Consider the following 128903-nt stretch of genomic DNA (forward strand, 5'->3'; position numbering starts at 1 on the left):
GGTGCATGGGCTCAGTAGTTGTGGCTCACAGGATCTGAAGCTCAGGCTCAGTAGTTGTGGCACACGGGGTTAGTTGCTCCGCGGCATCTGGGATCTTCCCGGACCAGGGATCAAACCCGTGTCCCCTGCATCGGCAGGCGGATTCATATCCACTGTGCCACCAGGGAAGTCCCTAGAGTCTCTTATTTGTAAATTATTTTATGATATTTTGCCACACTTTAGTCTAAAGCAACCTCTGAAATACATTTTAAAAATTGAGATACAAAGAGGTTGAGAAGACTCACCTAAGGTTATATGCTAGTGTGTGGCAAAACCAGGACTAAGATTTGTATTGATGCTTCCTTCCTGGTGGAAAAGAAGAGATAAAACTTGGGAGAGATTGAGAGTTTTGAATTGTTTTTACCTCTAATGCTTTCCAATTAACTTAATATTATAGCATAACTGGTTCAGTGAAGAGGGAGGGTTTCAGCCACCAGGTACTTTCAGAAATCTCATTCTACGACACATGAAATGTTGGATAAATTCTTATTTAGCCCCAGTGGAAGTTTCATCTGTCAATGGAGAGTGAGGGTAACAAGGGAACTGTTACTTTTAATTCTAATCACAAGGAAGAATTGGCTGGTGATGGTGGTGCTATAGAAGTGTTAGGAATCTGAAGAATATTGCCTTGTTGTTTTAGAAATTGTCTGACTTAGATGACCCTGGATATATCTGTCTAGATATGTGGTGAGCAGAGATTTCAAAATTTTAACAGAAGAAAAACAGGAATAAACTCTTTTGACAGTTGTGTTATATGTGTGGGGGTGAAAGACTAAGAGATTGGGATGGATTTTTTGGCCCGGCATCCCTCTTCCTTTGCTGTGGCATCAACAAACACCCTATCATATATATATATATATATATATATATATACACACACACATAAATACATATTATTTGGTCATACATATGACCAAAGTGTGGACAATCAGATTTGTTCTGGAATGTGACCCAAATCAGGCCAAAGAGAGCCAAAACCTTGAGAGAAGCACTTCTTTTTTTGGCTGAGCCACACGGCTTGTGGGATCTTAGTTCCCTGACCAGGGATCGAACCTGGGCCCCCTGCAGTGGAAGCATGGAGTCCTAACCACTGGACTGCCAGGGAAGTCCCCAGGAAGCACGTTTATTAGGGCGTTAATTTGGAGCACTTAAGCCTGTCTCCACCGTCTGATGGTGGCTATTTTGTCAGTATAAGAAAAGAGCCTGCTTAAGAAGGGATCCAACATGGGGAGTGGAGAGGGTGAGAGAGGGGGAGGGAGGGGGAGGGAGGGGGAGGAAGGGGCAGAGAGAGAGGAGATATCTTAACATCATTATTTTAGCACTTGGTTCCAGCCATGCCAGGATATTTTGGTTCTGAGCCTTTTGGCAAAGCCCAGGTAGAAAGGTTGAGCTGAGTTCTGCCTAATTCAGAGGCATCTAAAGAATCCAATGGAGTTGCACAGTGCATTTGCTGAGCAACGAATATTTTAGAAAGACAAAGACACGATGGAGCAACTAACCAAACATGAATACGGAGGAGTAGCATGAAGGTCTAAGGGAGGCATCAGGAAGACACAGAGAGAGTTTAGGTCATTAAGTAAGTGTGCAAAAATAAGATACAATGCTTTTTTAAAAATTCTTTTCTCAGCAAGAAGATATAGGAAACTATAGGAGTATGTGTTGGGTCATAACAGATGATAGAAGGAAAGTTAAAACTATTCCACTTCTGTTTCTATTGTTTTTCCATTGAGGACAATTATTCTCAAATTGAAAATGTCAGAGCAACAAAGATCAGAAGAAAATGGAAACCAGGAACACTTACAGAGACTGGAGGTTATTTCAGTCGAAAACAACTTTGGCTGATTTGAACAGAAAAGTGATTTATTAACAGGAAATTGGGTAGCTCATAGAAACTCTGGAACGGGTGGAAAGCTAGGCTCAGAGACTAAAGGCAGGGACACTCACCTAAATGACCCGACAGAACAGCCTACTGAGGACTCAGCTGTCACAATCTCTGGGCAGTGGATACTACAGTTTGTGCCACAGCTACCACAGTATCGGACATTACATGCTGCCACTAGGATCCTGTCTCTGCTGCCCTGAGAACTCTATCTTGACACAACCATACTTTCCACCCAAGATGAATCTCCACAGCTATGGATTTTGTGCATGGCTGACTTCAATCCAAAGTCTGAATGGACTGACAAATGTATCTGAGTAACAGAATGTAGTTATGTACTACATCCTAGCTGCAAGGGATGCTGGGAAAAATCTGAGTGTGGTATTTTTTTATTCTTATAAGAGGAGGTAGATTCTGCCTCTCACTAAAGCTCACAAAATGTGAATTCCTCAAGCTTTTCATATATAGCTGTTAACGTGTTGAGGTAAATTCCTTCTATACTTACCTTGTTCAGAGTTTTTAATCACGAAAGGGTGTTGTATTCGGTAAAATGCTTTTTCGGCATATGTTGAGGTAACCATGTGATTTCTATCCTTAAGTCTGTTAATGCTGTATCACATTTAAGGATTTGGGTATGTTGAACCATCCTTACATCCCAGGGATAAATACCACCTGATCAGAGTGTGTGATCCTTTTAATGTGCTGTTGAATTCAGTTTGCTAGTATTTTGTTGAGAATTTTTGAATCTATGTTCATCACGGATATTGACCTGTAGTTTTCTTGAACTGTCTTTTTCTGGTTTTGTTAGCAGGGTAATGCTGGTCTCATAAAAAGAGTTTGGAAGTCTCCCCTCCTCTTCAAGTTTCTGGAGGCGTTTGAGAAGGATTGGCATTATTTGTTCTTTAAATTGTTTGGCAGAATTCACTCATGAAGCCATCTGATCCTGGGCTTTTCTTTATTAGGAAGTTTTTGATTACTCATTTAATCTTCTTACTAGTTGTAGGTTTATTCAGATTTTTTATTTCTTCGTAATTCAGTTTTTTGTAAGTTATATGTTTCTAGGAATTTATCCATTTCTTCCAGGTTATCCAATTTCTTGGTGTATACTTGTTCTCAGTAGTCTCATAACCCATTTTATTTCTGTGGCATTGGTTCTAAGGTCTTCTCTTGAATTTCTGATTTTGAGTCCTCTCTGTTTCTTAGTTTAGCTAAAGGTTTGTCAATTTTGTTGTTCTTTTCAAAAGACCAAACCTTATTTTGTTTTTTCTATTCGTTTTCTATTCTCTGTTTGATTTATTTTTGCCCTAACCTTTATAATTTCCTTCCTTCTGGTATTTTTGGGCTTAGTTTCATAACTAAGCAGGACTCCATGGGGCATTCCTCGGAAAGAACTCCCCATGTCCTCTGCCTGCCTCTTGTTTGTAGAAAAACTTTACCCCCTAGGCCTTCCCCGAATTCCAACAGATAAATTTAATCAGCGGAGTAAGAAAGTACAGAAACAAAGGAAAACAAACAAGACAAAATAATAATTTAGCCATTAAACTAAGTCAAGGACCTTTAGTTCCTCCTCAAGGGCTATAGATAATATTCTGAGCCAAATCCTTTGAGCTGTTATGTTTTTTGTTTTGGGGTTGTTTTTTTTGAGGGTATGCGAACCTATCACTGTTGTGGCCTCTCCCGTTGCAGAGCACAGACTCTGGACGCGCAGGCTCAGCGGCCATGGCTCACAAGCCCAGCCGCTCCGCGGCATGTGGGATCTTCCTGGACCGGGGCACGAACTCGTGTCTCCTGCATCGGCAGGCGGACTCTCAACCACTGCACCACCAGGGAAGCCCTGAGCTGTTTTGAAGATACTGAAACCCCCACCAGGTGGAAGAAGTTAACTATGTGCTGACCACAAGCACATAGACTTTAGACCAGTTGGAACCAGAAGGTTGATGATGTTGACTCCTGATTACCTCACCAACAACCAATGAGAAGAATGTCCACAAACTGATTATACACCCTGAAACTCTCCCCCTTCCCCCTTTTTTTAAAAAAATTATTTATTTTCGGCTGCATTGGGTTTTCCCTGTTGCACGTGGGCTTTCTCTAGTTGCTGCGAGCAGGGGCTACTCTTTGTTGCGGTGTACGGGCTACTCATTGCAGTGGCTTCTCTTGTTGCAGGGCTCTAGGTGTGTGGGCTTCAGTAGTTGTGGCACGTGGGTTCAGTAGTTGTGGCTGGCTGGCTCTAGAGCACAGGCTCAGTAGTTGTGGCACACAGGCTTAGCTGATCCGTTGCATGTGGGATCTTCCCCGACCAGGGTTTGAACCCATGTCCCCTACATTGGCAAGTGGATTCTTAAGCACTGCGTCACCAGGGAAGCCCCTCCACCGTCTTTTAAAACCTTTCCCTGAAGGACTTCAGGGAGTTCAGGCCTTTAAGCATTAGTCACCTTTACTCCTTGCTTGGTGCCCCATAGTAAATGTTGCACTTTCCTTCACCACAACCTGGTGTTAGTAAATTGACTTTACTGCATGTAGGCAAACTGACATTTGTTATTTGTAGACCTTTTGTTTGATAGCCATTCTGACAGGTATGAGGTGATACCTCATTGTAGTTTCCATTTGCATTTCTCTAATAATTAGTGATGTTGGGCATCTTTTCAAGTGCCTGTTAGCTGTCTGTATGTCTATTTGGAAAAATGTTTTTGCTCGTCTTCTGCCCATTTTTTGATTGGGTTGTTTTCTGATATTGATTTGTATGAGCTATTTATATATTTTGGATATTAACCCCTTGTCAGTTATATCATTTGCAAATATTTTCTCCCATTCCGTGGGTTGTCTTTTCATTCTCTCAACAGTTTACCGTACAAAAGATTTGAAGTTTAATAAGGTCCCATTTGTTTATTTTTGCTTTTATTTCTTTTGCCTTAGGAGACAGATCTGAAAAAAAATATTGCTGTGATTTATGTCAGTGTTCTGCCTATCTTCTCTTCTAGGATTTTTACAGTTTCAAGCCTTACATTTAGAACTTTAATCCGTTTTGAGTTTATTTTTGTATATGATGTGAGGAAATATTCTAATGTCATTATTTTACAGGTAGCTGTCATTTTCCCAGCACCACTTGTTGAAAAGACTGTCTTTTCTACATTGTATACTCCTGCCTCCTTTGTCATAGATTAATTGACCATAATGCGCATTTCTGGGCTCTGAATTCTGTTCCATTGATCTATGTGTCTGTTTTTGTGCTAGTACCATAATGTCTTAATTACTGTAGTTTTGTAGTATAGTCTGAAGTCTGGGTGGGACAAATCTAGCTTTGTCCTTTTCTCTCAAGACCGCTTTGGAAATTTGGGGAGTTTTGTGGTTCCATATATATTTGGATTATTTGTTCCAGTTCTGTGAAAAATGTCATCGGTATTTTGATAGGAATTGGATTAAATCCCTATCAAAATAGATTAGATTGCTTTGGGTGGTAATGCCAGTTTAATAATATTAATTCCTCCAATTCAAGAGCTAGAGGTATCTTTCCATTTCTTTTTATCATCGTTAATTTCCTTCAGTAATTTTTTTTTTTTTTTTTTTTTTTTTTGCGATATGCGGGCCTCTCACTGTTGTGGCCTCTCCCGTTGTGGAGCACAGGCTCCAGACGCGCAGGCTCAGCGGCCATGGGTCACGGGCCCAGCCGCTCCGTGGCATGTGGGATCTTCCCGGACCGGGGCATGAACCCGTGTCCTCTGCATCGGCAGGCAGACTCTCAACCACTGTGCCACCAGGGAAGCCCCTCCTTCAGTAATGTTTTATAGTTTTCAGAGTATAGGTCTTTCACCACTTTGGTTAAGTTTATTCCTAGGGTTTTTTTTTGTTTCTTTGGGTGGGGGCATGCCACAAGGCTTGGGGAATCTTAGTTTCCCAACCAGGGATTGAACCCATGCCCCTACAGTGGAAGTGCGAGTCCTATCCACTGAACTGCCAGGAAATTCCCCCTAGGTATTTTTCCCCCCCTGGGTATTTTAGTTTTACTTTTTGATGTGATTTTAAACAGAATTTTTTTTTTTTTTACTTTCTAAGAGTTCATTGTTAGTATACGGAAAAATAACATATTTCTGCATATTAATCTTGTATCCTGCAGCTTTGCTGAATTCATTTATTAATTCTAATAGTTTTTGTGTAAAGACTTTAGGGCTTTCTATGTAATGTATCATGTCATTTGCAAATAGTGACAGTTTTACCTCTTCCTTTCCAATTTGGATGCCTTTCATTTCTTTTTCTTGTCTGACTATACAGGGAAGTATAACCATCATTTCTTTAAATTAGCTTTCTGCCTCTTCTCTCTCCTCCTTCTGGGACTCTCATAATGCATATATTGGTCCTCTTTTTGATGTCCCATAATTTCCTTGCGCTTTTGTCACTATTTTTCCATCTTTTGTCTTTTTGTTCCTTTGAGTAGATAAACTCAAATGGCCTTTTCTTCAACTTTGCTGATTCTTTCTTATGCTTGTTCATGTCTGGTTCCTCTAAGGAATTTTTTAATCCAGTTATTGCATTCTCCAGCACCAAAATTTGTTTTTTTCTTTTTTATATTTTCTCTTTGTTGAAATTCTCATTTTGTTCATAAATACTTTTTCTGAGATCCTTGAGCATCTTTATGATAGTTATCTTGAATTCTTTGCCAGGTAATTCATATACCCCTGTTTCTTTAAGGTTGATTTCTGGAGATTTATTTGTTCCTATGACTGGGCCATTTTCCCTTGTTTGTGTTCTTTGCAATTTTGTGTTGGTATCTGCACAATTGAAAAAACACTCAACTCTCCCAGGCTTTATGGACCGACATCATACAGGGAAAAAAACTTTCACCAATCAGCCCAGTTAGAGATTCTGGGGGCCTCTCAAACCTTTTCTGTGGATGTCTCTTCTCTAAACTTGGGCATGTAAACCACTAATTAGAGGGATTTGCTGGTTTCTTTTTTCAGTAGTTTGTAATCTCTTGCTCCCTCTGTTGTCTGTCTGCTGTACTGCGGGCTCTTTGAAGCAGCAGCATGCTGGCCAGCTCTTTTTTTGTTCTCAGCGGCTCCCCAAGCAGTACAGAATGCCAGTTCCTGTTTATGCTCTGAGACAGGTGAGACAGAAGCTAGTCCTTGCATAGCCCCCTGAAAAGCCAGAATGTTGGATGCACACTCCACTCCTGTCCGCTGAGGGAGAGGCCACCAAGCTGTATCAGTCTTTGTCTACTGTGGTTCCCCTGGAGCTCTAGCATGCCATCCAGCTCAGCAACTCCAGGCATCTAGAGTGTGCTAGTTCACATAAGTGTTCCAAGACAGGTGAAACAGAAACCAGTACTTTGGGAAGCCCCCTAAAAGTCAGAACATCGAAAGTAAGGTCTAGTCTTCTCTTTCACTCCCCAGGGAAAAGGCAGGAGCTAGAAGTTTGATCCAAGATTACATAGCACCATAGCAGGGAAAGAGACTACAGCAAGAGATTGTCACAGATTTTCCTATGGACTTCAGTGTGACCGGATGCATGCTTGAATCAGTATTTCCTTGGGAGGAAGGAAGCTCTGGGGCTTCTATTCTGCCATATTGCTGACATTACTCTCTATACCATTGACTTTTTTTTTTTCAACAGGACAGAGAAATAAACTTCTACTGTACTTAGAATTTTCTCAAATATATTTTTTCTTTATAAGCAGCTAAATATAATTTGAATGGATACAGATAGATGCCTGCTTTGGATGGTAGATAAAACTAGATGAAGTCTTAAAACTTTACAAATCTAGGATGATCCAAATGTAAGATTCAAATTATTCTTCTTCTCCCAAATATTTTATGAAAAAGAGGAAATTTTAAGAATTGATGAAAATGAGAACAAACAAAACCTAAAGTCAACAGAAGGAAGGAAATAGTAAAGATCTGTGAGGAAATAAATTAAAAAAGAGATTAAAAATCAATAGATAAAGTTAATAAAACCAAGATCTGGGTCTTTGAAAAAATAAATAAGATTGACAAGCCTCTGGCCAGGCTCACCAAGAAGAAAAGAGAGAGAACCCAAATAAACAAAATAAGAAATGAAAAAGGAGACATATCAGCTGATACTACAGAAATACAAAAAACCATAAGGGAATACTATGAACAATTATATGCCAACAAATTTGACAACCTAGAAGAAATGGACAAGTTTCTAGAAACATACCGCCCACCAATATTGAATAAAAAAGAAACAGAAAGTTTGAACAGACCAATCGCTAGAACTGAAATAGAATTTGTAATTTAAAAACTCCCTACAAAAAAAAGTCCAGGACCAGATGGCTTCACGGGTGAATTCTACTAAACATAACTTATACCGATCCTTCTCAAACTCATTCAAACAACTGAAGAGGAGGGAACACTCCCATGGACATTCTATGAAGCCACCATCACCCTGACACCAAAACCAGACAGACACCACCAAAAAATATTAGGAAACTGGACCCAACAACCCATAATAAAGATCACACACCAAGACCAATGGGATTCATCCCAAGTTCACAAGGATGGTTCAACATATGCAAATCGATCAATGTGATACACCACATAAACAAAAGAAAGGACAAAAACCACATGATCATCTCGATAGATGCAGAAAAATCATTTGAAAAAATTCAATATCCATTCATGATAAACTCTTACCAGAGTGGGTATAGAGGGAACATATATCAAAATAGTAAAAGCTATTTATGACAAATCCACAGCCAATATAATACTCAATGGTGAAAAGTTGAAAGCCTTCCCACTAAAATCTGGAACAAGACAAGGATTCCCACTCTCACAACTTCTCTTCAACATAGAATTGGAAGTCCTAGCCACAGCAATCAGACAAGGAAAAGAAATAAAAGGTAACCAAATTGGAAGGGAAGAGGTAAAACTGTCATTATATGCAGATGATAAGATACTATACATAGAAAACCCTAAAGACTCCACACAAAAACTACTAGAACTGATAAACAAATTCTGCATGGCATCAGGATACAAGGTTTACAGAAATTGGTTGCATTTCTTTACACCAACAATGAAATATCAGAAAGGGAATGTAAAAAAACAATACCTTTTAAAATCGCAACCCCCAAAATAAAATACTTAAGAATAAACCTCACCAAGGAGGTGAAAGACTTATATGCTGAGAACTGTAAGATATTAATAAAGGAAACTGAAGATGATTCAAAGAAATGGAAAGATACCCCATGCTCTTGGATTGGAAAAATTAATATTGTTAAAATGGCCATACTACCCAAAGCAGTCTACAGATTTAATGTGATCCCTATTGAATTACCCATGACCTTTTTCACAGAACTAGAACAAATAATCCTCAAATTTATATGGAACCATAAAAGACCCAGAATTGCCAAAGCAATCCTGAAGAAAAAGAACAAAGGAGGAGGCATAACCATCCCAGACTTCAGACAATACTACAAAGCTACAGTAATCAAAGCAGCATGATATTGGCACAAAAACAGACATATAGATCAATGGAACAGAATAGAGAGCCCACAAATAAACCCACACACCCACGGTCAATTAATCTTCAACAAAGGAGACAAGAATATACAATGGGTAAAAGACAGTCTCTTCAGCAAGTGGTGTTGGGAAAATTGGACAGCTGCATGTAAATCAATGAAGTTAGAACATGCCCTCTTACCATAGAGAACAATAAACTCAAAATGGCTTAAAGACTTAAACTAAGACATGGCACCATAAAACTCCTAGAAGAGAACATAGGCAAAACATTCTCTGACATAAATCATACCAATATTTTCTTAGGTCAGTCTCCCAAGGCAATAGAAATAAAACCAAAAATAAACAGATTAGACCTAATCAAACTTACAAGCTTTTTCACAGCAAAGCAAACCATAAAAAACACGAAAAGACTACCTATGAAATGGGAGAAAATATTTGCAAACGATGCGACCGACAAGGGCTTAACTTCCAAAATACACAAAGAGCTCACACAACTCAACAACAACAAAACAAACAACCCAATCAAAAAATGGGCAGAATACCTAAATAGACATTTCTCCAAAGAAGAAATACTGATGGCCAATAGGTACATGAAAAGATGCTCAACATCACTAATTATTAGAGAAATGCAAATCAAAACTACAATGAGGTACCACCTCACACCAGTCAGAATGGCCATCATTAAAAAATCTACAAACAACAAATGCTAGAGAGGGAGTGGAGGAAAGGGAACCCTCCTACACTGTTGGTGGGAATGTAAGTTAGTGCAGCCACTGTGGAAAACAGTATGGAGGTTCCTCAGAAAACTGAAAAATAGAATTACTATATGTTCCAGCAATCCCATTCTTGGACATATATCCAGAGAAAACTATAATTCAAAAAGATACATGCACCCCTATGTTCATAGCAGCACTATTCACAATAGCCAAGACATGAAAACAACCTAAATGTCCATCAACAGATGAATGGAAAAAGAAGAGGTGGTACCTATATACAGTGGAATACTACTCAGCCATAAAAAAGAAGGAAATCATGCCATTTGCAGCACCATGATGCAACTAGAGATTGCACCAATGCAACTAGAGATTATCATACTAAGTGAAGTAAGTCTGGAAGAGAAAGACAAATACCACATGATATCACTAATATATGTAATCTAAAATATGACACAGATGAACCTATCTATGAAACAGAAACAGGGACATACAGAATAGACTGGTGGTTGTCAAGGGCAAGGGGGGCGAGAGAGGGTTGGATTGGGAGTTTGGGATTAGCAGATGCAAACTGGTATATATAGAATTGATAAACAACAAGGTCCTACTGTATAGCACAGGAAACTGTGCTATTCAATATCCTGTGATAAACCATAAGGGAAAAGAATATGAAAAAGAATGCATATATATGTACGACTGAATCACTCTGCTACACAGCAGTAATTAACACAACATTGTAATTCAACTATACTTCAATAAAAAATTTTTAAAAAGAAATGTTGTAAACGCATAAAAGTGTAGTTCCCAGGGAAGCAATTCCTCCTCTTTGATTTTTTTGTTGTTTTTACCCATAGGAAAATAATGGCTTTCATGCTGTTTTGGTTAATTAGGAAGAACAGGACAGACATCCAGATGTTAATCCCTCCTACTCCACATCTTTCTTTGGTCTGGAAACTAAGTCTGCATCAGAAACCCAAGTCAGCTTGTATTAAAAAAACGGTCTGATTTTGTTTATACTTAACCACTTGGTAAATGAAATAAAGCCATTAGAAGAGATAATAGACCTCAGATTTAAAAATAAATGTTGAGATGAGATAAATATCTCTGCTTTTCCATGACATTTATTTGGCAGCAGGAACCTATTAGACTGTCATGATATTCTATTCCACTGACTTATTGCCAGGCTCCCTTTAACAGAAGGCCAATCTTTCAGGTGCCTTTACACTCCTCATTTATATATACTTACCTATTTATCTCTTTTGCATTTGCTAGTACTCGGTATCTGAATTCCAATTTTGTACATCTCATGCGAAACTTAAAGTCCAAATGTACGGTGTTCTTGACAGAAAAAAGGCTAAATGTCCCCATCTGAGTAAACACCCATTTTACTGAGTAGTGGTGGCCTGAAGGTTCAGTTACGTGGAGGTTCTAATTGTGAATTTCAAGTGACCATGTAGGAGCCACTCTCACCCGCACGTTCAATAGAAAGAGAATATTGACGGTTTTCTAGAACATTTAATTGAAAGAGAAAATATAATTAAAGACTGAAAATACTGATTTCTTTTCTTAACTAAGTTTGTCTTGTACAACTTCCAGCCAATAATAAAAGGAAATTTCTCTATCAATCTTTCCAGAAGCAGCTCAAATAACCAAAAAACCAAAGATATCTTGCAGGTTTTCTTTTAAAAGTTGTGAGACAGTGATAAAGTAAGGAGAAATGGTGGAAATCTTCCATTGTATTTAAAAGATTGAAAACCACTGAGTCAAATATCCCCCTCATGTAGTGCCCGCCTACCCCTCTTTGCAGACATGCTCACCAGCATGGCTTTATGTCACATGTTTTTACTTTCCTGCCCACTCGTACCACTGTAGAACCAGAAAACCTCAAAAAGGATTTGTATTCTGTCTTATGCATTAGCAACAAAATTTGTCAACTTGAATCTTTATTACCGGCGATCACATCAAAGCTGAAAAACACGGCATAATCTCTCTTTTCACCTTAGAAGTTGAATTTGTCACACTAAAAAAAACCACATTCTTTAAGCTTGTAAATGGAACATGTTTGATTTAGGAATCATTGAGAAAGAATAAGCAAAACAACCCCCAACCGCTGCCCCATGACTCTCTTCTAAGGAGAACCAATTTAGAACAAGACAAAGATACAAGAGGTTAGGTGGTAAGCAGGCAGTGGGAATTCACTTTTTGAAGCAACTACATGCAGAATAATGATGACTGTGGACAAATGCTAACATGTATTCAGTGTTAGACAACAAGTTATACCCTTTATAAGCTTTATCCTAACCGTTTTGTGAGGCAGATTCTATTATCACTGCCAATTTCTAGATGAGAAAACTGAGGTTTAGGAAGGTTAAATAACTTTCCCAAGGTCACACAGTTAGATTTGGCGGAGCAGGAATTTGACATCAGGTCTCAATGCAACACCTCCACTAATTCATTTCTCAAGAGCTGTTCTCAAAAAGCTCTTATTCTCAATCATCTCCTCCAACATGACTTCTACAACTGTTCCAAACATTTTCCCTTGCTCCTCTCCCTACCTCCCCAGCTTCTCTAAACAAATCACGGCAAACTACTTTAAATGATCAAAAACCCGAATCAGTCCAGACCTCTTTCTTTTGCAAATGACAGTCACCCACTTGAGCAAAAGAAAAAAATGTACTGGGTCTTATAACTGAATAGTCCTTCAGATAAGGCCAGGTACAGGCATGCCAACAATGTCATCAGGTCACACTTTTTGTCCTTTACTCAGTTCTGCTTCCCACTGTGTGGCTTTATCCTCGGCTTGGTAGGATGGCCACCAGAAGCAGCAAGTTTAATCCTTTTACTTTAGCAATCCCAGCTTTCCCAATGTTTCTAGCGGAGAAAGCTCAGAATTACTTCTCCTAGAGCAGGCCTGGGATATATGCTTCCCCTTGGGGACACGGAAATCGTTTAGCTCCAGTCAAATCACACGTTATGGTAATGGGGGATGGTTGTCTTTCAAAGGAAACTCAAGATATTATTGATAGAATGTAATGGAAGCTGGGTTGGCGAGCACAACAGACCTCATTCTGACGTCTAGCTGCACGCCTTTTCCCATATTGTCACTATATTATCCCATTTCCAAAGCTTACCTCCATCAGCCTCCTTTAGTCAGGCTTACTGAATTTTGAGTGCATCTTCAGGACTTAAGTGCTGACATTTTATATCTATATATGTCCCATAATAAGACTATAAAGTCATACTCAACAGTTTCAAAACTGTATTCGCCATTGTCCTTCCCCTCCTGCCCCATACCTATTCTACTACCTGTACCCTTTGGCTTGGTGTAGAGCACCTCCATTGGCCCAATTGTCCAGAGCAGAAAACAGCCATAATCTTTGACTCTTATCCTACATTACGCCCACATCTAGTTGGTCATCAAACCCTGTAAATCCTATCTGCATAATATCTCTTGACTCCTTCTAAGTCCCTCCATATTTCCTGCTACACACCTAGCTCAGACTTCCTCATTTCTTGACTCTTCTACTTACCATCCCAATACATCTTACTCCTTTGAAATATATTGTCCAATTTTCCAGAAAAATAATCTTTCTAAATCATAGATATGATCCCATCACTCTCCTCTTTACAACCATTCAGTGACTCCCTGTTGTACGACTGCCAGGGATCTCAGTTTCCTTATTGTTAAAGGAAAGGATTCAATTAATGATCTCTTGGATCCTTCCAGCTCCATAATTCTTTTCATCTTTGCCAATCTAAAGCAGTTATTTTTCTTTGGCCATCTGGCAATGGCTTTTTCTGCCTTTTGGATTATGGGCTAAGACTCAGGTTCTTTTTGGGTATCACGCCATACTGTACCTCATAGGAACGCTGGGTCAAGCTATCTTGAGAAGTCATCTCACATTGAGAACAGCTGGAAAAGTGTAAGCATGGGCATTGCAGACTCAAAATCAATATAAATTATTTGAGACATATCTGATTCTTAACGACCACCACTTACATTCATGAAACTGTCTACAGATTGACTGTCTAAGAGAATAAACTATGTTATATTTCTGACATTGGAACTTCTTCCAACAATGAGAACTACATAGATGCAGAAGTAGAAATATTGGTTTATCATAAGATGAAGAACAGAAATGTTAATGCATTATTCATTACTACGTTATTATTTGACATCTGTTGAACTATACCACCATAGAGATCTTTAATCACTCCTTTCCTCCTAATATCCTGAATATTGGAGAAAACCTTGGAAATGACTACATGTAGGAAACTGTTATAACTTTCAAGTTAAAAGAATTTATTCTAACCAAATGAACACCTCCATCTCCACTTGCCGATTTAAGGTAACAACACAGATTCATCAATTTAAAATAGAGGCATACAGGGCCTTCCCTCATGGTCCAATGGTTAAGATTTTGCCTTCCAATGCAGGGGGTGTGGGTTTGATCCCTGGTCGGGGAGCTAAGATCCCACATGCCTCGTGGCCAGAAAACCAAAACATACAATAAAAGCAATATTGTAACAAATTCAATAAAGACTTAAAAAAATAATAGCGGCATAGATTTGCTGTACACCTGAAACCAACAAAACACTGTAAATCAACTATACTCTAACATAAAATAGAAATTAAAAATAAAATAGAGGCATACCTGCCTTAGCACTGCCCCATACAGCAATGATTTACTATAGTACATTCAAATCTTATATACATACACACACATTATAGTACCCATAGAAAAATAGTGAACATATTTTTCTCACATCCAGTACAGTAGGGTGTGCATTATTACTTGCTCTTGGCCAGTGTGACTGATCAAACTGGGCTACCCCTCCTTCAGATGGAGCAATGAGTGCCAGTCCACGTACTTATTGCACCTGGTTTCTGATTCTGCCATTACAGTGTGTGATTATGTTTGACTTATAATGGCTAAAAACAGCTCCAAATTGATAATACTGGAGCTACAGAAAAAGAGACAAGAATCAAATCCTATGTTAAAAATGCACGTTTTTATGGCCGCCTGTGCAGAGGAGCACAATCAGGAAACTGGTCAAGAAAGCAGACAACAAAGCTCAGCCAGCAGTCAGGGATCGGTGGAAGTTTGTGATATTATCAAGGGTACCACAGACATCAATAAATATCTACTGAGCAAATACTCTGTGCCAGGCATTAATCTAGATGCTGGGGATAAAGCAGGGAACAAGAGAGATGAAAATTCCTGCCCTCATGGGGATGACATTCTAGTGCCGGGAGACAGAAAAGAAAAAACATAAATCAGTAAAAATGTTTGGACACTAAGTAAATACCTTTTAGACACTAATGGTTGGGGGAAGGGTTGTAATTTAAAATAAGAAGTCCGGGGACTTCCCTGGTGGCGCAGAGGATAGGAATCTGCCTGCCAATGCAGGGGACACGGGTTTGATCCCTGGTCCGGGAATATCGCACATGTCACAGAGCAACTAAGCCCATGTGCCACAACTACTGAGCCTGCACTCTACAGCCCGTGAGCCACACCTACTGAAGCCCACGCGCCTAGAGGCTGTGCTCCGCAACAAGAGAAGCCACTGCAAGGAGAAGCCCATGCACCGCAACAAAGATTAGCTCCCACTCACCACAACTAGAGAAAGCCTGTGCACAGCAATGAAGACCCAATGCAGACAAAAATAAAAGTTTTTAAAAATGATAATTATCCATTCTGTGTAACAAGTTTTTTTTAAAGAAATAAAATAAGATAAAATAGGAAGTTGGGGAATACTTCATTGAGAGAGATTTGAAGGGGCAAGACATGAGTATAGCTTTTGAAGAGTATATCAGGAACAGAAAACTGCAAAGGAAACTCTCTAAGTTAAGGCTATGACTAATACGTTTGAGGAACATCACGGCAGCCAGTGTGGCTAGAACTGAAAGAGCAAGGGGAAGAGGAAAAAGAGGAGAAGTTGGGGAAGTGATGAGGCCATCCTATGGACTCTGAATTTAGGCCATCCTATGGACTCTGAAATTTACTTTGAGGGACATGTGAAACATTGATATCATCAGTTAGAAGATGATATGGCTTATATCATTCTGGCTGCTACTTTGAAAAGAGCCTAAAGAGGATGAAAGAGCAGAAGCAGGAGAAATCTCCAATTAGGTTGCTGAGCTAAAAGATCAGAGATGTGGCACCCGGTTTGGGCTGGGAGGCAGCCCCAAGGCCCCAGCTGGGCTGTCCCAGGCGGCAGCTGTCGGTGTGCCATGGGAGAACTGAGAACGGTAAGGTGGCTGCACCACGCTCCATGGCTCTTAGACGCCAGAAGACGCAGATCTGAACAAACCACTTGACCGGAGGGTGGAGACAAGATGCGGAGTGAGCTCATCCCCCATCATGAAAACACCAATATCACTACTAACTGCTGAACAAGCATTGATTAAAAAAAAAGGCTGAAACCTATCAAAAAAGATATCCTACATCCAAAGACAAAGAATGAGACAGTAGGAGGGGTGCAACCTGATAAAATCAAATCTCATACCTGCTGGGTGGGCAACTCATAAACTGGAAAATAATTATATTGCAGAGGTTCTCCCACAGGAGTAAAAGTTCTGAGCCCCACGTCAGGCTCCCCAGCCTGGGGGTCTGGCATTGGGAGGAGGAGGCCACAGAGCATCTGGCTTTGAAGATAAGTGGGGTTTGATCACACGAATTCCACAGGACTGGGGGAAACAGAAACTCCACTCTTGGAGGGCACATACAAGGTCTTGTGTGCACCAGGACACGGGAAAAAACAGCTGCCTCCTAAGAGCCTGGGCCGGACCTACCTGTTGGTATTGAAAGGTCTCCTGCAGAGGCGGGGGTGGCTGTGGCTCACTGCAGGGGCAAGTAAACTGGCAGCAGCACTTCTGATGAGTACTCATGAGAGTGAGCCCTCTTAGAGGCCGCCATTTTCTCCCCAAGACCTGGCCCTACCAGACAGCCTGTAGGCTCCAGTGCTGGGACACCTCAGGCCAAACAACCAACAGCTCCACCCATCAGCAGACAGGCTGTTTAAAGTCTTCTGAACAAACAGCTGCCCGATAAACACATTCCCTGACATGGCCCTGCCCATCAGAGGGACAAGACCCAGTTCCACCCACCAGTGGGCAGGAACAGGTCCCTCCCACCAGGAAGCCTACACAAGTCTCTTAGACCAGCCTCACCCACCAGGTGGCAGACAGCAAAAGCAAGATGATTACAATCACAGAAAGTTAGACAAGACGGCAGAAGAATACGTACTAGATGAAGGAACAAGATAAAACCCCAGAAGAACAGCTAAGTGAAGTGGAGAGAGGCAATCTACCTCAAAAAGAACTCAGGGGCTTCCCTGGTGGCGCAGTGGTTGAGAGTCCGCCTGCCGATGCAGGGGACACGGGTTCGTGCCCCGGTCCGGGAAGATCCCACGTGCCGCGGAGAGGCTGGGCCCATGAGCCATGGCTGCAGGGCCTGCGCGTCTGGAGCCTGTGCTCCACAGCGGGAGAGGCCGCAACAGTGGGAGGCCTGCGTACCGCAAAAAAAAAAACAAAAAAAAAAAAACAAAAGAAAGAACTCAGAGTAATGATAATAAAGACGATCCAAGATCTCGGAAAAAGAATGGAGACACAGACCGAGAAGATACAAGAAATGCTTAAGAAAGAGCTAGAAGATCTAAAGAACAAACAGAGATGAACAATACAATAACTGAAATGAAAAATACACTAGAGGGAATCAATCGCAGAAAAAGTGACGCAGAAGAACGGATAAGTGAGCTGGAAGACAGAATGGTGGAAATCACTGCCACAGAACAGAAGAAAGAAAAAAGAATGAAAAGAAATGAGGACAGTCACAGAGACCTCTGGGACAATATTAAACACACCAACGTTTGCATTATATGGGTCCCAGAAGGAGAAGAGAGAGAGAAAGGACCTGAGAAAATATTTGAAGAGACAATAGCTGGAAAATGCCCTAACCTGGGAAAGGAAACAGTCACTCAAGTCCAGGAAGCCCAGAGAGTCCCATACATGGTAACATCAAGCAGGAACATGCTGAGACACATATTAATCAAACTGACAAAAAGTAAATACAAAGAAAAAATATTAAAAGCAACAAGGGGAAAGCAACAATTAACATACAAGGGAACCGCCATAAAGTTATCAGCTGAATTTTCAGCAGAAATTCTGCAGGCCAGTAGGGAGTGGTATAATATATTTAAAGTGATGAAAGGGAAGAACCTACAAGAATACTCTACCCAGCAACGCTCTCATTCAGATATGATGGAGAAATCAAAAGCTTTACAGACAAGCAAAAGCTAACAGAATTCCGCACCACCAGACCAGCTTGCCAACAAATGCTAAAGGAACTTCTCCAGATGGAAAAGAAAAGACCACAACTAGAAACAAGAAAATTATGAATTGAAAAGCTCAGCAATAAAGGCAAACATAAAGTAAAGGTAGGAAATCATCCACACACAAATATGATATCAAAACCAGGAATCGTGAGAAGAGGAGAGTACAAATGCAGGATACTGGAAATGCATTTGAAATGAAAAGACCAGCAACTTAAAACAATCTTGTTTATTTATAGACTACTATGTCAAAACCTCATGGTAACCACAAACCAAAAATCTACAATAGATACACACACAAAAAAGAAAAAGGAATCCAAACACAACAGTAAAGTTAGTCGTCAAATCACAAGAAAACAAAAGATGAAGGGAAGAAAACAAGACCTTGAAAAACAAATCCAAAACAATTAACAAAATGGCGGGAATTCCCTGGTAGTCCAGTGGTTAGGACTCTGCACTTTCACTGCTAAGGGCATAGGTTCGATCCCTGGGCCTTTGCACAGCAAAGGAAACCATAAACAAAACGAAAAGACAGCCCACAGAATAGGAGAAAATATGTGCACACAATGTGACCAACAAGGGATTCATCTCCAAAATATACAAACAGCTCATGCAGCTCAATATCAAAAAAATAAACAACCCAATCAAAAAATGGGCAGAAGACCTAAATAGACATTTCTCCAAAGAAGACACACAGATGGCCAAAAAGCACATGAAAAGATGCTCAACATCACTAATTATTAGAGAAATGCAAATCAAAACTACAGTGAGCTATCACCTCACACCAGTCAGAATGTCCATCAACAAAATGTCTACAAACAATAAATGCTAGAGAGGGTGTGGAGAAAAGAGGACCCTCCTACACTGTTGGTGGGAATGTGAACTGGTACAGTCACCATGGAGAACAGTACAGAGGTTCCTTAAAAAACTAAAAACAGAACTACAATATGTTAAAGCAATCCCACTCTTGGGCATATATCCAGAGAAAACCATGGTTCGAAAGGATACATGCACCCCCAATGTTCACTGCAGTGCTGTTTACAATAGCCAAGACGTGGAAGCAACCTAAATGTCCATCGCCAGATGAATGGAAAAAGCAGATGTGGTACAAATATACCATGGAATATTACTCAGCCATAAAAATGAATGAAATAATGCCATTTGCAGCAACATGGTTTGACCTGGTGATTATCATACTAAGTGAAGTAAGTCAGACAAATATCATATGATATCCCTTATAAGCAGAATCTAAAAAAATGATACAAATGGACCTATTTATAAAATAGAAACAGACTCGCAGACCTAAAACACAAACTTATGGTTACCAAAGGGGAAAGGTGGGGGGAGGGATAAATTGGCAGTTTGAGATTGACATATACACACTACTATATTTACAATAAATAACCAACAAAGATCTACTGTATAGCACAGTGAATTCTGCTTGATATTCTGTAATAACCTAAATAGGAAAAGAATTTGAAAAAGAATATATATATATATAACTGAGTCACTTTGCTGTAAACCTGAAACTAATACAATATTGTAAATCAATTATACTCTAATATAAAGTAAACATTTTTTAAAAGTCAGAGATGCATCTCCAAAGAGAATGTGCTATAAGGACTGGATATAGCACTGATTCAGCTATCTAAACCATCTTCAAAATGCACGCTTTGAGCAAAACTTTGGAAAACTTTCTGAAGGTAATTTTAAGATGGTTTATCCCATAAAATGTACTAAACCTTACATGTTGAGGTTTGACAGTTATACAAAGACTTTTTTTTCATATTCACCCTTAGATAGCAATGATTTTCATACGAGAAGCCCTTTAATTTTAATATGTTTTTCCTGGATAGTTTTGCATAATTTTTACATGATTTCCTTGATGAACCCACTAAAACTATTTTCCACCCATAGTTTTGCATAATCCATATACTAAGGAAATACTGAGGAAGAGCTAGGAACTGGGCAATTCAGCAGGATCACAGAAACCACGTGCTGGGAGCTGCCTGTCAGCAAATGCTGCTAGAGATTCTGTAAATATCAGGAAAAATCCTGCAGGTAAGGGCAAAATAAATGGCTTTGGCAAGTTTTGTATAGGCTGCATATTTCTTGTGGGGTCAGTGCTGCTTCTAAAGAGTCCAAGTAGACTATTTTGGAACACAACTTTCTGTGTGCCTGCATACTTGCTGTCTCCCTGCCTAGATTCCTCCATAAAAAGCCTCTTGAGTGCACTGTTGATTACAGGGATTTTATGGCATTGGATGATGGGAAGCTAGCAAGATGTTCTAGTTACCATTGCTGAAAAACAAATTATCTTAAAACTTAGTAGCTCAAAACAACTATTTTATTTTGTTCATTATATTGTGGGTCAGGAATTCTGGAAGGGTTTGGGATGGGGTTCTCATGCAGCTGTAGTCATCTGAAGGCTCAACTGGGCTGTATATCCAAGGTAGCTCACTCACATAACTGTCAGTTGATTCTTGCAGCTGGGCTGTTGATCCAAGCACCTACAAATGGCCTCCTCACGTTGTCTGCGCTTCCTCACAAAATGGCAGCCTCTCTTAGATTCTTACAAGGTGGCTCAGTGCTCCAAATATGAGAGTTGCAGCATGTAACCCGGAAGCTGTATCTTTTTTTATGACCTAGCCTTGCATGACATGCAGTGTCATTTTGATCACATTCCATCGGTTACAAGTAAGTCATAAGCCCACTCAGATTCTGGAGTCATAAGCCCACTCAGATTCCCACTCAGATTCTCAGCCCACTCAGGGGGCACATACCTTACCTCCTGATGAGAGGAGTGTCAAGGTCACATTGTAGAGGACCATGTGGCAGAGCAGATATTGTTGGGGCCGTAGTTGGAAAATATAATCTCCCACACAGGGTTAGTTATTAAAAATAGAATGTGTGAAGTCACTGAATTCAAGGTAGAGTATAGAGGTCACCAGACTTTGTGGAGAAACAAAGTAAGGAGGCAGAAACTGCAGAATGTTTACATCTTCACATTCAAAAGAGCAAAAGGATCCAAGAAAACAGTGGGAGTTTAATCAAGTCAGGCTGAAGTTTCAATAAAGGCTTCACTGCATGCTACACCCCAGGTGACCTTGCTAACGGTTCTCTTACGGCAATTCATTCATCATTTCACAGACTTTTAGTGAGTGCCTACTCCATGTGCCAGGGACTATTCCAGGCTCTTGGTACACATCAGTAAATTAACGTGGCAAAAAGCCCTACCTTCACGGAGAGTATATTCCAGTGGAGTCATGATATTAAAATCAACAACACTGCTTGCCAATTAAGTAAATGACGATTAGAGGCGAGGCTTCACGTGGTCTGACTAGCTAACTTTGCCCTGAAGAATGTTCTGCGCCGAGAATTTGCCAGGTAACTGTGCAACAAAGTGGCAAGGTCTTTGGGAAAGACGTTTACAGGTAAAAGGGTTAATTTCTCCTGTGAGTTTAAGTGGGCTTCTAGATACCACTAATTTCTTGCTTCTCCCACCCCAGGCTGTTTCTCATCCATCTTGTGACCTTTGTTCTACTTGTGGGCATCACTGCAGAAAAGAAACCCCTAGGAACCCTAATACTTCACCCCACCCTGTCTACACACCCTTTGTCATGTAGCTTTGGAGTTACATAAAGACACCTTGTATTTCCTGAGGTAATTTGCCAATAGAATAAGGCAGACAAGAGCGTGTCAGCTCTGAGACCAGACCTAAAGAAGTCTTGCATGTTTCCTCTTGTGCTCTGGCCCCTCTGCCATTGCCATGCAGTCATGCCAGCGTTGAACTGCTGCAGGATGAGACACGTGGACCACAGCCCAGTCAACCCAGTCTCCCAAGCAACAGCCAGCCCACCCCCAGAGCGCAGCCAAGATCCCAGACGCGTGAGCAATAAACTTATTATGATACGCTACAAGATGTTGTGATTGCTTGTCATGCAGCATTTTTTGGCGGGAGGTGGGAGGGGAACACAACTTGGAAAAAAGCAGAGCTCCTTCTCTCGGACACCTGCTTCCATTTTATTTTGAAGGCAATCAGCCCAAGTCCCTTTCATTGCTGCTGCTGCTGCTACCTTGGTGCTGGGCTGTGTGGAAGGATAATCAGAGCCAGAATGAACAGAGTTGCCTCTAGATTCATGACGAGGGTGAGGTGGGGAGGAATAAAGTAGAATAAGGCTTCATTTCTGCTTATGCAGGTTTGCAGTTGATGACTCCTTGCCCAAAGGGGCAAAAATCACTCCTAATGCCTACTACGACTGAGGGATGAGCAAGAAGCCCCAAGGAGAAACAGAACATTCCAGATGCTCCTTTGATACCGTTAGCCCATCACACTCCCTGCCTAAAAGTGGACTTAGCTTTTTATTATTATAATGAAAAATGAACCTGTTTCGGCACGTTACAGGAGAACGGAGGCCATGCCATCCGCTCTATGGATGTGTCAGTCCTGGCGGTCACCTTGGCAAACTGAACTTCTCCAGAATACATCAAGCAAGGACAGAGGGGCAGCCTATTTAATCTCTGCTTCCAAATCATTGCGACAATTAACACTTTTCAGGAAAACAATTACCTCCAAGCAAAACTGGCCTTTCAAGTAAGTGGAGTTGCTGCTCTCCCAACAAAGTGTCAGAAACTTTTCCAGGAGTCACTCATTCTTTTGGGTCTTGCACCGTCCCTATCAAAATGCAAACACCCCTGCGAAAGGTGAGCTCTTTGGCCTTCACTAGTCAACACTTTGGGAAAGGAAGAATTCTTTCAAAACAGCTGACCAAAAGAAAGGCAATTCATGTGTTTAATTGTTCATTTTCTGTCTTTCCCACTGGACTGTAAGCTCCAAGAGGTCTAGGACCATGTCTATTTTGTTTATCCATCTATTTTCAGGGTCCAGGACCCATACGAGACACTCAATACGCCTGCGGCGGGTGGGGGGGGGGCGGAGGAGCAGACGGGAAGAAACATGGGAAGGAAGGAAAGGAGGGAAGGAAGTAACTAAGGACACACAGAAAAGGGTCAAAACGCCTAATTAAAATTCTCAGCAGCGTTTACCCTTATATTCACTAGTTAATGGCCTCAAGACATTCATGGGGCGCTCACTACGCATGAATGGGGGTCGGGGGCGGTCTCTAGAGTAGGAGAAAGACCCCCATCCCTTACCTTATCCTGGTGTGGGTCTTTGAACTTTTACTCCTGGATAGTCCAAGAAAAACAACACGACGGCCAAGGCCGAGAACAAATTACCCTATGGGGCATTTCACCGTTTTACTGCACGAAATGTGCGTGATGCATTCAAATCCCTCAGCCTTGGGGATGAAACACTCAGAATGAGAAAGCCAAGTTGACCAAGACGAAAAACAAGTTTCAGGAGGGCGCTCAGTTTTTTCCCAGTAGCCTCTACTAGTTGCGTGGCTTCTCGACCTTTACTGTGCATGAGAATCACCTGGGGATCTTGCTAAACATGCTGATTTTGATTCACTAATCAAAGACTGCTGGGGTGAAGTCTGAGCTGCTGCATTTTTAACATGCTCCCAGGTGATGCTGATCTGCTAACTCGAGGAGGGCCACCCTGGAGTACACGAGGGATTCGAGGTCTTCACCTCCGCCGCCAGGTGTGCGTATACCCAGCCTCAGCGTTCCGGATCGGTGTCCCGCGCGTTCCTGGCCTTCCGCCGAGAGGGGAGGAGCCGGGGGCGGAGCGAGAGGAGTGGCGCGGCCCCCGCGTGGGTCCTGCCGGAGATCACCTCGGCCCCTAGGAGAGGCGGCCGAGCTGCGGCGGCGCAGGAGGGGGCGGGTTCGGCAAGGGCGCGGCCTCTGTGAGGGGAGCGCGAGACGCGCATCCCCCGCGCTCGCCGGGGCCACTCGGGAGCCTCGCGGCGATCCGGTGCCCCACTTGGCAATCCGCTCCGCGCTCCTTCCTCGCGCCCGCCTCCTCTTGTCACCTCCCGTCTCAGCCTCCTCGCTCCATTCCGGCCGCATCCACCGCCATCCGAGTGCCTCAAAGAGCGAGAGGTGGTGCGCGGGACCGCAGGGCGCGCCCTCCGGCAGACCCCAGCCCGGCCTTGGCGGGCACGGGCGGCAGCATGGACACCAAGCGCTGCTTCGCCAACCGCTTCGATGACTACCAGGGCAGCCTGCTGGCGGGCCAGTGCGAGGAGGCGGTGGCGCCCTTGGTCACCGCCACCATCGAGCGCATCCTCCAGGAGCTGCCCCCGCTGGGGGGCGGCGCTGAGGGCCGGGGGGCGGCGGCCGCGGCCAGCAGTTGCCAGGGAGGGCTGTACGGCGGCGTGGCCGGGGTGGCCTACATGCTCTACCACGTCTCTCAGAGCCCGCTCTTCGCCGCGGCCCGGGAGCGCTACTTGCGCTCGGCCAAGCGCCTCATCGACGCGTGCGCCCGCGCCGAGGAGTGGGGCGAGCCGGACGCCGACACCCGCGCCGCCTTCCTGCTCGGGGGCGCGGGCGTGTACGCCGTGGCCACGCTTGTGTACCACGCCCTGGGCCGGTCCGACTACGTGCAGCCGCTGGGCAAGTTCCGGTCTCTGTGCGCCGTCTGCGCGCCGGTTTCCTTCCTCGAGTGCGGCTCCGACGAGCTGTTCGTGGGCCGCGCGGGCTACCTGTGCGCCGCGCTCGTGCTCAAGCAGAAACTCGCCCAGGAGGTAAGAGGCAGCCCCGGCCGCGAGGCGGCGCTCGCCGCCTGCCCGGCCCTGCCCCGCCTCCCTGCCCCGAACTCGCGGCTCCGGGAACAGCGTCCCTGGCTGTTCTCCACCTCTCTTTGTTACTCTTTGTCTGACATTGTCGTTTCTTGAGTCCCTTCAGGTTTATCTCCTGGCTTTTTCCCTCTCCCTCTTCTCCCCCCACCCACGCTCAGTCTCTCGGTTGGGATTCTGAGCCTTCGCGCTTTGCTCGTGTTTTACGGCGGACGCGGCACCTCCCCAAAAGCCTCTTTGCCCAGTCGTTTTCTGGAGGCCCTTTCAAGTGAGATATTTTTTAATCCCAAATGAAAGAGATTTCCTTTCCTTTGACCCTCCTGTCAAAAGCTGAAGCACCCTCGAATGTTAGAGTAGTAGAAAATAATAGAAGTTTGGGGGACTGATTATGCTATTATTGTTTCCATCATTAAGGTGAAGGTAAGTGGCTTCTGCGACCCCCAGGTCTGTAACCCAGAATAACTGCCCAGCTATAGGTCTGATGTGCTTCCTGTGTTGCTTTCTATTCAGTTCATTTTATGGCTCTCATAAAATGCATATCTGATGGGGTGTCCTCTTTTAAATAAATGTAGACAGAATTTTACCCCATTGGAATCGAATGTGTTTTTGTTTTTTTCATTTTCAAATGCGTCTTTAGGATTGTCAAGACGACAGCATACTTGACAGGGCAGGTTTTCTTAATGAATAGCTTTCCAGTGGCTCCTTGAAGTGAATTGGATTTCACAACTGCATATGGGGTGTGTTTTTTGTTTGTTTCGGATTCACTTTGAATACAGCCTGTGGATATTAGAAGAGAATGTGCCAGTTCCTATAGAGTAGGAAAAAAAAATCCTCCAAAGGATCATAGTAACTAGAGCTGAAAGAGAGGTACTTTCATTCATAACCCACTGGAGCCAAATATTGTTCTAGGGAGGAAGTGACACATTTAACTTGGCTCTGTTTGGACGAGAGCGGCGTTTGAAGAAAAATTAAAGGCACACAGTGTTTTTAAAGTGTAATTAACTTAGATAACTTCTACAGAGGCAGGCTTGATTTTTGTTTTAATTTATAGCAGGTTAATTCAAGTGAGAAAAAAGATTACTAAAGACTGCACTGTGCTAGCAGGGAAGCAAAGGGCTGTGTGACAAAGTTGTCTTGAAATAGTTCACTCTGCTTCTGAGTCATTGTTATCTGCTGGCGGTTTCCCAAGGGCCCTTCCAGTTGTATAAAACCTTTGAGAAGGCCACAGGGCGATTTACATATCATTTACATTATATTTGCATCTGCTTCTCAGACCTTGCTGTCTGGCGGCAGGCAATTTTCAAATTGTGCGGGTTCCCCCCCCCCAGTTGTTTTCCTTAAACTTGCTGCTTTCCCTTTCTTTGCTTTTCTCTGGAATGGAATGGCAGAGTGGGAGACCCATCAGGCTACGCAGGTGGCAACAGATCAGAAGGACTCCTTGCCCCAAGACTGGTGGCCCAGGGCCAGTCTGCAGTGCTGATCCACAAAGACATTTATTAAGACCTCTCTTTTGCCCTGCTGCCAAACCAGGTCTCTCTTCTTATACTAATCAAGTTGAGGTGCTCTGGCCTCTGCTCCCAGGACATAGAACAAGCGCTGAGAGTAAAACAAAAAACAAAACAAAACCCATCTCTTAGCCTGAGCAAATCAGCTAGTCTCAGTGCCGGCCTCAGCTGTGGTAACCCCAAAAGTTCAGGCTTGAAAGGCGCAGGGCAGAGGCTAAGCACGCCAGACTGGAAGCCCTTTGAGGGGAAAATACAAGTTTTCTGCACCATCCCCACCCCCACGTCCTAGCCTGCATATGGCTTTGCCCTCAGTAGATGACCCATAAGCCTTGAGTAAATTGAATTGTGAACTTCTCTCATTTCTCTATAATGTGTCATTCTGTCCTGGGTTTCTTTTCCTCCAATGTCATTTATATTGACTTTCCTCTGGCTCGGTTACCACCCTAGTCTAGCTCGGCCCTACCCTACTAGGCACATCTTTGCCACCTCATAAGTAGCTGAATGAATGAATCACCCTATCCTGGGATTAGTGCAGTATATGTACTCTGAGCTGGCTTCTCTCACTCAAGCCGTTCCACGTATCTCTGAGACCCTAGGTTTCTTTAAAACACTTTTCATTATGTCACTACCCTGCTCAACATCCTGCAGTGGCTCCCTATTACCTTTTCTCTAGTGGCTGCTCATCTCACTCGCCGTTAGACCTAAGATCCTTAAAATGGCTGACGAAGCCCCATGTGACCCGGCCCCTGCTTACCTATTCTACTTTTTGCTCACTCGGCTTCAAGCAGACCAGCCTTCTTGCTGTTTCAGGTATTTATTGTCTCAGAGTGTTTGTACTCTCTGTTCCCTCTGCTTGGAATACTCTTCCCCTAGCTATTTTTATGGTTAGCTCCCTGACCTTGTCCAAGTTAGCTCCTCAATGAGGCCTTCCCTATCCACCCTATTTGAAACTGCCACCTGTCCCCTGACTTATGCCCCTTTCTTACTGCATTTTACTTATTTTGTTTATGTCGTTTTTTAAAATAACAGAACATACTTTATTTTTTAAATTTATTTATTTTTGGCTGTGTTGGGTCTTCGTTGTGGTGCGTGGGCTTCTCACTGCGGTGGCTTCTCTTGTTGCAGAGCACAGGCTCTAGGCGCCCAGGCTGCAGTAATTGTGGCACGTGGACTCAGTAGTTGTGGCTCGCAGACTCTAGAGTGCAGGCTCAGTAGTTGTGGCGCACGGGCTTAATTGCTCTGTGGCATGTAGGATCTTCAGGACCGGGGCTCAAACCCGTGTCCCCTGCATTGGCAGGTGGATTTTTAAGCACTGCACCACCAGGGAAGTCCCTGTTTATGTCTTCTTAATTAGAATGTAAGTTCCATAAGAGTAGAGAGTTTTTGTTTGATTTCTGTACTTAAGCATTAAGACAGTGCCTGGTATATATCTGGGTACTCAACTTGCCTTGTTTTGGTGGTGCAAATATTATCTACTCTGTGGCTTGCTTCATCACTCAGTTTTAATGGCGTCCCATTTATCAATATCTTCCTTTATGGTGGTGCTTTTGGTGTTAATGTTTAAACAAATCCTTTCCTATTTCAATAAAAACTTTAAAAAAATCCTTTCCTACTGCCAAGATAACAGTAAATATTGGTTGAATGCGTGAATAAATGAATACTAGTTTCGTACAAACTTGACCTCAAATCAAACTTAACCACTAGACCAGTGTTTGTTCAACTTTAACATTATAGGCCTCACCTGCAGATCTTGTTAATAAAATACAGATTCTGATTGAGCAGGGCTGGGATCGGGCCTGAGATGCCGCATTTCTGACAAGTTCCCGGGTGATGCTGATGCTGCTGGTCCAGGGACCACACTTTGACCAGCAAGGCAATACAGTGCTGCATAGATTTCGGCATTATACCAGCCACGTCTATTAAGACACCGTTTTGTGAAGCTTGATATATTTATTTATAAGGCTTTAGTTTAGAATACTGATCACTATATCCTCCATGCTTTCATTATAAGGATCCGCAAGAGGAATTTCTGTCAGGGCTTCGAAACAGGAAGAGTTGAGCTCCTCCTGGAAATGGATTGAATTTTTTAAATCTCCAGGATAAACTGTGTAACTGATTGTGTTTCTCACTTTATGGTGGCTACTAGGAAGCATATGGTAGAATCGTGGTCCAGGTAGCTTATGTACAATACCTTATCACGTGTATTTTTGCATACTAGACTTTGCCCTGGGTTTATCTCATTTTTTTCGTCTTTCATTTACAGTTTTCTGAATTTTCTTCCTTACATTTGATTTTATTATTTTTGTTTATAAGATTCATACATTAAAGAAAGTGTGTATATGTAGAGAGAGAGACAGACAGACAGAACGAACCACTCTCTCCAGGTAATATACTTTTGGTTAATTTGGCCCTCCTGGAAATACTCAAGGGAAATAGCTTAGAGGGTTTGTTGGGCAGATAGCCTTGAGCAACACAGCACTAAAGTCTTAAGAAATCACACCATAAATACTTGCATTGGGTCTATTCTGCTTTCCAGATTGGTGGAAATGTTGCAGGGAAAAGGAAGTTAGAAAGTATGGTGGAGGGATTAAGGGGGAGGCCTAGGGACCACAGTTAAAATAATAACTTTTGCCCCCTGGTGACCTTGGACAAATAATTTAACATCTTGGAGCCTTAATTTCCTCGCTTGTAAAATGGATTAATAATAGCTTCCTCCTTCGCTTAGTCGGTCATTCATTCATTCAGTGAATGTCAGGTTTCCACGTGTGCCAGGCACCTTGCTAGATGCCAGGATTGAGCAGTGAACAAAAATCAATATATAGTTATGTTGTCAGAAGGGCTTGGAAGGAGGTAAACAGGAAATAAGTGCAGGTGGGGCGGGAGAGGGGAGGGGTGCCGCCTGGCATACATTAGCGGGGAAGCGTTCTCTGCGGAGGTGATGTCCTAGCTCACCACTGAAGCATGAGAATGAAGTGGCTGCCTTAAGGGCAGGCATTCCAGGCCTTGCTGTTCCTAGGGGATAGCAAGGACAAAGCCCCCGAGGTGGGAAAGTGCTTAGAGATTTCGAAGAAAAGGAAGGTGGCCTGCCCAGCTGGAGCAGAGTGCGCAAGGGCTAGAGGGCTGGAGACCAGGTAGGAGCTGTGAGCAGGGGAAAAGCAGATCCTGCAGGGCCGGGGCAGTCCAAGTTAGGAGTTCGCACTTGTTTCAGGTTGAAACGGGAATGTCTTCATCTTATTCACCTTTCAAAAGAAGATTTCCCTGGTTTTCTGTGTAGATAATGGGTTGACCAGTATTAAGAAGGGTCACAAGGGGGGCTGATTAGAGGGGGTCTAAACCCCTTTTGTGCCAAGGACTCCTTTGTAAATCTTGTGAAACCTACAGTACCTCTTTTTCAAGGACATTTTTAGATGCATAAAATACACAGGATTACAAAGGAAGCTAATTATATTAACATTCGGTTACCAAAACATTTAAAAAATGTGTGATGCAGTAGCATACGTGCTGGTTGATTAACACATTCAATAAGGTTTTGCAGCGGGGTCTAAGGATGATTGTACACTTGTATCATGAGGGTCAATGATATTTCAAGATATCTTCAACAACTGCAGCGTGACATGAATATATCTGTGATTTCTATAGGTGGCAAAGTCACAAGTACTCCTGGGTGGTTCGTGGTCTGCATTCATAATGAAAGGAAATGTCAAGTTGTTTAAATAAGATTGGAGAAAATATAGATGTGATTTTCTTTTCCCAAAGGGGACTGTTCTGGAAGTTGCTGCAATGACTCACCCTAGATAAAGTGCCTAGTGTAGTGCTTGACACAAAGTACCTGCTTAATGAGATCAATGGTATTTCCCTTTGCACTACTAACAAAAAATCAAAAGTGATTCTGAACATCACATAGAAAATTATACCCAATACAAGGAATCTATCTTACTGCCATGATTAAAGGAAAACACCTTTTGCCAGATTGTTAGTTGTGTCCTTAGCTCATTGCTAAGGCAGGTGGTTGGCAGCTGTCTAAGCGGGGATGCCTTTAGCTGCAAATAATGGAATGTCCAGTGGAAAATGATCTAAATCAGGTAACCGGGCCACACAGCAGGGGGTGAGCGGCGGGCAGACGAGAGAGCGAAGCTTCATCTGCTGCTCTCCATCGCTCACATTACCACCTGAACCATTCCCCCCCTCTCCCCCCCCACCCCCGTCCAAGGAGAAATCGCATTCCACGAAACTGGTCCCTGGCGCCAAAAAGGTTGGGGACTGCTGATCTAAATAATGGGAACAGTATTACCTCACTTGACAAGGAGTGTAGAGCTAGGTCATTCCAGGATTGGTTCAGCAACTCAGGAAAATCATGAGAACCCAAGCCCTTTCTGACCTTTTTCTCTGCTATTCTGGGTGTCTGAGCTGTATCACTCTTCAAAATTGCAAGATGGCTGCTGCCATTCCAAGCATTGTGTTCCCATACAACTGGGTCTGAGGGTTTTTTCTTTGAATTTTTTTTCTTATCATATGGAACATTCTATCCTTGAAGAATTTCCCTTCTGCCTCATTGCCCAGCAGTTGGTCAACAACCCAGCACTGGCCACTTCTGGTTTCTGGGGATGCCAAAAAGGCTAATATCCTTCATTTCTAACCTCTGACCTCTAGTGGATACAGGTTCTGACAAGAAGAAAGGGGAGGGCAATGGCTGTTGGGTCGTTACCAAAGTGTCTGCCCCTTGGCTCCCTTACCCAGGTCTGTCTCATGACCTCCCACTTGGCTATTGTGAATAATGCTGCAATGAACATGGAGACGCAGATATCTCCTCCAGATCCTGTTTTCATTTCATTTGGATAAATGCCCAGAAGTGGGAATTCTGGATCATATGGTAGTTCTAGTTTTACTTTTTTTGAGGAACATCCATACTGTTGTCCGTAGTTGTCGTAGCAACTTACATTCCTGCCAACAGTGTACAACAGTTCTCTTTCTGCATCCTCACCAGTACTTGTTATCTCTTGCCTTTTTGCTGATAGTCATTCTGACAGGTGTGAGGAGATACCTCATCGTGGTTTTGATTTGCATTTCCCTGATAGTGATACTGAACACCTTTTCATCCAACTGCTGGCTGTTTGTATGTCTTCTTTGGAGAGATGTCTGTGCAGTTCCTCTGCCCATTTTTTTAATTGAGTTGTTTGTTTTGCTATAGAGTTGTATGAGTTCTTTATATATTTTGAATATTAACCTCTTATGGTTCACAAATATTTGCTCCTATTCCATAGGTTGCCTTTCCTTTTTGTTAGTAGTTTCTCTTTGCTGTGCAGAAGCTTTTTAGTTTGATGTAGTTCCACTTATTTTTGACTTTGTTCCTTGTGCTCTTGGTGTCATATCCAGAAAATCACGGCCAAGACCAGTGTCAAGGAGCTTTTCCCCTATGTTTTTTCCCAGGAGTTTTACATTTTCAGGTCTTATGTTTAAGCCTTTAATCCATTTCAAGCTAATTTTTGTAAGTGGTGTAAGATAGGGGTCCAGTTTCATTTTTCTGCATGTGGTTATCCAGTTTTCTCAATGCCATTTATTATTGAGACTATCATTTCCCCGTTGAGTATTCTTGGCTCCCATATCAAGTATTAGTTGACCATATATGTGAGGGTTTATTTATGGGCTTTTGATTCTGTTCCATTGGTCTGTGTGTCTGTTTTTATGTCAGTATGATACCATTTTGATTACTATAGCATTGTAATATAGTTTGAAATCAGGAACTATGATGCCTCTAGCCCTGTTCTTTTTTCTCAAGATTGCTTTGGCTATTCGGGGTCTTTTGTGGTTCTGTATGAATTTTAGGACTGTGTTTCTCTTTCTGTGAAAATGCCATTGGAATTTTGATAGCAATTGGATTGAATCTATAGATAGCTTTGGGTAGTATGGACATCTTAATATCATTCCTGATCCACAAATACAGGATCTCTTTCCATTTATTTATCTTTAATTTCTTTCATCCAAGTCTTAACAGTTTTCAGTGTATAGATCTTTCACCTCCTTGGTTAAATTTATTCAGAAGTATTTTTTTTTGATGTTATTATTATAATGGGATTTCTTTATTTTTCAGATAGTTTTTTTAGTGTACAGAAGCACAACTGATTTTTGTATGTTGATGCTGTAACCTGCAACTTTACTGAATTCATTTATTCTAGCAGTTTTTTGGTAGACTCTTTAGGACTTTCTATATATATGATTATGATTATATCATCTGCAAACAGACAATTTTACTTCTTCCTTTCTGATTTGGATACCTTTTATTTCTTTTTATTGCCTAATTGCTCTGGCTAAAACTTCAGTACTATGTTGAATAAGAGTGAGAGTGGGCAGCCTTGTGTTGTTCCTGATCTTAGAGTAAAAGCTTTCAACCTTTCACCATTGAGTATGATGTTAGCTGTGGGCTTGTCATATATGGTATTTATTATGTTGAGGTATATCCTGTCTATACCCAATTTATTCACTTTTTATCATTAAAAGATGTTGAATTTTGTCAGATTCTTTCTTTATCTGCATCTATTGAGATGATCATTATTTTTATCTTTCATTATATTAATGTGATGTATCACGTTTTTAGAGGAAAACATTTTTTTATTTACTCATTCAGTTACTTATTGAACAGACTATGTGCCATGCAGTGTCCTTTGTACTATGTATTCATTTTTATTTTCATTTTTTCAGCTGTACTGAAGTATAATTGACAGAATTGTAAGATGTTTAAAGCGTACATCATGGTGACTTGATATATGTAAACATTGTAAAAGGATGCTCACCATATAGTTAATTAACACATCCATCACCTCACATATTTGCATTTGTTGAACCATCCTTGCATCCCAAGGATCAATCCTACTTGATCCTTGGGTATGATCCTATTAATGTGCTCCTGAGTTCAGTTTGCTAGTATTTTGTTGAGAATTTTTACATCTCTATTCATCAGGAATATTGGCCTGTAGTATTCTTTTCTTGTAGTGTTCCTATCTGGCTTTAGTATGAGAGTAATGCTGGGCTCATAAAATGAAGTCGGACATGTTCCCTCCTTCTTTTGGAAGAGTTTGAGAAGGACTGACATTAATTTTTCTTTCAATGTTTGGTAGTATTCACTAGTGAAACCATCTTGTCCTGGACTTTTCTTTGTTGAGAGGTTTTTGATTACTGATTCAATATCCTTAGTCATTATTAGTCTGTTTAGACTTCTATTTCTTCATGATTCAGTCTTGGTAAGTTGTATGTTTCTAGGAATTTATCCATTTCTTCTAGGTTGTCCAATTTGTTGGCATATAATTGTTTATAGTAGTCTCTTATATTTTGTATTTCTGTGATATCAGTTTTAGTGTCTCTTTAATTTCTGATTTTGGGTCTTCTCTCTCTTTTTGTCTTAGTCTAGCTAAAAGTTTGTCAATTTTGTTTGTCTTTTCAAAGAACCAATTCTTAATTTCATTGATTCTTTTCTCATATTACTCCTGTTCTCCATTTCATTTATTTTGGCTCTAATGTTTGTTTATAATTTCCTTCCTTCTGCTAACTTTGGGCTTGGTTTTTTTTTTTCTTTTTCTGGTTCCTAGAAGTGTAAATGTTAGGTTGTTTGAGAGTTTTTTTCCTGAGTTTTTCTTAAAAATTATTACTGTCATACTCACAAGGTAAACACAAACAATAAGAGGATACAGAAAGATATACAGGCATACCTCAAAGATATTGTGGGTTCAGTTCCAAACCACTGCAATGAAGCGAATGTCTCAGTGAAGCAAGTCACATGAAGTTTTTGATTTCCCAGTGCAGATAAGTTATGTTTGCTCTTATATTGTAGTCTGTTAAGTGTGCAATAGCATTATGTCTAAAAAAACAGTGTACACACCCTAGTTAAAAAATGCGTTATTGCTAAAAAATGCTAACCATCTCAGCCTAACATTAGCGAATCATGATAGTAACATCAGAGATCACAGACCATCATATCAAATATAATAATAATGAAAAAGTTTGAAATAGGGGGAGAATTACCAAAATGTGACTCAGAGGCACAAAGTGAACAAATGGTGTTGGAAAAATGGCTCTGATACATTTGCTTGACACAGTGCTGCCACAAACCTTCAATTTGTAAAGCAAGGAAAAAAAGGCAATGTCTGTGAAGCACAATGAAGTGCATAAAACAAGGTATGCATGTTTAAAAAAATGTCTTCTTTGAACATTTTTAAAGAAATATTCTGCATATATAAAATACCTATATTTTTATCCATTTATGTGATATTCTGTATGTGTGTGTGTGCGTATGTGTGTGAGTGTGTGTGTGTATTGGGTTGGCCAAAAAGTTAGTTTGGATTTTTCCGTAAGATCTGATGGAAAAACCAAACAAACTTTCTGGCCAACCCAATATATACATACACACACTACAGCTTGTTCTCTTATGTGCCTTGTGCATCTTTGCACATTACTGTGTAGAGAGATCTCATTCTTTATACTGGTTTGATTTAATAGCTGTACCATAATTTAACTATTATTGATGGACATTAAGTTGATTCAAACTTTTTTCCTTTTTCGCTATCAAAATTAATGCTGTAAAGTATACACACTACTACATATAATGTGCATATATACGTATACAACATTTACATATACATACATACATATGTCTGTATGTGTATCTTTGCCTTCTGTTGCAAGCATATATGTAGGATAAATTTTTAAAACCCAATTGCTGAGTCAAAGTTTATAGATATTTTTCTCTTGATGGAGATTATCAAACTGTTCTCCAAAAAGGTTACATCAATTTCCATTCCCTTCATGAGCATTTAGGGGTGCCTGTTTTCCCACATTATTTTCTCTTTTCTTTTTTTTTTTTACATTTTATAATCTAAACTGTTTTTTTGAATATTATTTAATTTTTATGCAGCAGGTTCTTATTATCTATTTTATACATATTAGTGTATACATGTCAATCCCAATCGCCCAATTCATCCCACCCCCACCGCTTTCCCCCCTTGGTGTCCATACGTTTGTTCTCTACATCTGTGTCTCTATTTCTGCCTTGCAAACTGGTTCATCTGTGCTGTTTTTCTAGATTCCGCATATATGCGTTAATATATGATTTTTTTTTCTCTTTCTGACTTCACTCTGTGTGACAGACTCCAGGTCCATCCACCTCACTACAAATAACTCAATTTCGTTCCTTTTTACGGCTGAGTAATACTCCATTTTATATATGTGCCACATCTCCTTTGTCCATTTGTCTGTCAATGGGCATTTAGGTTGCTTCCATGTCCTGGCTATTGGAAACAGTGCTGCAGTGAACATTGGGGTGCGTGTGTCTTTTTTTTTTTTTTTCTTTGCGGTACGCGGGCCTCTCACTGTTGTGGCCTCTCCCGTTGCGGAGCACAGGCTCCGGATGCGCAGGCTCAGTGGCCATGGCTCACGGGCCTAGGCACTCCTCGGCATGTGGGATCTTCCCAGACCGGGGCACGAACCCGTGTCCCCTGCATCGGCAGGTGGACTCTCAACCACTGCGCCACCAGGGAAGCCCGCATGTGTCTTTTTGAATTATGGTTTTCTCTGGGTATATGCCCAGTAATGGGATTGCTGGATCATATGGTAATTCTATTTTTAGTTTTTTAAGGAACCATCATACTGTTCTCCATAGTGGCTGTATCAATTCACATTCCCACCAACAGTGAAAGAGGGTTCCCTTTTCTCCACACCCTCTCCAGCATTTGTTGTTTGTAGATTTTCTGATGATGCCCATTCTAACTGGTGTGAGGTGATACCTCATTGTAGTTTTGATTTGCATTTCTCTAATAATTAGTGATGTTGAGCAGCTTTTCATCTGCCTGTTGGCCATCTGTATGTCTTCTTTGGAGAAATGTATATTTAGGTTTTCTGCCCATTTTTTCATTGGGTTGTTTGTTTTTTTAATATTGAGCTGCATGAGCTGTTTATATATTTTGGAGATTAATCCTTTGTCCGTTGATTTGTTTGCAAATATTTTCTCCCATTCTGAGGGTTGTCTTTTCATCTTGTTTGTTGTTTCCTTTGCTGTGCAAAAGCTTTTAAGCTTTATTAGGTCCCATTTGTTTATTTTTGTTTTTATTTCCATTACTCTAGGAGGTGGATCAAAAAAGATCTTGTTGTGATTTATGTCAAAGAGTGTTCTTCCTATGTTTTCCTCTGAGAGTTTTATAGTGTCCGGTCTTACATTTAGGTGTTTAATCCATTTTGAGTTTATTTTTGTGTATGGTGTTAGGGAGTGTTCTAATTTCATTCTTTTACATGTAGCTGTCCAGTTTTCCCAGCACCACTTATTGAAGAGACTGTCTTTTCTCCATTGTATATCCTTGCCTCCTTTGTCATAGATTAGTTGACCATAGGTGTGTGGGCTTATCTCTGGGCTTTCTATCCTGTTCCATTGATCTATATTTCTGTTTGGGGGCCAGTACCATATTGTCTTGATGACTAGCTTTGTAGTATAGTCTGAAGTCAGGGTGTCTGATTCCTCCAGCTCCGTTTTTTTCCCTCAAGACTGCTTTGGCTATTTGGGGTCTTTTGTGTCTCCATACAAATTTTAAGATTTTTTGTTCTAGTTCTGTAAAACATGCCATTGGTAATTTGCTAGGGATTGCATTGAATCTGTAGATTGCTTTGGGTGGTATAGTCATTTTCACAATATTGATTCTTCCAGTCCAAGAACGCGGTGTATCTCTCCGTTTGTGTCATCTTTGATTTCTTTCATCAGTGTCTTATAGTTTTCTGAATACGGCTCTTTCACCTCCTCAGGTAGGTTTATTCCTAGGTATTTTATTCTTTTTGTTGCAATCCCACATTAGCTTCAGTACTAGGTTTCATGAGACTTTTTAGTATATGACAAACTGATGGGTAAAAAATGAGGATGGAAATTTCTCAGATAGGAAATGTGTCCTCTTTTCGTTCCATTCAGCACTCACTGAACAAAATGCATATGCAAGATTTCACGCAGTCTGAATTTGAGTGGTCCCTGGTTTGTAAGCAGCAGTGTGTTGTTCATTGCATAAGTAAACCCTGCAGTTTGGCTTGAAATGATAGCAGGTTGGGAAAACTGGACTTTTGTAAACTGAATCCAGTTCCTAATTGCTCGATTATAGACCTATCAGGGAATGGGGCACTTCTGTGGGCTGCATCTTAGATCCTTTGTTACTCTTGATCCAGAACCCTGTGATGGCTGAAAGGACATAAGAGCTAGCACTGCTTGATCCCTTGTTGTGCACACTGTTGTAAGCACTTTACAGATATTATGTCATTTAATACTTATGACCTAGGCACCAGTACTATCTCCATCCTCCCCAGTGAGGGAACCGAGGCACAGAGAGGCTGTGGAACTTGTTCCAGGTTACACAGCTAGTCAGCGGCAGAGGGGGGTTCCATCCCCACAGGCTGGTCGCCAAATCTGTGCTTTCAGTGCGCGCTCTTCTTCACACTTTAACGTGCACGCAGATCTCCTGGGGATCCTGGTAAAAATCAGGTTTTGATTCAGCAGGTCTGGGGTGAGGCCCAAGATACTGCATCTCTAGCAAGCTCCCAGGTGACGCTGCTGCTGCTGGTTCATTGAGAAGATTTGAGTAAAAAGCTTGAAGTCACTATTTTTTTTTCAATTTTATGGGATTGCCTGTCAACAGATTTGACTGATCCCCCCCCCCCCGCCTCCGCCAAACTTCATGATTTTCATCGTTTGTCCTTTGTACTGAAAATGATTTCTTCCACAAATGCCAGAATATCAGCTTTCCAATTCGTGGGTGACGCTGAAGGAAAGAATCCCTGCCTGGCACATCTTCTTGCAGGTTTAAGGACTCTGAGTGACTACATGGATTTCTTTTTTTCTGATAAATATAATTTTGCACTATATACACAAGGATTTTGTTGTTGTTTGTTTTTTACATTTCTTTAAAGGCCCAAATAGACCATGCTCCAGCGGTTTTAAATCCTTTCATAATAAGAGACACTATCATTCCCAGATCAGATCGAAAACATGATGCTCATAGAACTACTCCCATTTTAGAATCATTCAGTTAAATTTACCTGTGTGACGTAAATTAAACTGAAGATGCGTAGACTTTTTTCCTTTTTTTTTTTCTTCTGATACAGTAATTTAACACAGAATAATGTGGATTTCCTTGGAGATAACTTGTTTACCCCTTTTAATTAATCTACTAATATACATTCCACTAAAACCTAAACTTATCATTTGTATTGTAATTACTTGGAGAGAGCATGGTTCATAATTTTCTTATTACTGAAGAAGTAAATTGGGGAAATGTGCATAGTAAAAATTATTTTTTTGCTGCACCTCGTGGCACGTGGAACTTCCCCAACCAGGGATTGAACCTGTGCCCCCTGCATTGCAAGTGCAGAGTCTTAACCACTGGACCACCAGGGAAGTCCCAAAATTATTTTAAATGTACTGAATTGTTTGTTTTGCCAATAACCTGACCTCCCAGTGTTCCATAAGAAGGTGGTTTTAATGGAATTTCACTATATTTATTGACTTCTGAATGTGAAAATGATAGATTGTATTAATTTTTTATTAACTTGGCTAATTTCCTCTTTGCTGGTTAATGAGAGATGTTTGTCACTCGACTGGCTCCTACACAACACACAGTGGATTTCCTCCATGTGTGGAGGGGGTCCTTTAATATCCCCATGTGGTGATGGTCTCTTGGTAAACTTGCCATGATGTGTCCAAATAAGCATTTCTCTTCGTGATTCACTTTTACTGATTACTGTCTGACCTACATTCACTAATTAAGTACAATGCCTTGGACGTTGGATGTTTGGTTTGTCTCAAAAACATGTTGTTCTCATGCGTTATTTATATATATCTAAGTACCTCTTATCGTTTCCTAGTTACTTTCTTTATGGATTTAGCTACTAAGGAAGCCTACCAAGTTAACAGACTCATTATTCTTGGGGTGCTAGCCACTTGGACAAATGGAATTTTCAAGAAGTCATTTGATCCATTCTTTGTTTTTTTTTTGTTTTTTTTTTTTGCGGTACGTGGGCCTCTCACCGTTGCGGAGCACAGGCTCCGGACGCACAGGCTCAGCAGCCATGGCTCACGGGCCCAGCCGCTCCGCGGCACGTGGGATCTTCCCGGACCGGGTCACGAACCCGTGTCCCCTGCATCGGCAGGCGGACTCTCAACCACTGTGCCACCAGTGAAGCCCCTGATCCATTCTTTCTTTTAGCAAGCTGAACAAAGAAGTGTTTTGTGTAAGGTCACATTTCCTTTTCTGAATAGCTTTACACATTCAACAACCCAGACAAATGAATGCCTTTGACACTGTGAAGTGTGAGCATTGCTACCTGGGCCATAAAGAAGCTGTTTCCCAGATGAGAGGCAGTCTTACAGACTTCATGGGTGAGAACATCATCTGAATGAGAGGTGGCAAAACAAACATTGGTCATAGCATTATGTGAAGTTAGCTGTTACTGTACCCATCTACTGGCTCCATTGCTTTGCATAGAATGGATTCCCCCTGCTCAGTGGTGTATTGAAGTCTGGTGTCCATGGCAACCGAAGCATCACCAATCTCAAAGCAAATACTATGGGGACCAGCTGAATCTCCACTCCTACAGTGACTTTAGGAGGGAGCCACATTCCTAACAAACTTTGCGGCTATCTAAGGCTGAAGAGAACCAGTGCTCAACCAGAAAGGAGGTATTGTTCTCATGCACATTTCAGTAACATAATTTTGCCATTTAAAATGTTTCCTCTTTCCTTGTAAGACAAAGAGAATTGCGCGTGTGTCAGTTGCAGCTGTTGAAATAGGTTAGCGTCTCAATGAAGGTATTAAAAGGTGATGGTTAAGAATAGGGCTTTTGGGACTTCCCTGGTGGTCCAGTGGGTAAGACTCTGCACTCCCAATGCAGGAGGCCTGGGTTCCATCCCTGGTCCGGGAACTAGATCCTGCACACATGCCGCAAATAAGAAGTCCACAGGCAGCAGCTAATGAAGCCCAGGGCCGCGTACCGCAACTAAAGATCTGTGTGCTGCAACTGAGACCCAGTGCAGCCGAAATTAAATAAATAAATTAGTATTTTTTTTAAAAAAAGAGATTACTTAAAAAGAACAGGGCTTTCAGTCATATAGCCTTGGGATTGAATCGTGGCTCCATCACAGTAGCAGGTTGACCTCAGCCATGTTACTTAGCATCCTTGAGGCTTGATTTCCTCATCTGCAAAATGTAACACAAGCTATTAAATGCACCCACTTCATAGGTGTGGTATGAAGATCCACTGAGAATGTGCGTGTAACATGCTTAGCAGAGGGTCTACTAGGCACAGAGTAAAGACTCTGTATAAGTCAGTCCTTGTTTTATTAGTATTTTGAGTATTATTGTCATTAATGTAAGTGAGACCCTGTGTTAACTAAATAATAGAAGTATGCTTTTTGGACATTCAGCCCGTCTAATATTCCCTGTGGTGTTAGTCAGAGCTGCTATGCCCCTGATCACATAAGCAAGGCTTTGAGATCTTCAAACAGAGGCCATAAAGGGCTGGAGGGAAATATCCTCTGCTCTGCCACACAGGAGATTAAGCTGAGCAGCTCACAGAGATTGTGTCAAAGTAAATTGAGTGGCTGGTCATCACGCCCGAAACCCGAAGCCATGCAAGTTACCCTTTGCACTTTGCTTCCTCCAGGAGGGTGTTCTTTTCTCTTTTTAAAATTTCAGGCTCCTTGAAGACTTAATCTAGGAATTGGCTTTCCTGTGTCTGATTTGTACTTCTCAGAGTAAATCACCTAATTGGCTTTATCGGCAGTAAATTGCTATGCAGGTGATGTTGGAATGTTTGTTTTTTGCTCTCTTCCCCCAGAACCTGAGTGGTAGATTCAAGGACCTCTTTCCTGCTCTTAAGTTCTCTTCTTTGCTTCTAAAGATCATTTGCTTGCATGGCGCTAATTCAGAATTTCAGACAAATTTCAGTAGTTGTGTCTCTGGCGAAATGACAACTTCAAATGAGTTTTCCTCAGCAAATGTTCCCGATCATGTACAGTTGGTAGCTTGTTTCAGAAAAGGATTAATACAATTAAGGATTCTTCCAAGTGTTTCTTCAGCTTCTGGGCCCAGAAATTATGTTTTTCTTGCATTAATGCACTTTTCTATTTGCATTTCAAGGCTATGTCATATGGACTCACTGTCAATTCTACAAACTTAAATCTATGTTTTACTCTTCAGCTGCTATTCATATTCATTTATGACATGATGATCTTGATATGTATAAACTATACTACTCTATTAGTAGAGGCATCATTGAGTTCTTATCCCTAATCATTGAGGTGTCATGTATAATCATTAAGTTCTGCTTACAATCTTCAATACCATACCAAGTGGTTCTAGGTCTGTGGCCTTCATCTCCACGGGGGTCTATTATATCTTTCTCTGACCTGTGGCCTTAGGTCAGTGTTTCGCACACTTGAGGGTGTATTAGAGTCCCTTGGAGGGCTTGTTCCATCCCCAGAGTTTCTGATTCCGTAGGTCTGGAGTCGGGCCTGAGACTTTGTGCTGTTAACAAGTTCCACTGATGCTGCTGCTCGCCTGGAGACTACTTTTTTAGAACCACTGCCTTAGACCATACCCTTAACCTTGGCCGAGCGTGTCTGACATGTGGGAACTGGGTGAAGGCATGTGGTGGTAGTACCACAAACTTATCACCACCACCAGAAAAGAACTCAAAAGACAGGACCCAGATTTTCCTGGTGGTGCAGTGGTTAAGAATCCGCCTGCCAATGCAGGGGACACGGGTTCGAGCCCTGGTCCGGGAAGATCCCACATGCCGCAGAGCAACTAAGCCCGTGCACCACAACTACTGAGCCTGCGCTCTAGAGCCCGCGAGCCACAACTACTGAGCCCGTTCGCCACAACTAGTGAAGCCCGTGCGCCTAGAGCCCGTGCTCCGCAGCAAGAGAAGCCACTGCAATGAGAAGCCCATGCACCACAATGAAGAGTAGCCCCCAGTCGCCGCAATGAAGGCCCAACGCAGCCAAAAATAAAATGTAAATAAATAAATAAATTTATATATATATAAAAAGATAGGACTCACTATATTACAGGCACTGTGGTTAACATATTATATCCATTTCAGGGGAGAAAACTGGGACTTAGGTTCAGTAACTTGCCTGTCATCACACAGCTGGTCAAGCAGTTAAAGCCACAGTTTTCAGACTACAGAGCTTCTTTTAGAGATTTAAGTCAGGTTAGATTTCTGCATGTTTTTCTAGTAATGTATACACTGCCAAGAGGAGAGTGAGTTGTACCCCAAGCCACATGGAAGGATAGTTTTAACTTGGCTCTCTGAACCTCAGGGTGTTTCTGAAGTTCAACTTAAGATTGAATAAAAATGGCAGTACAGGAGAGGGCTCTACATTGGTCCCAAAGTTCCAGAAGCCTGTAAGACTCAACTTCAACTTTGTCATTTACAAGTTTGATAGAGTGGTTAGACTCCGGGATCCTTTCCCAAACTCGAGCAGCTAGATGATGGTCTTAGGCCAGGTTCTCCAAAACCTGACTCAGATATGGGCACGCTCCATTAAGGAAGAGTTCTCAGGAGAAACCAGTATGGGAGTGGGGGAAACAGTGAAGGGTCAGAAGCCAAAACAAAGGTGTGATTTTAGGCTAAGCCCCAGCTTTCTGTCTCATTCTGTAGGGGAGCTCCAGAGTGTAAATCACATCTCAGAGTTTGTCCTGACTGGAGGTATCGCTCGCCCACCAGTAATTCACTACAGCTGCGTGTGTGTGGGCGTGATCCTCCAGGTACTTCAAGGCTTCTGGAACCGTGGGGCAAATGTGAAGCCACATGAGTTGCTGGATTTAAGGGGCCCACCAGCATGTTGGATGGAAAAAGAATAAAAAGAGATTCTAAAGGCTTCTAAGAAGAAAAACAAAACTGCTTCCTTAAAAGGATTTGCACTGGACTTTGAATAGCAACTTAAGAAGCTACAGGAGAACGGAGCAAGGCCCCCAAAGTTCACTAAGAAAATTCTCAACTAGAATTCTATAGCAGCCAAAATTATCAAATGTGAGAGTAGAAAAAAATCTTTGCAAGTTCTCAAAAAAACAGAACATTTTTTTTTCTTTCAAAAGCATGAGGCAGAGGTAATCTAGCTTCACAGAATGTGTTAAAAAAACTTAGGGGCCAGACGTTCCAAATGAACCAGCCACCATGTGGAACACTGCAATAGCTGGTAAAACATTTTTAAGAGGGGTCCATTGCGATGGGAGAATGAACCAAGAAATAGGAAAATATGAGATCTCAAAACCTGGAGCTCCAATGCAGGTGGGATCAGAAAACTTCGAGAGTGATGGTAAGGGACAGCCCGAGATGACAGCTCGGTATCAGGCCTTGAAGGCAGCTGGTAAGTACTGAAGCAGAGCTACAGCCTGGATGATGCTAAGAGAAAAAACAAAAAATAGAACAGGCAGCTTACCTGATATGTTTGGCTGTACCTAGGGGAGTTTTGCAAATTTGTTGGAAAGTTTAGGCATGAATTTGGTGTAGACAAAATAGAAAACCGAACAATATTGTAAGAAAAGGAAATTGGGCTTCCCTGGTGGCACAGTGGTTAAGAATCTGCCTGCCAACGCAGGGGACATGGGTTTGAGCCCTGGTCCGGGAAGATCCCACATGCCACGGAGCAACTAAGCCCGTGTGCCACAACTACTGAGCCTGTGCTCTAGAGCCCGCGAGCCACAACTACTGAGCCTACGTGCCACAACTACTGAAGCCCACGTGCCTAGAGCAACAAGAGAAGCCACCGCAATGAGAAGCCCACGCACCACAACAAAGAGTAGCCCCCGCTCGCCGCAACTAGAGAAAGCCCGTGCAGCAACGAACACCCAATGCAGCCAAAAATAAATAAAAATAAAATAATTTTTTTTAAAAAAGGAAATTATTAACTTGTGCGGGGGGCACGGGGAGAAAGGAAATGGTAATCACTGCAAATGGCTTTGTTTAATGGATATTGATTTAACCTCATATTGTTTGGGAAAAAAAGTGATATAACTGTTTTGGGTATTTGGGAAAGGAAATGTATGTGTGGAGAGATTATAAGAGAGCTAAGTCTTCATCTTCCATGTTAGGAGATTAATAGATAACACCTTTGATGGAAAAGTCAAGAAATAGCTGTACAAGCATCTCATCTAGAAATATGAAGATAAGTAGCTAGACAAAAATGCCCAAAACAATGTTTTCAGTTTTTGCCTTGGAGGAGTCAGAATGTGTATGGGGAGGGGTGGGGCGGGAGCCTGCTATTATTTTAAAGAACTCTTCACTTTTTAAGTTATGCACATGTATTTCTTTGAGAAATATAAATGCCAAGAAAATAAGAACTATTTTTCTTAATCTCACCTGTGCTTTTTAGCTGTGATTTCTCCATATTCTCTTCTTCACATATATCTTATTCCTGCTCGATGATTGTTCTCAGAGAACATCTATGGAATGTTCCTAATAATAGAATTGATATCACAGATAGATAAATTTTGTCAACAGATATTTCCCCATCAAAAATATAGCTGGATATATGCGTTTTATTCTTATAAATAATACTAAATTAGGATTTAGTGATGACGTTGTATTAGTTTGAATGGTCGAATAGCTCTGTGTCAATTAAAATCTTCATATGGTTTAATTTAAATAGTTGTGCCTTCCTTAATAAACTATTGAGTAAAATCATGAGGATCAGAGCTATATTTATTAAGCTGCTACCCAAGAAGAAGGAGGAGAGAGCCCAGTTAAGATAATTAAAAGTGAAAAGATAGATGGTTAGAATACAGTGAAGACTGGTGGAACCACTTACGTAAAGCAGAATAAGAATAATTTTTTTTTTCGAGGCAGTAGCTCTAAGCCGCTCCAGGATTCTAAAATGCTTCCAAGTCATTGCAGCCAGTGGTAACTAATTATTATATAGAACATTAAGTCAGCTAAGTACTTTTTATGTAAGCTGTCCCATTTAATTCTCACAATATCTCTTCGAGTTACATATTATTACTACTACCATCTTCTGAACAGAAAATAGAAAGCATTGCAGAGAGGTTGAGTAACTTTCCCGAGGACGCAGGGTCGAGGAGTAGGATAATAACATTTATTGCCCAAGCAGGATACTTTTGGTAGGAACCAGCCAGTTGAGAATCTAACACAAGAGAGAGAAACCAAGACTTACCTATGGGACTTACGGTCCCCGATTGAAAAGGGGTTACATGTAGTCTAGAACTCAAGTTCTTCTGCAAACTCATGCTCTTTCTGCTACCTTGGGCTGGTGGTACCCTTAGTGTTAAACAAAGTTCCCCATTCCCTAAATACACCGATAAATGTTGACTGATAAATGGCAAATTGTTTCTGTTGAGAGAACCCTCGAGGGAGTAGGTGGAGCTTCTGAATCAGTTCTGGGGCTTCAGGACCAAATTAGTTGCTCACTCTCACCCCAGATTCCACATAGTAGCTTGAAAACTCAAAGAGAGGAGGTGTCTGGAAGGCATTCAGTTACAGGTGACAAGTTTCCAAATAGAACATGGTAAAAAAGAAAACTGGGGGTGTGATATTGGAGCCAAGCATGGATGATTAAGTGTGGGGATTGAAAGTGGATGGCAAACTGTGAGAGAAAGGATGCTCAGCAGGAAGTGCCTAACACCACCTGAGTTTCTTTTGTTATTTTCCCTTTTTTAAAAAATTATTTATTTTGGCTGCATTGGGTCTTCGTCACTGGGTCTTCGTTGCTGCGTGTGGCCTTTCTCTAGTTGTGGTGAGCAGGGGCTCCTCTTCGTTGCAGTGCGCGGGCTTCTCATTGCGGTGGCTTCTCTTGTTGCGGAACTCGGGCTCTAGGCGCACGGGCTTCAGTAGTTGTGGTGCGCGGGCTTCAGTAGTTGTGGCGCGCAGGCTCAGTAGTTGTGGTGCACAGGCTCAGTAGTTGTGGTGCACAGGCTTACTTGCTCCGCAGCATGTAGGATCTTTTGTTATTTTTCTCACAAGCCTTTTTTCTCAATCGATCCCTTTCCCCGGCACCTCTGGCTGCCCGTTTTGGATGTACTGTTCAATGTACATATCGTGTTTGTTTCCATCTTACATGTTTCCTAGGGAGCCTTGCCTGCAGCATGACTGGGGCAGCTCTAAGCTCTTCATCTCCACTCTGTTTTTACTACTACTGAGCTGAATAATAGGCAGACTCCCGGCAAACAGAAGATTCTTAATACATATTCACGGAAGGAAGGAAGGAATGAAGATGAACTCTTTTTAATTTCATGAAACTAAATAATCCCCTGTATTTGAGGCTCAAGAAGGGACAACCCACATTTTAAAAGGAGCTCCTATTGAAATGTGTTTTAGCTTTTTTGGGTTTGACAGAGCCACGTAGGATGAAATACCTGATGGACAGGATAGTTGATTGGTCGTGAATATTGTCATATTTTCGTTTGCAGTCAGCCTTGTGATAGCCAACAGATGGTAAAATTCTACCACTTTTACATTACAAAATGAGAAGAGTGCCCAGCTTGTGACAGGTCAAAATGATCCACTTAGGCATTTCTGTGCTGACACACAGAACTCTCCGATTGTTAACATTTAATAGACTTTTTAGGAAACTCTTAAGTCTGGACTTGTACAGTACGTGACATCTAAAAAGGCTTTTGTTTTTAAAATAATCTGTTACTTTTATATTCATGCGGGTGATAAAAACTTGCGTGTGTTTCTCAACCTTTATCTCTCTCTTTAAAACTTGCATTCACTCTTGATAAATTAACCATTGACAGATGTAGACACATAATCAGCTGTTAGAATTTCTTTTTTGTTTGTTTGGAAGGACTTATGCTTTTCCAGCAAAGGAGAACTGAATGTAGAAAACTATCCCTTTAATTGCATATCAAAATACCGTTCCTCAAACAACTGTTAAAGTAAATATTTATGAATAAGAATACATAGGGGAGTAGAAGAATCAAAGCCAGTTTTCAGTAAGTATACTTTTACTACAGCTAAGAAATGAATAGCTCATCACGTCTGTCGCATAGTGAATAAACAAATACCTGAAGAGATAACTAAATCAGAAATTAGAAGGAAAAATGTACCCTCAGCATTTTTCTACAGCATACTGTGACTTAATATTTCTCTTCATCTTAGACAGCATGAGCTTTTAATTAGCAGGGCGATACGCTGTATGGCACAGCTATTTCTGATTTATACTATTGAATATTGACCAACACATAACTAACTCGCCATCAGTATTTTTAGCAGTCAGAGAAAAGTCCCCAGTTCTTCTTGGTGCAGGTGACTTCTTAGAGATTCTAACTGAAACTGTGTAAAATGGCTTTTGACATTTAGCTTTCAAGCTTGAGGCATTCTTTTTTCTTTAGGCAAGCCGTGTTCCTGGCCAAATGTGAATCAAAGACAGAACAATACTCTTTTGATTTCTGTTACTGCCTAGTGTTTTGTTTTTTCTAGAGATTTCAGGCCAAAGGTGCTACCTTCTGAGTAGTCTCTTCTCCTGATGTTCTGGCAGTTAAGGTGCTATGATGCTTTCAATGTGTTCGCAATGCCCTCTGAATTTTGATTGCCAGGGATTTCCTTGTTTTGGGCTATCTGCAGTTTCACCATAGTGTGTCTAGAGTAGATTTCATGTTAATAACCCTCCTTGTTATAGGTTGTGCTTCTTATATTTATCGATTTGTGTCTTTAATCAGTTCTGGAAATTTCTCAGTCATTGGCCCTTCAAATATCACCTCTTCATTTTTTAACAATTTTACTGAGATATAACAATTCACACATTCGAAGTATACAATTCAGTGGTTTTAATGTGTCCATACGGTTGTCCACAATTGATTTTATTTATTTATTTATTTTTTAACATCTTTATTGGAATATAATTGCTTTACAGTGGTGTGTTAGTTTCTGCTGTATAACAAAGTGAATCAGCTATACGTATAACACAGTCAATTTTAGAAGAGTTTCATCACCCCAGAAGGAAACCCTGATGCCGTTAGCCGTCACTCCTCTATTCCACCCAACCCCTCCTCCTAGTCCCACTGCTCTAGGCAACCACTAATCTACCTCTTTGTCTTTATGGATTTGCCTGTTTTGGACATTTCATAGAAATGGAACAATAGCCTATGTGGTCTTTTGTGATCGGCTGCTTTCACTTAGCAAAATGTTTTCAAAGTCCATCCATGTTAGAGCATGTATCAGTACTTCATTCCTTTTTATTACCAAATATATTTAATTGTATGGATATATCACATTTTATTCATCCTGTTCTGTGTTGATGGACATTTGAGTAATTAAAAGTTATTGGCTACTATGAAAAATGCTTCTGTGAACATTCTTGTGTAGGTTTCTGCTGTGGACATCTGTTTGCAATGTTTTCACTTCTCTTGGGTGTATACCTAGGAATGGAATTGCTGGGTCATATGGTAATTTTATGTTTAACATTTTGAGAAACTGTCAGACTGTTTTCCAAAACAGCTGTGCCGTTTTCCATCAACACCAGCAACATACAAGGGTTCTAGTTTCTCCACACCCTCACCAACACTTACTATTATCAGACTTTTTGATTATAGCCATAAGCGGGTGTAAAGTGGTATATAATTGTGCTTTGATATGTATTTTCTTGATGACTAATGATGTTGAACATCTTTTCATGTACTTATTGGCACATCTTTGGAGAAATGTCTTTTTAGATCCTTTGCCCTTAATTAAGTTATTTGTTTTTTATTACTGAGTTGTACAATTTCTTTATATATTCTGGATACAGATCCCTTATCAGAAATACGATTTACAAATATGTTGTACCATTGTGTGGGTTATCTTTTAACTGTATTGATGGTTTCCTTTGAAGCACACACAAAATTTTAATTTTTATAAAGCCTTATTTATCTACTTTTTCTTTTGCCAGATGTGCTTTTGGCATCACTTCTAAGAAGAGTGCACATTAGAATCCCCTGAAGAGCTTTAAAAATTCTGAAGCCCAGGCCATGCTCTAGAACAATTAAATCAGAATGTCCTGGGTGGGACCTAGGCATCAATAGTTTTATAGCTCCACAAGTGCAACCAAGGTAGAGAACCCCTGCTCTACATCCTTCTGAGATCCAGATGCACGTATATTCCATCTTTGTATCACTTCATATTGCTTATCCTCTCTTTTATGTTCTCCATTTACTTATTTCTTTGTGCTGCGTTCTAGGTAACTTCATTAGATCTATCTTCCAGTTCACCAGTTCTCCCCTGAGCCATGTTTCACCCGCCGTTAAACCCATGTGTTGAGTTTTACATCTATCAACTTTATTTTTCTTTTCTGTAAGTTCCAGCTGAGCTTTTCTCATGGTTTCATATTGTTAAGTTTTGTGATTTGACCTTTTTTGGGGAACATTGAATGCATTTTTTGGGGGTACTTCATATCTGGTAATGTAAATGTTGGAAGTCCTTGATGGTGTCATTTCCTTGTTTGTGGTTTCTGCATACTGTCACTTATGGGGGCTTGTTTCCTTGGGTCCTTGATCTTCTACCATGCACATATATTTGGTTGATTTTAATATGTGGTGTCTAAATTGAGGATGCTTCTTTGCAGAGATCTGTGTTCGCTGCTTCTGGGATTCAGGAATACTGCCAGCCTGGAACCATTTTAGCCTTTTTCCTTGGTGTCCCCAGCTTGATGCAGGAGAATGCAACATTTGCCCTCAGGGCGACCTTGTCTGGCTTATCACATGTGGTTCTGCTCAAGCTTTTTGTTTCATTTTGCTTTTTCAGGGGGACTTGGGGCTTCCCCTTGCTGTATTTGAGCCGAACTGTATACTGGTAAATAAGTCTCATAAAGGATATGCGGTATTTAATCAATTACAAGATTCTGCCAAATTAAGATGCATTTTTTATGTACCAGTAAGAAAAAAAATGGTCCATTAAACTGACATAATACTTCTTATCACTAGCATTTTACACTTATTGAAAGAGCTCGTTTAGAGTTATTTAGACAGTGGTTTTTTTAATCATATATCACTCTTGTGTATACCTAGAAGAAAAATGTAAGCAAAATAAATTGGTTCATGATATTCACAACGCTTTCTTACATTCATACTCCAACGGGCTTTAATTACTTTCTCCTTAGAGTCGCTAGCATCTGTGATTTTTCTGCAAAATATCATCCTCTGTGCTGTGAAAAGCACTGGTGATGCAGCATTTCTTTAAAAAGTGTTCCACTTTGTCTCTGGCATTTTTCCAAGTGCTTGATACCCATTTTGGAGGTTTTGATGCACCATGCACAGACCAGAGAGCTAAGTCCTACTGCCTCTGGGCAGATAGTGATTTTGAGATACATTTTAATTACAGCGATATTAAAATTTTTAAAAATGGTGCATCTTAGGATCAATAAAATTATGCAGTTCCTCTGTTACAGGGAAAGACCTTTCTGAGTATCCAGATGAGTGCTACTGAAAGTGTGGCTGGCAGGCCAGTGCCATTCTGCAAATTTGTTCCTGGTCTAAAAGGATATAAGTACAGAAATGGAGAGTTAGGCATTTAGGAACTTTTTTAGTAATTATACCAAGTAATTGTTTTGTCAGTTGGATCTAGTAAAAAAAATTGGGACTCATATTTCATATGTCTTTTCCATTTCATTTTCTGGCAATATATCAGTATGTTATTTTACAGAAACATCAGCCCATGATGTATTAGAAATAAACAAAATTGGTCTTTTCACCAAGGATAGTTAGTAGATAGCCTTGATCTTAATGGGTCTCAAAGTTTAACTTCTGGCAGAATCACCTGGAGGGCTCATGAAACAGGTTTTAGGTGGGTCTGAGATAGAGTGTGAGAATTTGCATTTCTAACAGGCCCCCAGATGCTGCTGATGCTGCTGTCCTAGGGACCACAGTTCCAGAACCACTGCCCTAGACTCCTGTATTGCTGGAAGCAGAAATCTTATTGCCAAGGATTTCCGGCTTGGTTTGTAGGACAAGAAATCCTGATGCTCTCTTGGAAAGTTCCTGCTTCCAGTGATCACTTTTTTTTTTTAATGAATTTAGAATAACTGCTCTAAACTTCAGTTTGTTTCATCTCCATTCCTTGGTACACCGTTCAGAACACCACTGACTTTCAGGGCTGTCACAATCAATGTAGGCTGCAAGGTATATGCGATCGTATTTGGTTAGATGTTCACACTCTCCTTAGAAGAGCAAAATGTGCATTGTATTTTTTCAGTGAATTGATGCCATGGTTGGGTGTAAGTAAGCTCCCAGTTCTTTTGCTAATGCCATGGACAATCCACTGACAGCATTCTAGGGTCTGGTCAAATAGCAATGCCCAAGATAACCCTTTCCAGTGTAAACCAGACCGCACACCAGACTTCTGAGCTATTTGTGTTGCCTTGTTGAGGTGACAGGAGGAAGCATCTTCATGAAAAATTGGTATTGCATATCCACTGCATAGTTCCCAGCAACAACTCTTGTTATCACTGTCATCTTGAAGAATATAAATTAACCTCAGAGACCTTGATAAATGACCCTTTAGGGGAAAATTAATATCTTTAGGTGAGTCAAATATATTAATCATTGGTGGCATGGGCAGAATAAATTTCCTTCTTGCTGCCATGGCAAGTGCTGTAAATCCTTGCAAGGTCCACAGGCAACATTTATGGCCCTCTGAATATTGGGCAATGCCTGCCATTTGCTGGGGTGGGAGTAATTAACATCTCCTGATTTGAGGTGTTATAACATGTTAGGAACATTTTTAGTGTTCTAAACCAGTGCTTTTCAAACTTTAATGTATCTGAATCACCTGGAGAATCTATTAAAGATCTGGGATGGGGCCTGAGATTCTGCATTTCTTAGAAGCCCCTAGGTGATGCCAGTGTTCCACTGAGTGGTCCTTTGCTGAACACTTCTGAACAGTGTGCTTTCATAGAGTACCCCTTCTTGCAAACTAGCAAGTGGGGTACTGGTATAGCTCTTCACCCAGAAGCTCAGCCTGGTCACCTAAAGGCATTACCTGCTTCTTTATGTTCATTTAGTAAAAAACATTCTGCTTACTCCGTGGACAGTATTCACATTAGCAACTACTGCTTTTATGTCTGTGTCCTTTAAGAACTTTTTACCTTGGTCATTAGAAAGGTCAACTTTATTTTCATCAGAAAATTTCAATCAGAAAATCAGAGACTTCCTTGTGGTCCAGTGGTTAGGACTCCACGTTTCCACTGCAGGGGGCACGGGTTTGATCCCTAGTCAGGGGACTAAGATCCTGCAAGCAGCGCCGCACAGCCAAAAAAAAAATGCTGTTGAGGGAAGAGTTGTCATGAATGTCATATTGAAGGTAATTCCATAGCATTGTAGCAGAAGAAAACCCCAAATCCCGAGGAGAGAGATACAATGCAGACTCTGTGCTGTGCCGTTTAATGATGTCCTCAGAAGGGCACAGCTTTCCTTTGTAAACTTCAGCTTGTGATCAGTGGTGCATGAGACCGAGTATTGCTTTAATAAAATGGTTTCATTGCTTGCTTTGGTCTTGGGTGAAACAGGAGTGATGAGAAATATTATTAGAGCTTGTGTGCGGCCATTGCTTACTGCGAGGCACTCATATGTTTCTATTCCCAAGGAGCAAATTACCATAACCTAACAGGGATTATTTCAAACAACGAAATCGACTCAGATCTGAGGGTGGAAGCTGGATTCCTTTCCTGGCCAGATGTATCACTTACCAGTGCTTTTAGCTGTAGGTGACAGAAAACCTGACTACGGTGGCTTAAACAGATTAGGCTTATTATTCTAACATGTAAAGAGGTCTGGCATTAGATGGCTGCTGGTATTTGTAAAATGAGTTGGTGCTGTCAGGGTCTTTCCCAGGTCATAGTTGCAGAATCTGTGGGGAAGCTCCAGACACCATGATTTATATTCAAGGCAGGAAGCAGAGGGAAGGCTGTACTAAGTATGTCTGAACTGACCAGGGAAGCAAAAGCTGTCCAAGACATCACCAAATTTCTCCTTGTATCTGTCGAGCAGGGCGGTTGCATGGCCACACAAGGGAGACTGGGAAAGCTTTCATTTATCTGGGCCACCTTGAAAACTGCTGGGTTTCTGTTAGGAAGAAAGAAGGGATAAATGGATATTGGGTAAGCAACTAACTATACGCCACACCTAAAGTAACTAGAAGTAAAATGTCCCTGCCTCTGTCATTCAACTGTTCTTAGCAGAATCCAATATTCACTACTAGGAGAGAGAGTCAGTGTCTGCTGGGGGTAGGGGGTGGGTTTGGTAGAGTGAAGAAGCAAAGGTCAAACAGCCTTTCAACATCCAAACTCCGTTTCCTCCGAGTGAGATAAATATACATATTGGGTTTTGAAGGCGCAAATTACACCTAAAATCAAAAGGAAAGGTAATAGACATCACACTGTACACACAGAGTAGTTTGGAAATTCAACAACAGAATTTCCAAAGTCATAAATATGGTGGTACCCGTTATCCTGCAATTTTATTAGACAGTTCAGGTATTAAACAGCTTCTGTTGTCAGCTTAATGAATCCCTAAAGATTTTGAAAAAAAAACCCTTGTACTATTAATTATAATTAGACTGCCTCTTGGGACACTTCAAGATTCAGTTCTTGATAAGGAGAAGTCGATAAGGTCTTTTGATAAAGAATGAAGCAGCATGGAACACGAACATCTTGGGGGGTATTATATTCCTTTTAGAAATGTCCTTTGGACATTGATTCTTAAATAATGACTATCTTTCCAAGGATGTTACTGTATATTTTCTGTTGATTTTTAGATGACCTTTTGCATCAATTAGAGTTAATTAGACCTGCATTAGATTAGGGTTTTGCCCACTGTGGAGCTGGGTAACTGCTTTTTTAATTCTTCTTCATTTAACCTTATTAAAATAATTTAGTTGCTAGGAGTTCACTCTTATTTTGAAGATGAAGGAAAATACGGTTTGGTGGGGGAGAGGGTGGTGTATTTCTCCTTCTTGATTAAAAACAGTGCGTGTATATGGTCAAGATCAGGCCTTTCACCTTGGCTTTGTAACATTTTGAAGGTGATTGCCTTGTTTAATCCTCTCTCTCTGTGCTTTCTGGCTCTGAAGTAGCTCATACATTTTTATCTGTAGCCTGGTCACTGGGTGAGAGGGAATGATGATTTGTGTGGTGCAGGTTTTAGAATTTGGAGGAGAAAGGTGCAATAAAAGACAACTTTTCATTTTGTTTCATTCATCTAAAGGCTACAGAAGTGTTTCACAGATTCCCATAGAAAGTCTGGCAGAAGATGGAAATTGGGAAGAGAGATGGGTGCGCTTCTTTTGCTCTGTCTTGAATCAGGAGATGAGTTCTTACGCAGACTTCCCATTCCTGCTTTCCAAAGAGAATGCGGAATAGCTTGTGTCAGGGTCTAAAGGCCCGTCGGGGTCCTGGTGGGATTGTGTGGCAGAGATAAGACAAAGTAGAGTTTTAGGGTTTTCCGTGTGTACCTCCAAGTGGATGGCCTGAACTCACACACCCTGGGAGAGGTGAACGTTGGAGTGCTGTGCTCTGATTTCACATCGGTGCCTCCACCCTTATTGACAGACCCGTAAGCATGACTCCCTCTTTTGTGTTTGCCTAGAACCTGGAACCTGCTCCTATCATAGCACTTGGCACTTTGTGTCCAGAGCTCTGCCAGGGCAGAGGGCTCTTTGAGGGTAGACCCAAGGCCTCAGACTCCAAAGGGCAAGGAGGGTGTCGGTCTTGCTTCTCACCGTGCGCGGTACCAAGTAAACGGACGCAGGATTGAAGCAGCCCACTGTGACGCTTCGAGTTGAGTTCATCTCTCATCTTATGATCCCCATTTTCAAGGGAGCGTTATGGCTGCTTCCACTGTACTTCTTCAGCTCATGTCGAGAGAGTTCTTGGTGTGACTTCAAAAGGCACTCAATATATCCTGACCTTTTCTTTTCAGAGCACAGTGATTAAAAGGGGATACCTGGTGCAGCAGTCAAGCCCCCCCAAAAAAGTGGGGAGTTGAGGAGAATGAAAAAAGCATGGACGTTGATGGGCATGGATACATTCAGGTTTTCAATTAACTTGACATGTCGCTGCCCAAGAAGCATACAGTGAAGTGGGCAGCTCTGTTATTCTTGGGAGATGAGAATATTCTCTGAGCTCTACAAAATGAGGCTGTGATATTGAAACGCTGCCAATCTTCCTGCTGGGCAGCTTGCCTGCATTTCACCCAGGCCTTGAGTTCTTTCTCAGCTGCTCTGGCGTCTGTGCCCTTCCTGCTGTTCCCCGCTTTGCCAAAGGCCAGTCTCCCTGAGCTGGGAGAGAATCTGCCCTTTGTTGTACTTGAGCAGGGACTGTTTCCAACATTTCAATTGCTCTTCTCCTGGGGAGCCAGAGAGAGAGGGAGAGGGAGAAGCCGTGTGACAATTGTTTGACTCTCAAGCCAAAATGTAAGGGTTTTCCCAAAGCGAAGCATCCCATCTTTAAAGTGAGTGGCCACCCTCCAAGCCCTTCCGGCTTTGAAATGGTTGTCAGACCTGCCTTTGTCCTGAGAGAGCCCGTGAGAGATTCTGCAGTGATTTCAACTTTGAAGCCCCTGTCAGGAGGCATCTGGAGAGCTTTTGCAGGGACATTCAGGCTTGGGCATGTGTCTCAGTTATCTGTTGCTGCCAAAGAACCTTAAAACTTCGTGGCTTCTGTTTTGGTTATGATTTAGTGCTTCCGAGTCCATCTAGTGGTTTGGCAGGTCTGGGTCAGGCTTGGCTGATCGTGGCTGGGCTTGCCCACGTGTCTGCACTGAGCGGAAAGGTCAGCTGGAACTGGCTGGTCTGGGGTGACCTCACTCGTATGTCTTTCCATTGGCTAGCTGATGGCTGAGGTGACTGGGGTGACTGAACTCCAAGAGTGAGGATGGAAGTATGCAAGGCCTCTGGAGGCTTTGGTTCGGAACTGCTGCATCACCACTTCCGTGCCTGTTGACTGAAGCAAAGTCACATGGGCAGTCAGTGTCAAAGGGTAGCCAGCTGGACTCCACCTCTTGATGAGAGGAAGTACAAAGTAAAACTGCAAGGGCCTGGATACAGAGGGGGAGAGACTTTGGCCAGCCTTGCAGTCTGTCAGTGTGTGATGTCAGAGGCAGCCTGAAGTCGTGTGTTGGGTGTGGATGTGTGTTCTCAGGGTTCTAGGCTTTGGGGAAGTGTGGGGAGGCAGGTGTGCTGGAGAGGGGGCGGGGCAGGTGCTGAGGAGCTTTCCACATCCCCTTGCCTTCAGCATCTCTCATTAGGGCTGCCGTAAACAGTCCCCAACAGCTTCCTTCACCTCGCGGGTATCATAGACCCTTTATCCTCCTGCCCTTCCCAGAAGGCCAATGCTAGGTATTAAATGTATATAACTACAGAGTGAGGCCAGAACAGTGTGGTGGTGTTCAGTAATGTGCTTTTGCCGTTTGCTGTTCACATGAAGAGCCGAAAGTGGATAGTAATTATTTATCCCAATTATTAAGCAATTACAGTTGACCCTTGAACAGCGTGGGGGTTGGGGGCAGTGAGCTTCTGCGCAGCTGAAACTTGGCATTATAACTTTACAGTCAGCTCTCCATATCCGTAGTTCCATCTCCATGGGGTCAGCCAACCTCGGATCATGTAGTACTGTGGTACGTATTTATTGGGGAAAAATCTGCATATAAGTGGACCTGTGCAGTTCAAACCCATGTTGTTCAAGGGTCAACCCAATATGGTTGCTTTTGCCATAGTTCTTGCCTTAAGATTGAAATACAATGACTCAACACCTGAGATTTTTTTCCCCTCAGACCAACCCAAATATACAGCCTACTTACCAACTATGAAGGTCCATGGTGTACATATTTTTGTGTAGTTACCCCACCCTTGGCTTCATCTTAGTTATCCTGCTTATTTTTATTTCTTGTTATCTTCATGGTGGCCTACAAGGTCCTATATGTTGGGCATCCTCCCTTCCTGGCCTCACCTCTCTAAACCTCATCTCCTGCCTATCTCCCCCTGCCTCTCACTGCTGCAGACACACCGGCCTCCTTATACTGTTCCTTAAACACACAGATACCCTCCCACGTTAGGGCCTTTGCATGAGCTGTGCCCTCTGCCTAGAAAACTCTTCCCTCACACATCACTTTGGCTAGTGTCCTCACCTCTTTCAGGTCTTTGATCAGACGGCACCTTTTCTACGAAACATGCCCTGACCCTCCTGTTTAATACAGAATACCGTACCCCTCCCTACAACCTCCCAAACCTCCTTCCCCGCTCTACATTCTCTTCTCTCCGTAATGCTCATCACCTTTTAGTATACTAGATACTCATTTATCATATTAATTGCATGTTTTCTGAACCTCTTCCTCCTGTGTTTTGGGGGTCCCCAGGACCACCCTAGGATTGATGATGCACTCAGAGAACTCAAAGGACTCAGCACACAGTCATAACCATGGTTATGATTTACTACAGCGACAGGACACAAAGCAAAATCAGCGAAGGGAGGAGGTGCCAGGAGTGAAATCTGGGGGAAAACCAGGCACTGGCTTCCAAGGGTCCTCTCCCTGCAGAGTCAAAAAGGACACGCTTCATTCCCCTGGCGGCTAGTTGCGACAACACATGGGAGATGTGGTTTGCCAGGGAAGCCCATTAGAGACTCAGCACCCCGGGTCTTTACTAGGGGCTGGTCATGTAGGCGCCCTCTGCCCAGCATGAATCAAAATTCTAGACTCCCAGAAGGAAAGCAGGTGTTCAGAATAAACTATATTGTTTGCACAAACAGTTGAGGCACACCTGTACTAGTCCTGGGCGTGGTTGTCTAGAAATCCAAGTTCTCAAATGGCAGCCAAGGCCAGCCTTGCAAACAGGCCTCTCTAAGAATGGCAGTCTCGGGCCTGCTGTGATAACTTTTTTCTCCGTACCACGCAGGAATCTAAGCTCCTTGAGGACAGAGATCTTTGTTTTGGGCCATCACGCGCCCCCTAGAGCAGTGTCTGACACATAGTAAGTGCTCCAAGAGCTTAACAAATATTTATTGAATGAAGAGGGGGAACACAGGCCCTTGGGTGGACCATTCCCTGTGGCAGAAATACCTCACAAAGGAGGAATAGTCTCCTGATTTACCCCTACGGGGCTTTACCTGAAGCAGCAGGCCCATATACGTACGGCTCCCATCCAGACAGCCCCTGTCCAGGGGACCTGAAACCAGCCTGGCCTCCACACCCTCACAAGTCCATTTGTCCAGGAGCAACGTGTTCAGAGTAGTTGCTTGGTGAGGATCCAGGTCTTTTGATCCTGGTTTTCCTCTTCCCATGTTTGTTTTTTGCCATCCCACAGTGCCGAGGGTTGGAATGAAAACTGGCCTAGTTGTGGACCATTTGACTTGACCTGCATCTGGTTGTGACATTTATGCAAGCAATGTCTTAGTTTCTTCTTCTAGTGTTGAGTTTTAAAGGCAAAAGGGCCATGTGAAAGGACTTTTCCCTCACACGATACACATTTCCTCCTTCTCTGTTTCCAGATTCTGAACCATGTTTCACTGTGACTCTGTAAGCTCTGTAGTTTTACCTATGATCAGTGACTCTTCAGGGTAAAAACCTCAGTTTTTCATTCTCCATTCCCTCAGTAATTGAAAGATTAAGCTAATTTCAAAACTACTTGTGTCAGGATTTCATCCCATCTGGAAAGTCTGTTTCATAAAAGGCTTGCTTGTCTCATTCTGAAGTTTGACAAATTGATGGAATGAATCATTTGTTGAAATTCAGCAAAGAGCGCCCAGCCCCATATTCTATGTCTCAGCTTAAGATTGGTCTCAGCTCAAAAATACTAAATTGCATTTATCAGCAGGAAAAAAAAAAGAAAGGTTTTTAAAATGCATATCATAGTACCATCTGAGAATATAAATCTCATGTAACATTTGTCATCAAAATTAAGGTTTAATATTATTGCAAGAATTTGTTGACCCATCATTCCTACCAATAGAATAGGCTAGGTTGGCATATTAATAACAATTCTAACTAATGCTGAGTCACTTTTGTATAGGGAGAATATTCTTCTGAATGGAAGGAATTGTGAATCTACTCTTAAAATATGGGCAAATAAAAAATGGGCAAATAAAAAATAATTGCCCATCAAGATTGCCGGACTGATCAGATGAATTAATATTTCTGGCTGAGAAATGGTAAATTCTGAGGGAGAAAACTGTCAGGGAGCATTCACCAGCGACTTTAACAAATGACTTGGTCTTGACAGAAACATTTTAAATACAGCTTCTAGATGTTTAAAGTATTTAGTCATCTTGACAAGATTGGGTTAGCCTTTCCTGAAACTAAAAAAAAAACAAAACAAAACTGACATGTTAGAAAAAAGGGAATCATATGGCAGGATGTTACAGTACTCGGCCAGTGCTCTTGAGGACAGTGACTTTGTTACTTTCTGGAGCTGGTAAGGACCTAAAATAATTTCTGATCCATGTCCTTCATTTTTTTTTTTTTGCGGTACATGGGCCTCTCACTGTTGTGGCCTCTCCTGTTGTGGAGCACAGTCTCCGGACGTGCAGGCCCAGCTGCTCCGCGGCATGTGGGATCCTCCCGGACCGGGGCACGAACCCGTGTCCCCTGCATCGGCAGGCGGACTCTCAACCACTGCGCCACCAGGGAGGCCCCATGTCCTTCATTTTATAGGTGAGAAAACTGAGGTCCAGAGAGGTGCAGTGACTTGATGAGAACCACACAGTAAACTAAAGCAGAGCACAGAACAGAACTCAGGTTCTTTCACTTTCAGATTGCTGTGCCATTCTGATCCAATGATATGGTCTAAGGCAGGGGTCCCCAACCCCCGGGCTGCAGACCGATACCAGTCCGCAGCCTGTTAGGAACGGGGCCGCACAGTAGGAGGGGAGCGGCGGGCGAGCGAGCAAAGCTGCATCTGCCGCTCCCCATCGCTCACATTACCGCCTGAACCACCGCCACCACACCCCTGCCCCCATCCGAGGAAAAACTGTCTTCCATGAAACTGGTCCCTGGTGCCTAAAAGGTTGGGGACTGCTGGTCTAAGGCAGGGGTTCTCAAAATCTAGGGGCATCAGAATCACCTGGAGAGCTTGTTAATACACAGCTTCCTGGGTCCTACTTCAGAGTTTGTTTCCATAGGCCTGGGATAGGGACAGGGAATTTGCATTTCTCTCGAGCTCCCAGGTGATGCTCTTGGTCCTGGTCCAGTGACCACACCTGGAGAACCCCTGGGCTAAGGGCTGGAAGGGATAGTGAGGAAACTAAGAATAAATGTGGAATTTTCTGCAGGGGAAGAGGGAATGACTGACCGATTGATTTTAGCTACTCCTGAGTATCTTCATACTCAGAGAATAGAAGGTCTGTTAGTAATTTTACGTTTCCTATTGTACTTGTACGTATTGTTAAATAAGGTTTCTACTATTAGCCCAGGTGGTAAATTTCTTTCCTGACTCAGAATTATGACCCATTGTGGGCCTGGATAATGGGTAAAGGGGACCACAGCAAGTCAGTGCCAAGGAAAAGAAAATCCCTAAGAGGTATTTTAAAATACGGAATAATGGTTGATTGTAGACACCTCTTCAGAATCAAAATCATTACCAGGAAATCATCGAGTTGCCTTTACTCATCTTGAGCATTCCCGTTAACATAGGAAAAAAGAGAGCCAGAAATGGTGACCGCAGACAAAAAAATTGGTTAATTGAGTTGACAAAGAGAGTTGAACTTAAAGCAGGAATTTTATCGCTCCAAATTTTGTTTTTCTGGGCCAATTAACAGAAATGTGCTTTACGTTTCCGTTGGTGCTACAGAATGTGAACACTGTCTGATAGTAAGATGATGTCTAAAAACCAAGTTCTCATGGTAGATTCTAAGCACATCTTTTCATTAACATAAAGTTTATCTTTATTTCTTCTTTTTATCTTTTTGTCGCTATTCATTAGCTAGTTAGATTGAAATGGATGCTTTATAATACATTGAGACAAAATCAAAATTGTTGGTCGCAACCTTTCCTCCTGCCTCTTTTCAGAACTCTCCTACCTGCTAAAAAGAAACCCCTATTTGCCTGCTCAGAATCCCTCTAAATTGTCCCCTTCACCTTCCTAGAGTAGGAAGAAACTATTCCTTGCTGGCCTAGAGACTAAATCAAAGTTTTGGGAGAAGGGGAGAGAAGACAGAGTGGAGAAAAAGAACCCAAAAGGATTCTGGGGCTCAACAGATCATTTGTGTGTAAAAGGTTCCAAAGCAACTGTGAGGGACAAAGGAATTAGTGATTGGGGAAGGGGTTGAGAAAGTGTTATGTGGGTTATGAAGGGATCTCTGTTACTATGTTTTGAAAGACAAAGAAAAGAGCTGCTTTTTCGACGGTCTGTAGCTACTGAAAGAGACACTGATCCAAGGTTAGACCACATGCGTCCTTGGATTTATTAAGTTTACTGAAAGTACCTACGAGTCAGTCTTTGCTCTAATAAAATTTGTTTGCAAGAGGGAGTCAAGGGAATCCATGGAAAATTAGGTTTCCAAGGAAACCAGCCTGGATGGGATAAGAGGAACATTATGCCTATCTATCAATTAACGAATATTTACAGTCACATGAGGGCTCTTGCTGTTGGTGAGAAGGCAAACATTCCACACTGCTCCAGCGGAAGTGGTGAAAGATATAGGGGCATGGAGGTACAGGGGAGAACTTGAGACTACAGGCCTCAAAAAGGGAAAAATATACTGTGGTTTCAGAAAAAGAAAAAACTCTGAGTCACCTTTCCATTCTGGGGGAACTGAGTGTATCAGTTACCTATTGCTGTGTGACAAACTGCCTCAAAACTCAGTAGTTAAAAATAAAAATCTTTATTTTGCTCAAAAATGTGCAATTTGGATAGGGTTCAGCAGAGAGGGCTTGTTTTTTCTTCTGCTTTTGTCGGCTGGGAGGGCTCAACTTGAGGCTAGAGTAATTATTTTCAAGATGGCTCACTCACATGGGTGGCAAGTTGGTGCTGGTTCTCTACTGAGAGCTCATCTGGACTCGGAGCCTTGGTTTCTCTCCCCATTGGCCTTTCCATGGACTGCTTGGGCTTCCTTACAGTATGGTGGCTGGATTAAGTGAGCATCCTAAGAGAATATGACAAAAGTGCATGGCATTTCATGACCTAGCCTCGGGTGTCATATACTGTCACTTCTGAAGTACTCTGGTCAAAACAAATCACGGTGTCCTTTGAGGCTCAAGGAGAAGGGGAATGGAAAGGCCCTGGAAAAGCATGTGGATGGACATTTTTGGGTGATCTGCCACACAGGGAAACCTAAGGCATGGTCTAGGCTTTGAATTGGTGTTTACAAAAGTCAAACACATGTCTCAGTGCTTCTCACCTTGCTTCTTTTCCTCCTTTTATCCCTGTAGACAGAATGCTTAGCCCTTACTAAAAGTCCAGTCCTAGAAGCAGCAACCCTAATCTTCTCCCATCTTTTTTTAAGAGGACAATTTGGGCCATTTTTAAACATTTCAGGTCACAGAGCTGGGAAGGAGAGAGTCAAAAAGAATTACACAAGAGAAGCGGAAGTTGCAAGTGTTAATCAGCAGCCCTTCCAACCAGCAGTGGCCCTCCCTAACACACTAAGAGATTCACCGATTCTGGAACTTCACCTGTAGCGGGCACTATGTTAATTGTGTATACTCCTTGTCTTAGTTTGGGTTTCTCTAAAGTGCACCCTGGGACAAGGATTTGGGAGCAAGTAGTTTACTCGGGAGATGATCTCAGGAAGCACAGTGAGGGAGTAGAAAGTTGAGGGAGTAGAAAGTAAGGGAGGGAAGGGAGGAAAGCCAACGAAGTGTATGATACTGAGCCGCTTCCCCCGTGGGCTTCTGGGACACAGTCCCATGGGGACTTTTGATAGATGGTGTAGAACACACCCCAGAGCTGTCCCTTAGGAGGAATGAGGAGAGTGGAGTGTTTATCCACCAGTTCCTATCCCTCGTTTGTTGGGGGCATTAACCCTGACACTTCTAGCCTGCCCCGTGCCCAGACCAAACACACTCACGAAGCCAAAGGAGGGCTTCGGCAGACAGTACCCATCTTGACATTGTCTCCCGCATGAGACTGTGCTTCAGCCCAAGACAGAAAAGTAAACTGCTGAATGCCGACTAGCTTTCTCTCCCCCTCTTCCCACGCAGCACCCCCAGCCCTTGTGCATCTCCTCTGCTCCACGGCTCTGGTGGTTTCCTTTTTTTTAAAAATTTTTTGTCCCCCATCCCAAACCATGGTTAGAAGGATGCCTTTGCTTACCTATCTCACCATGGTTTATGTCATGTTCCATCCTTCTCATGGAGGCAGGCCTAGTCATCCTCTCATTTTTTTAAAAATTTTTATTGGGGTGTAGTTGATTTCCAGTGTTGTGTTAGTTTCAGGTGTACAGCAAAGTGAATCAGCTATACATATCCACATATCCACTCTTTTTTAGATTCCTTTTTCCATATAGGCCATTACAGAGTATTGAGTAGAGTTCCCTGTGCTATACAGTAGGTCCTTGTTATTTATCTATTTTATATACAGTAGTGTGTATGTTTCAGTCCCAGTCTGCCAATTTATCCCTCCCTCCCCCCCCCCCCCCCCCCCCCCCCCCCCGTAACCATAAGTTTGTTTTCTACATCTGAGTCATCCTCTCATTTAAAACAAAGAGGACAGGGCCTGTCGCCCGTTCTGATGTGGGAAATGGAAGGGTTCCTTGAATGGCCAGGGTCAAGGTCATAGTAATTATAGCTAGAGGATGAAGGAATTGAAGAAGACTGATACAGGCCAGTGTTCTTAAAGTGACACTCCTCCAGCACCAATATACCTGGCCTGCTTGGTGTGAATACGTGTCGGGTGGCAATAGACTGGGGTGCTTCCAAGCTTTGGGTCCAGTTGCCTGAGTTTGAATCCCAGAGTTCCTCACTAGTTGTATGACCCTGGGCAGGTTACCTGAGCCTTCTGTGCCTCATTTTCCTCCTCTATAAAGGGTGTCATATGATTGTTTTGTGGATTAGCTGGGAGAGAACATGAAATGCATATAGAATGATGCCTGGCAATTACTTAGTGCTCAGTGGTGCTTGTTGTTTTTATTATCATTCTTGGCCATATCCCAGACCTAGTGAATCATAATCACCAAAGATAGAGCCTGGAAACCTTCATTTCAAACCAGCCCCTCGTGTGTGGTTTAGATACATCCTGAAGTTTGAACACCCTTCTCCAGGCTGAGAGACGGAGAGAGCTATCAGGTGATGTCAAGGCAAGATTGATTAGCCCAGGAGCACCTCATTTCCAGCAACTTCAGGAAATGAGGAGTTTCCTGTAAGTCAGTTTCCCAGATGTCTGGAGCTTTTCTCTTGTTTTAAACACCCAGTCATAAAAGTTAAAACTTGATGTATTATTCATCCTGAAGTCTAAATTCTAGTACACGCTTGCACAGAGAATTCTGGAAATAGTAGTGTTGTTAGCAGTATTTTGGGAGGAGACAGTCATGCAGATAGTAAATATTTATAGACGGCCTTGCTGTGTCCCCTTAGTGTGGTAGGTGCTGAGGATACAGTGACAAACAGGACCAAAACCCTGCCTTCAAGATGCTCACCGTCTAGTGAAGGAAAGGCCAGGAAATGGTGCTGATGCAGCAAGAGGGGTGATAGGACAGAAGGCGGTTTTGAGCTTTGTCACAGCGATGTCCTAAAGGCTGTGGAAGTGGGAGCGGGGGGTATGTGGCCCTCATGCTGGGCCCTCTGAGTGCTTGGTCCTGCCAGTTGATGCTCCTGCATCCTTCCCTGGCTGTCAGTTGACACTCCTTGCTTCTGTCAATTTGCCTGCCTTCAAATGACATTCCTGTCCTCATCTAACGCACTGCTTCTAATCTGCTGTGGGCTGGAAACTGGATACCCTGAACTGGCTGGAACGTTGTCCTCTCAGAAAGGCCTTCTCTGACCTTGCCGTCTAAAATAGTGTGCCCCCCTCCCCCCGCCTCGATCGGCAGCCCCTTACACTGATTGACTTTCCTTCATGGCGTTTGTCACCTCCTGATGACACGTTACATGTATGCATTTGTGTTCGATGGTCTGCCTTCTTCACTAGGATGTAAGTGCCAAAAGGGCAGCTTGGTCCACCTCTGCATCCAGCACCTGGAACATGACCTGGCTCAGAATAGGGTTTTGTTTTTTGTTTTTTTTTTTTGCAGTACGCGGGCCTCTCAATGTTGTGGCCTCTCCCGTTGCGGAGCACAGGCTCCGGACGCACAGACTCAGCGGCCATGGCTCACGGGCCCAGCCGCTCTGCGGCATGTGGGATCCTCCCGGACCGGGGCACGAACCCGTGTCCCCTGCATCGGCAGGCGGACTCTCAATCACTGCACCACCAGGGAAGCCCAGAATAGGTTTTTAATAAATATTGAGTGAGTAATAATAATAGCAGATAAATTTCTCTTTTTTTTCTCTTTTTTGTCGGGGTATAACTTGCACTCAGTAAAATGCACCCATCTTACGTGTTCGACTCAACGAACAGGTGTACGTGCACGCACACATTGTAACCCCACCCAGAGCAGGATACAGCGCCTTTCTGGCACCCACCCAGCAGCTCCCTGAGACCCCTCCCAGTCAGCACCTCCTCCAGAAGGTACCCACTCTTCTGACTTCCACCACCATTGATTACTTTTGCTCATTCTTGAATTTCATGTAAATGTAACCATGTAGTCTGTGTTCTTATGTGTCAGCCTTCTCAATACTATGCCTGTGAGATTCATCCATGCTGTTGAGTGTAGCGGCACCTCATGCTTTATTTCATTACTTGCAATGTTCTGAGTGAATTTATTGCAATATATTTAACCCATTCTGCTCACATGTGGATTGTTTCCAGGTCTGACTGCTAAGGAAAATAAGTTTTGAGAATGGTCCTGCAAAGCTCTGTGAGTTAGAGGGCATGAATGTCATGGCAACTTTTTTGGATGGTTTACTCTTACCCCATTTTCTCAGTCCTCCATTTCTGGAACTCTACCCCTCCTCCTATTTTGTCAGGGTTCTGATTATGCTTGGACCTGTGATGTCTTCCCGGAACTCAGTCAAATTTACAAAACCCCTACTTGGCCCGGTAGAGCAAAGCCACATTCCTGGTGGTTCATTCCCAAGACATAGAAGCAAAACGCTATTAGCTATCCCTCCTGGTGGCCTTCCCTTCTCTTCCTCTTTTGTCCTTGATTCTTGTTCACTTTCTGCTAATTCCCTCCACTAACTGGGGGCACCTTGGGGCCTCATGTGTGTTATAACAGGGGTTCTCAACCACAGCTGCACATTACAATCACTTGGGGAACCTTGAACGCCACCATGCCTGAGCCCCACTCCAAAGCAATTAAATCAGTGTCTCTGGAGGGGTGGTGGCTGGGTGTCAGTGTTTTAGATACGCTTCCCAGATGATTCCGATAGCCAGCCAAGTTTGAGAACCATGAGAGGACACATCTTGTCGTAGGAAATGGTGCAGATGTGTAGGATCAGCTCAGCCCCTTTCCCCCCATCAGACAGAATCAACTTGTTTCTATAGGACGTACTAGATAGGGCTCGTTTGCATGTTGTCAGCTTTATAAATTGCAGGGAGCAGTTTATATTAGAACTGCTTAAAAATGAGGAAGTCAAGGAATGTGGCTTTTTCCTCCACCATATTAGTCACCCCATAGTGTCTAGAGCAGTATTAATTCAAGTTTGGTTCATGTATTACAATTGAGATCCATCATTTAAACTCCAGGCTGTGGCAGAGACGCCTTGAGTACCATTGGATGGGTACTTCTGAAAGACTGTTACTTGTTTGTTTGTTTTTTAATTTATTTTATTGACGTATAGTTGATTTACAATGTTGTGCTGATTTCTGCTGTGTGGCAGAGTGATTCACTTATACATAGATACTCATTCTTTTTCATATTCTTTTCTATTATGGTTTATCACAGGATATTGAATATAGTTCCCTATACAGTAGGGAACTGCTATACAGTAGGACCTTGCTGTTTGTCCATCCCACATATACCAGTTTGCATCTGCTAATCCCAAACTCCCAGTCCATCCCTCCCCCACCCCCCTCCGCCTCAGCAACCACCAGTCTGTTCTGTACGTCTGTGAGTCTGTTTCGGACCTGTAGCTAGGTTCATTTGTGTTGTATTTTAGGTTCCACATATAAGTGCTATCATATGTTATTTGTCTGAAAGACTGTTATTTGTGATTATTTTTAAGTGGACACCACATGTAAACAGAATTAGTACCACCAGGTCAGAAGTGTCATGAGGTCAGGGTCTATTTTTTAATCATCTGTTTCCTGACAATACCCAACAGTATTTTGTCCACTGCAGCTAACATTTGTTATTTACTGCACTCGGCGTTTAAAACTGAATTAATCCTCAACTGTAACAACAGCCTTACTGAACACTTATGCACTGTCCCCCTTTTTTTTTGTTTTTTTTGCGGTACACGGGCCTCTCACCGCTGTGGCCTCTCCCGTTGCGGAGCACAGGCTCCGGACGCGCAGGCCCAGCGTCCATGGCCCATGGGCCCAGCCGCTCCGCGGCATGTGGGATCTTCCCGGACTGGGGCACGAACCCGCGTCCCCTGCACCGGCAGGCGGACTCTCAACCACTGCGCCACCAGGGAAGCCCCACACTGTTCACTTTTCTAAGCTCTTTGCATACATTCATTCATCTACTCTACTCAACAGCCCTATGAGTTGAGTTTTTATTATTATCTCCATCTTATGGGTTAAGAAACTGAGGCACAGATTGGTTCAGTTCCGTACCAAGGGCTCACAGCTGGTAACTGGTAGAGCCAGGATTCAAGAAATTTGGGCTCAGAGGCTGCTTCCTTATCATCTACCCAGTGCTTCTCAGATTTTAACGCATGTAGAAATCACCTGGGGATCTTGTTAAAAATGCAGACTCTGGCTCACTAGATCTGGGGTAGGACCCAAGATTTTGCATTTCTAACAAGCTTTCAGGTGGTGTCGATGCTATAGGTTCATAGTCCACGTTTTGAATAGCAAGGACATGCCCTGTGAGATCGTTTCTACTTCTGTCCCCACTTTCAGGTGAGTACTCTGAGGCTCAGAGAGGAGAGTGGTTTCACCAGCTTCTCACAGAAAATATACAGTGAAGCTATAATTAGAATTCATGCAATGGGGTCTCAAAAGTGTTGTTTTAACCAATATGCTTGGATCCTTGGTATACAGCTATTGAGTGAGTAAGTAAAGGTATAACTTGCACTCAGTAAAATGCACCCATAAGTAAGCATTGGGTGCTGGGTCTAACAGATCACCACTGTGTAGCCAGAGGTTGGAATATAATGAATAGAACCCAGATAATCACGTATCTTTCATCGGTACTTTTTACACCTTGGAACTGAATCCACGATCAGCTTTTGACCACATTTTCTTCTCATGGCCTAAGCAGGTCCTTGCACCTTTGCTGTTGATAGAACATAAAGAAAACAGCTCAGCAAGTGTTCGTTGGGGTTACCTTTCCGTGTGTCTGTTGCTTTGGAAAAAGTGGCACAGATCTGGCATCCTGCTGACATGAATATTTCTTACTAAACTGAACAGCAGTGTCAGTAGATGTAGAAGCAATATTCATTTGGAAATAATGCCACTATTTAAGCTTTTGTCATCAGCAAAGAGATTGTTTTCCACTTTTTGGAGGAAAGAAAATATTTCCACGAATAGCCTTGACCCCTGCCTGCAATTGCACAGGAGGCCCAGTTCAATTGTGCGGTGGATGAGATTCAAGCTCTCACCAGCCACTCTGTCCTGATAACAGAGATTTACTCCCTGAGGGGCCTCCTGAGAACAAGGCCATCGGAACAAAATAAGAATGAAATTTCATGTTCCTTGCAACAATTCAACAGTTATAGGTTCCGGGAAGAGCTCTCTGTGCACTCCCACCACCCTGGACAATGTTTTCCAGCTAGATAATGCATCCAGTCAGCCCTGCGTATCCATGGGCTCCATGTCTGCTGACAAGGAGGGCTGACTGTAGGTAAGGGACTTGAGCATCCTCGGATTTTGGTAGCTGTGGGAGGTCCTGGAATCAATTCCCTGTGAATAGCGAGGGATGACTGTATATGCGACAAAGAGGCTTTGCCTGGAAGAAAATTTATTTACTTATTAGGTTATTTTAAGAGGCACTTCTTGGCTCAGAACTGGAGGGAACAAACTGTGTAATAGAAAATATGTGACTTATAAAAAATATGTGATTTCATGCAACAGAAATCAGGGGTGAAATCCTAGCATCTCTACATTGTAATGGGGTCCAGTGTTAAGAAAAGGACTCTTGGCTGTATTTTATTGACTAGAATTCTGAAGCTATTATTCTCTCTGCAGAAATGTCAGTTGAGGTACTAGTTGTCTCATATTAGTCACTGCTGGGAATGAGAAATTAGACCTGAAGATTAGCGGCTGTATTCACTTCACTCACTCACTCATTCATTCATTCATTCATTTACTCAATAAAAGTTGTTGAGTGCCACTGTGTTAGGTACTCTGAAGGTCCCAAGGAACATAAAACATGGTGCCTGCCCTCAAGGCGTTTACAGAATTACTGAGGATACTGTACAAAAAGGAAAGAGGTTAACAGCAAGAGCTAGTGTGTGACAAGGATAATACAAAAGGTACACAGTGTCACAGAGCAGTGTTTCCTCAAAGAATGGCCCTGGACTGTGCAGCAGCAGCATCTGGGAGCTTGTTTGAGATACAGTTCTTGGGCCCCACCCCAGGCCCACTGAATCAGAACCTCTGTGGTTGGGACCCAGGGATCTGTATTTTAAGCAAGATCCTAAGGTAATTTGTAGGCACATTAAAGTTTTAGAAGCACTGTTTTAGAAGATCACTTGTAACAGAGGAAGAACACACTAAAGTCTTGTCCTCAAGGGTCTGCAATTTAAAGGAAAGAATGCAATTTGAATATGAATGATCGAATGTGATAAGAAGGAACATTAACAGATGTTACATGACTGTGGGAACAAAGGAGGACGGGAGGTAGCGAAATTTTGCTTGACGGCAGGTGGGGAAATCTGTTTCCTGGAGAGGGCCTTGGAGGATAGGAAATGTCTTGGCTAGGCAGGCCCTGGGCTGTCAGTAACAAAAGCTGATTGAGAGTGAGTTAAGGAAGAGGGGTGGTTCTTTCTCACAGAAGAAGTAGCCTGGAGGTAGGTGGCCTCCAGCGCTGATTCAGGTACCGAAGGATGTCTGCCCTCTTTTTTTTTCCCCTTAGGGTCACAAGATGACTGTGGCAAGCTAGGAATCCCATCTTCACCCTACTGTATTCAAATGCAAGACGCAGAGGGCCATAGGGCCTAAGGATTCTCCTTCTGCTTTCTTATCAAGGAGGCAGCTGTTTCCTAGAGGCCTCCTAGCAAACTCTCCCCTCGCCCCATTGACTAGGACTGGGGCATATGACCACAAGGGGCTGGTCTACCCTCCATGGCTTCTAGGAATCCTAGCCCAATACTTATGTCGAATTGGGCTTGTTTCAAGCAGGGAATAAGTACTTGTAAGTGGCAGAGCTTTGGAGTAATCCACCAACACTGTATGGCACAGGAGGACTTCAGTGGGTGAAATCAGGAGTAAGGGCGTTCCCAGGAGAGGGAGGCATTAACAGAAGCACGGAGAGTGGAGGGTGTGTGAAGAATAGTTACCAGATGAGTTTGACTGAAGCGTAGGGGTCTACAAAGGAATTTCCAGACATTTATTTTTATTCTGTGGAAGCCCAATTCACAGAGGAGAGGAGAGCATAGCTGCTTTGATCAGAAGTAGGATGGGAGGCCTGGAGCTGGCCTGCTCAGCCTCTGGCCTACCCCAGCTGAAAGAGGGCTGCTGCTGCTTCCTGCCCTCAGTTTTATTGAGATATAATTGACATACAGCACTGTTTGAGGTATCCAGCATAATGATTAGATTTACATATATTGTGAAATGAATACCACCACAGGTTTAGTTAACATCCATCACCTTGTATAGTTACAAAAAAAAAAATGTGTTTCCTTGTGATGAGAACTTTTGGGATTCTCCTCTCTTAGAAACTTTCAAATATACCATACAGCGGTGTTAACTATAGTCACCGAGTGTTGTACCGAAAGGGCCTCTTGAAGGCCAGACTGAAAAACGAGGCCCTGCTCCTTTGACCCTGCCACGCCCGAGGTTCCATGGGGCCCTCTCCTTGCAGGAGACCATGAGGTACAATTAGCAAGGTCCCTTATCTGGCCTCAAACTGGAACTTCACAGCTATGTATGGGAAATATAATGATCCAGCCTGGGTCCACGTGCTTGTTTTTTTTGGTTTTTTTTTTTTTTTTGCAGTACGCGGGCTTCTCACTGTTGTGGCCTCTCCCATTGCGGAGCACAGGCTCCGGATGCGCAGACTCAGCGGCCGTGGCTCACGGGCGCAGCCGCTCTGCGGCACGTGGGATCCTCCCGGACCGGGGCACGAACCTGTGTCCCCTGCATCGGCAGGCAGACTCTCAACCACTGCGCCACCAGGGAAGCCCACATGTGCTTCTTTTTATGGTGGTGGACTTTGAAAATGCCACATGGGGCCCCGCACCTCTCAATCCTCTTCCTGACCTTGAATCACTAAAACAGGAATTGAGGAGAGCCTCGTGAGGAAATGACCAGAGGAAGGGGAGCTGTGTTCCTCGTGGGAAGTGGCTTGCCTCCTCGCCTCCTGCCCTCACCAGCCTGTATTAGTTTCCCAGGGCTGATATAACAAAATGCCACAAACCATTCTGGAGGTCAGAAGTCCAAGACCAAGGTGTGGGCAGGATTGGGTCCTTCTGAGGACTGAGAAGGAGTGTCTGTTCCAGGCTTCTCCCCTAGCTCCTGGTGGTTTTCTGGCGGTCTTTGGCGCTCCCTGGCTTGTGGATCTCTGCCCTCATCTTCACGTGGTGTATTCCCTCTGTGCCTTCACGTTGTCTTCCCTGTGTGTGGGTCCATCTGTATGTGAATTTCCACTTTTTAAAAACATTTTATTGGAGTCGACTTGATTTAGAATGTTGTGTTAGTTGTAGGTGTACAGCAACGTGATTCAGTTATACATATACATATACTCATTCAGATTCTTTTCCCATATAGGTTGTTACAGAGCACTGAGTAGAGTTCCCTGTGCTGTACAGTAGGTCCTTGTTGGGTATCTATTTTATATATAGTAGTGTGTATATTTTAATCCCAACCTGCTGATTTATCCCTCCCCCCCACACATTTCCCCTTGGTAACCATAAGTTTGTTTTTGAAATCTGTGAGTCTGTTTCTGTTTTGTACATCACTTCATTTATATCATTTTTTAAAATTAGATTCCACATATGAGTGATATCATATATTGGTCTTTCTCTGTCTGACTTACTTTGCTTAGTATGAAAACCTCTAGGTCCATCCATGTCGCTGCAGTTGGCATTATTTCATTCTTTTTATGGCTGAGTAGTATTCCACTGTGTATATATGCCACATCTTCTTTATCCATTCCTCTGTTGATGGACATTTACGTTGCTTCCATGTCTTGGCTGTTGTGAATAGTGCTTCAATGACGAGTTTCCACTTTTTATAAGAACACAGTCACATGGGATTAAGGCCCACCATAATGACCTCAACTTAACCATCAATTTCTAAATAAGGTCACACCCACGGGTATTGGAGGTCAGGACTTCAAAATCTCTTTTTTGGAGCAATATAATTTAGTCCATAACACATCCCATATTCCAAACCCCCACTTCCCTTTCTCTGGATCCTTCCCCTCCCACTCTTGTTCCCAGTGGTCACAGTCTAGTCACTTAATTCTTACACCAGTGGAATTTAGTGGGGGAAGGTGGGTGATTTCAAGGAATATTTCAACCTGACTGTTCTGTTTGAAGGGATGATTGTGTAGAATAGTGTATTAAAAGAAACTCTGGGACTAAATTATATATCTATATTCAATCTTGTGCATGGGATCCTAAGTTTGAAGAAAAAAGAATGGAATCAAAAGACTGAATAGGGCTTCCCTGGTGGCACAGTGGTTGAGAGTCCGCCTGCTGATGCAGGGGACGCGGGTTCGTGCCCCAGTCCGGGAAGATCCCACATGCCACGGAGCAGCTGGACCCGTGAGCCATGGCCGCTGAGCCTGCGCGTCCAGAGCCTGTGCTCTGCAACGGGAGAGGCCACAGCAGTGAGAGGCCTGCGTACCGCAAAAAAAAAAAAAAAAAAAAGACTGAATAATAATTATTATAATTTTACCACAATTATCATTTGTATAGCGCTTTCACACATTCTTATTTGGAAACACGTTCCTTTTTTTGCCAGTGGTCAAGATCCCTTGTTCCCATCCCCTTTTACCTCATAATAAGTTCTCCTTGAGGATGTTTTCTGACAGGATTGTCTGCAGAAAACCCTTTACTTAGAGATGTAACCGGATCTTCCTAAATTTAGCAGAGTTCATGCCACACTGAGCTGAAACCCAAGTAAGGGAAGATGGAGAGAGAGAGTAAATGAGACACTGAAGAAATGTGAAATAGAATTTATAGAAAAAAAAACTTTTTTTTTGGTAAGGGCACTGACAAAGGTGGGGTCAAAATTTGGTTGAGCCAAGTTATTTTTAGGTTATATGGTCCTAATTTGGCGACATGCTTTATTTTTTAAGCTTGGAAACTTGCTAATTAAATACTAGTTACTAGTGACAAAAATCTGCCCTTGATCAAGGAAGCAAAAAGGGGAAGTTATGACACTAGCTTTGGTCTCTCCACTTTCTTGCGTTTGACCAGTTGTCAGATGTTACGATCATTTCCTCTTACTCAGTGGAAATTTCCTCTTACCCCATTTTCTCTGCAAATGAAAAACAGCTGCACAGAACCTCCATTCAGCCCTCCCTGTACTCAGAGATTCTTATTCGTGTCATCACGTCTTCTCTCTCCTTTATCCCAGTCCATCAACAAGCTCCATTCATTTCTCCTCATCAGAGCACTTGACGCGTGACACCAAACCATTGCTTACACTGTCATGCCTACCTAGAATGCTTTTCCCTCTGAATTTTCTGCCAAAATCTCTCCTTTCTTCATTGAATACTTAGCCGAGGAGAGAGTTCTGGAGCACATCTAGGAAGCCATAAAATGGGGAAGGCCCCAGAAAGGCAGGTAAACACATCCTGAGGTGATCACGCAGCTTGGCTTCCTCATCTCTCCCTGTAGCCCTCCTAATCGGTCATGCCTCAAGTGCTCATTGTTATCGACCAGTTGGGGTTTTCCGGATCTCTACTCTCCTAAAACCCAGCTAACTTCTAGGATGAAATGCAGTGTGTGGGAGTCTCCAGAGAAAGAAGGCCCGAGGCGAAAGAGCAGGTGACTCTTGAGGTCTCAGACACGGGAAGACAACTACAGCCAACAGGGCACACTTGTAGGTTTGGGTACCACTTCGCTGCTGAAGGATGAAAGCTCTCCTAAGGAAGAAAAGGAGGCAGATATTCAGACCTGTGATAGAGTCAGTGAATTTCATCTACCCAGTTCCCATCAGGTCCAGGGAAACAGGGACCAGCTCCAGAGTCTGTGTGGTCTTACAGAAGCTGGGGCAAGTTGCAGAGAAGTTCCAAGGACTTAAGTCCAGTGTAGCCGGGATTTGGGTACCACTGGAACACAAACTCTTGCCTGCCCATGCAGTTCTTAATTGCTGGTGGCCCCACGTCCAGAACCAGAGATCCCAGCATGCCTATGGCCATTTTGCATCCAAGTGCCGCAGGGCACTTGAAAATGGGGCCAAGACTGTAGAACTAACCATGAGACTATGGCCAGGACTGAGGAGTTCAGCTGTATTCTTCAACACCTTCAGAGCCTTGATAGCAACTGTTGAAAACTGAGAAATGAGATCTTGTCTCCAGTACAATCATTTGGATCCTTGGCTGTCCTTTAATGTTGAACCCCACATGCCCGACTTAAAGGAGTGTCCTTGCCAGAGACGCTTGAGATGCCCTTGCCATCACACGAGTTCTTCTAGAGCACTCCTGGAATGACCTAAAAGGGCCGGTGAAGTGTCACCGACCCTTAGCTTACAACTTCTCAACGCTGATCCCCACAGATCACATCCTAGTTTCTGTCACATCAGTAGCTCTCCTGTCTCATTTAAATCCAAATGAAGAAAATCTTAATACAATCTTTCATCGTTTCCAGATTGGACCAGGCCGGCTTTGGGTATCTCAGTAACAAGTACCTTTGTCCTTTTCAGTCCATTATTTTGCTCCTGAGGCAGTGTCTACAGCTCTGGTACAGTATTTGTGTAGCCCTGCCCCTTTTGTCCAATTACACATGCTTTGAGGTCATGCACTGTGTCTTTTATTAATTTTTCAGACTCTACGCAGAGCTCGACACAGTATTTGCCGGACACAGACATACTATTGCTTGACATGTAAATTCAAGGTGTTTGGCTGATTCTGAAGAAGATCAGTTATGTAGTCGTTCTCTAGCTGTAGGCATTAAGTTCCAGAAAACCCAGAGGCTAAAGGAAATCCTGGTTGAAGGTCATCTTTACGGCAGAGGTAAGGGTGGGTGGATCAGTGGCAACCCATTATCAGATATTTTCACATTCACTGAAACAAAACATTAAAACCGGCATTCTAAATAGGATATTAATAACATTTTATCACCTTCAGTTAATATTTGGTGATTTTTTTTTAATTTTCCTCACCTCGCGTGAGAATTTTGTCTTCTCTCCAATTGCAAGAAAATGATTTGCTTTCTTGCAGAAAATATTCGTGTGTGAAAAGCCAGTTTTGGCCTGTGTCTGGTCCTGTGTCCAGCATTTCAGTCCTTCTGATTTTAGGACTTGAACTTGTTGACCTTGAACTTCAAGTGGTCCACCTTAGTGAGCCACCGTACCCCAGGGGTGTGGAGGCCCGTGGAAGCTTGAGATGGAAAAAGCTCTGTTAGGGTGTATCTAGCTCAGCTCCTGCCCCAAGCCCCTTAACTGGTGGGATCCCTTCGCCCCCCACCCCCACAAGCCCAAGCCAGAGCACCTGCCATCAGCTCCTCTCACATGCGTCTCTCTCCGGTGCCCCTAAGGAGAGTTTCCAGTTCTGAGGTCAAGGCTGATCTCATCTTCCTTTGTCTTTCCCAAGACATCATTTCTAGAGCCCCTGCTGCTTCACCATCTGTTTTACCTCCTAATTCTCAGTTCCCTCTTTATTCTAAGAGCCACCCCCCCTCCCAGGATGGACCTCCCACATGGCATCTCACCAGTTCTTAGGGTGGTGAAAAGGCGTTAGATTGTATGTATGTGAGAGGGGAACTCAAGTTGGGGAGAAGTTTGGGTACCCATCATGGAGAGCTTCCAAAGTTTCCATGTCCATCCTGTAACTCAGGGGTCCCTAACCCCCGGGCCATGGACCCGTACTGGTCCGCAGCCTGTTAGGAACCGGGCCACCCAGCAGGAGGTGAGTAGCGGGCGAGCGAGTGAAGCTCTATCTATATTTACAGCTGCTTCCTGTCGCTCGCATTACCACCTGAGCTCCGCCTCCTGTCAGCCTTATGGTGAGTTGTATAATTATTTCATTATATATTACGATGTGACAATAATAGAAATAAAGTGCACAATAAATGTAATTCGCTTGAATCATCCCAAAACCATTCCACCCCCGCACCCCGGTCTGTGGAAAAATTGTCTTCCACGAAACCGGTCCCTGGTGCCAAAAAGGCTGGGGACTGCGGCCTTAACTCATTTTACAAGCCATAGTTTGTAGACCTTGTCCTTGGATCCCTTCCTTTCTCTGGAAGGGGTTCCCCATTGCCTCCCTGCTGTTCCCCAGAGTCGTGATATAATTGGAGGTTGTGCAAAAAGGGGGGCTTTTGGTCAAATATTTTCTTCGCAAACTTTAACCCACTCTTGGAGACCCATACTACACTGAGAAATTCTGCGTTGGGGGAAAAAAACCTCACTTTTTTTTAGCTTAACACTTCTCAACTATTTAACCACAAAGACCAAGACCGTGCCCTCCCCCTCCACCATAGATCATCTATTATCATCGAGTAGGACAGAATTTTGCAAACACTAGGGTAATACATGAGTTGCACACTTCTGCATGGTTTCCAAGCCTCCTGCAAAGTGGACTGAGCTTCTCTACTCAGCCCAAATGTTCTCTGTCTCTCCTTCAGAATGTGATATACTATGCCACCGGGGGCCATTTTCTGCATTTGCTGGCGCTCCACCTCTAGGCCTTTGCTCGTGCCTTTTTACCCACCTGGATCCTTTTACCCTTAGGCACAGCTTATGTTCCAAATCCCGTGTGAAGCCTTCTCCAGCCCTCCAACTGCCAATACGCTTTGTCTCCAGTCCTGCACCAAGTGAAGGCCTAATTCTCTCCCAGCAATGAAACTGTACATTCCCATTAGGCATGACCGTATCACATCCAACTGCACCGTTTCTCCTTCGCTTCTTTTGAGGATGTAAAAAACGCACTAACCACCTCTTCGTTGACTGATGGATAACAAGGTACCATACAAGTGGCACCTTTTGATCTGCAGTTTTGGGAGCATGGAGTGTGGTTTCCTTAACCAGGTACAGTTCAGTTCTTCCCGAGAATGCGGCTACCCTGTATTTACCCCCATGAAAGCCTAGCATACTTATTTCTACTTTATTTTAAGGAGAGAATGAATGTTATGGGGTTTTTTCCCCCTGATTTAACAGCAGTGATGGCTTAGAAATTTCATAATGGCTCAGTGCCTAAGAAACACTTCAATTCTCCCTGGACCAGTCATACCACAGTGGTAACTTGAGGGTCTTGTTCCTTCCACCTCTCTGCAGTAGAAGTTGAGCCATGATGATAATGCAGACATTGTCTTTCATGTGTCCTCAGAGTTATGTAAATGACCCTACCTTCCTTACTGACTGAAAAACTGTCATTAGTTTGCTTTTCAGGTCATTCTCTGTCTACTGAATGAAATTCAATAGTCCTTGGGAATTCAGACTTCTGCAGTCTAATCACTAGATCATTGTTTAAAAAAAAAGCTTATCCTTTTAAATGCATCAGTTTTTCTAGAGTAATAGAAAGGCAGTTAGGTTTTGTTTTGTTTTTCCTGTATACCTTTAGGGACTGTTCAGTTTTTACTTTTATTAACTAGATTTTCATTTTTAAAAGTATTGCATGTACTTGGTAAACACACACATCCAAGTGTACAAAGGGTACACATTGGGCCCTCTGTATCCTCAGGTTTCTCGTCCACGGATTTGCAGATCAGTTGGTTGTACCCGGGGATGGGAAACCCAGGGATACAGAGGAGGGCCGACCGTATTTTTTGTACTACACCATTTTATATAAGGATCTTGAGCATCTGAGGATTTGGGTATCTGCGGGGTCCTGGAACCAGTCCCCTGCAGATACGAGGGACGACTACATAAAATGAAAAGTAAGTCCTCCTCTCACCTCAGATTCTCAGTCTCCAGTTATCCCCATGAGTGAACAGTTTTACCTGTTCCTTGTAAATCTTCCCAGGAATATTTTAACGTCTCCACCACACACATGCACGTGTGAGTGGAACATGCTACAAACACTGTTATACACTCTACTTTTTTTTTAATCCAACCAGATAAGTTGGAGAACTTTCCATATCAGCACACATAGATCTACTTTATACCTTTCATTACTGAATAATATTTCATTGAGTGGGTGGTACCACAATTCATTTAACTAGTATCCTGGTAACAGGCATTTTGGTTGTTTGTAGTTTCTTGCCATTGTATATAACACTGCAGTGCATTATACATATATCTTCGTACACCTGGAAACGAATATTTGTTGAAATTGCTAAGACAATTTTTGATCAGTGTTGTGAAGTTCCTTCCCAAGTGGCAGCACGTATTTACTTTCCCCCTTAATAGTGTATGAGTGTTTCCCAACAAGTTGCCTGTGCTACAAATTTTACTTACCCGTTTCTGCCCCTCTGCTAGGTTAAACATGGTATCTAATTTTAATTTGCATTTCTCTGATTATATGCAAAGATGATCTTTGCATAAGTTTTATTAAGTTTTTTGCATATCATTATATGCAGATTCTTTGTTCATGTCCTTTTCCTTTTTCCTTTGAATTGTTACTCTTTCTCTGACTGGTTTGTGAAATTTTAAGTGTTAATATCATCTGTCATATATTTTGCCAACATATGTAAAATCATTCCTAATGTGTGTTCTTCTACAACTTTTCTGATTACTTTTTAAATGTTGTCTAAATATTTTATCCATCTGGAAATTAGTTTATTATACTAAATGATTGTAAGTTCCATGGGAGTAGAGGCCAAGTTTTAAATTAGCCGTTGTGTACCTAATATCTCACACATTATTTTAGTACCAGTTGTGGCCAAGATACAATGGGTAGCACATTTCTGGCATTTTCTTTGCTCGTTTTACCAACTTTCTCTCAAAAGATTCTCTGACCTGAAGTTTGGGAGGGATAAGCCATACCATACCACACTTTACCGAAATAGCAGCAGTTGGGCAACAGCGGTGGAGGTGATGGTGATGGTTAAGGAGTCGACCTCCACCCTGACCTCCATCACTTCCTCCTCATGATGGGCCTTGGATAGCACCCAGAAGTGTATCACCCCACATTCAGCACTTTCCTGGCACTCCCACGTGAGATTTGGTCACCTTCAACTGTCTCTGAGTGGAGGAAAACTCACAGTACTGTATACCAGTCAAACTGAGGGCAGTGGGGAGAGGGGGATGTCCTAGAAGATTCTTTGGAATGTGCTTTGACTAAGGTAGCTACATGCACTGCCACGTGCAGACTCCCCTGGGTGGTTACACATCGGAGCTCACCTCTAGCATTAGTTTGGAGTCTGGAATTGATAGCAAGGTAGGGCTGAATGAACTTCAAAACATTGTCACCATTTTAAAATTTCTTACAAACACCCCTAAATCGCAGTGGCTTACAATGACAAACATTTATTTTTCCTCACTCCTGGGGCAGCTCCGTGTGGGTTCAAGTTGGCTCCATGTGTGTCCTCATTCTCCTTGGGCTGTCAGTTACCTGGAGGATGTTCTTCTCATGGCAAGTGCAAAAGGACGGGCCAAGTCACATTACCATATTGAGCTCACCAAGGTCAAGTTGAAGGGATTTCCAAGTAGCTTCTGCCCACCTCTGATAGAACACAATATAGGGAACTGGTGAAGATAATGGACATTGGAACCTGACAACACTGGGACGGCAGACACTGTTGAATGCCTGCTCTAAAACTATCTCCTCTTCCTTCCATGCTGGTGGACACTAGTTCCCACAGTACGGGCTTATAACGCCAGATACTTTTCTAGCCTCTCTTGCAGCTGTAGGTAGCCGTGTTACACAGTTTTAGCCAATGAGACATCAGGAGAACCCTGCTGGGTGCCCCTGGGAAATTATTTTCCTATTTGAGTAATCCACTTAATTTCTCAACTCCTCAACATTATCTGCAAGTTGGGGCTAGATATATTTCACAGTGTTGTTGTATTAGTCCGATTCGCTTTGTAACAAACAATCCCACATCTCGGTAACTTACAATAACTAACATATATCGATTTTTCTTGCTAATGGTCTGCAGGTTATCTGGAGGGGGTGGGGTGGCTCTGCTTCAGGCCATGAGTAGGATTTAGCCCCACTTCATGTGTTTCAGAACAAGACAAACTATGCAAGCATGTTTAAAGCTTCTACTTATGTCACTAACATTCCTCTGACCAAAGCAGTTCACATGGCCAAGACCATCAATAAATAAGGCAGCAAAATATGCTCTGCCCACAATGGGAAGTACTGCAGTTATGTGACAAAGGTGTGGGTGTATAATCCTGTAAGAGTAGAATGAAGATTTAGAATAAGAATCCAACCTCTCGTACTTGCTAGACGTGTGAGCATAAACAAATCACTAGCTTCTTAGAACCTTCGTTTCCTCATCTTCCAGATGGCACAGGGCTCTTTGCTCTGGATTGGTATGAAGATTAAACATAGACCATGTACCGTAGGTGGCCCTCCCCTGCCCCCACAACCAAATTCTGATTGTTCCTTAATGAGTTCCTCCCCCAAGTCAGGTGTGGCGTGTGATTTAATGTTGGCTTCCCCTGAGGTTGATGAGTGGATTGAGAAGTCAACATCAAGGCTCCCTGCGGGAGGAGGCAATCCGTTTATTCACTGAATACCTGGAACCATCATTTCAAGGTCATTGTCATGCTTTCATGCTTCAATAAACCGTAACTTTTTTTTTCTTTTTTTGGCACATGACACTTAATTCAGTCTGACAAGAGCATACAAACACTGGTATTTTAGGACTGATCTTTGGCTGTTTCATAGGCTCCCTCTGCTGGAGTAAAACATCAGGTTTTGTCCTCAAGACTTGAACATCCTTTCCCTTTAATTGAAAGCAAATGTAATCAAAAATTTGCTGCATGGCTAGACTGGCTTTTCACACAGTGTTTCTGCTGCCACGTCCTAAATTTACCTGCCACAGAGCTGTAATACCAACCGGCACTCTTGCCTTTTCAAAACAGAGCCTTACAAAAGAGACTGACTTTAAAGAATTTGCCAGAATTGTGAATTGTTAATAAGAAGCAGGTTCTTGTTTCCTGTGAGTAATGCCCTTGCTACTTCAATTTCTAACCTTCTCAGTTTTAGAACATCTGGGAGTATTATGGGAAGGCTGTGACAAGCCTATTTAGAGGTGCTTGCCAAAAGGAAATTAGCCTGAGTCACCAGGTTTGTTATGTTATGGAGGTAGACTATAATTTTGTGTAGAAAAAGTGAGGATTGCTGCAAAGCCAGCACTGGCCCCTGCCAGGGGCGGGAGCCACCCTTTCTCAGGACACACATGTTTCCAGGGCCATCAAAAGGAGATTTCACGTGAATTTATTTTTTTTTTTATAAAGCCACTGTTCACTGCTTAAGGTTTATGGAGTTCCACTTTATTTCTGGCTTGGCAGGGTGCCAAATATGTCGTCTTCTCCTTTTTCACCTCTCTATCTTTTGGGAGTCACGTTTTGGATTTAAATGACTTAGTAGGGTATTCAGTGAATTCTGAATCAGTAGACTCAAAGAAGCTTCTGTGTGATGGTATTTAGAGCAGAGGGGACTCTCACAGTAATGCTGACTCCAAGGTATGTGTGGTAGTGTTGGCACCTCCATTTCTGCCCCAGCCAAAAACAGTCTTCTCCGACAGTTCTGGAACTCCAAGTGTGGTCTGAACCAGCGCCACCGGCATCACCTGTGGACTTGTTAGAAATGCAGAAAATTCAGGCCTCACTCCAGATCTACTGAATCTGACTCTACACGTTCACAAGATCCGCAGGGAATCCAGATGCATGTTTAAATGCGAGAAGCGTTGGTCTGGAGTAAGGGGACTCACACAGTAATGCCAAGCCCGAGGTACGTGAGAGTGCAGGCGCCTCAGAAGCTGCCATGGGCAGGAACACCTTACTCCTGCCCTCATCTGAGGTCTGTGACTAACACCCATGGGTCCAAGGCCAGCTCCACCCATCAGCTTTATAATGCCAGGCAATGAGCCCATAATCCCTGCCCTGCAATCAGTGTTTACGTTCCTTGTTGACCGGCGCTTGCCAACTTTGACCTCGTGGACTCGGGCTTCCTGGACCTATACCTGTCTGCTCTCCACCGACTTAGCTGACTCAGATGACTCCTGGAGTCTGTTTAACAGCTGGTCTTCTTTGGCCCAGATGCCTAAGTTCTGGTCCTGTCCAGCTGGGATGTAGCCAGGCCTAAGTGGTGACACACCTTACTGTTGAGACAGTATTAGAAGAGCTTGTGTGTGTTCAGCACACACACAAGCTCTTTTAATGCTGTGTGTATAACTTTTAATACTGTGTGTATAACTTAAAAAGTCTCAGACGGTGGAAATTCAGGTTGAAGTAGCTTAATTCTAAAAGAGTGGAGGTGGGCACCAGTATGGATCAAATATCATGACATCACTTCTGGGAGCTTTCTGCCCCCAATACATAAGTTGAATCTGATCATGAGGAACACTGTACACATCCAGATGGAGGGCATCCTATAAAATAAATTGCCCGTACTCTTCCAAAATGTCAAAGTCAAGAAAGACAAAGGCAGGCTGAAGGTCTGTTCTAGATTAATGAAGTCTAAAGGGCATGACAACTAAATGCAATGTGTGATTCTGGATCGGATCCTGTAACAGAAAACACACACACACACACACACACACACACACATATATGTATGTGTGTGTGTATATATATATATATATATATATATATATCTTTCAGGGGCATTAGTGGGGTTATTGGAAATTTTTAAATATGGACTAGAGATTACATAATAATATTTGTATCAATGTTGAATTTCCTGGTTTTTGATAAATACACTGTAGTTAGGTAAGAGTATGTCCTTGTTTGTAAGAAATATACACTGAAGTATTTGGGGGTAAAGGGGCATCCTGTCTGCAACTTACTCTAAAATTCCCCCTTCGAAAATAAGCAGTGATAAAGCAAATGTGACAAAATGTTAACAAAAGATGACTGTGGGTAAATGGTATATGGAAGATTTTGCATCATTCTTGTAATCCTTTGGAATTCTATACTGAACATTTACAAAAATAAAATTAAAAGGGGGTTTTATTAACAGAATCCTGGGGAACTTCACAGAATTAAATGAAGAGATGTCAGACTCAGGGCAGCATGGGGACCTTGGGAACTTGAAGTGAAGCCACCAGAGCAAACTCTGACCTTGGTAAATTTCTTTAACGAAATGATAGAAACCTGGAAATTTAGAGCAAGAAGGGGCTCTTAAGGTCCTTTCATGTCTCCATTTCCTGGATGAAAAAACTGAGATCCAGACAGCAAAAGTGATTTGCCCGGGGAATCACAGATGATTACTTCAGTTTCCAACTGTAGAGGTTTAGAATTCCTCTTCATATTGGTTTATAAATGGATCCCCAAAGTTTCTTCTTTTCCTTAAACTTTGAAGTTAGGATATGAGTTGATGTAAGAACAAGGTTAACATATATAAGTATGCAGTAACATGAATGTAGGTTTTATGAACAAATATCTAAACAAGATTCCCCCCATGATTAACATGAGTTCTCCCCCAATTTTGTCATTACATGTATATACGATAAATACAGTATTTAAACATAAAAAGCAATGTCGTTGTCTTTGAACACAATTCTATTTGTATGTGAAAATCAGCTAGAATATTTGAATTTCTCCACTCGCCATGTGGGTAGGTACATTCTGTCCTTTCCCATGCCCCTTTTCTCACCTCATAGAATACATTGTCTGTCGGTGGAAAGGTAACGCTAATCGACACTTGATTCTTGGAAATGTCCCTAGTGCTTTGGAGAGACTGTGATTGCCGACCATTTAGAAAGCGTAATATCAGGCATGTAGGGACTCCTAGAAGTCATCTAGTCCCACCCATTCCTTTGAAAGGTGAGCCTGCCTGCGGTTGGCTACTCACTCTCACCTCAACTCCTACACCTGTTTCACACTAAGGAACAGATTTAAAATGGAATAGGATCTATTTGCATATACCGAAATAATTATCTTTGAGATCACTTCTGAAATAGTATAATTAGAGAAAGCCGAGCTCCTTTAATCATGCTTCCTATAATCCTGTATTGTCTTTTGGTGTCGAAAAGGCATTTGTGTAGCGCTTGGACCGTTAGACTGGGAGCTGATAAACCTGCCTTGACAGCTTTTGAGAGAGAATGCAAATCCTAGCCAAAGGATCCTAGGTGGTGGAGTGCAAAATCGAGTGGCTTAGCGTGTGGTGAGAAGCAGTGAATGTTTTTAAAAGAAGGAATTAAGTGTGCTTTCCATCACCTGTGTTCAGACGTGATCATGAATGGCTAACATAAATTTTTCAGAGAATGTGGATTCCTATAGTTCATTCTGGTGCCAGACACTGCTGCCTGCCAGATATTCATTTTCCATGTTGTCTTTACTAACAAAAGCCTAATCTTGTTTGGCATAGCAATGTTCTCGGATAATTATTTGGTTTTCCAACTTCTCTGTCAGGGTGGCTGCGTCAAACAGTACTAGCTAATGACATGTCAATATAAGTCTGCTCGGGAGTTTGGGGAAACCTTTTGCTTTCCTGAGAAAATGGACATGACTGGTGCTGGCTTCCACATTTCTTCCTGCCTTGAATATAAACATGACGCCTGGAGTTACAACAGCCATTTTGTGCCTATGGGCCAATATGAGGGAAGGAAGAGAGAATTGTGACATCCTGGCTGTGACGTCACAAACCAGTAAACATTATCAGCAGTCAGCCACTTCTAGACTTTCTTTCATGTGAGAAAATAACCTTTTATTTGATTAAGCCACTGGAAGTCGGATTTTCTAGTAGTTTAAGAGTGTAGTAGACCCTTTTAGGGAAGTCTGCCTAGCTCAGAATAATCCCAGTTCTTTGTGAAACACCATCCTCCTCCCTCTCTGGGTGGATCTTTGCACCCATATTGATGCAGTTGGGGTGAATGCACCTGACCGAGGCTGAGCCAATCATATTCTCTCTCAGGGATTTGAAATTAGGTTTCAGTGGTTCTGGTTGATCCTGAAGTGTGACTAAACCTGAGGGACACTATAAGACTTGCAAGCTGGTGTGTATCATGGTGTGCTGGAGGTCACCTTCAGCCATAGAGAAGGAGAGAAGATGGGTCTGTAGAAGGTGAAAGAGACAGGCAGAGAGCAGTGTCACCAAAAGAGAGAACACTGCCTGGGATATGGCAGCTTTCTGGCTTCCAGTGTGACTCCCTTCTCAGGCCTGGCTGCCCTCAGATCCCTAGCTTCCTTCCAGAGGAAGGCAGCCCTGTGTGACTGGCAGGGCTGTGCCCTGCACAAGGGCACCTGGCCAAAAGGGCGAGGGAAGTGAAATCCAGCCTCAGTGTCCTGGTCACTAAGCCTTGGCCTGGGGCTGCATCAGCCCAGAGGTAATGTGCCACTTTATGCAATTCATCTGCCTGGAAGGGAGACCACCTTTTTTTTTTTTTTTTTAATTTCACACAAGATGTAGGAAGGCCCTTCTTCAGGATACCTAGCAAAGTTGGTGTCTTCTGACCAAAGGACCTTGACATTCAGACAAAATGTGTTAATGAACAGCTAAACCATTTGTTCTATCATTTGATAGATAAGCTGTTCAATACCTTGATTTATTTTGCTTTTTAAAATTGAAGTATAGTTCACATATAGCAAAATGTATGAATCTTAAGTGCATAGTTCAATGATGTCACTGTGACTCATATATTTATTACCCAGATTAAGAAAAAGAACATTTCCATCATCCCAGAAAGTCCTTTTATCCCAGTTAGTACCACTTGCCTCACACACACACACAAAAGATACCGGAGGAGGGACTTCCCTGGTGGTGAAGAGGTTAAGAATCTGCCTGCCAGTGCAGGGGATTCGGGTTCGAGCCCTGGTCCGGGAAGGTCCCACATGCCGCGGAGCAACTAAGCCCGTGCGCCACAAGTACTGAGCCTGCGCTCTAGAGCCTGCGAGCCACAACTACTGAGTCTGTTCGCCTAGAGCCCGTGCTCCGCAACAAGAGAAGCCACCGCAGTGAGAAGCCCGCGCACCACAATGAAGAGTAGCCCCCGCTCGCGGCAACTAGAGAAAACCCGCGCGCAGCAACAAAGACCCAACACAACCAAAAATAATTAATTCTTTTTTTTTTTTCTTTGCTGTACGTGGGCCTCTCACTGTTGTGGCCTCTCCCGTTGCGGAGCGCAGGCTCAGCGGCCATGGCTCACAGGCCTAGCCGCTCTGCGGCATGTGGGATCTTCCCGGACCGGGGCACGAACCCCTGTCCCCTGCATCGGCAGGTGGACTCTCAACCACTGCACCACCAGGGAAGCCCTAAGTAATTAATTTTTTTAAAAAAGATACTGGCGGGCTTCCCTGGTGGCAAAGTGGTTGAGAGTCCGCCTGCTGATTTAGAGGACGCGGGTTCGTGACCCGGTCCGGGAGGATCCCACATGCCGCGGAGCGGCTGGGCCCGTGAGCCATGGCCGCTGAGCCTGCGCATCCGGAGCCTGTGCTCCACAACGGGAGAGGCCACAACAGTGAGAAGCCGTGTACCGCAAAAAAAAAAAAAAAAAAGATACTGGAGTTCACCACTCTTCTGATCTCTATCACCATAGTTTGATTTTGCCTATTCTTGAACTTCATATAAATGGAATCATAGAGCAAGCACTCTTTTGTGCCTGGCTCCTTTAGTTCTGCATGTTCATGAGATCCACTCTCTGTTGTATGTATCAGCAATCTGTTCTGCTTATTGTTGAGTAGTATTCCATTGTGTGAATATTCCAAATTTATTCATTCTCCTGTCGATGGACATTTAGGATGTTTCCAGGTCTCATGAATAAAGCTTATGAATTAAGCTGCTGTGGACATTCTTATACTAGTGGCCCTAGGTACTTCTTTCCTTCGGACGCTGATGTACTGTAGTAGAAGTCCAAATTGTACACCTTTCACAGTAAATCTATTTATCTCACATGCATGTATCACGTGGATCAGTTTTGTCTGGAGTTGTTCCGTCATCGTGTAGTTGGGAGACCTTATTTTGTAAGTGCCTCTTCATAACTAATTATATATTTAATGTATCTCCCCCCTTTACATATTAAACATGGGGCTCCTCTCTCAGTATCACGGAGATACGTGCTTTTGAAAAATTGGTAAATGGTCAGGAGTATTTTGTGTTACAACTAATGAAGCGTATTTATAGAGATGGTTCCTGGCATCGAGCTTATAATTAAGTCTAGTCCGTGACCAGGAATAGCAGCAGCACAGCTTACATGAACCACATAAGATTAAGCTGAGTTCCTTGTTCCAACCACCCGTGCTATTTGCAATACTAAATCATGCTGGATTTGCAATGTAAAGCAATGTCTGTGTCCCAGCATCCTGAGTGGAGCTTTTGTTAAAAAAAGATGAGTGTTCAGTCCTACCTCCTATAAAATCTTGGTATAGACTGGGAGCTCTGTTTTTAAACCTTTCCATGTAACTATCTGCTATAGCAACTGGCCAGCTGGCCATTTCTGTCCTATGTACATCCTTACACTTTTGGTGATTACCCTCAGTTGAACATCGGAGCCTGTGAATGGATTTCATCTCCTGTTAAATTTTCCCCAGGCAACCTGAGATGTGGCACACAATTTACTTAACATTGATTTCTTTATGAAGGCAGCCCCATTAAAATAATAACAAATTATGGAAAGTGGCCGCATAAGACATATTGGGGGCAATAAAATATGGAGCACAATATGCATTTATTCAGACTGGAATGTCACCTCCACAATGGCAGAGGTTTCTCTCTCTTTTGTTGACAGACTTCTCTGAGTGAGCCATAGTAGGGCTTGATTAACATGTACAGGATAAAGCTTATATAAGACAAAGACCTTAGTTACTAACTTACAAGGTTGTAAATCCTGCTTTGCTTAGTACTGGTTATATAACCCGGTGATTCATCCCACCCTTTGTAAGGACCAGGAAGAAGCCTCCCTAGCTGTGTTCATTCCATAGCAACCACATGGAACTTGTGGATACTGAAATCTAAGGAAGTGGCTTTGGGGAGTTCGGTGTCCTTAACAGAGCAAAGGTGTGGATTTACTTCACTCTTCTCTCCTCTCTCCTCTTCAGCCACAGAGCCAGCTCCTCCTGAGACCCTCTCTTCTTCTCCTTCCCCTAGGCCTAAAATGAAAATTGAAAGCAGCCACAGAGACTCTTTTGTTCATCCTGGCTGCCTGGTCCCTAATGGGGTGGGGTGGGGGGAGGGTGAGGGGTGGCCACTCCCTTCAGCGTACCTGCATGCCCAGGTCACCTCCAATCTCCTTTTTGGATATGTTGTTTATATAGAACGCGATTCTTTCGGAATCTTATAACCTAGCTCTCCTAAAGACCCCTGGCTACAACTGTTTCCGAAAAGAAACCAGAAAACGAAAAAGCAGAATCATTTTCCCTTCGAAGTACCTGAAAGCACTGTGTCACCATAACGAAACTACTTTGGACAGGATCACACAGAGGATTCCCTCCAATGCCTCAATGAATACAAGAGGAGGAAGGAAAGTTCGATACATACTTATAAACCATCATGAACCAGAAAGGTCTCGGGAAGTTACTTGGTCACCTACCTCATTTTACCAATGAAGACTGAAGGCAGAGAGGTTACATCACTTGTTCAGGGCCATATAATGACAAAGCCAGAAATTCCAAATTTCCCAGCCACGGTCACCCAGTCCACCCCCTGCAATAGGTTTAGGTTTTATTTTGCCGAGAAGGTACTATTCAGGGCCTTAGCTTCCTTTAGCCCCAAGGAACACTTTTTTTTTTAATTGGAGTATAGTTGGCGTTACACTGCTGTGTCCGTTTCTGCAGTGCAGCAAAGTGAATCAGCCATACGTATACATATATCCCCTCTTTTATGGATTTCCTTCCCATCTAGGTCACCACAGAGCATTGAGTAGAGTTCCCTGTGCTATACAGTAGGCTCTCATTAGTTATCTATTTTATACATAGTAGTGTATATATGTCAATCCCAATCTCCCATTTCATCCCCCCCCCCCCCGCCAGGAACACATTTATTAAAATGTATTTTAAGGTATTGGGGGAAAAAAGAAGACAAAAAGATGTAAGCCATTTTAAAGAATCTCCACCACTTGTGACCTTCAGGGCACCCATCAATCCCACAGGCCCATGGAAAAGAAACCCTCCTAGCTTATTTTGTCGAAAATATCTAGGTGAAAGAGTTATTGAGCTTTAAAATGTCGCAAATGGCTCAGATATTGTTCTTCTAGGACCATTTTCATGACTAGCTCTCTCAAGTGACAGGGCAGGTAGTACATAATACTGTCACTTAAGTTGAGGTGACAGCGGTTCCTGGTAAGGAAGAAGATTCCTTCACAGCACTTGTTGCTGAGGATCCCACAAGTCTCCTCTCTGTCTCCCCAAATCGACTTTGAGGATTGGAGGATCTACTGTCCTGGGGGCAGATTGGAGAGTGTCCCTTGTCCCTGACCTGGAGCAAGATAAGTGGAAGGAGTAGGAAGGTCACCCAGGGCAATGGCAGCAAGGTGACAGTGTGTTTGCCAGGCTTTGTCTCCGGGCTCTAGGATAGCACTTAACAAGAAAAATCAATCACAACCTTGTGAGTACAGCCAGCACTGAAAACTGCATTTGAATTTGTCCACTCAGGCAGTCAGCCTCACTTTAAAGAGCTCCGGAACTAGAGGTTTCCATGGAAACAGAGAAATATGTGGGCAAAAATTGCTTTACAGGGAAATGAATGCTAGCAGTGCTGTTAGGTTGGTACTTTACAGCTGCCCAGCTGATGTGAGTTTGTAAGTAATCCAATGAACAGTGACTTTAAAAAAGGAAGTACTTTTTCTCTCATAACAAGGGTCTGCAGATAGGTGCTCCTAGTTGTGGTACAGATGCCCAACGATGTCCACAACCCCCAGGATCTTTTTCCTCTATCCTTCTGTGAATGTTAGTGTTTCATCCACAAGCTTATTGCCTCAGGATGCAAAGTGGATGCTACAGCTCCAGGCCTCACATAAACATTCAAGGCACCAAAAAGAGGAAAGGCAGGTAACAGCCAAGTCTGTCCAGTTTATTTCCATTTATCATGAAATCAAAAGCTTTCCAAGAAGCTCCCACCTCAGCAGATTTCTCCATTGATCAAAGTGAGGTCACATAGCCAACTCGAGCTTCAAGGAAGGCAAGGGACAATGGGATTGACATGACTGGCTGAAGCTCATATTCACTATCACCTGGAGTTAAACACAATTGTCAGCCTAATAAAATTGAGATCCAGTTAGCAAGGAATAAGGGGAGAACTTTCCAAGTACGAAAGGCATTTACTTGATACCTGACTGTCCACAACTACTCATCTCTATATTCCTGTAGTCTCTAGCCCAGTGTCATGCACGCAGCAAGCACTTGAAAAATGTCCGTTGAACCATGGTTTGAGACTAGTGTAACGACATAACCGTGGCTTAGAGGAGCGTCTGACGTGAAATGGTCAATTACACATCAGGCCTTAATAACGTAGTCATTCGCTTTGGAGGCATCGGGAGACAAAGACTCCAGTTAGTCAACTAACCAATGCCAAGAGGCTAAAACAACTTCTAATTTCCTAAGCTTTCTACTAGGAAGAAAGCACATAAGAGAATATGCATCTTTTTTTTTAGTAAGAAGTTACTACTTTTTTTTTTTTTTGGCGTCACGCGGGCCTCTCACTGTCGCGGCCTCTCCCGTTGCGGAGCACAGGCTCCAGACGCGCAGGCTCAGCGGCCACGGCTCACGGGCCCAGCCGCTCCGCGGCATGTGGGATCTTCCCGGACCAGGGCACGAACCCGTGTCTTCTGCATTGGCAGGCGGACTCTCAACCACTGTGCCACCAGGGAAGCCCTGGAAGAAGTTATGACTTTTTTATTGAAGTATATAGTTGATTTACAATGTGTTAATTTCTGCTGTACAGCAAAGTGATTCAGTTATACATATATATACATTCTTTTTTATATTCTTTTCCATTATGGTTTATCACAGCATATTGAATATAGTTCCCTGTGCTATACAGTATGTCCTTGTTGTTTGTCTATTTTATATATAGTAATATATATCTGTTAATCCGAAATTCCCAATTTATCCCTCCCCGCTTTTCCCTTTGGTGACCATAAGTTTGTTTTCTATGTCAGTGAGTCTACTTCTGTTTTGTAAATAAGTTCATTTATATAATTTTTTAGATTCCACATATAAGTGATATCATATGATATTTGTCTTTCTCTGTGTGACTTCACTTAGTATGATAATCTCTAGGTCCATCCATGTTGCTGCAAATGGCATTATTTCATTCTTTTTTATGGCTTAGTAATATTCCATTGTATATATGTACCACATCTTCTTTATCCATTCATCTGTACCTGGACATTTAGGTTGTTTCCATATCTTGGCTATTGTGAATAGTGCTGCTATGAACATAGGAGTGCATGTATCTTTTTGTATTATAGTTTTGTCTGGATATATGCCCAGGGGTGGGATTGCTGGATCACATGGGAGAATATGCATCTTCATAAAATAAGATGCCTAGAATAGAGGTCAAGTTAAACATGCACTATAATCTCATTGCAAAGGGCTTTTTGCCTAGCCTGTAGAAAATGAAACCACTGAAACATCCCATCCCATCCACATCCCAGAATTAATGCCCAATAAGTATTTATAGATTTGTAAAATGGTTGTCATAAAGTGTTGAATGACAAAATGACAAAATACTATTGCTGAAAGACACATTAAAGACCACCTCAGCTTAACTCCTTGTTTTTTTCAGGTGAGGAAACTGAGGACCAGAGAGGTTACGTGATTGGTCTAAAGTAACAAAGTTAGTGACAGAGACTTGTCTAGAAACCAGGTAAACTTGAGCAGTAGTTTTGAAAGAGCAAAGCAATGTGGTTTGGAGATAGTGGGACAGTGAAACGCCCAAAGTGTGGTGATGAGGAAAGAAAAGTAAATACACAGACATGAAGAGCCATACGTTACTAATCTATGACTTACAAGTTACAGTGACTTAGGAATGCAAGCTGACACAAGCTGGTCCTTGGATGGAAGATGGGGTGTGGGAGGTGAGCAACAACAGCAGGGTTATTTTTTGAGGGAGATTCTGAGCACAGACCTGCAAGGCCTGTGGTGCTGAATGGTGGGGTTGAGTCGCTGCTGGACTTGCAACGTCTATCTTAACCCCAGCTTACTGCATCGCGCACGTGCCTCATGGCAGGAATTGTGCTAAGTGTCTTATATGGAATCGTCATAACAATCCAGTGAGATAGGGAGGTCTTATTATCAATACTTTTTACAAATGAGTAAACTGAGGCTTAGAAAGTATAAGTAACTTGCCTGAATCCACACTGCTAGAAAGTGGTGAAGCGAAGTTTCTCAGTGATTCTCAAACTTGACCGCACTCTGGAATCACCTGGAGAGTTTTCATAAATACTGATGCCTATGTCCCACACCCTGAGAGGCTGATGTCATCGATTTGGGGTGTGGTCAGAGACTAAATTCATGTTGTTTCTAGCCACCAAGTTTAAGCAGCAATAGAAAGCCAATATAAAAGTTAACAAGAAAATAAAGTACTTCTTTTTTCTAATTGAAGTATAGTTGTTTTACAATGTTGTGTTAATTTCTGCTGTATAGCAAAGTGATTCAGTTACACATATATATACATTCTTGGTCATATTCTTTTCCATTATGGTTTATCACAGGATATTGAATACAGTTCCCTGTGCTATATAGCAGGGCCTTGTTGTTTATCCATCCTATACATACTAGTTTGCATCTGCTAATTCCAAATGGGAACTGCTTTTTTAGTAATAGTCTCACCATCACCTGAGGAGGTAGGTGGGGCAAGTCATTGTGATCCCCCTTCTGTAGATAAGGAAACTCAGGCTCTGAGACATTTCGTGTCTTGCAAGAAATGGAACAGGAAATCATCTAGTGACCCTTGGTGCAGACTGGGTTACCAGGTACTTGTAATAAATCTTTCAAGCCAGCAGTCAGTCAGCAAGAATGGGGTAAAACCTGTTTTCCTTTTCTAGTTTCCATTGTTTTCTTGGCTTGGGTTTCTTGACGTGAGAAGGGAAAAGAAACAACTTTGAAATGGTATCTGGGACCAAGTGTTTATAAGTGAAATTCTCTGTTGAATCCCTCTAAAAGATTGGAAGATAATCATTAAGTAGAGCAACCCCCTTCTGATTCCTCATCGCCCAGCATAATGATGGTCAGGGAGCATCAGGAAAACCAGATGGAAGGGACTTGCTTATTCTGCACCAGCACATGCGCCCCATTTGGAGACTAGTTAAGAAAATAAACTTGGCCACATTGGCTAAGAGAGCTCCCCACTGGGTTTTGCAGATTCAGACACACTTTTCCTACGCATGGCCTATTGGAAGAGAATTTCCCATTGTTGCCACTTCTCTTTTCTGGGTAATCTGATCATTGAAATTATGGTGTGCGGTGTTCTTGCCTGGTGTTCCCTCCTGCTTCCTTGAATGTCTTTGGGAACTTCCTACAGTTCCTTCCAAGTTCTCACCCTTCCCAAGAGAAATCCTCTGCTGCAGCCAGCCTCTGTGCGCCCATAATCCCATCGCTTGCCACTTCAGGTGTGGTCCTGGGACCAGCAGCAGCCTCGCCTGGGAGCTTGTTAGAACTGTATTCGTCCCTGGCCCCGTCCCTGACCTACTGAATCAGAATCTGCATTTTTAACAAGAGCACCAGGTGATTTGTGTGCACATTGCAGTGTGAGAAGCATTGCCCTAATACACAAGGTTTTCCCCATCAGACCGCAGCTTAAAATACCCTCTCTCCCTCCCATCCCCCGCCACTTGCATTTATCCACTTCCTCATTGTCCTTCAGAGCTTAAGCTCATGTCCCTCTCCCTCTGTGAAGCCCTTAATGTTCACTCCCTCCACCTTACCCCTATAGATCATAACTTTGAGAATTTAAACAAATGCGAAATACTTCATTATTTAAATGATTCACCTCTTAAGTCTATTTGTTAAGATGATATCATCTCTCAAAGGGCCTGGCACAGGCCTGGCACGTAATATGAACTGTCTGATTCATCAAGATCTGTTTCCTATTTGAAAGCCTTCCCTTAGCCCTACTTTATCTCTTTAAGCTTCTTCTGCATCAAAGCAGCTCCCCTGAGTTTTTGTCTTCTCAACACCTGAAGTACCTCTCCACCCACTCCAGAGATTTCCTGAAGGCCTGGCCCTTACCTGTAACCTAGTGGCTTCCAACTGAATCTAAGCCCCAAACAGGCCTCAAAAGTAAAACTCTAACTGTATGTTTATTTTGACTTTGTACCCAAAAAGTTTCCCTAACTTTTAAATTTGGGTAGTGAACTTTTTTAGAAAAATTTACTTTAGGATGTGGGATGTTTTTCTGCTCCACCATGGTACCCACAGGAAACTCAGGATTGTCTCTGGCTCTTCTGTGGACATGCCGTGCAGCGATATCTCTGTTCCTGGCCCCAGACCCTGAGGCAAGAGCCACATCTTTGAGGCTGCCATCTCCCCAATTCCAGGTGGGAGTGGGGGACACACATCCTAACTACCTATAGATCCCCAAACCTTTTCGGGGGATTATAGGATCTCTCCTAATGCTTAGCGCAAGGGAGTGGGGCTAGGAGAGCAGGAACTCCACACTGACTTTCAGTTTGCTGGTTTCGCCTCTTTCCACCTTGAACAGATTTAGCTCCATCCTGACTCTACATATCCTTCAAGTCTGTTGTTTGTATTCTCAACTTCAAGTACTAAAATACCCAGTTTCTACAACTCAACAGCCTTTTTTCCTCAGAGCTATTATCTCCATGGGTCTCAACAAAAGAATGAATATATGTATATGTATAACTGAATCACTTTGCTGTACACCTGAAAGTAACACAACACTGTAAATCAACTAGACTCCAATAAGGTTTTTTTTTTTAAGTTAACCTAAAAAAAAGTCGTTTTGATGTTCATTGGTCATCAAATGGCTTTTTTCTCTCTCAGGCAGAAGCTTGTGCTACCACCAGAAAGGCAGGGCAAAGGAGTGGATGAAATAAATTGCTGGAGGAAATCACCTAAGTTAATGTCAGATTCTTGCTCTGTTACATATGTGTTTGGCATGATATTGGAGTGACCTTCTGCATTCCATCTGAATGGGCAGTCACATGCTTTGGGCATTTTGGACTGCTGCTTGCTAATGCTGGCGGGGGTTGATATCAAGCTAGCAAAGACTGCCACTTCAGAGGGCCTGTGGGCGGGACACTTAACCCTGGAAAGGGGTCTGTGGTGAGGCAGGCTTTCTGTGGCTTGGCCCATTTCATTCATTTCCTTAAACAAAGGTCCTCTCTCCTCAGCAGGGAGTTGGTTCCATCAGAGCACAACCTTTAGGCGGGGCCAGGAAACACAGAATGGGCTTTATTACTCTCTCGTCTCTTCATATTCAGAGCCCAGCCCAATGGGACTACTTCACGGCAAACACCTCCGTTCAAGGATCAGCGAAGGGAATCGATTAGACTAATGAAAATATTTACACCAAACCACCAGAGACTTGCTTTGTATTTCTGAGATATCTTAATTTATTTCAATTCAGTGTAAAAACAAATTTTTATTTAAAGAACCAAATCCAAATACCATATGATATCACTCATATGTGGAATCTAGTGAGGTGGATGGACCTAGAGTCTGCCATACAGAGTGAAGTAAGTCAGAAAGAGAAAAACAAATACCGTATGCTAACACATATATATGGAATCTAAAAAAAAAATGGTTCTGATGAACCTAGGGGCAGGACAGGAATAAAGATACAGACGTAGATAAACAACAAGGTCCTACTGTATAGCACAGGGAACTGTATTCAATATCCTGGGATAAACCATAATGGAAAAGAATATTTAAAAAATGAATGTATATATGTGTATAACTGAGTCACTTTGCTATACAGCTGAAATTAACACAACATTGTCAATCAACTATACTTTAATTTAAAAATTTTTTTTTTAAAAAGAACCAAATCCATCCAAGACATCAACACATGCATAGCCTTATGTGCTACAGATACAGGAGAGGGAATTTGGGTTTGTCCCGATAAAGGCCTAATGCACAGGGAGCCGCTCTCTGCCATCCCCAGTTACTTTTTTTCCCCAGTGGAAATGCCATTTCCTCATTCCCAAGGCCTCAGAGTGTTTCAGCAGCACGGAGGCCGTCTTCTTGGAAGTGTGTGCGCTTGTGTGTTCCTCTGTGCTGGGAGTGCGGCCTGGAGGGATGTCTGAGAGGGCAGACAAATGGGAGAACACGAAGCAGCCCCTGCCCTGTGTCTCATCTCCTTTCTTCCTAACGTACTGTGTGTTGGGCGGGGACCAGTACCCTCTTCTTCAGTGCTCTCCTCTGCACACTTTCATGTACACTGTTTTTCCCCTTTTTATTTGCTGATCAATAAAGCCAAGGGTAGGTCTTGTCTGTTCCCAGCGATAAAGAACTGCACGCATAACTAGTCTTTATCCGGCCCGACAAGCGCCGTTTCTCTTTGTTTTTCACAGTGTTTCTGCGAGATAAGAGGAAACCACCCAGACATGATGCATGACCGGGGAAGTTTTGAAATATTTTATAAACTCATTCTCTATTCTGAGCTGTGGATCAGGGATGGAAAGAAAGAGGGCACCGCATAGAACCAAAGTTGATTTTCCTTTTCTGGGTTAAAAACAAGCAGGTGGGGCGGGGAGAGAACGGAGACATGAATAAATGTTCAGCTGAGGAAAGAATAATCCAGTTTTCAATTATCAGCACAGAAGTCAAATAGGGAGAATTCTAGTCATTCAAATGAGTACGTACCCTGAAAATCCAGTGGCCTTTTCCTATCACAAAAACTGCCTCTGTCACATGGATTCAAGACCAATAGTGGCATACAGGACCTCAGTTCAGGTGAAGAGCCAGATATATTCCCAGGAAATTATGGGATGCGACCAGCATAGACTCCTCTTAAGTTCATGCCCTTTGAGGTTCTTGGCAGGTTTCTGAGAGTATGCCAGGATGGAGGGGTCGATATGAGGCTGATGATGCAAGATATTACATAGAGTAAGACTAAATGTGAGGTCAGTTGGTGCTGATAAAGGTACAGAGAGAGTAAGATGTTGTCAGTGGCAAATGAAATTTTGTTAACAATTCGAACGGATGCAGAGGAGGAAATCATTTAGGAGAAATGTGCCGTCCATCTAAGGAAAGACCCGAGGCTGAGCCCTGAAATGACGGTGGGAAGACGTGGGAAGATAGGGTCTTTAGGATTTCTAGGCAGAAAGGAGGAGTAAACCCAAGAGGCAAAGATAGGTACCTAATAAAAGGGAAACTTAAGTTGGAACCCATGACGTAATTGTTTCTGAGCAACCAGATGGAAAATGAGGAGATGATGTCTTAGTGAAGCTGATGGGTTAAATATTCTGCATTACTGTTTCTTTCCACCCCTGCCTGGGTTCATGAACTTTTTTTTTTAATTAAAAAAAATTTTTTAATTGAAGTATAGTTGATTTACAGTATTTCAAGTGTACAGCAAAGTGGGTCAGTTACATATATATGTGTGTATATATATATATATATATATATATACACATATATATATATTCCTTTTCAGATTCTTTTCCCTTATAGGTTATTACAAGATATTGAATATATTTCCCTGTGCTATACAGTAGGTCTTTGTTGTTTATCTATTTTATATATAGTAATGTATATCTGTTAATGCCAAATTCCCAATTTAATCGCTCCCCCCCTTTCCCCTTTGGTAACCACAAGTTTTTTTCTATGTCAGTGAGTCTATTTCTCTTTTGTAAATAAGCTCATTTATATCATTTTTTTAGATTCCACATATAAGTCATATCATATGATATTTGTCTTTCTCTGTCTGACTTACTTCACTGAGTGTGATAATCTCTAGGTCCATCCATGTTGCTGCAAATGGCATTATTTCATTCTTTTTTATGGGTGACTAATATTCCATTGTGTATATGTGCCACATCTTCTTTATTCATTCATCTGTCAATGGACACTTATGTTGCTTCCATGTCCTGGCTATTGTAAATATAGCTGCAGTGAACATTGTGGTACATGTCTTTTTTTTTTTTTTTTTTTGCGGTACACGGGCCTCTCACTGCTGCGGCCTCTCCCGCCGCGGAGCACAGGCCCCGGACGCGCAGGCCCAGCGGCCACGGCCCGCAGGCCCAGCCGCCCCGTAGCACGTGGGATCCTCCCAGACCGGGGCACGAACCCGCATCCCCGGCATCGGCAGGCGGACTCCCAACCACTGCGCCACCAGGGAAGCCCCATGTCTCTTTTTGAATTATGGTTTTCTCTGGGTATATACCCAGTAGTGGGATTGCTGGGTCATATGGTAGTTCTGCTTTTAGTTTTTTAAGGAACCTCCGTACTGTTCTCCATAGTGGCTGTACCAATTTACATTCCCACCAACAGTGCAAGAGGGTTCCCTTTTCTCCACACCCTCTCCAGCATTTATTATTCGTAGACTTTTTGATGATGGCCATTCTGACTGGTGTGAGGTGGGCTCATGAACTTTAATCACTCTATTGTAGACTTTTGTCTATGTCTATCTCCAGTGCTGGATAGTAAGTTCCTTGTAGGAAAAAAAAAAATGTGTCCTAGGCTTTCTAGAGTTTCCCCCACAATACCTACTAGAGGGCCTCACTGGAATAGTAGCTCAGTAATGTTAACTGGCAGAATTAATTAATGAACAACTTCCTCTTCTTTATGTGATTATTTTTCCAAATTAAATGCTGGATTTGAAGGGGCCACAACCTGGATTATATTTTGCCCTTCTAATGTTGCGTAAATCAGAGGAGCAAGTTATGACTTAAGAAATCATTAGTTATTTCAAAAGGCATGGGTGAGTCTAATGGCAGATATCAGGTAGGAAAATTTGATGTGTGAGTCTTCGGAGAAAGGCCAAAATCCAGTAGATTGTTCCTTGATCCCAGATTCATCCAGTCAGGCCAAGGCTGAACTTCAGGTGATTTCTTCTTCCTTTGGTTACTCTGGCTGGTACTTTTCCTGTGTAGGTCTGCCTTTTTGGAAGGTTGGCTTCATGAGAGTAAAGGTCTTGTCGTGTTGTTCACTGTTGTGTCTCCAGCGTCTAGAACAGTCTTTCCTGCTTATAGTAAGGGCTTAAGAAATAATTGTGGAAGGAAGGGGAAGAGGGAGGGAGGGGTGAATAAAGAAAAGAGGAGAGGGGGGCTCTGCTTTTCATGGCAGTCCACCTGGCACTTACTCGCTCATCAGTTACCAAAGGCCCCCTCGGGCTCAGAGTCAGGAACCAAGGATACCAAAATGATGAGACATCACAGTCTTTGCATCTGATCATCCAGTAGAGAGAGACAGAACGCAACAGGTGACAAGTGCTGTGCCAAAGGAGCATCCAGTGTGCCCCGAGGTAGACTGGCAGACAGAGAACATTGCAAACGTGAGCAGCACCCTAATAAATGCAGTGATGCTGTGTAGGCTTGAGAACATTTTAACCTGTATAGCCCTAAAACTTACGGCACCTAGATTGAATAAAATATGGGAGACGGCCTTTTAGCCATTGTCTATTCAGCATCATTTTGATAGTAAAAGTTCCTTTGCCTTGGTCCTTATTGGACTTAGGTTTCCTTCATGGACTGCAAAAGGCTCCAGCGGGTCTGTCATGCAGCAGCTTGTCATAGAATTGTGGCTTTATGAGCACAGTCGAAATGACACAAACTGAAGGCCCTTTGTCTGAGCCAGACCCGTGCCATACATCAGAAGTAACAGCTTTGCCAAGCATGGTCGCTTAGGACCAGTCTTTGTTCTTTCCTGAGCAACTTCTTGTTCCTGTGACAAGGATTAATGATATAACAGCTGTTAGGTGGTCTCTGCCATTTATAAAAACCTATAGCAGTAAAGGTGTGTGTTTCCCATCAGAACTGCAAATTTTCTGAAGAGGGGAGATAAACTTGACAACGAAGAGAGAATCAGTGGTTTTAAAAAAAAAAGGTATGGTGGGCTGAGCTTATTTACAAATAGGAAAAGGACTGGGGGGGATATGCTGATGGACTTTTTAAGCAAGAAAATCCAGTGTCTGAGGAATAATGATGATCCTGACTTGACTTCTGCCTCTTTTCCTTACTCAGGTGCTGACCCCAGCACAGATCAAATCAATTTGCCAGGCGATCCTGGACTCCGGGAAGCAATATGCCATGAAAAAGAGGAAACCATTCCCACTGATGTATTCTTACTATGGAACCGAATACTTGGGTGAGTGAGGGTGTTGGCAAAGGCCTGGAGGAGAAAGGCAGTCTCTAACAGCAGCATTGGCTAAAGGCTGGAAGATTTTGTTTTTGACATAGGTCATCACTATTGCTTTCACTGGGAACCCTTTGAAAGGCCATTTAAAAACAAATATTGACGGATACTACAAAGCACAATTTCATATTTGTTTTCAGAGTCTACCTGTCAGAAGTGGAGCTATTTGGGTGGGAGGGAGACGCAAGAGGGAGGGGATATGGGGATATATGTATACATATAGCTGATTCACTTTGTTATACAGCAGTTATACAGCAGAAACTGACATGACATTGTAAAGCAATTATACTCCAATGAAGATGTTAAAACAAAAAAGAAAAAAAAGGAAAAAAAAGAAATGGAGCTATTTTAACAATGACTTTCACTAAAGACTCAAATCCTTTATTCTTGATTGTGAATTCACTGGCCTAATTTTGCTGAAAATTAACAGCTTATATGCTCACTGCCAATAGTACCTCTGCACAGGGAAGCAGGATTCAGCCGCTGACAGTTTCAAGTTTTTAGTATTAGTGGATCAATAACAGACTACTGAATCACAATGACTACATTTGAGATATGAGGCTTGTAAAATGAAAGTTAGTTACTACCCCTTTGAATCCTTCAGTGGTTCCCCATCACTCCTTGCAAGCATGACTTGCAAGCCCCTTTGCAGATCGCCTGCCTCCCTCTCCAAACTCGAGCTTTATCTCTCCCTCCCCTGGTTCACATTTATAAACTCTCCAGCAGGCAAAGTGTTCTCATACCTTTGTAACCTTTGTGCCTGTTCCTTTTGCCTGGAATGCCTGGCTTTCCCCAACCCCTTCATCAATCTGTAATACTTACGCCCAGACTTCAAACTGGTTTTCCTCCCAATTATGTGAATTAATGATGCTTTGCTTGTCTGTATAGGAGCAGCTCATGGCCTGTCGTCCATCCTCCAGATGCTTCTTTCTTACCATGAGCACCTTAAGCCCTCAGATCAGGAGCTGGTGTGGCAGAGCGTGGACTTCCTTATGGAGCAGGAACAAAACTGCAACTGGCCACCTGAGCTCGGCGAGGCCATCGAGAGGGAGAACGAGCTGGTGCACTGGTGCCACGGCGCCCCAGGTCTCACTCATGTTATTATCTGATAGCATTGCCTTTCATTGGGCTTAGCCAAAGACGGGTGCCTTTTCTGAGAAGTGAGGGTATTTCTTATCTTATGCCACTACCTTGGGAGATGAAAAGGTCAAGATGAAACTTTTCAAAGCCAAGAAAGTCTCCATCAGTAAAGGATGTCCAGAAATGATCCTGTGTTTAAAAAATATATGATCTTTATCTACAATATTTGTATACAAATTAAACTAGTGCTGTCCAACAAAATATAATACGAGCCACATATGAAATTAACTTTCTAGTAGCCCTGTTTAAAACATAGAAAGAAACAGGTGAAATGAATTTTAATAATAGATCTACCCCAATATACGCCAAATATTATTTCAACATGCAACAAATTTAAAAATCGAGTGACTTCATATTTTTTAAATATCCAGTCTTTGAAATCCCGTGTCTCTGTTATACTTACATCCCATCCTGATACAGACTAGCCACGTTGCAAGCGCTCAGTAAGTTCATGGGACAGTGCAGATCTGGAACCTGGCAGTTCAAAACGTGGTCCCTGGACTAGTGGCACGGGAGTTTGTTAGACATCCAGAATCTCAGGCCCCACCCCAGCCCCACTGAATCCGAATCTGCACTTCAACAAGATCCCTAGGTGATTTGTATGCACATTAAGGTTGAAGATGGACTATTCTGTAATTCTTCTCCAAATGACGGTTTCCATTATCACCTAATGAAAAGTCTAGAGAAATGAGAAGCCATTTGCAGTGAACTCTCTGGAATCGAGCCTGGAAACTTATCAGACCCCATCTTTTCCTTTTTTTTTTCCCCAATCCCATTACACTGCTAATTAGGCCTTAGAGAAGGGGCAATTCAAAAAAGACAGTGCATTTTGGTCGACTGGCCAGAGGAGAGACTTAAAATACCAAAATAACACACACATTTTTTTTTTATAAATTTATTTTTGGTTGTGTTGAGTCTTCATTGCTGTGCATGGACTTTCTCTAGTTGCGGTGAGTGGGGACCACTCCTTGCTGCAATGCACAGGCCTCTCACTGCGGTGGCCTCCCTCGTTGCGGAGCACGGGCTCCAGGCGCGCGGGCCTCAGCAGCTGTGGCACACAGGCTCAGTTGCTCCGCAGCATGTGGGATGCTCCCAGACCAGGGCTCGAACCCGTGTCCCCTGCACTGGCAGGCGGATTCCCAACCACTGCGCCACCAGGGAAGCCCAACACACACATTTTTGATTAGGAGTGTTATTTAATTTTCAAGGCTATGCTTCAGTGCCATGAGTACAGCTTTAAAATATATTTGATTTCTCTTTCATTTGTTACCTGATTTTTATTACTTCCTTTCCCCTCCTTACCTAATTAATGTTCTTCAATCCAACTGGAATTTCATTTTTTCTTCAGTGCAGTTTGAGGTGACAAATAATAGAAGTGTTAGTCCTTCTATTTTTATTTTCTCTGCCTTCCATTTTTACTTAAGGAAGGACTTCAAAGGCTCCCGTGTGTGCTTGTACCAGCGCCAGGGCATTGTGCATTATGTTCAGGCTAATTCCCACCAGTGATCATTTGAGCCCACCTTTTTCTTGCTTTGAACTTTCTGAAGAAAAACAGCAGTTATTTACCATTCTGGAAATGATATCTCTTCATGTTACGCTCAACACTCCCATTTCCTATTCCCTTTCATCATTTTCAGTGAAGGCCTTTGGGTATCCTCCAAGCACCCCAGGATCCTTGAATTTTGGAGATGTTCCAAATTAAATACAGCATATTTTGAAAGGATTCAATGTATAGTAAAAGCCCTGTGAAGAGTGGGAAGATAATTTACTAAAATGAGTGGCTGGGTCACTTAATTGATGTGGGGTTCTTGAAGGGCGGTTATTCCATTCTCTCTGTACATCACATCCCATCTGTCTTTGTAAATCATGGACCATAACAGTACAGCATAGTATTCATCACCTTGGGGACTTTATTTATCCTCATTTATCATTCATGTTCAGTATCTTGGTTAGATTAAACGCAGGTTGCAGGGCAAAATCATTCAATCCTCATATTCACTGGACTGCCAAAAAATAAACGAATTCACAAATGAATAAAGAACCAAATGGAGCCCATTATGTCTGCCAGCCCGCACTTCCATCTCAAGGGTATTGGTCTTCCTTTTAAGAGATGTGCTAAAAATAGCATCAGGAGTGATTATAAATCTGGTAAGTGCAGGTTAAAGACCATGAAGATGCCTCTTAAGTTGGCAACAGTAAGCTCTCCAAAAATTCTAAAACAAGAGATGACCTAGAAAAATAATTCTCACTTATGTGAGAAGATTTTTTGAGAGTAGATTTATGAACAGTGCAGATGGTTTGGGGCGGCAGACTGATTCTGTGATTAAAAACCTGCCAGAAATAATCCACAGTGTGGAACTTCATCAATGATACCTTATCTTCATCAATGATACTATAATTGTTTCCTATTGACTTTCCTTCAACCCACCTCTACAGGTGACAGCCTTAGTTATCATTTATGCGCTGTGAATATACTTCTGGACTCTTAAGTTAATAACTCCGGGTTCTAATTATAGTTCAGACACTAACCAGCTAAGTAACCTTGAGAAAACCACTTTGTTTCTTTTGTGCCTTTGTTCATCTGTGGAAGGAGTGCATTGAGGTGGAGCAGTGAAACTCAGTCTTTTTTTCACCACAGACCCCTTTAATCCTGTGGACCCTTACCGTTCGTGAGGGATATGGCCCAAAAGATTTGCAGACACCCACATTTATAAATACCCAGCGCGGCGTAGAGTTTTTCTCACTAAATACAACGAAGTATAGCAGGCAGATTCACCTGACCCCTTCCTAGCCTTAAAGATTCTGTAATACAGGACAAAAGTCATTTACAAAATCATTAAAACAAATGCTGTGGCTAAAAGAAACTCTAGATCGCATTATGTTACATCATCTGTGGTCACACTGACAGCGCATTTCCTTTACTCTGGGTGAAACACAGGTGTAGCTATATTTTTTTAAATCATTTCATGAGGGTTCCTGGGTAAGTGACTTTGAATAGAGAACAGTAAGTACTTGTACAGTGCAGGTGTCTTTGGTCACTAAGCTTTGTAGTGCACACCGTACAATGCGTGCTTCAGTGAAATTCCAGATCCCAGAATGGACCTGTGCGCTGATTCTCTAGGATGTTGAAACAAAACGTGCCAAGTCTGGCTATCACGAGGCTCTGCTGGGTCACATGTTTCCAAGATTTAGCCTCTCAAACCATACTTCTTAAGTAATAATTCATTTTCCCATTTGTATTTGACAAAGACATATATCATTGCTGCCTCCGGGTTTCATGTCAATGCACAATAATCAGTGTTCCCAGGATGAAATGACACCGTTCCCAGCAAATGCAAAGAAATCCAACGTCCTTTCCTTTTAGGTTAAGCCACCTTATTGTGGATTTCATTAGGTTAGGTAAGGAGACAATAGGTGTAGAAGTTTTTCAAGGTCCTGTCCATGTACCATTCCATGATCCAGGCTGCAGGAAGAGGTCCTTTGTCTCTGGCCAGAGCCATAGGATCAATACCCATTAAGCTGCCTGGGGCTAATGGCCTGGTTTAGCAATTAGACCATCTCAACCCGTCTTCCTTCCACATCTTTCATCTCCGCTTCAGCATCGGCCTGCGCTGGGGTAAGAAATGGGACATTATAGGGTCAGCAGACATTTGTGGAGTCCTTGCCATGTGTCAAACACCATGCCACAGATTGGGGAGCAAAAATGAACAAGACAGAGTACCTGCCCTTGGGTAGCTGGCACAATACTAGGGGCGGCAGCCATGAAAACAAGTAATTTCAACAGACTTACAGATATAGAAAACAAACTAGTGGGTACCAGTGGGGAGAAGGAAGGGAGGAGGGGCAAGATGGGGGTAGGAGATTAAGAAATACACATTACTATGTATAAAATAGATAAGCAACAAGGATATATTGTATAGCACAGGGAATTATAGTCATCTTGTAATAACTTTTAATGGAGTTTAGTCTGTAAAAATACTGAATCACTATCCGGTACACCTGAAATGAATATAATATTACAAATCAACTATACTTCAATTTAAGAATTATTTATATTAAGAAACAGGTAATTTTAATATGATACTGTGTGAGTGCTAAGGCTTGTATAAGGAGTGATGGGAGCTCAAAGGAGGGATTTCTGGTCCTCCTCCAGGTTCCGGGAAGGCTTCCTGGAGGAGGTGATGCCTGAGATAAGTTAGACTAAGAAAGGTGGGAAGTTTGTTCCAAGAAAAGTCAGTCAGAGGCATGGAACCACATGGTAAAGGAAGGGGAACTGTGGGGTGGTTTGGTTTCACTGAAGTAAACGCTTCATGGAGGGCATGGGGGAGAAGTGGCAGGAGGACAGAGTAGGAGCTGGGTGGCAAAGGGCTCTCTGTGTCTCACCTGGAGAGTAGCTTCACCTGGATTCTGGGTGGTGGTGGGGAAGCTAAGAAGCACAGATGACACCACAGAGTTGCTCTGTCTTGAGGCAGCCAATCATTGGCCAAAACCTTCTGGGGGAGGTGCATAGCATAGCCACCCCTTTGGCTGAGGCCGTATCTCCCAAGAAGAGGGCAGCAGTGAGCTTTGTCAGCAGTCAACTCACAGCAGCTGGGGGATGGGGCACCTGCCAGTAAAGTAAAGGGATCCGATAGAGCACCAAGGGCTCCGGTTCACCTGGCCTGTTCCTCCTCCTCCTTTGGTACCCAGGTTAGATGGTGTCATTTCACCAGTGGGCCTTTCCTACCTCCAAGTGTCGGTTAGGAGCCTTCCTCTGTGCTTCCTCAACGCCTCTCTGTCCCCTCACGTAGCCTAATGAGTGCCCCAGTTAGGTTGTAAAGACTAATGAAGGCAGGGGCTTTTATTTATTTTTTAAACCATCTGCTTCTCTTTTTTTTTTATAAATTTATTTATTCATTTATTTAATTTTTGGCTGCGTTGGGTCTTCGTTGCTGCACGCGGGCTTTCTCTAGTTGTGGTGAGCGGGGGCTACTCTTTGTTGCGGTGCGCGGGCTTCTTATTGCAGTGGCTTCTCTTGCTGCGGAGCACCGGCTCTAGGTGCACGGGCTTCAGTAGTTGTGGCTCATGGGCTCTAGAGTGTAGGCTTCAGCAGTTGTGGCTCGCAGGCTCTAGAGCGCAGGCTCAGTAGTTGTGGCACACGGGCTTAGTTGCTCCACAGCATGTGGGATCTTCCCGGACCAGGGCTCAAACCCGTGTCCCCTGCATCGGCAGGAGGATTCTTAACCACTGCGCCACCAGGGAAGCCCTGGCAGAGGCTTTTAAAAAACTTAGTACCTACTACTGTCCTGGTATATAGTAGGTGCTCAATTAATATCTAAACAGCCATCCATCCTGTGAGCTGTCTCTTTCGTTAGCCTCTTTGCCATCTTTCTGCTGACACGATCAGCTCATAGCTACCCTATTGCCCTTCTTTCAGTCTTGGTTGACCCCACAGTGGGGCATTTTGTCTATAATACTAATCACATCATTAAAAATATAAACCAACCAATTCACAACAAAACAGTCCCACTGGTTCCCTACTGCCCACGAATACAGTCCAAGCTGCCCATCTGGACTTGTAAAATCATCCAATATGCGAGCCCAATCTACCCTTCCAGCCCATGGTCCTGTCGCTTAGAACACTGCCCCACTGGTCTTCATGTGACTTGTTTACTGTGGCTTAGAAACTTTGCACTTGCTGATTTGATGCCTGGAATGCTCTCTCTCCATCTCCTCAGGCCTGCAGTTTCCTATGCATCCTACACAGTCCTGAAGAAAGCCTTACTTCCATCAAAGCTTCCCCTGACTGTCTCCCTCAGGGAGCTTCCACTTTTCCAATCCCTCTAGTATTATTTTCAGGGCCATTCATTTTATGTCCCCACAGCATCATGAACTACATGTCTTATTATGTATCAGTCAAAAGTACATAATTTTCTCTCTCTTTCTAGGCAGTGCCTTCCTGAAGGGCAGGAATCGTGTTTAGCGTTTATTTTATGTCACCCAGGGCCAGAACTGGTGACGTAATTTGGGGGACCCAGTACAAAATAAACATGCAGACCCCTTTTTAAAAAATGATTAAGAATTTCAAGATGGCAACAACAGAGCATTCAATCCAGGGTGGGGCCCTTCTGGAGGCCCTTTGTGAGGCTGTACAGGTCACATGCCCATGAAGCTGGCCCTGCCTAGGGCTGTGCCTACAGCAGATCATCAATGAGCACTTTCAAATGAATGGATGCAGTGAATGAATGAATGTGTAACTAACTAAGTTCAATTCTTTTAAAAATCATTCTTTGTGGGAATGACACTTTCTTCCTAAAACTGAAGGACAGTGCTATAGGTGACCATTGTCAGTGGTTGACTGGAAAGCACTGGCTGAGGAGAGCCCGTTGTTGTGTGTTCGTCATAGGGAGTGTTAAAGGATACTTTTTTTTTTTTTTTTTCTGTACACGGGCTTCTCACTGTTGTGGCCTCTCCCGTTGCGGAGCACAGGCTCCGGACGCGCAGGCTCAGCGGCCATGGCTCACGGGCCCAGCGGCCATGGCTCACGGACCCAGCCGCTCCGCGGCATGTGGGCTCTTCCCGGACTGGGGCACGAACCCGTGTCCCCTGCATCGGCAGGCAGACCCTCAACCACTGCGCCACCACGGAAGCCCAGGATACATTTTTAAAAGAGAATAAAATCATGACTCTCATACAAACATAAACATATGTCAACAATTTTAACTCATACATTAATGAGGGAACCATATAGGTATTACAACTGGTTCAAAGGAAAATCCAAAGAGTGGACATATTTCTAGGCTATTAGGAACGCTGACATGAATTTACTTAATAGATGCAGAAACTAGCTGCTTCCACGAAGACTGAGGGAAGTCAATGCAGCATCTACCGTACAGAATGTGAGTTTCCAGAGACAGGTATTATTTACATTACTGTCAGTTTTCTACAAGGTAATTTCTGTCTTTACACAGTTGTAAAATAGGCTAGTCAAAGACAAAGGCAGAGGTAACCTTGATGGATGAGCTAGTCAAATTATCTACTAAATTCCAGTCTTTCCCACTTTCTATAGAGAAGGGTAGGCGAGGCAGGAGAGAGAGTGAGCTTCTGTTACTAATCTCCTCTCTGAATATGAGCACCTGGAATGTGGAGGAAATTGTTTCTATTAATAGCTGTCGCTTCTCTTGTTTCCATTCCTGCCTGTGTAATTGAGATCGCCTTGGCCGAGGAGTTTTGAAAGAACGTGTCTTTCCTTGGAACAATCAAGTGGGGAGGGCCTCACTTCACAGCTGAAGCCAGAGTCTTGGCCAGGTCACTTGGGATCATTGTTGTTTTTGGAAGGACTCCCAGTTTGGCTCTTAAGAAAGGATGTGTAGTTAGAAGTACTTTAACATTACGAATTCTGAACATCCGTGGGGGGATGGGCAAACTGTGTAAACATTTAGCCATTCCAAATAGCCACATATGCATAATGCTCACCAGGGTGTGTGTCATCAAATATTAACCCATTTGTAAATTATGGATTTTATCAATCTAGATACTTGTTGCTCTTTCTCTCAGGGCCAGTATCAGCATACAATTCAAACAACTTAAACTAAATCTCACGGGTAAAATAAGACTCCCTTGGAGAAGATCCTATAGCCTTGCTACTCAAAATGTGGTCCCCGGAAGGGCTGTCATTAGAAATGCAGTATCTCTGGGCCCACTTTAGACCTACTAGATTAGAGTGGGTATTTTACCAATACATTGGTGGTTTGTGAGCCTCTGAGTTTGAGAAGTTCCTCTCTATAGTATTAAGCCCTGAAAATCACCTCTAATGTCTTTGATGTTTTCACAGGAATTGCCTATCTGTTTGCAAAAGCTTATCTGGTTTCCAAGAAACCACAGTACCTGGACACATGTATCCGGTGTGGGGAACTCACGTGGCAGAAGGGCCTGCTAAAGAAGGGGCCAGGGATTTGCCACGGGGTAGCTGGCAGTGCCTATGTCTTTCTGCTGCTATACCGGCTCACGGGAAACTCTAAATACATCTACCGAGCCCAAAGGTCAGCCTTTCTTTGCATGTTTTTTTTCCTCCAAATGTTAATACAATTAATGTTCGGAACAGGTAATAGAGTCACATAGTTTTAAAGTGTAAAAAGAAATACTTCCACTGTGCACTATAGCAAGTTAGTTCACTTCCCAGGAGACAGTCAGTTACCAGTCTCTTAGTTATCTTCTCAGGGATATACATATCTGTATATATACACAAGCAGATAGGCATATATTTAATATTTTGTCCCTCTTTTTTGTTACAAATGGTAGCACTTTGCTATCTTAACGATCACCCTAAATCAGTAAATAAAGGACTTTTCATTTTTATTGCTGCATAGTATTACATCTTCTGAATGAGCCATAGTTTATTTAACCAGTCCCATATGGAGGGCAATTTGGAGTCTTTCCAATATTTTGCATTACCTGTGATGCTATGATGAAAAACCTTGTACATATATCATTTTGTTCACGTATGGGTACATCTGTAAGTAAATCCCTAGAAGTGGAATTACTGGGCCAAAGGATATGTATTTTTGTGATTTTTTTTATTGTGGTGAGAACACTTAATATGAGATCTATTCTCTTAGCATATTTTAAAATGTACAGTAATATCTTGTTAGCTATAGGCACAAGGTTGGACAGCAGATCTCTAGAACTTATTCACCTTCAGTAACAAACTTTATACCCATTGAGCAAAAACTTCCCATTTCCCCTCCCCCACCCCAGCCTTTGGCAGCCCTCGTTGTATTCTCTGCTTCTGTGAGCTTGACTGACTTGTACATTCCTCATGTAAGTGTTATCATGGAGTATTTGTCTTTTTGCGACTGGCTTATTTCACTTAGCATAATGGCCTCATTTATCATTTAGAACAGTGCCTGGCACATAGTAACTGTAATGTAAGTGTTCACTGTTATTATCACTAACAATTTGAGTTATATCATTCTAGACATTTCTCTATGCATGAATGTATGTTCCTATATATATATATATGTATGTATGTATTATATGTACATATTAATAAGATCCAACAATTATGTATGTGTAACAGTACTATACATAATGTTTGCAGTTTATAATTTTAAATAAACAATTTTTAAGGGACATCCTTTATTTCAGTTTGTATAGATCTATCTCATTGTTTTAATGACTATATAGTTATTTATTATGGTTGTACCATGATTAATTTAACCAATCTTTAAGTAATGGACACTTGGTATATGTGCAATCTTTACTAATACAAACAAAATTGTCCCAAATATCCAATACATACCTTTCTGTGCACTATGAGAAAAATTTTAAATTGAAGTCGTTAAATCCAGAGGTATTTTAAACTGTCTTTGTCTTTTGCCCATTTTTTCCTATTGTGCTGCTTATTTTGAGGACTGTAACTCTTTGTCAATATATGCTGTAAATATTTTTCTACTTTGCCATTTTTCTTTCAACTTATTTCATGGTCTTTTGCCAGACAAAAATTTTAAGTATTTTTCTTTATAAAGTTGTCAACTTTAAAGATTTCTGGACTTTGTGTTATAGTTAAAAAGACCTTTCCCTGGGCTTCCCTGGTGGCGCAGTGGTTGAGAGTCTGCCTGCCGATGCGGGGGACGCGGGTTCGTGCCCCGGTCCGGGAGGATCCCGCGTGCCGCGGAGCGGCTGGGTCCGTGAGCCATGGCCGCTGAGCCTGCGCGTCTGGAGCCTGTGCTCCGCAACGGGAGAGGCCGCAGCGGTGGGAGGCCCGCGTACCGCAAAAAAAAAAAAAAAAAAAAAAAAGACCTTTCCCATTCTAAGATTATAAACATATTAATTTACATTGACTTTTAATACTTTTTATGATTTTATTTTCATTTTTAAAATAAACTTGTACCCCTTCACCAATTTAGAAGTTACTTTAACTTTTAAATCATTGATTAGTTTACAGCTTACTTTTTAAAATAGTGTCAGATGGATATCTATCTTTGTGTTTTTTAATGAAAAAACAAACCTTTCCCATAACATCTTTTGGCCAATAACCCCAATCATCTAAAATTCCAGTTTTATCATAAACTGAATTTATATAAATGTGTGGGTTTGCTTCTGGACTTTCTATATTTCATTATTCATTTATTTCTAGTTTTTCTTAGCTGTTCTCTCTCATTTATTCTTCCAGTTGTATTTTAGAGTCAATTTTTCAAAAATTAAAAAATCCTATGGACATTTGATTGGAATTTCAATGAATTTATATGTTACTTAGTGAGAATTCACATTTTTAGAATATTGAGTTTTTCCATCCAAGAGTATGATATGTTTTCCCTTTATTTAAGTTTGTAAAAATGTCATTTGGTAAAGTTTTGATCTTATGAAGAAGGACTTGTATGTTTCTTGTTAATTTTATTACTATGTATTTTATGTTTCCAGGATTGTGAGTGGAATTTTTTCCTCCCTTATGTTTTCAGGTCATTTATTACTGGCATTTATGAAGACTTAAAAAAACGTACATATTATTGCAGTTTAGCAATCTAAGACACCCTTCTCTCATATAAATCTGCATTTATCTTACAAACATCTTAGTTTTGATAAATATCAAAATGATATATCTGGCCACCTTACTGAACTCCATTAATCTTTCTATTAGATTCCATTGGGTTTTCTAAGTAGGCACGCATATTATCTGCAAATAATTATAAGTTTGTTACTTCCATTCTCAACTATATACTCTTTTTTTTTCATTTCCTATCGCATGGGTCAGAATCTCCATAACAATGTTCAATAAAAATAAGGATAATAAACATCCTTGCCTTTACGCTTATTTCATTAAGAGTGAGTCTGTTTCACCGTGATCTTTTTTTTTTTTTTTTCTTTTTTTTGCGGTACGCGGGCCTCTCACTGCTGTGGCCTCTCCCGTTGCGGAGCACAGGCTCCGGACACGCAGGCTCTGGACGCGCAGGCTCAGCGGCCATGGCTCACGGGCCCAGCCGCTCTGCGGCATGTGGGATCTTCCCGGACCAGGGCACGAACCCGTGTCCCCTGCATCGGCAGGCGGACTCTCAACCACTGCACCACCAGGGAAGCCCTCACCATGATCTTTTAAATTTGCTTCTTATAATGTGTATCATGTCGGATTATGACACTCCTCTGTTCAGGATAATCTGATGGCTTCCCACATGAATCAGAGTAAAAGCCAAAGTCTGTTCTCTGAACAAAAACCCTCCAGGATCTTGCCTCCCATTACGTCTCTGATATCATGCCCTACTTGTCTTGCTCCTGGTTCTTTGCACCACAGTGGCTTCCTTGTTACTCTGTTAAGATGCCAGGTACAATGTACCTCAAGGCCTTTGAAGTTTTTGTCTCCTTCACCTGTGATGTTCACTTTCTACGTATATGTCCCAGTTCTCTCACTTCATTCAGACCATCACGCAAAAGTCATTTTGTCAGAGAGGTCTTCCCAAGGCAATTTTTCTAATATTCGATCTTTAAAAAAACCCATAAACTACCCTTTATGATATTTGCATGTATGCACAGAAGGAAAAATACTAACATATGTGAGTCCCCCATTTGTAGCTCCATTGTTTTAGAAGTCTGTTATTATATTTTGATTAATGGCTCCCTAATCTGTTTAGGTTGCAACCTGACCCTTTATTTCCCAAATATAGGGGAAAAAAGTCCTTTGGGATCTTACTTAGGCTAATGTGATATCACCTTTGGAATAAATTTCATCAGGGTTGTCATTCTCTAGAAAGCCTATTAAAAAGAATCCGAACAACCCCTCTATTTTTCTGGGACACTGGTCCTAGTTTACAGAGTCTTAATTATAAGTCTGGGATTACAGAGCCCTTCAGACAACTTAAATTTCTCACTTACAGGTAAAGACTGAAAATGTGCAGGTAATATCTGAATATTGTTTGGGCATTGCATTTAATTGTTTAGTGTGCTGAAATTTCCACTTCATCATAACTCAAAGTTAAATATGGTGTGGTCCAAATTGGGGAGACATCTTTTGGCCGTTCCTAAAACAGTAAAGTCAAACAATATGTACCTTCCTGGAATAAACATTACTTGGTCATCGCCTACTACTCTTTTAACACAGAGTTGGAATTTATCGTTCCAGAAAAATATTTGACCACCTTTTCAGTTTCCTCTATGATTATTTAATTATTCAGGTTTTCTTCCTCTTTTTGAATTATTTTTGGTAGTGAATAAACTACTATAAAAGCATCTAGTTCATATGTATTTTCGAATGTTTGACATAAAGTTCTAACAGTATAGTTCCATGATATTTAAAATTTCCCATGTCTGTGATTACATGCCATTTCACATTCCTAATGGTTTTCCTTTTTGGCCAGACACACCAGCATTTTGTCTATGTTGCTTACCCTTTCAAGGAACTGGCTTTTGGTTTTTATTAATTATTTTTGTTTTTCTCTTTTGTTTCCTAATTCATTGTTTTCTGCCTTTATTTTTGATTTTCCAGTGTTCCTTCCCTTTATTTTGTTATTTTCTACAGTTTTTAAAAAGTGCTTAATTAGAATACCTTCCATCTTTATAACATCAGCAACAACAACAACTCAGATCAATGAATTTTCCTCTGAGTTCAGTTTTGGTCATAGTCAATAGGTTTTGATATGTAATGTTATCAGTGTCTATAATTCTTTTTAGTTCCATAATTACCATTCTGACTTCTATTTTGACAGAGTTTTTTAGAAAAATGAATTTGTTTGTTTGAATTTTTCACCATTGGGTAGTTTTTGGAAACAATCATTTTCACTTTAGTATGATAACATGCTGTGTAGGTCAGAATACAATGAAACTGCTACTCTCACACATTGCTGGTACTCTTGTAAATTGCTATATATCATTTAGAAGTTATTTTGAAAAGCACAAAAAATGTTTATCATATTTTAAATAAAAAAATATAGGATACTAAATATTATAGACTATGATTTCAATAATGCAATAAATAAATCTAACCCTAGGGGGGAAAAAGGTCAGAGGAGGGAGCAAAATTAACTGTGGATTTCTCTTAAAATGTGGTGGGATGGTTCTCTCTATTTTACAAATATTCTGCTATACTATGTTTTTGTGAAAAAATTCTGTTTACCGTGTATCGAATGCTTGCTCTTTGCTCAGAGCCCTAATATATGACACCTTTGATCTTTACAGATAATCTTATGCAATTCTGCAACTTCACCGTTTTAAAGTCAGATTAAAAAATTTCCCAAAGGTCATCAAACTTGAAATTATCAGTTGCATATTGCAACCCCAAAGCCCTTCCTCTTCCTGCTACACCAGGGCTTCGCAATCTAAGATTGGTGAATTTACTTGAGAAAAGTATTACGTTTCAAGCTGAAATGTAGCATTTCTTTCAATTCTGAATTCGCAGTAGCTGTGACTCTGTCACCAATAGATGTCGTAGATATTCTCATGTTATTAGTCTTGTTGCAGATATTGTGAAATATATTTTACTCCCATCACTACTTAGAAATGTCAGCAGTTACTAGACCCACTACTAGATCTTGTTATTTAATGTGTTAATAAAGAATCCATATATCACTGTATCACAAATTCGGTTGAAAAATTTTTGCTAACCATGCTTTAACATAATTAATTTCCTTGGGAATCCTGTGTATTTTTCTTTACATATTTGAAGACTTTTTTTTTTTCTGAGGAGTCCAGGCTGCCAAATGATCCACAGCACTGAAACAGTTAAGACTCCTTGAAACTATACCACGAAGTTTCAGTGCGTAATTACAGATTTTGAATTAACTCTTAAGATGCGTCATTATTCTACTGTTTAAAATTTTGACTTCCATTAAAAATTGTTGCATATTCAGGAAAACAGTTGAGAGAAAAATTGTCCCAGACAGAATTGCAGTATGTTTCCTGTTGATTTATTTTAAGCTACCATCAATTCAAAGAGCCCTAAAAAAGATCAAACAAGTAATTACTCTTCATAGGACCCCCTGTGTAGTAGCAATAATCTAAATTTATGGCAGAATCAGCTGTCAGGCCTTTTCAACCTGTGAGCTCTTGCCTCTGAATTGGTGATTATGTTTGTTGTTGATGGGAATGGGTAGAGCAAGTCTGTAAAGAGGTGACAGCACTTTAAAACCTGTAAGCTACTAAAAATGTTACTCATTATAAGTGATTTGAATAGGCTTTGTGGCAAATACAGGTAAAAGAAGAAAAGATCTCCCATAGAGAATTTGGAGGTCAGTGATTTATTTTTAAGGCAGGTGTCCTAAAAATAATCTATCTTGTAGCTGAGTTTGCTGTTTGATGTCATGATTATAAAATGTTGCTTGCCTTTTCCCATTCATCTCATTCTTTTGTTTGCCCAAAGCACAGATTGCATAAAATCTTGCCCATTTATTTTCAGTCTCTGCTCTCTGTCACATATAAATGAAACCTAGCTCAGAAATGATATGCCTGCAGAAACACAGCATATTTACTTTTTTTAAAGGCAGAGACCTATATCAGCTTGCTTCTCTTCAAGATAAATAAAAGTATGGCTATTTATCTGTCTTTTTTACTTTTAATTATCGGATGACAGAAGGAATGAAATCCTCAGAAACTGCTTTGCTTTGCAAATGCTGAAAATAGTTGAATTTGCTTGCCAACATGATCTATTGTGAAACATACACAATGGCATAATGGCTTCTCCGTTTTTTAACAGGGAAGGCTTCCTTAAGATATTATACACATCTGGAAAGAGAATGATGCTAAAACTTGAACTTAGCGGAGAGGAGGAAGAAGCAACCCAGGGCCAATAATGTGGAAACACTCATGTGAAAACTGTTCATATTTTCTCCTTCTCTTAGGTTTGCTGAATTTTTATTTACCGAGGAATTCAAGGCTGGTTCCCGGGTCCTTGAAAGTATATACAGCTTGTATGAAGGCTTCTCCGGGACGGTGTGCTTTCTGATCGATCTGCTGCAGCCCAACCAGGCTGAGTTCCCTCTCTTCAGCGTCTTTGTTTAGAAGGCTCCGTGTCCCACCGTGGCCCTGCAAGAAGGTTCCTAAGATTTCCTGAGCTTACTACCTGAGGCAGTTTCCACATAAGCCACATTCAATGGTATCACAACCATGAGCCTTAACATTGCTGTCGGAAGGGAGGGAGCAAGCAGGTGAAGGCAACGTGATACCTGATTGAAGGGAGAACAGCGTGAGAACCTGCAAACATAAAGACACCACAACTCTTCTAAAACCCCTAGAGATGGAATAGTTCAGGGAATAGATGTGAGACCAGAGATCAGAGGAAAAAGGGAAAGAGAAATCATCTGTCTTTCACTTGCGGGATAGAAAACAAAATTGAAATGTGGACTACGGCAATGAAATGCCAAAAATACCTTTGCAATTGGAGAGAGAATTTGACCATTTGTGGGTGCCCTCCACCCCTAAATTCAGAAATAGAAACGATCAGAAAACTAAAGTAATTGCCCAGCTAAAACTGCTAGGAGGGACGTGTCAGGTTGCCGAAGGACAAAAAGGGAAACTCTTGGTTGTCCTTTGCCTTTACTTATTGAAATTCATGATTTTTAATGAATGGAGAAATTTGCGTATGAATCTCTATTTTTTATCACTACCCTGGGCACTTTAAAGAGGTCATATCATAACTTAGTTTAAACCCCCAAATTCCAAGTTCCTTTAGGTCTTAGAGCGTCTCTCTTCCTGGGTTCCTTTTTCTTTCCGAAAGCTCAATTAGAATAGCAAAATTCACAGGCTAGCAAATACCGTAGCAAGTGTTATACTGTCAAGTGTTTTTCTCAATTTGAAGCATAAGCTGTGTACTGTCTATTGTGAGTAATTTTTTAAATGCTTATGTAATCCCTATGAAGCTATTAGCTGAACTGTAAAATATACTCATGGAAAAAAATCACTCATCTCAAAGATCAGGGTAACCACTATGAAGGTGGGTCATTTCCGCCTTGGATGGAATACTGTGTCCCCTGGGACAGGCACACAGTGGCCTAGAAAGGGACCAGTGATTATGAAAAGAACACCGCTCAATTTTATACTGTAAGATTAAGAGATGCGTGAACTCCCTGGCTGATCACCTTACCCTCCAAGACACAGGCTCCACTAGAATTTGTCTACAATACCCAGTGAGCCAAGTTGTCATATTAAATTCAGCCCTGCCATAAACACATAGAAGCTGTAAAACTACTTCAAGTAAATAGTGTTTCCAGAACGTTGTGGGAGCATCTGTCACTTCAATACTCAGAACATGAGTTTATCCATTTTCTAGAATTTGGTCAGTGTCAATTACATATATCAGAGTGAGGAGGAAATTGCATACTGTATAAGATTTAACAATTATTTAAATAGTCATTAAATATTTGGATATACGTGATAGAGGTAGAATATGTATCATTAAGTGCTTAGGTTTACATCAGGATGTATATATATCTAGATATGTATCTAGATAGATAGATAGATAGATAGATACCTAAGCGCTTATTCAGTTCAGTAGTTCCTAACTTCTTGATTCATAGGTGAACTTTGGGAGGAGTTGGGGAATATTTTGTTGCCTAAAAATGTGTGTGTGTGTGTGTGTGTGTGTGTGTGTGCACGCGCATACACGCACGCTCTTTTTTTTCTGGGAAGAGGATCTCTAGCATTCACAAGATTCTCAAAGAATCTGGGGCTGAAGAAAGGTAAGAACTGTCTGGATATTTTCTGACTTTCTTTATGTTTGCACTCATCAGAACAAACTAGGACAAAGTGGTTTTGAAAAGCATGTATGTTTGTAGCTCATTGTTTCATTTTCACATCCTCAGATATAAGTATATAAAATTGGCCTCAATTGTTCATCTTTGAACATACTCAGATTGGGGCAATAGCAGCTTTCAGGTGACTCCCAAAGTTGGGTTCTACAAGTTCTTTCATGAATGGTCAAGGACCTCTCAGAAAGCCTTAAGACAAAATGCCTTCTACAAAGTAGTCTCCTTTTGAAATGATAGTGGTAGCTGCTTTCCACCATCTGGATTTAAATTCATTTCATCTGACCCCTATAGGCTGACGGTAATAAGCATTCAATATACAGGGCTTTATAGAACGCATGCGTTTTTCATCGTCCAGCAACCCTTCAAGGTGATTTACGTAATTGATCCAAAGTCTCACAGTTAGGAAGGGGCAGAATGAGGATTCAGACCCAGGGTTTCACTTCCCACGTGTATGTATTTGGTATTCTAGACTAGAACCTGGGGATACAGCAGTGAACAAAATACCCTAGGAAGTTAGCTTCTGTTTCTGTTTGCTGATCCTTCCACCATTCATCCTTAAGACCTAAGCACTAAGAAGTGATAATCTAGCTCAACATACCAGTTTCATCTCTAGGAACTTCAGAAAAGCTGGACTCATTTCTGCTCACCTGCCCTTCTAAGGTCCAGTATGGTAACTATGATGTTGTTGTGCTAATCGTTGTGGAAAGGCAACCATTTTGTCAAATCCAAGAAAAGGCCATGTTTGTGTCTTTATGAATTGACACCTCAGTAAATTAGAAACAAGGGTAAGCTTGTTTAGCACTTAAACATGTTGATCGTTTTTATTTTCCTGAGAGTAGAATTACAAGTTTGGGTAGGTCTTCTTCTATCTTGTTTTCCCAAGAAGTGGGGAAAAGACCCTTTAGTGTTGCTGTAGAAAAGTGTGGCATGTCACTTCTTGCTTAATTAACCAACCTGTTCCGTTCAATGTATTATCCTTTTTTGAATAGCGCTGAAGTGTGTTGCCTCTTGAAGGCTATGAGGGTATTTTCACCACCACTAGTATAACTTTAATGTTATTTACTATATGTGATACGAACAATTATAAACCTGAAGGTAACAGTGGAAATTTGAGGATAGATTGAAAGACTCTCTCAACAATGGGGGAGACTGCCTTATACTTGGAGAACAGGAAGTTTTGGAAAATATTACAACTCCGTGTATTTTGTTTCATTAACAAAATTATGTATCTTCTCTTTCATGTACCCCCCCCCATGTATCTTTATTTTGCCATTTCAGTCATCAGATTTTACTTTTTTATTCCATTTGTAACCTGGTAACTGAGAACAGAGGTTTGAGAGCATATATTCCCCTGTGCTTCTTTAGGTAATTGACTACACTATTAAGATAATTGTATTCACTTTCTGATAACTCTGAGAAACAGAGTCATTTTCTTGGCCTGTGCTAAATTGGAACTTTTCCATGGCAATTTGTATCTTTAACTTTCTTTGACACACTTAAGGTTTTAATCAAGACAGTGTTCAAGTTGTTTCCATTTCTGTAGAGAGCAAATCTCAATAATTTCAATGCAACAAACGTAAGTTTGTGATTTATAGCCATGTTCAGGGAACACATGATTAAAAGAAAAAATATTAGTAATGCAAAGAGCCCTGTTTTGGAAATCTCAAATCCTTGCTCGGTGACCTCCATGGGCAGCTATAATCACCATCATCATCACCATCACCCTCTCCACCTCACAGGGTAGTCAGTGATAAAATGGATATAAGAGAGTTTTATAATAGGCAGGTCCTTTATATGTTTAAAAGGAAGGCTATATTTTAAGTACCTATTACGTGCATACACAACCATGCTCAATTATGACTTCAAGTAGGCATTTCAGCCAAATGGAATCTCCCTGTCTGGATGCAGAGCTTGGAGTCTGGATCACTTGATGGGTAAAAACAAAGTATGTTCTTTATATTCTAGAACCAATCCTGACTATAGCATTTGTGCCTCAGAAAGTTCTGATTCACTGGGGCTGAGTAAAAAGAGTAGGCTGGTTCGCTGGGGAGCTCCTTTTAATGGAAATACTTATTTTGCTCACTGGAAACAAAGGATTACAGTGCCAGTAACTTGAGAAAAGGAGCTGCAGGCCAGGTCTGCAGAGAAAACATGAACTGGGAAATAAAGTAATTTGGGGTTGAGTTTGGTCTGCACTTTAATTCAGGCCTCAGAACTGCATGACATAGAGCAATAGAAATATACTCTCCACGGCATATAAGGCCTTCCTTTGGGGACGTGGAAGGAAACACTGTCCCAAATCGACAGAAAAATGACGAAGCCTCATATTCGCCAAGGCCAGGTGATTTTGGTATAAACTTGGCAAGGAAAGCAAATGAGAAGGCAGGCAAGGGGGTGGGTGGAGGAAAGCTTGCCTCAGCCCAGCATCTCAGCGTGAGTTGTGGAGGCATGTTTAATGCTGCTAAAAACCAGTCATCTTCTATACTACAAAGCTACAGTAATCAAGACAGTATGGTACTGGCACAAAAACAGAAATATAGATCAATGGAACAGGATAGAAAGCCCAGAGATAAACCCACGCACATATGGTCACCTTATCTTTGATAAAGGAGGCAAGAATATACAGTGGAGAAAAGACAGCCTCTTCAATAAGTGGTGCTGGGAAAACTAGACAGGTACATGTAAAAGTATGAAATTAGAACACTCCCTAACACCATACACAAAAATAAGCTCAAAATGGATTAAAGACCTAAATGTAAGGCCAGACACTATCAAACTCTTAGAGGAAAACATAGGCACAACACTCCATGACATAAATCACAGCAAGATCCTTTTTGACCCACCTCCTACAGAAATGGAAGTAAAAACAAAAATAAACAAATGGGACCTAATGAAACGTCAAAGCTTTTGCACAGCAAAGGAAACCATAAACAAGAGCAAAAGACAACCCTCAGAATGGGAGAAAATATTTGCAAATGAAGCAACTGACAAAGGATTAATTTCCAAATTTTACAAGCAGCTCATGCAGCTCAATAACAAAAAAACAAACGACCCAATCCAAAAATGGGCAGAAGACCTAAATAGACATTTCTCCAAAGAAGATAAACAGACTGCCAACAAACACGTGGAAGAATGCTCAACATCATTCATCATTAGAGAAATGCAAATCAAAACTACAATGACATATCATCTCACACCAGTCAGAATGGGATCATCAAAAAATCTAGAAACAATAAATGCTGGAGAAGGTGTGGAGAAAAGGAACACTCTTGCACTGTTGGTGGGAATGTAAATTGATACAACCACTGTGGAGAACAGTATGGAGGTTCCTTAAAAAACTACAAATAGAACTACCATACGACCCAGCAATCCCACTACTGGGCATATACCCTGAGAAAACCATAATTCAAAAAGAGTCATGTACCACAGTGTTCATTGCAGCTCTATTTACAATAGCCAGGACATGGAAGCAACCTAAGTGTCCATCGACAGATGAATGGATAAAGAAGATGTGGCACATATATACAATGGAATATTAGCCATAAAAAGAAACGGAATTGAGTTATTTGTAGTGAGGTGGTTGGACCTAGAGTCTGTCATACAGAGTGAAGTAAGTCAGAAAGAGAAAAATACCGTATGCTAACACATGTATATGGAATCTAAGAAAAAAAAAAAGAAAAGAAAAGGTCATGAAGAACCTAGGGGTAAAATGGGAATAAAGACACAGACCTACTAGAGAATGGACTTGAGGATATGGGGAGGGGGAAGGGTAAGCTGGGACGAAGTGAGAGAGTGGCATGGACATATACACACTACCAAACGTAAAATAGATAGCTAGTGGGAAGCAGCCGCATAGCACAGGTCAGATCAGCTTGGTGCTTTGTGACCACCTAGAGAGGTGGGATAGGGAGGGTGGGGGGGAGGGAGACACAAGAGGGAAGAGATATGGGAACATATGTATGTGTATAACTGATTCACTTTGTTATACAGCAGAAACTAACACGCCATTGTAAAGCAATTATACTCCAATAAAGATGTTAAAAAAAAAAGTCATCTTAGTCATGGGTTTTATTGCTTCCTGGGGCCACTAATCCCAAACCACCCCTGATTCAGCAACTTCTTGTCCTTCTCCTCTTAAATAGTAGGTTCTGATTTTTTTTTTTCTGTGTCTGCTTAATCATGTGACCTCCTGTCACCTGGGAGGGCAGGCTTTCTCCTTATCTCTTCCATCCATGTCAGTTGGTAGCTAAGAGCTCCAGGCTCAGGAAGGCTGGACTCCCCTCTGGGTGGAAGGGCCGATCTCAAGGTCAGCAGCAGAAGGAGTTGGACCCATTCTGCAGTCAGATCACAGGTCCAAGACAGGCTAGCCGGGGTGCAGCTGTTCAGGAGAGGAGAACAGCGGCTGTGTTTATCCTGCTTCTCCTCCATAAAGAAACCTGGTCATTTTATTTGTACTGCTGTGGGGAAAATAAAAAAAAAATTGATGCTACATTAAATATCTGGGCCTCCTGCATTATCATAAATCTCATACTGAGGGAGGGTGCCCTCTCTCTCCTTGTTTCTTTAATTGCAAGTGGTAATGAATTGAGACCTGATGGATGGTGCCTGTGGGGTGGAAAATATATTTGTTTTTATTTTCTCAATGAAGCTTGTCATTTCCACGTGGACTTCTCCACAAATGGCAAAGTCCCTTATCTGCAGAATTTCCTGCACCTCTTTTGCGTTTGTGTACCCGTTACCCCCCTGAACTGAATTTCAAAAAATAATTTAAAATGAAAACCAAATCATCCATATTTTTATTCTTTGCCAGGGGTGGGGGTTGGTGAATAGCATGATTAAAAGAGCAGATGACCCTTTCTTTCCTTGCCTTTCTCCTCCACACACAATATCCAGGAAGGAGAGGGAGAGAGGGAAAAAGATACACAAGCCTTGACTGCCAAAGACCGTGAAAACACAGTCTGCAAGGACTTCCTGTTTGTTTCCTGTTTGGGTTTTTTTTTTTTTTTTTTGTCCCTATAGGAAATAGTTTGTGTGTGTGTCTGTGTGAGTGTGGAAGAGAGAGAGAGGGAGGGAGAGAGACTGACTGAGAGTCAGAATCATATATGAAATAAAACCCCATATTTAGCTCGGAGATGTATCTGAATGAACAGATATATGCAAGCGTAAACATGAATGAGGGGCTCTTCATTGTGTGTTAACTGCTCTCTAAAAAATTACCACGTATTTAATGAGGGCTCTAGTTATACTTCGAGTTATCTATCTTAAGCATTCACTTTCATTAAAACTTCTGCTGCCAGGTTAAAGCTATTAGTAGCCATCTTGTAGAAGAGAACAGATGTGAGTTTCACAAATAGAGCCGCAAATGTGAGCCACAGATGTAGTTTTAAAATTTTCTAGCAGCCACATTAAAAGTGCAAAAAAAGTGAAATTAACTTTAATGATGTGACTCTTGATTTAACTCAGTCTATCCAAAATATTATCATTTCAACATGTAATCAATATAAAGTTATTAATGAGATATTTGACAGTTTTGGGTACTGACTCTTCAAAATCTGGTGTATAGTTTACACTTACTACACACCTCCAATCAGACTAGCCACACTTCAAGTGCTCGAGAACCACATGTGGGTTGGCTGTTGCGTTGGACAGCAGGGCATCCCTCTGCCGCTTCACAGTATTGAGAAGGTCCACCTACAGCGTATGTGTATTTTCGTTGTTACAAGAGAAAATGGAAACCAAACGCTACATGTTACTTGAGTACTGCGGTGTTTCCCCAAGTGTAGGACACTAGGATCAAGAGCGGCCCTGTGGAAAAATAGATTCGGTGATGAAATAAGTTAGGAAGGTTCTATTCTAGTACCCCCTTTTGGAGATTTACATGGTGCGCTAACATAGCACAGACTCTGAGAAAACTCTCTTGGGTAAAGGAGCCTATTGGAAGTTGGCTTCTGTGTCTGTAAGGTTCCACCTCCTGAGTGTGACTGTTACCCAGCTACCACTATAACAACATGGTTAGTCTGGCATGGTACATTTATGGTATGCTTATAATATTTTTTTTCCTCCCGAGGTGTTCTAACACCCCTTGCCTCCCCCGCGCTTACCCTGCCAGGCCCATGAAAGATACCAGAACAATGGTTCTGTCCCTGAGTATTTATCCCTATTAATTATCTTGCCCTCACAAAAACCTGAGGTCATTCTTTACTACACTTTTGGGAACAAGAATTCTGGAAATTGCCACAAGTGTCTCTGCGTAAGGAAAACTGTGTCTTCCCTTCCTCCAGCCTTTTCAGAGCCTATCTCTACTTATTCTTTGTATTCAGAATCACCCGAGAGCCAAGATATGTCTTCTTGATCTAGAACCACCTACTAAATTGAAACCGGCAGATGGCTGTAATGTCTTGTATGTGGACACAGATTTTCAGAAAGTACCCAAATACACACCTTCCTCTCATTCTTTCAGAAATGATGAGCACTCTACAAAGATGAGGGGAGAAACATCTGAATGTGTATCTGTGTAAACACGGAATAGTTTCATAAGTAGAGTAATACCGTTCCTACTAATGCTTTTTTAAAAAATATTTTGTGTGTGGTGTTAATTTACATGCTTTAATGTGTACTGTTATTGTAAAGTGTGTAAAGTAGTTGTGATAGCAATCAGTCTGAAGAAGATATACACTATACTTGACAACTGTCAATCTTTAGCAAATGATCTCTTTGCCTTTGTTTTAGTGGGACCTCTGACGCTGCCCCCGTAAGTTTTGTTTTACGATCTGTACTTAAGTGGCAATTACCAGTTAAATAACTTCTATCGCTGAATTTGGTCCAAGTTGATTGTAGTAATGCTTATATGTGGATGTATTTAAATAAGATTGATTTAAATGATCTGTTTTGTCTCTGTTTTTTAGCACTTTAGTATTTCAATATTAGAGATGTCTTCTGAAGACTCTAGTAGCAGTAGAATCCCTTCGCTCTTGAAAACGCAAATTATACCATGAGTTTCATATAGGCTTTCCAGAAGTAGGAGTGGAACATTCTAAGTGCAAAAGTTTGGCTTTAGAATCTGTCTGATTAGGAGGGGCAGCCCATTCCCTAGAAAGGTAACAGCCTTCCCAACTTTGAACGTCTCGGGGAGCTCTACTTGGAAAAGAAGTCTGAATTTTAATCTCATGGATTTAATGGCGCTAAATTAACACAAATTTTTTAAATGGATTTTGTAGAATCCAACTATTAGGGGAAATCATTTAGCTAAGCCATATACTGGGGAATAGCCAAACACCACGTGCTAGTTTTGGAATGTGCATTTCCCAAGTGAATAGAATTTACTTCACCAAAAAGATTTTTTTGCATAATTCACAATACTTACAGAAATATGATTGTATCACTGGAGAAAAAAAAAAGCTCACCTCTCTAATGATACATTTCACATTCACTAGCAAACTAGTGTAATTCCTTAATTATTTGGGGGGATGCAAAAAAATAATCTGTCCATAGAATATAACTGCTTATTCCTAACTGTATTTAGAAATGAATATATACTATTATTTAAAGTACTATTGAATTTTGAAGAACTGCTCAATAAATTCGTATTATTAATAAAATTGTACTCTTTACATTTGCCTCAGCACAAATGCAGTTAAAAACATAAATTTATTTTAAAATACACCAAATAATACAGATTAGTTATCATGACTTTAAAATTCTAATTTCCAATAGCATTAAATCCCACACCAGTTATGTGTTGTATATAACTAAAATGTTGAAAGTCTTGCACACAAAATGAGAGGCTTCTTCAAAAATGCCTTTTTTGCCAAAAACAGGTTCTACAACCTATCGCTAGTTATTTCTTTAGGGGTACTTTGAAGTGCTTTCAAAGACGTATCTGTAGCAGTTAGATCTAAATTTAGAGCAGAACATTCTGTCAGATACTTTGCCATATCACAAAATGTTGTAGTACTGTATTTTATAATAAAACCAAATTCTCAAGTATTCTGATATATTACATATTATTATACCAAAAAACCACTTTCTAGCTGTCTGTTATTGTGTATATAATATTTTAAGAAAATAATGTGTATTTCAGTCCAAGCAAGAAAGTATAATGCGATACGTGACATTCAGTTGATCTTTAGTCAAAATCCATTTAGGTATTTGACAGGGAAACTAGCAATCATAAGCTTGAATGTATACATTATTCTCAAGAACAAAATGGCAAACGAGAATACATAAAGACATAGTCACTGGGGCAAGTTAGCTGGTGTGCAGATTGAAAAGGATCAACTTGCCAGTGCTCGTCAGAGTTTTTGTTATTGATTGTTCCTGGAAGGGGAAGTGCTACAGTCAGTTGATGTTGCCTCCCCTTAGGTAGGGGACTTGCTCACAGTGCATGGTATAGTGAAATCTCTTTGGAAGCAGGGTTGAGTCAGAAGCTTAGAGATGCACCTCACTGTCTTTAAAACTGCTGTTACAATGTTCTGAACACTGTGATCTTTCCAAATGTGTTTTCTATATTTGTTTTGTACTGTAGAAAATAATACGCCAGAAACTGGACTCTGTAGTGTTTCAAGCAACGTTATTTATTGGCTTATTGCCCCCCACATATTTATGTAGTTTACTTAATAATATAAAACCTGTGATAATCCTTTGCCTTAAAAATAAAATCTAATGCTAAATATTGAGTGTGTTCTAATAATTTTAAGCTACAAATTAATTTTTCCTTTAACACTTAAGACAGTGTCAAATAAAATATTACACGAATACTCTGTGGAGTGTCGCTGCCTATTCTGTTCTTGTGACAGTGTGTGTATCTTGATCCAGGACATGATGACCTGCTGGGTTCTATAAATAGATATTAGTAATCCTTTTAGAGAATGGGCCTGGCACTTAGCTGTGAGCTAAATACCTCCCCTTAACTCTTATAAATAGATTTTCCCATGCCACAGAAGAATGAAGAAAAACAGCCCTTCATGTGCTCTCTCTCTGCAATTTTTGTCTTGATTCCTACTGAATCTTCACATTTTATTTGTGTTGCCATCATATTCCTAAATAGAAAAATGCCAGAGATGCCTGAAGATGGAGGAAATCACCTAATTTCAGCCGGGAAAGGTATCTTGCAATTATTCAAGTCTAGTTTCTTATGGAACAGTTAGAACCCGAGTTGTAGAGAGGTTTAGTGACTGCTCAAGCTCTGAGCGACAACGGTGGGCTGACCCCATCCTGATGTCCAGAAGATTGTCACAGTTCCAAAAAGTGAAAAGGAACTGTGTTAGTCTTGGGGCTCGCACACAGCAGCAAGTAGAGGGAGATATGGCATGGGCTAGAAAACCGTTTCCTTATTAGGTCCTGGTCTTCGCCTGGCTGATTTAATCAGTTACAGGGGAATATATATCTATATATATTTTTTAACTTATTTATTTTTATTTTTGGCTGTGTTGGGTCTTCGTTTCTGTGCGAGGGCTTTCTCTAGTTGCGGTGAGCGGGGACTACTCTTCATCGCGGTGCGCGGGCCGCTCTCTATCGCGGCCTCTCTTGTTGCAGAGCACAGGCTCCAGACGCGCAGGCTCAGTAGTTGTGGCTCACGGGCTTAGTTGCTCTGCAGCATGTGGGATCTTCCCAGACCAGGGCTCGAACCCGTGT

The 128903-nt window shown here is 42.0% G+C and overlaps 1 protein-coding gene and 1 non-coding gene across 2 annotated transcripts; one reads left to right on the forward strand and one right to left on the reverse strand.

Annotated features, from left to right (window-relative positions):
* The first annotated feature begins 24098 nt into the window (after positions 1-24098).
* Positions 24099-121586, forward strand: LANCL3 (LanC like family member 3). The gene is made up of 5 exons (XM_027091229.1): positions 24099-25087; positions 101253-101376; positions 102313-102510; positions 110378-110585; positions 117366-121586. The coding sequence occupies exons 1-5, from the start codon at positions 24515-24517 to the stop codon at positions 117523-117525; spliced, it is 1263 nt and encodes a 420-aa protein (XP_026947030.1). The 5' UTR covers positions 24099-24514; the 3' UTR covers positions 117526-121586.
* Positions 38980-39052, reverse strand: TRNAA-UGC (transfer RNA alanine (anticodon UGC)). Its single transcript has one exon. It is a non-coding gene; the product is annotated as a tRNA-Ala (tRNA).
* Positions 121587-128903: the final 7317 nt, after the last annotated feature.

Source organism: Aethalodelphis obliquidens, unplaced genomic scaffold (assembly GCF_003676395.1).
Source record: "Aethalodelphis obliquidens isolate GAN/ISIS:26980383/991018 unplaced genomic scaffold, ASM367639v1 scaffold71, whole genome shotgun sequence".
NCBI classification, from domain to species: domain Eukaryota; kingdom Metazoa; phylum Chordata; class Mammalia; order Artiodactyla; family Delphinidae; genus Aethalodelphis; species Aethalodelphis obliquidens.

Coding starts and splice junctions, on each gene's coding strand:
- LANCL3 (XM_027091229.1), top strand. CDS start 24,515: ATGGACACCAAGCGCTGCTTCGCCAACCGCTTCGATGACTACCAGGGC. Junction 25,088..101,252: donor AGCAGAAACTCGCCCAGGAG/GTAAGAGGCAGC, acceptor TTCCTTACTCAG/GTGCTGACCCCAGCACAGAT. Junction 110,586..117,365: donor TACATCTACCGAGCCCAAAG/GTCAGCCTTTCT, acceptor TCCTTCTCTTAG/GTTTGCTGAATTTTTATTTA.